This window comes from Loxodonta africana, chromosome 5 (assembly GCF_030014295.1).
Source record: "Loxodonta africana isolate mLoxAfr1 chromosome 5, mLoxAfr1.hap2, whole genome shotgun sequence".
In the NCBI taxonomy this organism is placed as follows: domain Eukaryota; kingdom Metazoa; phylum Chordata; class Mammalia; order Proboscidea; family Elephantidae; genus Loxodonta; species Loxodonta africana.
The window spans coordinates 130718703-130862881 of record NC_087346.1 but is presented as its reverse complement, the minus strand read 5'-3'; the positions used below and the strand labels follow the sequence as shown (position 1 = coordinate 130862881).

Sequence of the window (144179 nt, the reverse complement as noted above, 5' to 3'; positions counted from 1 at the left end):
TTCATCTATTGATTTCCATGCTTCCCTGTTATGTGTATTATTTTGTTTATTTATTTATTTTTTAGAATTAGTCTTAATTTGTTTGTTTTTGTGCTTTCCCTATTTGAGTTGCGTTGATATCAGGACGTTCTGTTTTGTGACCTTGTATTGTGCTGGTACCTGACATTATTGGTCGTCAGGCCAAACAATCTCCTTTAGCATTTCTTGCAGTCTTGGTTTAGTTTTTGCAAATTCTCTAAACTTGTGTTTATCTGTAAATATCTTAGTTTCGCCTTCATATTTCAGAGAGAGTTTTGCTGGATATATGATCCTTGGTTGGCAGTTTTTCTCCTTCAGTGCTCTGTATACGTCGTCCCATTCCCTTCTTGCCTGCATGGTTTCTGCTGAGTAGTCTGAACTTATTCTTATTGATTCTCCTTTGAAGGAAACCTTTCTTTTCTCCCTGGCTACTTTTAAAATTTTCTGTTTGTCTTTGGTTTTGGCCAGTTTGATGATAATAAGTCTTGGTATTTTTCTTTTTGGATCAATCTTAAATGGGGTTCGATGAGCATCTTGGATAGATATCCTTTCGTCTTTCATGATGTCAGGGAAGTTTTCTGTCAGGAGTTCTTCAACTATTTTCTCTGTGTTTTCTGTCCCCCCTCCCTGTTCTGGGACTCCAATCACTCGCACGTTATCCTTCTTGATAGAGTCCCACATGATTCTTAGGGTTTCTTCATTTTTTTAAATTCTTTTATCTGATTTTTTTTCAGCTATGTTGGTGTTGATTCCCTGGTCCTCCAGATGTCTCAGTCTACATTCTAATTGCTCGAGTCTGCTCCTCTGACTTCCTATTGTGTTGTCTAATTCTGTAATTTTGTTGTTAATCTTTTGGATTTCTACATGCTGTCTCTCTATGGATTCTTGCAACTTATTAATTTTTCCAGTATGTTCTTGAATAATCTTTTTGAGTTCTTCAACAGTTTTATCAGTGTGTTCCTTGGCTTTTTCTGTAGTTAGCCTAATTTCATTTGTGATGTCTTTAAGCATTCTGTAAATTAGTTTTTGATATTCTGTATCTGATAATTCCAAGATTGTATCTTCATTTGGGAAAGATTTTGATTCTTTTGTTTGGGGGGTTGGAGAAGCTGTAATGGTCTGTTTCTTTATGTGGTTTGATATGGACTGCTGTCTCCGAGCCATCACTGGGAAACTAGTTTTTCCAGGTAATCAGCTAAAAAAAAATGCAGTCAGATCCCTATCTGAATTCTCCCTCTGGCTCAGGGTATTCGGATGTTAATGCAGCCACCTGGGGAGGGTGGGGGAGGGATCAGAGAACTAGGAGTGTAGCACCTCAGAATATAGAGCTGATTCCTGCGTTCACGCCCCGCCTGTGCCCACCAAAATCCCAGCGGGACAGCTTCCCGGCTGGGACGCTGCTCTCCCCGCTCCAAGACCACTCACTTCCTCCCGGGGACTTCTCCCTCCGGTGCGCCGCACCACTCGCGTGAACTGGGTGGGCGTCGCCCACACGAACGGCTGGGCCCTCCCCCGGCGTCAATTCAGGGGAATATAACTGGTCCCCGCGCTCTGGAGGATAATTTTTAAAACATCTTTAAACATAAAACTGGTCTTCGATGATCACTTTTGATAAGAGATCTTGATAGGTATTATGCAATAAAAATCTTCTTTAATCAAGTACATTTAAGAAATCCTGGGTTAAAGAAATAAATCAAGTTTCTTTGTTACAAGATTTCTTTTATCCTTTAATATACATTATACATTTCTGAGAGTGTATAGAAGAACCAGCATTTTTCAGGCATATTATGAAGTGTTTTTTTTTTTTGGTGAAGCAGCTCACGATTTTAGGTTTCTATAGGGTGAATTTTAGGAGATGCTTTTATACAGGAAGCAAGAATAATGTCAATTCCAGTCAGAATGGGAGAAAAACTCAAATTCATAAAAAAAAAAAAAAACACCTGACTTACTGGACTGATAGAGGAAGCCCTTAGACTATAGCCATAAGACACACTTTTAGCCTGAAACTGAAGCCACTTACAGAGGTCACCTTTTAGCCAGATAATAGTTTGGCCTATAAAATAAACGATAATACCCTTGAGGAATGTGCTTCTTTAAATAACAACTTTATGAGACCAAACAGTTAACATTTACACAAAAGTAAAGATGAAAAGGCAAGGAGGGGCAGGGAAACTGGATGGATGGAAATGGGGTAGGTGGGGTGGAAATGATGAGAGTGCTGACACGTTCAGGGGACTGTAACCAACTTCAAAGAACAATTTACATATGAATTGTTGAACGGGAATCTAACCTGCTGTGTAAACTTTCACCTAAAACACAGTAAAATAACAAAAAAAGAACAATGCCAAAGGTTCTTTGCATTTGCATTGAATGAGGACAATCAACACAAATTTCAAAAATCTAGACAAATTATAGCCTTAGGCATTTGGGTCTGTGATGATAAGAGATTACAATAAATACTGGATAATCCGTATCATTCACCAGATGTCTGTCAGTTTGTTGTACAGTGGTGACTTTTGTGTTTCTGTGGTACTGGAAGTTTTGCCACCAGAATTTCAAATACCAAGGGGGTCACCTTTGGTGGACAGGTTTGAGCTGATCTACCAGACTAAGACAGAGTAGGAAGAAGGACCTGGCAGACTACTTCTGAAAAAGTTGGCTAAAAAAACCTTATGAATAGCAGTGGAATGCTGTCCAATATAGTGCCGGAAGATGAGCCCCTCAGAGTGGAAAGCACTCAAAATACAACTGGGAAAGAGCTACCTCCACAAAGAAGAGTAGACCTTAATGATATGAATGGAGTCAAGCTTTCAGGACCTTCATTTGCTCAAGTGGCACCACTCAAAACAGGAAGAAACAGCTGCAAACATCCACCAATAATCAGAACACGGAATGTAAATAGTATGAATCTAGGAAAATTAGAAGTCGTCAAAAATGAAATGGAACACATAAATATCAATATCCCAGGCATAAGTGAGCTGAAAAGGACTGGTAGTGGCAATTTTGAATCAGACAATCATATGGTCTACTATGCTGCAAATGACAAATTAAAGAGAAATGGCATTCTCAAAAAGAACATTTCAAGATCTATCCTGAAGTACAATGCTGTCAGTGACAGGATAATATCCATAGACCTCCATAGGAAGATGTGTTAATACTACTATTATTGAAATTTACTCACCAACCACTAAAACCAAAGAAGAAATTGAAGATCTTTACCAACTTCTGCAGTCTGAAATTGATCAAACATGCAAGCAAAATGCATTGATGATTACTAGAGATTGGAATGCAAAAGTTGGAAAAAAAAAAGGATTAGTAGTTGGAAAATACGGCCTTGGTGATAGAAACAATGTTGGAGTTCACATGATAGAATTTTGCAAGGCCAATGACTTCTTCATTACAAATATCATTTTTCAATAGCATAAGTGGTGACTGTACACGTGAACCTCACCAGATGGAGTACACGGGAATCAAATTGACTACATCTGTGGAAAGAGGTGAAGGAAAAACTCAATATCATCAGTTAGAACAAGGCCAAGGGCAGAATGTGGAACAGATCATCAATCGTTCATATGCAAGCTCACGCTGAAGTTGAAGAAAATTAGAACAAGTCCACAAGAGCCAAAGTATGACCCTGAGTATACCCCACCTGAATTTAGAGACTGTGTCAAGAGTAGATTTGATGCATTGAATACCAATGACCTAAGACCAAATGAGTTGTGGAATAACATCAAGGACATAATACATGACAAAAGCAAGAGGTCATTTAAAAGAAAAGAAAGAAAGACAAGACCAAAATGGATGTTAGAAGAGACTGTGAAAGTTGCTCTTGAACATCAAGTAGCTAAAGCAAAAGACAGAAATCATGAAGTCAGGGAGCTGAACAGAAGATTTCAAAGGGTGGCTCAAGAAGATAAAGTAAAATATTATAACGATATGTGCAATGACCAGGAGATAGAAAACCAAAAGGGAAGAACACACTCAGCATTGCTCAAGCTGAAAGAACTGAAGGAAAAATTTAAGCCTTGAGTTGCAGTATTGAAGGATTCTATGGGGAAAATATTAAACGACACAGGAAGCATCAAAAGAAGATGGAAGGAACACACAGAGTCACTGTACCAGAAAGAATTGGTCAACTTTCAACCATTTCAGAAGGTAGTGTATGATCAAGAACTGATGGTACTGAAGAAAGAGGCCCAAGCTGCACTGAAGGTATTGGCGAAAAACAAGATTCCAGGAATTGATGAAATACCAATTGAGATATTTCAACAAACAGATGCAGCAATGGTAGCACTCACTTCTATGCCAAGAAATTCAGAAGACAGCTAATCTAGTCAACCAAATGGAAGAGATCCACATTTGTACACATGCCAAAGAAAGGTGATCCAACAAAAAGCAGAAATTATTGAACAATATCATTAATATCACACACAGGTAAAATTTTGCTAAAGATCATTCAAAAGCAGTAACTAAAATACATTTACAGGGAACTGCCAGAAATTCAAGCTGATTCAGAAGAGGATGTGGAAAAGGATATCATTGCTGATGTCAGATGGATCCTGGCTGAAAGCAGAGAAAACCAGAAAAGATGTTTACCTGTGTTTTATTGACTGTGGAAAGGCATTCAAGTGTGTGGATTATAAGAAATTATGGATAAAATTTTGAAGAATGGGAATTTCAGAACCCTTAATTGTGGTCATGAGGAACCTGTATTTAGATAAAGAGGCAGTCGTTCAAACATAACAAAGGGATACTAACCAAAACCAATAAACCAAACCCTTTGCCACTGAGTTGATTCTGACTCATAGTGACTCTAAAGGACAGAGTAGAAACACCCCATAGCGTTTCCAAGGAGTGCATGGTGGGCTCAAACTGTCAACCTTTTGGTTAGCAGCCATAGCTCTTAACCACTACACCACCAGGGTTTAAATTCAGGGAAGGTTGTATCCTTTTACCATATTTATACAATCTGTATGCTGAGCAAATAATTCAAGAAGCTAGACTATATAAAGAAAAACGTGTCTTCAGGATTGGAGGAACACTCATTAACACCTTCAATATGCAGATGACACCATCTGCCTGCTGAAAGTGAAGAGGACATGAGGCACTTACTGATGAAGATCAAAGACCAAAGTCTTCAGTATGGATTACACCTCAATGTAAAGAAAACAAAAATCTGCTCAACTGGACCAATAAGCAATATCATGAGAAATGGAGAGAATTTTGAAGTTGTCAATGATTTCACTTTGCTTGGATCCATAATCAATGCCCATGGAAGCAACAGTCAAGATATCAGATGACACATTGCATTGGGCAAATCTGCTGCAAGAGAACTCTTCAAAGTGTTAATAAGCAAAAATATCACTTTAAGGGCTAAGGTAAGCCTGACCCAAGCCTTGGTGTTTGCAGTCACCTCATATGCATGGGAAAGCTGGACAATGAATAAGGAAGACTGAAGAAGAATTGTTGCCTTTGAATTATAGTGTTGGTGGAGAATATTGAATATACCACAGACTGCCAGTAGAACAAACAAATGTCTTGGAAGAAGTCCATGCAGAATGCTCCTTAGAAGCAAGGATGGCAAGACTTTGTCTCGCATATTTTGAGTATGTTTTCAGGAGGGATCAGCCCCTGGAGAAGGACATCAAGTTTGGTAAAACAGAAGGTCAATGGAAAAGAGGGAGACCTTCACTGAGATGAATTGACAGAGTGACTGCAACAATGGGCTCAAACATAGCAATGATTGTGAGAATGGTGCAGGACCAGGCAGTGTTTTGTTCTGTTGTAGATAGGGTTTCTATAAGTTGGAATCAACTTGATGGCATCTAACAACAACAACAACATCTAACAACAACAGCAATTTGTATTATTAACAGACCTCTTCTAATGTATTCCTTTTTCTCAACAGTGGAGATCAAAAGAGGTACAAATAAGAGGCCGAGTTTGGGATTATCACAGTGTAACTCATTGGTTTGCAAATAAAAGGGTGAAGGTGTTACCTGATTAGGGTCCCTGCCCTGGAGCAGTCGAGCCAATGAAACATACTCCACATCAGAAAGAGTGAGAAAGTTTATTAAGGAGATGTACATATCACCAGGGACCTGGCAGCAACACAGGCTGTCTCTGCGGAGTCCCAAAGAGCAATTTTACATTAGAGCTTAAATAGAATCTTAGAAGGGTTACAAGTGTCTTTGTAGTCCCCTGCCAGACATTTCTTTATTAGGCTAAAGATATACATATCTGATACGGGGGCGCGAACTTTCCTGTGGGAGTCCTAGGCCTCAGGTAGTCCGGACAGAGCAAAAAAGGTTATTTTCATCAGTTTAAAACAAAGAACAAAGTCATTAACATTTGGTGAAAACAAAGTCATTAACAGAGGTATGTGAAGGAGGCAGGCAAAGGAAGAACAACTTCTAGGTTTATCGTGGCCTTAGTTATGTTAAGCTCTCAATTGCCCATTTTTGAAAAAGGAGAAAACATCCTGGGGGGTATTGGGGTCACAAAGGCATGACCAAATCTCCTTAGATGCTCTCTTGAAACTCCATATTCTGTTACCTATGAAGTGACAAATTTGTTATGTACATGATCTCATGAGGTAGTTTCTCACATTGTCCCTTTTCCAAAGATAAGAAAACTGAGGAGAAAGGAGATTAATTTTCTCTAAATTTTACAACTATAATGTGATGGTACCAGAACTCAAACTGAAGTATTACCAATGTCCTTGTATTCCAGCATTGTTGCTGTTCTTATTTGCCATTGAGTCAGCTCAAACTCATGGTGACCTTGTGTATAATAGAACAAAATGTTGCTCGGTCAACCGTTTTTCTTGTCCTGTCCAGCTGACTCTGATCCATGATGACAGCATGTGTTACAGAGTAGAAGTGCTTCATAGTGTTTTCTTGGCTATACACCTACTCCTCACTTATCCACTATATCGTTACGTGGCATTTCACATTTACATACATAGTAAAAAAAAAAAAAAAACTACTATCCAAATATTTAGTACATTAACAACATATGTCTACCAGTAATGACAGTTGAGGTGTGCAGCTGTGATGGTTAAAGTTATGTGTCAACTTCCCTGGGGAATGATTCTCAGCAGTTTGGCAGTTATGTAATGATGTAATCATCTTTTATTTTGTGATCAGATGTGGTCATTTTCCATGTTCACACAACACCAATTTTTACATAGTGGCTTAGTCTTGTAAATGAGGAGTGGGTTTTATAAATGAGGAGTGGTGATCTGCTTTCACTGTAACTCTGAGTGAGTTTGAACCACCAATATTTCAGTTGCTATTTATGCCACCCAAGAACCTTAGACCAGAGAAATTTAAATATCTGTAGATACGGGAATGACTTGGAATTGACTCACCATGGAGGTAATAGGTCCTGACTCAAACATTCTGATTTAGTATGTGCAAGACAACGACTAACAAAAAACGGTTTACTAAGCACCCAAAAAGATTATGATAGTAATAACTCAGAGACCACACTGAGAAATAATATACTTGTCCAAACTGTATTGCATAAGCAAATATCACAGTTTAATTCTGTAACATATAACTTAATTTCTCATATGTTTCAATAAGCAGCTATTGAAACTTTAATATGTGAAACACTTAAGCAGATCTGCTATGTCAAAGATGATGTCATTTGTACTTGTTGGTTTGCTAGTTAAATTAACCCATTCTCTGGCTGTAGGCAGTTTCACTATTCCTTGACATATTTTGTGAAAATGAAAGATCATGGGTGGAGACACAAAAATCCACCACATCTAATGAAAATAGTGGAAATAATTTTCTCCTGGTTGTCAGTAGAGAAATGCAAATTCAAATAATTGACTCGTATGTTGTTTGCAAAGGCAAAGATGAGAAAAATTCTCAAAAAACTCTTTTCTGATGCTGTTAGTAGTGGCAAAGATCTGTTCAATGTTCCTCAGTCTAGTTAATTAGAAGTCACGGGTTAAATAACCATTTACAAGCTGTGTGACCTTGAGCAAGCCACCTAACCCTCTCTGGGGTACATTTGCCAACATCAAATAGTCAATAATTCCATTTTAAAAATTGTCTTAATCAAGCATTTACTCTCAACATAGCTTTGTTCTAAGTGCTTTATTTATATGTGATCCTGTTTATTCCTCATTACGAAATCCTGTAAAAAATTATTTTTTTTCACTTTATAGTAGGTGTGTCTGGGGCATGGGTGGGCAAATGACTTAGAGAGCTGACATTGTCTGTAAGTAACAAAACTGGGTTTTGAACTCAGGCGTTTAAACCATAAAACCCATTTTATGATGACTTTTTTTTTTATGTTATAGACCTTGCTATACTAGAAAGTAATGGCCCCTTTAGTCCTATGATTCTTTGATATTAAAGGTATTAAAAATACTAACCCTAGTGCTATGAAACAGTTCATGTGACTTTTGATAATTGGCTCATATATTTGTGGGACATTTTAAATTGAGAAAATCTGACTTCACATTGAATAGAAATTCATAAAGAGATTTTGCTTTGCATTTCATGCATTTTGACAATTATAATTGGTAGAAATAATAATGGGAATACTGCTATTCTTCAGTTTGATTTGTTAACTACCCATTTCCTGCCTGTAACCTTACCAAAGAGAAATATAGAAAGTCTTAGAGAAGGGCTTTGTTGTTATAATATTAGACTTCCCTAATTTCTTTTGACCTCTTTGAATCAGGGCTTCATATCTGGGAACCTAACCAAAACTGTTCATCTCTGTAATTTTGATATGCTCTAGGCATGGGAAAGGAGCCAAATTTGGAAGTTCATTATTTTAGCTCTTTAAGGTGCTTCTGCTACCCAGGCAGAAACTCTTTAATTCCCATACAGAGGATAAAGGCAGCACCCACAACATGACTGTGTAAATTCTCGGAGATGCTTGGAGTGCTGAAGCCTCCACAGCATATCATAGAGTCCTTGAACCGGAAAGAACTTTAGAGATCAGGTAGTTCAATATTCTTATTTTACAAATAGCAGCAGAGAGAAGAGGGAAGGAAAGAACGTAGGGAGGGATGGACGGAGGAAGGAAAACTAAGATCAACATGACTAGTATTTGACATACACTATATTTTTTATATGTGTTATCATGATTAATTATTTCATTATTATTATTCAGCAATTTGTAGGAGAAAGCACAATTTCAAATAAAAGGAGTAACTTGGCTTAGGTTAGGCATACTTTATGGGATAAAGCTGGATTCAAGTATGCAATGGTTTTTTTGATGATGCTCTTTGTGACTTTTGACACTGTAAGTATTCCTCAAAGTTTGCACAGTAACCATTGAAGGATCTAAAACTTAAAGTAGTCTTCTGATTCTTCCTTAGTGTCCCTTCCATTATACTATGCCACCTCTTCACACCATGTATGCCTACAGGACATTGCAAGATACAGGTATGGACATGATCTCTAAAGGCATTGGATTATTTTATGTGTGACCTTACCTTAAAACTTAAACCACCATTATCAAGGTAGAATAAAAGCATTAAGAATGATCAGTTCCTCTGAAGCTAAATCCATTCCAAATTTAGGCAAAAGGAAATGTAGATAGGTACAGTTGTCAATTTGACAGATCCAACCCAATTAAACAACAAGAATGTTAATGTGGAAATCATTATGTTTAGGTTTATGTTAGGATTACAGAAATACTCAGTTATATTGGTCTACAATTCATAATAAATGTTTTCATTTGTGTGATGACATTGAGTTATCTAAGTGTATTTTAAAAAGTAACAATTCTCACAAAGTCCTGTAATCAGATTATTATCATCCCCAATTTTAAAGAAGCAAAAGTGAAGCTCTAAGAAGTAGAGTGAATTCACTGTAAAATTAATAAATGGTAGAATTGGTCTTGAAGTCATGGATTCTCAATTCAGTGACCTTTTATATACATAACCAACTTGAGCTAATTGACCTTTGTAAAACTCCATCCACCAGCAGAATAAACTTTCATTTCAATTGCAAGTTAGGCCTTCACCAAAATACCGTATTTGATTTCAGAAACATTCAGGCCTTACCTTAAATCTTATTCATAACTGTCTATTAATATTTATCTATTAATAATATTTTATGGAAATGAAAACTTCTCATTATTGGTATTTGCATATACATTGAATTTTTGTTTGATTGTTTTTAGTACTTTCTCTGTATCATAACATGATGGTCTCCTGGTGTTTCTCTTCTTTTGCAGACTACTCCTCCACAGCCTCCTTTCTTGAGGGCTCATTTGTACCCAACAACTAAATCTTTAAGTTTCTCATGGAATGGTCCTTGTCTCTCTTCTCTTTGTGCTTCTAAGGGGATTTAAAAATCACCTACTTGCCAGCAATTACAAACTTCATATTTTTAGTCTCTGCTGAGCTTCAGACATCTCATATGAGTGTCAGACACATATTTCTAACAGCTCGCTTGACAAATCTACTTAAATATTTCTTAATTATCTTAAAGTATCATAATGAAATGTCCAAAGACATGGAGTACAAAATCGAAAGGGAAAAACATACTCAGCATTTCTCAAGCTGAAAGAACTGAAGAAAAAAATCAAGCCTCAAGTTGTAATATCGAAGGATTCTATGAGCAAAATACTAAACAACCCAGGAAGCTTCAAAAGAAGATGGAAGGAATACAGAGTCACTGTACTAAGACACTGGGTCTTTTTTTTGGGGGGGTGGTGGTACTAAAAAGAATTGTTCAAAGGTCAACCATTTCAGGAGTTAGCATACGATCAAGAACTGATGGTACTGAAAGAAGAGGTCCAAGTTGCGCTGAAGGCATTGTGAAAAATAAGACCAGGAATTGACAGAATACCAATTGAAATGTTTCAAACAAACAGATGCAGTGCTGGAAGCATATACTCATCTATGCCAAGAAATTTGAAAGACAGCTACCTAGCCAGCCTACTGAAAGAGATGCACATTTGTACCCATTTCAAAGAAAGGTGATCCAACAGAATGCGGAAGTTATCAAACAATATCATTAATATCATGCACAAGTAAAATTTGGCTGAAGATCATTCAAAAGGAGTTACAAAAGTACATTGACAGGAAACTACCAGAAATTGAAGCTGGATTCAGAAGAGGACTTGGAACAAGGAATATCATTGCTAATATCAGATGGATCATGACTGAAAGCAGAGACACCATAAATATGTTTACCTGTGTTTTATTGACTATCCAAAGGCATTAGATTATGTGGATAATAACAAATTATGTGGGTATGGGTAACATTGTAAAGAATGGGAATTCCAGAACACTTAATTGTGCTCACGAGGAACCTTTACGTAGATCAAGAGGCAGTCATTTGAACAGAACGAGGGGATACTGTTTAGTTTAAAATCATGGAAGATGTGCATTAGGGTTGTATCCTTTCACCTTACTTATTCAATCTGTATGCTGAGCAAATAATCCTAGAAACTGGACTATGTGAAGAAGAATGCAGCATCAGGACTAGAGGAAGACTAATTAACAACCTGTAATATGCAGATGGCACAACCTTGCTTGCTGAATGTGAAGAGGACTTGAAGCACTGATTGATGAAGATCAAAGACCACAGCTTTCAATATGGATTACACCTTGACATAAAGAAATCAGAAATCCTCTCAACTGGGCAAATAAGCAACATCATGATAAATGGAGAACAGACTGAAGTTATAAAGGATTTCATTTTACTTGAATCCACAATCAACACCCAAGGAAGCAATAGTCAAGAAATCAAATGATGCATTACAGTGGGCAAATCTGCTGCAAAAGATCTCTTTAAAGTGTTGGAATGGTTAAGATTGTGTGTCAACTTGGCTGGGCCATGATTCTCAGTGCTTTGGCAGTTGCATAATGTTGTGATCACTTCCCTGTTGAATATCGATTTGTGATCACCCACATGATGGAAGCTGCTGAGTAGTACCAGGAGGGGCAGGGCCTGTGGTGGCTTGCCATCCCCTTGGCCTTCATCGCTCCACCCTCCACTGCCTACTTCCTTCCTGTCCACCTTCCCAAGGATTTTGGCTTGTTCTGGATCTAGCAGCTGTCTCTTGACTTACCTCTGGTTCTTAGGACTTGAACTAGTAGCTTACCTGTGGATCTTGGAATTCGCCAATCTTCAGAGCCTGCTACAAGAGTCCTGCTCCCCCAATCTGACAATCTTGGGTTTTCCAGCCCCTGCAGCTATGTGAATCAGGAGAAACCTTAGGGTCTTGCATGTTGATCTTGGAATCCACCAACCTTCACAGCCTATGAGTGGGAGCCCTGCTTTTTGACCTAACTATCTTGATCTTGGGTCCACCAGCTTCTGTGGCTGTGTGAATTGGGAAAGGCCTCTATCCTGATCCATATACTTGATATATTATAGCCTGTACAATAGCATGAGCCGTTTCCTTGATATAAATCTGTCTCTATAAATATTTATATGCTTTACTGGTTTTGTTTCTCTAGAGAACCCAGCCTAAGACAAGTGTTAAAAAGCCAAGATGTCACTTTAAGGACTAAGGTGGATGTCATGGATTGAATGATGTTCCCCCAAAAATGTGTGTGTTAATTTGTTTGGGCCGTGATTTCCAATATTCCGTAGCTGTCCTCCATTTTGTGACTGTAATTTTATGTTAAAGAGGATTAGTGTGGGATTGTAATACCCACACCATGTCACATCCCTAATCCAATGTAAAGGGAGTTTCCCTGGGATACGGCCTGCACTACCTTTTATCTTTCAGGAGGTAAAAGGAAAGAGAAGCTAGCAGACAGTGGGGACCTCATACCACCAAGAAAGCAGCACCGGGAGCGGAGTGCGTCCTTTGGACCCAGGGTCCCTGCGTCTGAGAAGCTCCTCCACTGGGGAAAATTGAGCACGAGACCTTCCTCCAGAGTTGACGGAAAGAGAAAGACTTCCTCTGGAGCCAATACCCTGAATTTGGACTTTTAGCCTACTTTATTGTGTGGAAATAAACTTCTCTTTGTCAAAGCCATCCACTTGTGGTATTTCCGTTATAGCAGCACTAGATGGCTAAGACAGTGGGTCTGATCCAAACTATGGTGTTTTCAATCACCACATATGCCTGTGAAAGCTGGACAATGAATAAGGAAGGTCAAAGAAGAATTGACACCTTTGAATTATGGTGTTGGTGAAGAATATTGAAAACACCATGGACTGTCAGAAGAACCAACAAATCTGTCCTGGAAGAAGTACAACCAGAACACTCCTTAGAAGCAAGGATGGCGAGAGTTTTCTCACATACTTTGGGCATATTATAAAGAGGGACCAGTCCCTAGAAAAGGGCATCATGCTTGGTAAAATAGAAGGTCAGCAAAAAAGAGGAAGACCCTCAACAAGATGGGTTGACACAGTGGCTGCAACAATGGGCGCAGGCATAGCAATGATTGTGAGGCTGATGCAGTACTGGGCAGTATTTTATTCTATTGTACTCGGTCACTATGAGTCAGAACTGAATGGAAGGCAACTAACAACAATGATTATCTCAAATTTTGCATATTCAAAATGGAAGTAATGGTTTTCCCTTCAATATAGTTCTTACCTAGGTATTTCATCTTAGGAAATTGCATCACCATTCATTCTTTTGCTAAAGACAAAATCTAGAGTTCTTTTTCATCACCATCCTAAGGCAATACAAAATTTTTCAAGTAATAATTGATTTCCTACATCTTTCTTGTCCAACCCAAATTTGTTATTTACCTAGCAGCTTATATATTATTTTGGAAATGCAAGTCAAAGCATGCAACTAAAGTTCAATTGTTTTCTGAAGCAAGTAGATTAACATCTAAAATCTTATCACAGTTTAAGTAATTGTACTGTCCTGTCTTTTGCTTATTTACCCAACCTTTTTTTTTTTTTTTATGCAACGCCACATTTTTCTCACTTAGTTGTCTTATGTTTTGCCAGGGGATTGGTATGCGTTACCTATTCTCATGACCTCAATTTTTATTTCTACCTCTCCAGCATGACTAACACTATATTGTTTGTGACATAAACTTTCCTCCTTATGGGGACTTTTTCTGACCACTGTACCTAAAGTTTTCCACTTTTTATATCTTTCATGTCAACATGGGTTATTTCATTAATAAGACAAATCAAATTTTGTCATTATTTTGTATTCTTGATGTTCATTTTTACATATTATATATTTACCCTAAATAGAAACTGAGCTTTCTGAATAGGTGACCATGTTATTCGTTTTATTCACAGTATCCATTATACATAGGGAAAGTGGTGGTTCAATGGTAAAATTTTTGGCTTCCATGTAGGAGACTCAGGTTCCATTCCTGGCCAGTGAACCTCAAGCACAGCCACCACCCATATGTCAATGGAGGCTTGTGTGTTGTTATGACTCTGAACAGGTTTTATTAGAGTTTCCAGGCTAAGATGGGCTATGAAGGAAAGCCTGGTGATCTACTCCCAAATTCACTCAGTGAAAACCCTATGGATCATAATGGCCTGATCCGCAACAGATCAAGGGGTACAGGACAACATTTAGTTCCATTTTGCAGGAGGTCGCTATGAGTCAAGGGCCAACTCAACGGCAGCTACAACAACATACCACGGTGTTGCTTGGTACTCAGAAACACCCTAAGAACTGTTTGTGGAATAAATGAATGACTGAAGATCCAAGTTATCCCTTGTAGAGTAGGCTGCATTTTCCAAAGGGAGAGGAAGAGTAATATTAAATGATTAAATAAAGTTCTGGCCATTTATGAGCTCATGGGTGTGAATGATACGATCTCTGTGGTAAGACACATCAAAAAATGCTTTGTTAACATGAGTTAAAAGACAAAAAAAAGACAAATAACTTGATTTCTATTGGGTGATTATTCTTGAAAGAAAAAGAGGAAAAGGGAGAAACAAACAAAAAAGTAGCAGAGGTTTAAGTTACTAAGATACTGTCCTTGTGCTTATGTAGGTTGTCAAATTAATTTATTCAGTTACGTATTCATTTTCCAATTAACTGATACGAACAGTTCAAGTACTGCCTAGTAGTTTATTGCTGCAGGTCAAAATGTCTCAGTGGATGTACAATTCTATAAATGGCTCTGCAATTACAGTAGTTTTATTTACCCACAGTCACTTAGAGCATCAAGAATCTTCTAATTGCTAACCGAGAAAGACCTAGGCTTTCCCAGCCTGTCCTCCCCTCTGACCCATATGCAGAACAGATATCATCATTTCTGACAAGAAAATGAAACCAAATACAAATGACATGTGCCAAAAGTAGTTACTTTGTACATATGAGAACTATCAATCCCTTGCAACAAAGAGTTCTCTCGGGAAGATTTTTTTTTTTTTTACAGAATAGCACATTTTCCAGTAAGGTCCTTGGTAATTGTTAAAAGAGAAATGTAGTGCCCAAATGTTATAGAACGTGATGTCACATGGTCTGTGATGTTTTAAAATTAGAATAACTGGTATAGGCCAGGGTGATCTGACAGACAGCAAATCTCACTTACAGACAATAACTGTTAACGATCTAACCTATTTAAACCAAGTAACAGGAATTGCATATAGCATAAGGAAATAAGGGCATAAATTAGCATAACATTTTAAAATTCTATTCCAATAGGTAATTTAGAGTAAAAATAGAAAATAAGTTTGTTCCAAAAGTCTCTAGTTAGAGGGCAGGTTATTACTGGAATCCAGAAGGATCTAGTATTCATCTATATAAAGCCAAGTAGAGTAAAGCAGAGGTTGTGGAGTTCAGGTGAATAAATCCAGAAAAAATTTTTTTTTTACTTGTTTATTTAATTGAATCATATATAAAATTCCATTGATATAAATGTAATCATGTAGAATGGTAGTGTACAGCAAAATCATTTCATTGTTCTAATAGCTCATAATAACAGAACTGTGAAAATCTGATTAAAACTGATTTCCTTACTAAAATTTCTATGTGAGTGCTCGCTTAAATTCAGCAGCACATATACTAAAATTGGAATAATACAGAGAAGACTAGCATGGCCCGTTCACAAGAATGGCGCTCAAATTCATGAAGTGTTTCATATTTTTGGGTCCACATGAACCACAGCCTCCATCAGCCTGAGTGCGGTAGAATTAGATGGTGACCAGATACAACCACCAACCCCTCTGACAGGGAACACAATCTGAGGGTCCCGGATAAAGGAGGAGGGAAATGTAGAACAAAAGCCAAATTCACAAAAAAAAAAAAAAAACAGACTTACTGGTCTGACAGAGATTGGAGGAACCCCCAAGACTATGACTACAGGAAATCTTGCTAATTCAGAAGTCTACTTTTCAGCCAAGGATTAGACAGGCCTATAAAACAAACAATAAGACATGTGAGGATTGTGCTTCTTACTTCAATCAAGTACGATACCAAATGAGCAACACCTGACCAACAGCAAAGATGAGAAGTCAGGATGGGATGGGGAAACTGGACAAATGGACACAGGGAACCTGTGGTGGTAAGAGAAAGGGGGAGAGTGTTGACATATTGTGGGAATTGCAACCAATGCCACAAAATGATTTGTGTATTCATTTTTGAATAAGAACATGATCTGAGCTATGAACTTTCACCTAAAACACAATAAAATAAAATTTTCTGTCTGAGAGATATTTATGGTCTATTTGCTCTCCATAATAATGTTATCTGAGTTGTGGTGAGAGATTGAACTCTTGGGTTGACTTCTGCATAGTTTCTGAATTTTGCCATTAATAGCAATTCCAAACAACTCTCCTTACATTTATGTAACACCAAAACAACCATGCATACATGAAATAACTTTTCACCTAAAAAAAAAAAAAAAAAAATTAGCATATGGATATTTAAAAAGTCTAGTTTTTTAGTTTGTTGCTTTGTGTTTTAGGAATTTTGTTAAGAATTCCTCTATTGTTGTGAGAAAAATAAGCATCACCATAGATTAATTTTAATATTTTATTAAACATTGAATATATACACACACAATAATATTTCTATCATGTACATTCAGCAGAATCAAGCAGAATGCAAAAATTATTTAATGAATCATTAACATCTGTTTTTTTGGGTTGTTAATATCTCATGCTAACTAAAATTTTATTGAACATAATTAAAAAAAACAACAGTAGCCATATGTCAACAGGGAACTGCCAGAAGATCAAGTAGGATTTAGAAGAAGTTAAAGAATGGGAGATATCATTACTGATGTCACATGGGCATTGTCTGAAAGCAAAGAACACCAGAGATGTTTACCTGTGTTTTACTGACTATGCAAAGACATTTAACTGTGTAGATAATAATAAATTATGGATAACTTTATGAGCTATGGGAATTCCAGAACACCAAATTGAACTCATGTGGAATCTGTACATGGATCAAGAGGCAGTGGTGGAAACAGAGATATTTCGTGGTTCAAAACTAGAAAAGGTGTGAGACAGAGTTATATCCTTTCACCTCAGTTATTCAACATGTATCTGAGCACATAATCCAAGAAGATGGACTATATGAAGAAGAATGTATTATCAGAATTGGAGGAAGACCCATTTACAACCTGCAAAATGACACAACCTTGCTAGCTGAAAGTGAAAACAACTTGAAACACTTCATGATGAAGTTCAAAGACCACAGCCTTCAGTATGGATTATGCTTAACATGAAGAAAGTAAAAATCCTCACAATTGGACAAATAAACATCATGATAAATGAAGAAAAAATTGAAGTTGTCAAGGATTTCATTTTACTTGGATCCACAATCAATATCCATGGAAGCTGCAGTTAAGAAATCAAAAGACATATTAAATTGGGAAAAATCTGCTGCAAAAGACCTCTTTAAAATTCTAACAAGCAAAGATGTAGCTTTGATGACTAAGATCTAACTGAACCAAGCCATGTTCTTTCTGATTATCTCATGTACATGAGAAAGCTGTTGTTGTGTTGTTGTTAGGTGCCGTCAAGTCGGTTCCGACTCATAGTGGCCCTGTGCACAACAGAACGAAACACTGCCCGGTCCTGAGCCATCTTACAATCATTGTTATGCTTGAGCTCATTGTTGCAGCAACTGTGTCAATCCACCTCATTGAGGGTCTTCCTCTTTTCTGCCGACCCTGTACTCTGCCAAGCATGATGTCCTTTTCCAGGGACTGATTCCTCCTGACAACATGTCCAAAGTATGTAAGACACAGTCTCACCATCCTTGCCTGTAAGTACCATTCTGGCTGTACTTCTAAGACAGGTTTGTTCGTTCTTTTGACAGTCCATGGTATATTCAATATTCTTCACCAACACCACAATTCAAAGGCGTGAATTTTTCTTCGGTCTTCCTTATTCATTGTCCAGCTTTCACATGCATATGATCCAATTGAAAATACCATGGCTTGGGTCAGGAGCACCTTAGTTTTCAAGGTGACATCTTTGCTCTTCAACACTTTGAAGAGATCCTTTACAGCAGATTTGCCCAATGCAATGAGTCTTTTAATTTCATGACTCCTGCTTCTATGGCATTAAAACCAAAAGGGAAGAACACGCTCGGTGTTTCTCAAGCTGGTTTTCCATCTCCAGCTCTTTGCACATGTCACTATAATACTTTACTTTGTCTTCTCGAGACACCCTTTGAAATATTCTGTTCAGTTCTTTTAATTCATCAATTTTTCCTTTTCTTTAGCTGCTCAACATTCATGAGCAAGTTTCAGGGTCCCCTCTGACATCCGTCTTGGTCTTTTCTTTCTTACCTGTCTTTTCTATGATTTCTTGCTTTCTTCATGGACGATGTCCTTGATGTCATTCCACAAATCGTCTGGTCTTCGGTCACTAGTGTTCAGTGCATCAAATCTTTTCTTTGGATGGTCTCTAATTTGAGGTGGGATATACTCAAGGTCATATTTTAGCTCTCATGGATTTGCTCTGAGTTTCTGCAGTTTCAGCTTGAACTTGCATATGAGCAATTGATGGTCTGTTCCACAGTTGGCCCTTGGCCTTGTTCTGACTGATGATATTGAGCTTTTCCATTGTCTCTTTCCACAGATGTAGTTAATTTGATTTCTGTGTGTTCCATCTGGTGAGGTCCATGTGTATAGTCGCCATTTATGTTGGTGAAAGAAGGTATTTGCAATGAAGAAGTCGTTGCTCTTGGAAAATTCTATCATTTGATCTCCGGCATTGTTTCTATCACCCAGGCCATATTTTCCAACAAACATCCATTAATAATCAGAACCTGGAATGTAGTAAGTATGAATCTAGGAAAATTGGAAATCATCAAAAATGAAATGGAATGCATAAGCATCGATATCCTAGGCATTAGTGAGCTGAAATGGACTGGTATTGGCCATTTTGTATCAGACAATCATATAGTTTACTATGCTGGGAATGACAACTCAAAGAGGAATGGTGTTGCTTTCATCATCAAAAAGAATTTTTCAAGATGTACCCTGAAGTACAACACTGACAGTGATAGGATAATATCCACATGCCTACAAGGAAGACCAGTTAATACGACTATTATTCAAATTTATGCACCAACCGCTAGGGCTAAAGAAGAAGAAATAGAAGATTTTTATCAGCTGCTGCAGTCTGAAATTGATCTAACATGCAAACAAGATGCATTGATAATTACTGGTGATTGGAATGCGAAAGTTGGAAACAAAGAAGAAGGATCAGTAGTTGGAAAATATGGCCTTGGTGATGAGAAAGCTAGAAAACGAAAAGAGAATAGTTGACATGTTTAAATTGTGGCGTTGGGACAGAATACCGAACACACTGTGGACTGCCAGAAGAATGGACAGATCAGTTTTAGAAGAAATGCAACCGGAATACTCCTTGGAAGCAGGGATGGCTAGACTTCAGCTTGCTTTCTTTAGGTGTCTCATCATGAAAGATCCATTGCTAGAAAGGAACAATCTGTTTGGTAAATTAGAGAGTCAGAAAAAATGAGCAAAAGCCTCAATGAGATGAATTGACAGAACAGCCATCAATGGGCTCAAACATCAAAGGCCATGGAGATGTTACAGGATCAAGTACCCTTTCCTTCTGTTATATATAAGGTACCATGTGCAGGAGCCAATGAGGCACCAACCAACAACAACAAAAGATTATAGTTTTATAATTTATTCACTGTCTTAGTTATCTAGTTCTGCTAATAACAGAAATACCACAAGTGAATGGTTTTAACAAGCAGAAATTTACTTTCTCACAGTTTAGGAGGATAGCAGTCCAAATTCAGGGCTCTGGCTCTAGGGGAAGGCTTTCTCTCTCTCTGTCAGCTCTCGGGGAAGGCTCTTATCTCAGCTTTTATTTCCTGTTTCTTGGAGATCTCCATGTGGTATCTATCCTTCCCCAAATCTGCTTCTCTTGCTCACTTATTTGATCTCTTTCATTTTTCAAAAGAGATTGATTTAAGACACACCCTATGCTAATCCTGTCTCATTAATTTAACAGAGGAAAGCCATTCCCAAATGGGGTTATAACCACAGATATACTGGTTAAAATTTACAACACATATTTTTTGGGAACACAATTCAATCCATAACATTCACTAATATTATAGTTTACATTTTTTACTTGTTTCTTTTCCATATGTACTTGGATACTTGTATTATGTCTTGCTAAGTATTCATGTTTTAATTATTTAGTTGATTTCTCTAAAGTAATATATATTTATTTTTAAGTTTTTTTTTTTTGTCTTATAATTACAATAGCTGTACTCTTTGGGGATCTGACATTTTTGTTCTTGTTTCTGTTATGTTTGCTCATGATGCTTTCTTTCTTTCTTTTTGTTGGTTCTCTGATTTTTTTTTTTTAACAGTGAGTTTACTTTCCCTGGAACATTATCTACAGGGTTTTGTACAGCCTGGCTGAAAGAAGCATTCCTCTAGAGAGTACTTCCATTTGCTTCTGCCTGGTGCCTAAAGGTACTTACATGGCATCACTTAAAAATAAATTCTCAACTTGAAATTCTTAGATCACTAGCTGCAAATCCAGATGAGGGCCAGTTTGTGAGTATGAATTCCCAAGACAGATTTCTTTTTCTTTCCACCCAGTGCCAAGATCTCAACAGACAAGTTCCTTTGTTACTTTCTTCCACATAGTAGAATTATTTCTCTTTTTCCTTACGCTATCACTGAAAGTGTAATTGAATGCAACAGTCTTTGCAGTTTTATTATCATTAAATTTGAATATGTATATATATATATATACTCTTCAGTCTAGCAATTTCTCTCCTATGTTGTTAAGAACTAGGGCTGTTAACCAAAAAAATCAGCAGTTTGGATGGAACAGCCTCTCCTTGGAAACTCTATGAGAAAGTTCTACTCTGTGTTACAGGGTTGCTATAAGTCACAATCGACTCAACAACAATGTGTTTGGTTTTTTGGGTTTGGTATATATTCAACAGAAATGTGTACACAGGTGCAACCAAAAAACATGTGCAAAATGTTATTCGATCCATTAGGTTTATAGCAAAAACCAGATGCAACCTAAATGCCTATGAATAATACAATAAGTAAGGGAATCGTGGTAAAGTCAGGCTATGAATAGTATATGTTGTTGCTAGACGCCATCAGGTCGGCTCTGACTCATAGCAACCCTATGCATAACAGAATGAAACAGTGCATAGCCCTGTGCCATCCTTACAATCATTGTTATGCTTGATCCCATTGTTGTAGCCGCAGTGTCAATCCATCGCATTGAGGTTCTTCCCCTTTTCTGCTGACCCTGTACTTTACCGAGCATGATTCCTCCTGCTTACATGTCCAAAGTCTGTAAGACACAGTCTCACCATCCTTGATTCTAAGGAGTATCCTGGTTGTACTTCCTCCAAGACAGATTTGTTCATTCTTTTGGCAGTCCATGGTATATTAAATATTCTTCGTCAACACCACAATTCAAAGGCAACAATTCTTCTTCAATCTTCCTTATTCATTCAAATATTGTATAGAAAATTAAACTGAATAAACTACTACTGTATGTAGAAGCATAACATAGAAAAAAAGAAGCCAGACAAAGGAATATGCACTGTGTGCTTCCATTTATATAAAGTTCAAAAAAAGGCAAAGTTAATCAAGCTGTTAGGTATCAAAACAGTGATCAACCCTAAGAGGGATAAAGACAGGGAAAGAGTATAAAGCTGGTCTCTGGTATTATGTGCAGGTGACAAAGATGTGTTCGCTTGGTTATTATTCTTTGAATGTCCGTTTATGATTTATACACTTTCTACCTGTGAAATGCTTACAAAAACGGAAAAGAAAGTGAGTGTTGGATCACATGTCCAGCTTCCTTAAATCCCCTTACTGACTGCCTGTGCACCTAGGATAAAATATAAAATCCTCACCATGGTATACTTGGACACACATAGCCTGCCCCCTCCCCCTTCCTACCATCATAATTTAGGGCCTGCGATAGTTAATTTTGTGTCAATTTGATCTTGTCTGTGGTGCCCAGTTCTGTGGTCAAATACTAGTTTAGATGTAGCTATGCAGGATTTACATAAGATACACCTTTATAATCAGTTGAATTAAGTAGATTACTTTCCATGATGTGGGTGGAAATAATCTGATTAATTGAAAGCCTTACAAGCGAAAAATGAGGTTTCCTAAGGGAGAAGGAATTCAGCTTCAAAATTGTAACAAAGATATCCTGCTGGAGTTTCTAGCCTGCTGACTGACCTATAGATTTTGAACTTATCAGTCTCCAGAATCATGTGAGACAATTCCTTAAATCTCTTTCTTTCTTTTATGTGTGTGTGTGTATATAACCAAAACAACCAAACCTATTGCCTTTGAGTCGATTCCGACTCATAGAGACCCTATAGGACAGAGTAGAACGGTCCTACAGTGTTTCCAAGGAGTGCCTGGTGGATTTGAACTGCTGACTTTTTGGTTAGCAGCCATAGCTCTTAACCATTACACCACCAGTGTTGTTTCTATATTTATATGCATACAAGCGGATTTTGACTAATGATGACCCCATGTGTGTAGAGTATAAAAGCAGAATTCTATTTCACAGGATTTTCAAAATAGTGGCCATTCAAAGTAGATAGCCAGGCCTTAACTTCTGAGGCACCACTGGGTGAAAGTACAACCTTTTTAGTTATTTGTTGAGTACTTAGCTGTTTGTGACACCCAGGGACTCCACATGAGGCCATTATCTTTCTCTCACTCAAGACCAACCACATTGATCATTTGTATCCTCCAAGTGCCAAAGTGTTTCTCAACTTAAGGCATTTGCATGTGTTATTTCTTTTTTCTGGTCTTTGTACTCCCAGGCTTCTAATTTATTTGCATCCTATTAGGCTTTTAGCACTCTGATAAATATTATATTTAATGGGTACCTTCATGAATCTTCAAACTAAATTATAACACCACTTACTCCCATTTTTTTTTAAACAAATCTTGTCATTTTCTTTAATAGCTCTTACTAGAATGTATGCTGAGCGTGTTCTTCCATTTTGATTCTCTAACCCCAGTTCTTTAAACATTTCATTATACTTCACTTTGTTTTCTCAAGCAGCCCTTTAAAATCTTCTTTTCATCTCTTTTCTTCAACATTTCTTCCTTTTGCTTTAGCTACTCAACATTAAAGAGGAAGTTTCAGAGTCTCTTCTAACATCCACTTTGGTATTTTCTTTCTTTCCTGTCTTTTTAATGACCTCTTGTTTCCTTCATGTATGATGTCCTTGATGTCATTCCACAACTCTTCTGTTCTTTGGTCATTAGTATTCAAAGAGTCAAATCTATACTTGAGATAGTCTCTAAACTCATGTGAGATATGCTCAAGGTCGTACTCTGGCTCTCATGAATTTATTCTAATTTTCTTCAGCTTCAGCTTGAGCTTGCTCATTAGCAATTGATAATCTGTTCTGCAGTCAGCCCCTGGTCTTGTTCTGACTGATGATATTAAACTTTTCCTTGTCTCTTTCCTCATATATAGTTGATTTGATTCCTGTGTATTCCATCTGGTGAAGTCCACATGTGCAGTCAACATTTGTGCTGTTGAAAAAAGGTATTTCAGTGAAGAAGCCATTGATCTTGCAAAGCTCTATCAAACAATTTCTGGCATTATTTCTATCACCAAGGCCACACTTTCCAACTTCCAATCCTCCTTCATTTCCATCTTTCACATTCCAATTACCAGTAATTATCAAGGCATCCTGATTGCATGTTCAATCAATTTCAGACTGCAGAAGTTGGGACAAATCTTCAACTTCTTCACTCTCAGCATTTCTCAAGCTGAAAGAACCAAGGAAAAAATTGAAGTCTTGAGTTGCAATAGTGAAGGATTCTGTGGGCAAAATACTGAATTAGCACAGGAAGCATCAAAAGAAGAAGGAAGGAATACACAGTCACTATATTAAAAAAAATTGGTGGACATTCTATCATTTCTGGAGATAGCATATGATCAAGAACTGTTGGTACTGAAGGAAGAAGTCTAAGCTGCACTTAGATATTGATGAGAAACAAGGCTCAAGGGAATTGACAGAATACCAACTGAGATGTTTCAACAAATAGATGCAGCACTGGAAGTGCTCACTCGAATGTGCCAAGAAATCTGGAAGAGAGCTACCTGGACAGCCAACTGGAAGAGATCCATATTTATGGCTATTCTAAAGAAAGGTGATCCAACCCAAATTGGAAATTATCATAGAATATCATTAATACCACACTCAAATAAAATTTTGCTGAAGATCATTCAAAAGCAGTTGCAGGGAGAGGCGAGGCCAAGATGGTGGACTAGGTACACACTACCTTGGATCCCTCTTGCAACAAAGACTTGGAAAAACAAGTGAATCGATCATATACATAACAATCTACAAACCCTGAACAACAAACACAGGTTTAGAGATGGAAAACGAACAAATACCAGGAAGCAGCGATTGTTTTTGGAGCCTGGTGCCAGAGTACCAGTCAGGTAACCTTGGCGCCCGATATAGGTCAGGGCCCAGGGAGCTGACAGAGCAAACAAGAGGTGCAGCTGTACCCCCCTGAACTCACCCCGGGATGGGGCCCAGCCGGTTCGCACGGGCGGCCTGGCGACGCAGCTGGTGGGAGAAGTCCCCGGGAGGCAGTGACTGGTCTTGGAGCTGGGAGTGCAGGGGCCCAGCCGGGGAATCTTGCCGCTGGGCTTTTGACTGAGCACTGTCATGGCACAAGCATGGGGAGCTGCTCCACTCCCCTGAACTAGCCCCAGGAGGGGGTCCAGCCAGTTCGCAGGAGTGGCGCCGCGATGTGGCTGGTGGGACGAGAAGTCCCCTGGAGGCAGCGACTGATTTTGGAGTCGGGAGCGCACAGTCCCAGCAGGGGAACCTTGATGCAGGGAGTGGGACTGGCAGTGGAGGATATGACCGCAGCTTCAGTGGGCCAGACCCCCGGGGGCAATCTCCACACAGCCAGCACACATAGGTGACACGCTCCTCGGAAATCGCAGATAAAATAGTCATTCCAAGCAAGACAAGCAACTCTGGCTACATTCTGAGGTGCTACTCTCTTATCTCTCTGATCCCTCCCCCACCCTCCCCAGGCGGCTTCATTAACGTTGGAATTTCCTGAGCCAGAGGGATAACGGCTCTGGCTCTGTGGAGGCTTCGCTCCCCCCCCCCTTTTTTTTTCTTTTGGTCTTTTCCTAACCCACTCTTCCGGCCTGAGAGAAGGAACCAAAAAAAAAAAAAAAAAACCCAGGGACAAAAAATCCACCCTTAATTGGACTAAAAACACAGAACCAGCTACAGCCAAGCATATATGATCCAAATCTCAGACCTTCATCCTTACAGGGAACAAGGTGGCAGTTATAATCCAAAGGCAGTTCGGATAGGGATCTGACTGCATTTTTTTTTTAGGGGAATTTCTGGAAAAACTAGTTTCCCAGTGATGGTTAGAGGACAGCAGTCCATATCAAACCACATAAAGAAGCAGACCATGACAGCTTCTACAACCCCCCAAACAAAAGAATCAAAATCTCTCCCAAATGAAGAGACAATTCTGGAATTATCAGATACAGAATATAAAAAACTAATTTACAGAATGCTTCAAGACATCACAAACGAAATAAGGCAAACTGCAGAAAAAGCCAAGGAACACACTGATAAAACAGTTGAAGAACTCAAAAAGATTATTCAAGAACATAGTGGAAAAATTAATAAGACGCAAGAATCCATAGAGAGACAGCATGTAGAAATCCAAAAGATTAACAATAAAATCACAGAATTAGACAACGCAATAGGAAGTCAGAGGAGCAGACTCGAGCAATTAGAATGCAGACTGGGACATCTGGAGGACCAGAGAATTAACACCAATAGCTGAAAAAAAATCAGATAAAAGAATTAAAAAAAATGAGGAAACCCTAAGAATCATGTGGGACTCTATCAAGAAGGATAACTTGTGTGTGATTGGAGTCCCAGAACAGGGAGGGAGGACAGAAAACACAGAGAAAATAGTTGAAGATCTCCTGACAGAAAACTTCCCTGACATCATGAAAGACGAAAGGATATCTATCCAAGATGCTCATCGAACCCCATTTAAGATTGATCCAAAAAGAAAAACACCAAGACATATTATTATCAAACTCGCCAAAACCAAAGATAAAGAGAAAATTTTAAAAGCAGCCAGGGAGAAAAGAAAGGGTTCCTTCAAGGGAGAATCAATAAGTTCAGACTACTCAGCAGAAACCATGCAGGCAAGAAGGGAATGGGACGACATATACAGAGCACTGAAGGAGAAGAACTGCCAGCCAAGGATCATATATCCAGCAAAACTCTCTCTGAAATATGAAGGTGAAATTAAGATATTTACAGATAAACACAAGTTTACAGAATTTGCAAAAACCAAACCAAAGCTACAAGAAATACTAAAGGATATTGTTTGGGCAGAAAACCAATAATATCAGATACCAGCACAACACAAGGTCACAAAACAGAACATCCTGATATCAACTCAAATAGGGAAATCACAAAAACAAATTAAGATTAATTAAAAAAAAAAAAGTGCTCATAAGAGGGAATCACGGAAGTCAATATGTAAAAGATCACAATAATCAAAAAGAGGGACTAAATACAGGAGGTATAGAACTGCCATATGGAGAGTGATACAAGGCGAGATAGAACAATACGAGTTAGGTTTTTACTTAGAAAACTAGGGGTAAATAATAAGGTAACCACAAAGAGACATAACAACTCCATAACTCAAGATAAAAGCCAAGAAAAACGTAGTGACTCAACAAACGTAAAGTCAAACACTACGAAAATGAGGATCTCACAATTTACTAAGAAAAACGTCTCAGCACAAAAAAGTATGTGGAAAAATGAAATGGTCAACAACACACATAAAAAGGCATCAAAATGACAACACTAAACACTTATTTATCTATAATTACGCTGAATGAAAATGGACTAAATGCACCAATAAAGAGACAGAGTCTCAGACTGGATAAAGAAACATGATTCGTCTATATGCTGCCTACAAGAGACACACCTTAGACTTAGGGACACAAAAAAACTAAAACTCAAAGGATGGAAGAAAATATATCAAGCAAACAACAGGCAAAAAAGAAGAGGAGTAACAATATTAATTTCTGAAAAAATAGACTTTAGACTTAAATCCACCACAAAGGATAAAGAAGGACACTACATAATAATAAAAGGGACAATTGATCAGGAAGACGTAACCATATTAAATATTTACGCACCCAGTGACAGGGCTGCAAGATACATAAATCAAATTTTAACAGAACTGAAAAGTGAGATAGACACCTCCACAATTATAGTAGGAGGCTTCAACACACCACTTTCGGAGAAGGACAGGACATCCAGTGAGAAGCTCAATAGAGACACGGAAGACCTACTTACAACAATCAACCAACAGATGACAAGATCTTATACACAGAAAACCCTAAGGAATCCTCCAGAAAACTACTAAAACTAGTAGAAGAGTTTGGCAGAGTCTCAGGTTATAAAATAAACATACAAAAATCACTTGGATTCCTCTACATCAACAAAAGGAACACAGAAGAGGAAATAACCAAATCAATACCATTCACAGTAGCCCCCAAGAAGATAAAATACTTAGCAATAAATCTTACCAAGGATGTAAAAGACCTATACAAAGAAAACTACAAAGCTCTACTACAAGAAATTCAAAAGGACCTACTTAAGTGGAAAAACATACCTTGCTCATGGATAGGAAGACTTAACCTAATAAAAATGTCTATTCTACTAAAAGCCATCTATACATACAGTGCACTTCCCATCCAAATTCCAATCTCATTTTTTAAGGAGATAGAGAAACAAATCACCAATTTCATATGGAAGGGAAAGAAGCCTCGGATAAGTAAAGCATTACTGAAAAAGAAGAAGAAAGTGGGAGGCCTCAATGTACCTAATTTTAGAGCCTATTATACAGCCACAGTAGTCAAAACAGCCTGGTACTGGTACAACAACAGGCACATAGACCAATGGAACAGAATTGAGAACCCAGATATAAATCCATCCACGTATAAGCAGCTGATATTTGACAAAGGCCCAATGTCAGTTAATTGGGGAAAAGATAGTCTTTTTAACAAATGGTGCTGGCATAACTGGATATCCATTTGCAAAAAAATGAAACAGGACCCATACCTCACACCATGCACAAAAACTAACTCCAAGTGGATCAAAGACCTAAACATAAAGACTAAAACGATAAAGATCATGGAAGAAAAAATAGAGACAACCCTAGGAGCCCTAATACAAGGCATAAACAGAATACAAAACATTACCAAAAATGACGAAGAGAAACCAGATAACTGGGAGCTCCTAAAAATCAAACACCTATGCTCATCTAAAGACTTCACCAAAAGAGTAAAAAGACCACCTACAGACTGGGAAAGAATTTTCAGCTATGACATCTCAGACCAGCGCCTGATCTCTAAAATCTACATGATTCTGTCAAAACTCAACCACAAAAAGACAAACAACCCAATCAAGAAGTGGCAAAGGATATGAACACACACTTCACTAAAGAAGATATTCCGGCAGCTAACAGATACATGAGAAAATGCTCTCGCTCATTAACCATTAGAGAAATGCAGATTAAAACTACGTTGAGATTCCATCTCACTCCAACAAGGCTGGCATTAATCCAAAAAACACAAAAGAATAAATGTTGGAGAGGCTGCGGAGAGATATAAACTCTTATACACTGCTGGTGGGAATGTAAAATGGTACAAACACTTTGGAAATCTATCTGGCGTTATCTTAAACAGTTAGAAATAGAACTTCCATACAATCCAGAAATCCCACTCCTCGGAATATACCCTAGAGATACAAGAGCCTTCACACAAACAGATATATGCACACCCATGTTTATTGCAGCTCTGTTTACAATAGCAAAAAGCTGGAAGCAACCAAGGTGTCCATCAACGGATGAATGGGTAGATAAATTGTGGTATATTCACACAATGGAATACTACGCATCGATAAAGAACAGTGATGAATCTCTGAAACATTTCATAACGTGGAGGAATCTGGAAGGCATTATGCTGAGCGAAATCAGAGGCAAAAGGACAAATATTGTATAAGTCCATTATTATAAGATCTTGAGAAATAATATGAACTGAGAAGAACACATACTTTTGTGGTTAGGAGGGAGGGAGGGAGGGAGAGGGTTTTTTTACTGTTTAATTAGCTGAAAAGAACGGCTTTAGGTGAAGGGAAAGACAACACTCAATACATGGAGTCAAAGGTCAGCGGAGCAAGGGCGGGGGTTTGGGAACCATGGTTTAAGGGGACTTCTAAGTCAATTGGCAAAATAATTCTATTATGAAAACATTCTGCATCCCTTTTTGAAATGTGGCGTCTGGGGTCTTAAAAGCTAACAAGCGGCCATCTAAGATGCATCAATTGGTCTCAGCCCACCTGGAGCAAATGAGAATGAAGAACACCAAGGTCACACGACAACTAAGAGCCCAAGAGACAGAAAGGGCCACATGAACCAGAGACCTACATTATCCTGAGACCAGAAGATCTAGTTGGTGCCCGGCCACAATCGATGACTGCCCTCACAGGGAGCACAACAGAGAACCCCTGAGGGAGCAGGAGATCAGTGGGATGCAGACCCCAAATTCTCATAAAAAGACCATACTTAATGGTCTGGATGTGACTAGAGGAATCCCGGCCGTCGTGGTCCCCAAACCTTCTGTTGGCACAGGATGGGAACCATCCCCGAAGACAACTCATCAGACATGAAAGGGACTGGATGGTGGGTGGGAGAGGGATGGTGATGAAGAGTGAGCTAATTATAACAGGTGGACACTTGAGACTGTGTTGGCATCTCCTGTCTGGAGGGGGGATGGGAGGATAGAGAGAGTTAGAGGCTGCCAAAGTTTTCACGAAAGGAGAGGCTGGAAGGGCTGACTCATTAGGGGGAGAGCAAGTGGGAGTAAGGAGTAAGATGTATATTAACTTATATTTGACAGACTGACTTGATTTGTAAACGTTCACTTGAAGCTCAATAAAAGTTAATAAAAAAAAAAGCAGTTGCAGCAGTATATCAACACTGAACTTTCAGAAATTTAAGTTGGATTCAGAAGACGTGGAACCAGAGATATCACTGCTGATGTCAGATGAATCCTGGCTGAAAGCAGGGAATTCCAGAAAGATGTTTACCTGTGTTTTATTGACTATGCAATATCATTCAACTGTGTGGATCATAACAAATTATGGATAACATTGCAAAGAATGGGAATTCCAGAACACTTAATTGTGCTCATGAAGAACCTGCACATAGATCAAGAGGCAGCTGTTCGAACAGAACAAGGGGATACTGTATGGTTTAACATCACTAAAGACGTGAGTCAGGGTTGTATTGTTTCATCATACTTATTCAGTCTGTATACTGAGCAAATAATCCAAGAATCTGGACTATGTGAAGAAATATGAGGCATCAGGATTGAAGGAAGACTCCTTAACAACCTGCGTTTTGCAGATGACACAATATTGTTAGCTGAAAGTGAAGAGGACTTGAAGCACTTACTGATGAAGATTAAGGACAACAGCCGTCAGTACGGATTACATCTCAACATTAAGAAAACAAAAAATCTTCACAACTAGACTAATAAGCAACATCATGATAAAAAGAGAAAAGATTGACGTTGTCAAGGTTTTCATTCTACTTGGATCCTCAGTCAATGCCCATGGAGGCAGAAGTCAAGAAATCCATTGCTTTGGGCAAATCTCCTGAAAAAGATCTCTTTAAAATGTTGAAAAGCAAAGGTGCGACTTTGGAAAGTAAAGAGTGCTTGATACAAGCCATGGTGTTTTCAATCACCTCATATGCATATGAGAGCTTGGCAATGAACAAGAAAGACCTAAGAAGAATTGATACCTTTGAATTATGGTCTTGATAAAGAATACTGAATATACCGTGGACTGCCAGAAGAACACACAAATCTCTTTCAGAAGAAGTACAGACAGAATGTTCCTTAGAAGTGAGGGTGGAGTGACTTTGTCTCACATACTTTAGACATTTTATCAGGAAGGACTTCGTAGAATCATGCTTGGTAGAGTAGAGGGTCAGCAAAAAAAAATAAAGACCCTCTCTGAGATGGATTGACACTGTGGCTACGACAATGGGCTCAAACATAACAATGATTATGAGGACGGCACAGGGTCTGGCAGTGTTTCATTTTGTTGTGCATAGGGTCACCATGAGCCAGAGCCAGCCTGAAGGCACCTAACATGAACAAACTGTCAATTTAATCTCAAATTTTGGGCAAATTATACATTGCTTATGCTATTGTTAGCTGTCACTGAGTCAGTTTTGACTCTTGTGTGCAGAATTGAACTGCTCCATAGGATTTTGAAGTCTGTGATCGTTTGGAAGCAGATTGCCTGGCATGTCTTCCAAGGTATTTCTGAATGGGTTCGAACTGCCAACTTTTTGACCAGTAGTCAAGCACTTAGCTGTTTGCAGCACCCAGACCAGCTGGTTATTGTGTACACACACACACACACACACACACACACACACATATGCTGGCACGCAGACACACACACACATCTATTCCTGGATAATAAACCGTCCCAAATTATCTTAGTGCCTTATATAATAACCATTTGTTTTGCTCATGATTTTGTTGATTAATAAATTAACCTAAGTTAACTTTGGTAGCTGATCTCTCTCATGTGTGTGAATTTGCAATTCTATGTGCTAGACACAATGAAGGATACAAAGGTATGAAATATTACTTCCTACTCACCTCTCACCTCTTCCATTTAATCAATTTAGGTTCCTGAGTGGTACAAATTGTTTGCACCTAACCACTAACCTAAATGCTGGTGGTTATAGCCCACCCAGTGGCTCTCTGGGTGAAAATCCTGTATATTTGCTTCTGTAAAGATTACAGACAAGAAAACCCTATGGAACAGTTCTAGTCTATAACACATGAGGTTTCCATGAATAGGAATCAACTCAGTAGCAACGAGTTTGTATTTTTGGCTTTATCCATTCCCTCCATTTATTCAATTTAGTTAATAATAATATACCCTAATGGCTTTCAATCCATTTTTACCCCATCTCAATAGAGGGAACATGACACAATCTCACTTGTAAAAATTGCATAGTTTGCCCAATATTCTGAATGAGAAAAGAAAAGGATTAAAGTAAGGGTGTTCCTTAGTAAGTAGTGTAGACATTTAAAATCTCAAGCTGGGGGTCTTAAAAGTTGTAAAAAGATCATTTAGGGTGAAAATAAGCCATTTAGAAAAGACTCACTAGCCAACAATATGCCAAACACAGAGAATCAATCGAGTAATGAAAATCTTAGGCAGGATTATGGAAAGGGAATCGGGAAGAATGTTTGCAAATATGATTGCTTCACCAATTCGGAGTTGATCATTCTCAGAATTCTTCTCCTCTCTCTGTTTTTACAAGAATTGCATAAATATTCGATCCTTTGAGATAAAGTGATCTTAAGACATCAGAATCAGATCATGAGTAAGGAAAGAGATGTACATAAATATTGGTAATTAAGACACATTAGCTACTCCCCCATGTTGAGCATCAAAATACCAACAGAAACATTCACGTAGATTTTTACATGTAAGTTATGATATACAACAGAATTCTCCAAGTTTGATCTGCAAATCTGTGATGTTTCCCAAAATCGTGTTGTAGAGGCCCAGAAGGCCAAAAGATTTTTTGTTTGTTTTGTTTTTAATAATACTGAGTTGTTATTTCCATTTTTCAATGTGTTGACATTTCAGCTGATAGTGCAGAAGCACTGGTGGGTAAACTGCTCTCTCCTTAGTACCCAACCGTGCTAGTAATGTGCTCCGCATTACTACACTCTTACAGTTAAAAAGTAAACAAACAATAAAACAAAGCCAGCTTTACTTAAGTTCTTGACTTTGATGAAGCAGCAATCATTATTAATTTTTATTAAATACCCATCTTTTACATTTGGCATAATGAGATGAGAAGTATAAATAGAGCATTGATGCTACATACATTGGACAATGTGTATTTTCAGGAAAATATATGCAGTTGTTACAGTACAAGTTGAAATAAGAATATTTGTCATTAAACCCCATTTTTTTATTTGAAAAAAATGACTGATAGAAAAAAGAAAACAAGGTGATTCTGATTAGGATAGTCGTTAAATATTGTCTTGAAAATGTACAAAGTGAGTCTGCCGCCTTAAGAAAATCGACTGATAGTATTTACCGCCGATGAAAAAGTTTGAGCTTTCAAATTAAAATGAGAATTTGGGAAAACTTGTATCCCCTGCCATGAGCTTGACATCTTCTCAATACCTAAAGATTTTTCGGACCAGTTGGTTATATTAATCAATGCATTTTTTTTTCATATTGTATAATGAGATGTATCAAAATTAGAAAGATATGTATAACTAAGTTGATCAATCTTTTCTAAAAGCTGATGAAAGCAAATATTATAAGATTGTACATAGGTAAAAGATACTTTCAAAACGCAAGAGACCAATGGATTTATATGGAAAAGAGTACGAAAATTTCATTGATATGGTTTCAGATTCCATATTGCAACATTGTTCTAAGAAATTCTTGTGGAATATCAAAAAAATATATTCTCAATAATCTGATCTGAAAGGCTATTAAAATGTTCCTCCATTTTCCAACTACATATCTGTGAGAGGCTAGATTTTCTTCCTATGCACCAATGAAAAGAACATGCTGCAATAGATTATATTAGAAGATAAAAGACCCTAGCTTACTTCTATTAAACCATACATTAAAGAGATTTATTAAATGTTTTTTTAACAGTATGCCACTTTTTCCAATAATTTAATTTTGAAAAATATGATTAATTCTTATAGAAATGTTTTTGTGATAACATGCAATTTGGTTATTATTTTTAAATGAATTAATAAATAACTATTTTAATAATATTAGTTTTAATTTAAAATACATTAAATATCAATAGATGTACTGTATATAAACTCAACTTCTTGGCATCCTCAGAAATTTTAAAAGGCATAAAGGGATTGTGAGATCAAAAACTTGAAAGCTGCTAATAGAGACAATGCATTTTAACAAAATGAGGAATAGAATAGATTGTCCCTGGGTGTCTCCACAGAACAAACAGGAGATTTCAATCCTTAAGAGGACTGAGGCTAAAACTTTATCCTGGAGGAGGTGACAAAGGAATTTTAACAGCACAGATCTCTCTTTAACATAAGGAGTTCCAAACAGTTTTCTTATTATGATTTGCTATTCTCTTTTCTAGGATTTTCCTAACAAGTAGCATGAGCATACATAGAAAGAAATAAAAGAAATAGATATGTCCTGAAGGTAGTTAAAAGTCCATTGAACCCATGAAGAGAAGCAGAAAATAAAGAGACTGAAGGGCAAGATAAAAGCCAGGTTTGAAGGGTCTCAAGTGCATGGAATTTGGCCTGTCTTCTGCAACGGAGGCTTTCTTAGAATGATATGAAGATACAGGGGGGGTCAGGTTTGAGTTTGGAATGAGAATCTTGTGGCAGTACAAAGGAGGAAAGCAAGGCCGTCACTTGGGAGTCTTCTACAGTAATGTTGGAGACAATGAGGGCGTTGAGTAATCCGGTAGTATGAGAACAGAAATCATGGTTATATGATCCAAAAAGAAATTGTTTTTTTTCTTCTGGTGAGTGGCTGGTGGGTTCAAACCACTAAATCTTTTGGTTAGCAGCCAAGTGCTTAACCATTGCACCACCAGGGTTCCTTGGTTATATGATACAGGTTTGAAATATGTGTTTCCTGATAAGGAAGAGAAGGAAATATCTGGATGAAATGATGATCTTTGTTCGGGTAATTCATATTCCAGTTTTGAATAGATGATTAACACTTGTGATCAACAACTTAGAATGCATAAGCGATTAAAAAACATAACTACATGCTCCAACTCAAAGACACAAGGTTAAATTAGACATGTAATGAACGAAGAAAGAGCCATGGAAGTGAGAATGGTATATTTGTAGCGCACCAGACAACAAGGAGAGCAGTTTCTTGAGAGTAAAGGGGAAATACAGTGGTAAAGTTGGAAGGTTTTAGATTGGGGAAGGACTGAAAATCAGGCAAAAGATTAAGCAACTTCTAGAACCAGTGAAGAACCACTTTGTAAATTACAAGGACCCAATACAGTTACGTTGAGTGAATTAATAAATGCTATCAAAATCCTTTGCCTGATTTTCAGTCCTTCCCCAATCTAAAACCTTCCAACTTTACCACTGTATTTCCCCTTTACTCTCAAGAAACTGCTCTCCTTGTTGTCTGGTGCGCTACAAATATACCATTCTCACTTCCATGGCTCTTTCTTCGTTCATTACATGTCTAATTTAACCTTGTGTCTTTGAGTTGGAGCATGTAGTTATGTTTTTTAATCGCTTATGCATTCTAAGTTGTTGATCACAAGTGTTAATCATCTATTCAAAACTGGAATATGAATTACCCGAACAAAGATCATCATTTCATCCAGATATTTCCTTCTCTTCCTTATCAGGAAACACATATTTCAAACCTGTATCATATAACCAAGGAACCCTGGTGGTGCAATGGTTAAGCACTTGGCTGCTAACCAAAAGATTTAGTGGTTTGAACCCACCAGCCACTCACCAGAAGAAAAAAAACAATTTCTTTTTGGATCATATAACCATGATTTCTGTTCTCATACTACCGGATTACTCAACGCCCTCATTGTCTCCAACATTACTGTAGAAGACTCCCAAGTGACGGCCTTGCTTTCCTCCTTTGTACTGCCACAAGATTCTCATTCCAAACTCAAACCTGACCCCCCCTGTATCTTCATATCATTCTAAGAAAGCCTCCGTTGCAGAAGACAGGCCAAATTCCATGCACTTGAGACCCTTCAAACCTGGCTTTTATCTTGCCCTTCAGTCTCTTTATTTTCTGCTTCTCTTCATGGGTTCAATGGACTTTTAACTACCTTCAGGACATATCTATTTCTTTTATTTCTTTCTATGTATGCACATGCTACTTGTTAGGAAAATCCTAGAAAAGAGAATAGCAAATCATAATAAGAAAACTGTTTGGAACTCCTTATGTTAAAGAGAGATCTGTGCTGTTAAAATTCCTTTGTCACCTCCTCCAGGATAAAGTTTTAGCCTCAGTCCTCTTAAGGATTGAAATCTCCTGTTTGTTCTGTGGAGACACCCGGCGACAATCTATTCTATTCCTCATTTTGTCAAAATGCATTGTCTCTATTAGCAGCTTTCAAGTTTTTGATCTCCCTTTATGCCTTTTAAAATTTCTGAGGATAAATTATGTAATTATGTAAGAACAATTTAGGAAAAGAATTAGTCCAACAGTAGTGGTATAACCAACACAAAGGAAGAAACCATTAATAAACTGTCTATATTTGGATATTTTAATGCAAATATAGGGTAATATCACCAATATGAACATAAAACAAATGAGCTCACCTTGTTGATATCAAATCATTTTTAAATTTGGTTGATTTCATAAACTTGCATGTTATTACAATAGCTTCCTATAACCCAATACAAAGTATAAGCCAAGTGTGGCTATTGTTAATTTTGAATTTTCCACCAAAACAAACAAACAAACAAACAAAAAACTTTACCTACCTGTGTTAAAACAGTTCTTGTGTTTTCAGAAATCAATACTTATAAGGACTGCTTCTTAGGTGTAAAATCTAAGTGATTTCTTTTAAAAGGTAATAATCCAAACACTCCTATTACTAGAAGGACAAACTCAAACTTCCGATGGTAAGAAAGAGAAAGACTGAGTTGCTCTCTACTCTTTGAAATATAGGGGATAGAACTCTTTCTTTGTTCCTTCATGGGAAACATTCATTAGATAAGACTTTCATTTATGAACGCACCAACTAGCTATGTCACTTTGATTATATTTGACATAGATATCACATCCCCAAAATACCAAACGCACTGCCATCGAGTCAATTCTGACTCATAGCAACCCTACAGGACAGAGTAGATCCACCCCACAGGGTTTCCAAGTAGCACCTGGCGGATCCAAACTGCTGAACTTTTTTTTGGTTAGCAGCCGTAGCAGTTAACCACTAGGCCACCAGGATAATGCTAAATTACAGGCTATTATGTTTTAATACAATTTCATTACAATGTCAACTTATTGTACTTTTCATATAATATACAATATGTAGCATCCATTCAAAATTGGAAGTAATGTCGGTTGTGCATGATATAACATCATATTATAAATATACATTGCAACGTGCATTAATATACTGTACAATGTGTAGCATAGGTCATGGTGTCACTTAAAAAATTACAAATGTGTGTCTAACATTACTTACTATCCTAATATTCATTTCTGGATCAGGAGCAGACTGGCAATAAATAAGAGACTCCTATTTTTAATCAATTATTAGAAAATGAAGGTCCTTATGAAAGTTTGTATTTTTCACTAAAATAACAAATGCTTATTTTGAAGCTGAAGACGGGCTGACGTACAGCATGAGAAACTTGTTTATAAGGCCCAATAGGGTGAATAATAAAGGAAAAGCTTAACTTTGATTTGCAAACCCCAACACGCTATAATTTTTATTACCCTAGATACATTTTTATAGCAACATAAATCCAGCTAAGTGTGAAATATATTTAACACAGCAAAATGGTTTTTTGTTGTTGTTGTTGTTATTTCTGATTATAGATGTTGACAATGTTAAAATTTTAGAATATCTGGGTTACTTAGGAAACCCTGGTAATGTAGTGGTTAAAAGCTATGGCTGCTAAACAAAAGGTTGGCAGTTCGAATCCACCAGGCACTCTTTGGAAACTCTATGGAGCAGTTCTACTGTGTCCTGTAGGGTTGATATGAGTCAGAATCAACTCGATGGCAGTGAGTTTGGTTTTATGGTTTGGATTACTTAACCAATCTCTCTTAGGGGTATTATGGCAATAAATTAGTATATTTTCAATGCGCTTCTCAAATAAGCAGTTTGTAATTGAGTGCTAAGCTTTTGCTGAAAGTAATGTAATTTATAAGACAATGTTGGATAATTGTCTCCAGTTATCCAGTTTCACCTCATGTGGGAAACCCTTTTTCCTTTGAAAAAATGCCATCTAATTTCACACATAAGCAAAACCCATTTTTTATGGTAATGTATGAGCCACAGTAGAGGTGATACTAAAAGTATAAGGTGAAATAGGTCTAGCAGTGCAACGTAAATGCTATGCACACAATTATTTGAGTTAATTGTCACAACTGGGATTTAAGCTTAGAGGGAGATTATTTAGTCAATGAGAGGAAAACTAAAATGGCCCTGCACAATGTGCTAACTCAGGACAACCACATACCATTTCTGAGTGTTAAACATTTTAATGAACATTATATCTTTCCAAGCTGCATTTTATTCTAGAGGAATTATGTACTTATTTATTTATTTTGGAGGGGGGGTGGTATCAAATGGAAGACACACAATAAGAATGTCCTTAAAGGAAAGGAACAATGAAAGAAGAAAACATAAAAAGGAGGCTTGAGAAGAGGAAACCAGTTTAACCAGGAATAAAAGAAAGAGAGAAAGAAGGAAGGAAAGAGAGAGAGAGAGGGAGGGAGGGAGGGGGGAAAGAAAGAAAAAAAATGAAAGAATAAATGAACAAATGAAATAAAGAACAAAAGAAAGAGAGAAAAAGGAAAAGAGAGAGAGAGGGATGAGAGGAAGAAATACTGATAAGAAATAGACACACACAAAGATGGATAAATAGATGACACATCTTGGTGTAAACTAAAAACAAATCTGGACTTAAATATAGAGACTTTATTCAAAAAGACTCTTGCAATAGGGAGAATACTGGCAACTCAGAAATAAGCAAATGTCTCAAAATGAAAATGAAAAAAGAAAGATTGTCTATCATAGGGAGGGGTAAGCAGAGATAATAGAATTTTTGAGGATAAATGGGTAATCCACTGGGTGGGTAACCCATCAACTCCTGGAGCCTTGTTTTTTGCCAATGTTTTTTTTTCAGTGCCACTTGGACTTCTTCCTTCAGTACTGTCAGTTTCTGATAATAGACTAAGAAACAGTCGTTTGAACAAAAGAAGGAGTACTGTGTGCTTTAAAGTCAGGAAATATGTGTTCCACAGTTGTATCCTTTCACCATATGAAGAAGACCGAGGCATCAGGATTGGAGGAAGTCTCATTAACAATCTGCAATACATAGATGACACAATCTTGCTTGCTGAAAGTGAAGAGGACTTGAAGCACTTACTGATGAAGATCAAAGACTACAGCCTTCAGTAGGAATTACACCTCAACATTAAGAAAACAAAAATTCTCACAACAGGACCAATAAACAATATCATGATAAAGGAAGGAAAAATTGAAGTTGCCAAGGATTTCATTTTATTTGAATCCACAATCAACACCCATGGAAGCAGCAGTCAAGAAATCAAAGGACCTAATGCACTAGGCAAATCTGCTCCAAAACACTTCTTTAAAGTGTTAAAAAGCAAAGATGTCACTTAAAGGGCTAAGGTGTGCCTGATCCAAGCCATGGTATTTTCATTTGCCTTATCTGCATGTGAAAGCTGGACAATGAATAAGGAAGACTGAAGAAGAATTGATGTCTTTGAATTATGGCATTGGCAAAGAATATTGAATATACCATGGACTGACAGAAGAATTAACAAATCTGTCTTGGAAGATGTAAAACCAGAATGCTTCTTAGCAACAAGGATGGCAAGACTTAGTCTCACATACTCCGGACATGTTATCAGGAGGGAACAGTCCCTGGAGAGGGACATCATGCTTGGTAAAGGATCAGGAAAAAATAAGAATATCCTCAAAGAGATGGACTGACACAGTGGCTGCAGCAATGTCCTCAGTCTGGCAACTATTGCAAGGATGGCATGGGATCGAGCAATGTTTTCTTCTGTTGTACATAGCATGGCTATGAGTTGAAACTGATTGAATGGCACCTAACAACACAAACAACAGGGTGGGTAGATACATGATCTGTGGTTTGACAAGAAATGTGTCTCTCTGTGGTCAGCCCATTCTTAGGATAGCTGGTAAGAGTAGTAAGTCCTGTATTTTAATACTTGCTCGGACTCAGGGACAAACAAAACTTCAAGGGTCTGTAGGAAGGACAGACATCTGCTGAGAGTTCAGATGGTCAGAACAAAGCAGAGGATGAGTAATGGGCAATTGTGAACACTTGGTCCATGATGTCAAGAGTAATCACTGGTCCGGAATCAAAAGTTTTGATTACGGTAGAACTTCTATTCATTCAATGATCTTGATCTACCTCCTTGGTTAACAGTTATGTAGACTACAAAGAAATATCATCCACACCCCCATCATTCTAGGAATTCAGATTCTGAGAACTAAAAATGTAAAGTCAATGATAAATAGATCAAGGATAAATAGATAATTAAAAAAAAATTCCTTTAGCATATGTCTTAGTCATCGAGGGCAGCTATAACAGAAATACCACAAGTTGATGGCTTTAACAAAGAGAAATTTATTCTCTCACCATCTGCTGTTGCTGTTAGGTGTCGTCGAGTTGGTTCTGACTCATAGTGACCCTATGTACCACAGAATGAAATACTGCCTGGTCTTGCGCCATGCTCACAATCATTGCTATGCTTGAGTCCATTGTTGCAGCCACTATGTCAATCCCTCTCATTGAGCATCTTCCTCTTTTCCGCTGAACCTGTACATTACCAAGCCTGATGTCCTTCTCCAGGGACTGATCCCTTCTGACAACATGTTCAAAGTATGTAAGACACAGTCTCGCCATCCTTGCTTCTAAGGGGTATTCTGGTTATACTCCTTCCAAGACAGATTTGTTCCTTCTTTTGGCAGTCCATGACATATTCAACATTCTCCCCCATCACCACAGTTCAAAGGCGTCAATTCTTCTTCGGTCTTCTGTATTTATTGTTCAGCTTTCACATGCATATGATGCAATGGAAAATACCATGACTTCAGTCAGGCACACCTCAGTCTTCAAGATGACATCTTTGCTTTTCAATACTTTAAAGAAGTCCTTTGCAGCAAATTACTCAATACAATGTGTCTTTTGATTCCTTGACTGCTGCTTCCATGAGTGTTGATTGTGGATCCAAGTAAAATGAAATCCTTGACAACTTCAGTCTTTCCTCCATTTATCATGATGTTGCTTATTGGTCCAGTTGTGAGGACTTTTGTTTTCTTTACGTTGAGGTGTAATTCATACTGAACACTGTGGCCTTTGATCTTCATCAGTAAGTGCTTCAAATCCTCTTGGCTTTCAGCAAGTAAGATTCTGTCATCTGCATAAAGCAGATTGTTAATGAGTCTTCCTCCAATCCTGACTCCCCATTCTTCTTCAATACTCCAGCTTCTTGGATTATTTGCTTAGCATGTATATTGAATAGATATGGTGAAAGGATACAACCCTGACACTCACCTTTCCTGACTTTAAACCACACAGTATACCCTTGTTCTGCCTGAACACCTACGTCCCAATCTATATACAGGTTCCTAAAGAACACAATTAAGTGTTCTGGAATTCCCATTCTTTGCAATATTATCCACAATTTGTTATGATCCACCCAGTTGAATGCCTTTGCATAGTCAATAAAACAGAGGTAAACATCTTCCTGGTATTCTCTGCTTTCAGCCAGGACCCACTTGACATCAGCAAAGATACCCTGGTTCCTTGTCCTCTTCTGAATTCAGCCTAAATGTATGGCAGTTCCCTGTCAATATACTGCTGCAGCCAGTTTTGAATGATTTTCAGCAAAATTTTGGTTTCATGTGATATTAATGATATTGTTCGATAATTTCTGCATTCGGTTGGATCACCTTTCTTGGGAATAGGCATAAAAAAAGATCTCTTCCAGTCAGTTGGCCAGGTAGCTGTCTTCTAAATTTCTTGGCATAGATGAGTGAGCACTTTCAGTGCTGCATCCATTTGTGGAAACATCTCAGTTGATACTCTGTCAGTTTTTTGGAGCCTTGTTTTTCACCCATGCCTTCAGTGCAGCTTGGATTTCTTCCTTCAGTACCATCAGTTCCTGATCATATGCTACCTCTTGAAATGGTTGAATGTCAACCAATTCTTTTTGGTATAATGACTCTTTTTGGTATAATGACTCTTCCTCTCATGACCTAGTAGACTACAAGTCCAAATTCAGGGCATTAGCTCCAAGGGAAGACTTTCTCTCTGTTGCCTCTGTAGGAAGGTCCTTGCCATCAATCTTCCCCCAGTCGAGGAGCTTCTCAGTGCCTCAAAGGATGCACACTCTTAGCTCTACTTTCTTGGTGGTATGAGGTCACTAATGTCTCTCTGCTGGCATCTCTTCTTTATATCTCAAAAGAGATTGACTTAAAATAAAACCAAGCATTATAGATCTCATCAACATAAAAAAAAATAGCTGTCGCTAATTCATCTCATTGACATCATAGTGATAGGATTTACAACACATAGGAAAATCATATCAGATGACAAAATGGTGGACCGTCACACAACCTAAATCATGGCCTAGCCAAATTGATACACATATTTTTAAGGAATGCAATTCATTCTATGACATTTCACTTTGACTACCAAAAATTCATGTCATTGCATATATAAAACATATTCAGCCCATCATATCATAGAAAGAGTCTTAAATCAACTTCAAGTTCAAAATCCAAAAATTCCTCTTCATCTGTGAAATCTAGAATACAAGGTATCTGCTTCCAAAGAACAATGGTGGAACAGGCACAAGCTAGACATTTCCATTATAAATGATAGAAATTGGAGGGAAAGAAGAGAGAAGAGGCACTAAGCAAGTCAGCAGAACACATTACATTAGCCCTCAAGGCTTTGAAAATAATCCTCTGTTCTCTGAGACCATTTACACAATAGCCCTGCCCTCCAGACTCTAGATGTTGGCCACACTCCCCAGATTCTGAGTGGCCCCTGGGCCCTGGGCTTCAGCTCAGCATTCCAGGTCCACTGGGATGGCAACATTGCTCCCTCAGCTTTAGATGTACCATTCTTCTAGTCCATCTGAGTGGCAACTCCACCCTTAGAAACACCAGAGGCCATGGCCCCACACTTTTAGACCCCAGAGGTCATGGTCTAACCTATTGAGACTGAGGCAGCTTGGCTTCCCGTGTTCCTTATCTCTTCAGCTTCTCCTTTTTTTCTTGGCCTCTCAGTCCTTCTGGACTCACTGTGTGTGTCTGTCTTCTTGGGGCAAGTGCTCCAAAGCTCTTTAGCTCCACACGTAAGTGCCTTGAGGCACCTCACTCCACCAGTAAACTTCAGCTGGAAGGTGCTCAGCTTTCTTGCTCTGGGGGTCAGCAAGCCTATGTCCACTGTTAAGTTCCCAAAGCATCTAGCACACAAGCACTCAGCTCACTCACTCCATGGGTCGGCTCCAGCACTGTCTCACAGTGGTCTCCTGGTTCTGCTGCTTCCTGTTCTCTGCTGCTTCCTGTTCTCTACTACTTCTTGTTGTCTGATGCTTCTAGCCAGCTGCACTGTCAGCTCTCCTCATTTATTTCTGAGTTCTCTATCCATTCACAGTTTCAAAACTGCTTCCACATTTTAGATGTCTATTAGAGCAAAAAAAAAAAAAAAAATTTTTTTTTTATTAGAGCAGCACCCCACTCCTGATACCAAATTCTGTGTTAGTCATCTAGTGCTGCTATAACAGAAAAATCACAAATGGTTGGATTGAAAAAAGAGAAATTTATTCTCTCACAATCTCATAGGCCACAAGTCCAAATTCAGGGCATCAGCTCCAGGGGAAGGCTTCCTCTCTGTTGACTCTGGAGGAAGGCCCTAGTCAAGCAGTGAAAAGGCTAGTTGTGGAGATTTTCAACTGCAAGAAACCTGGAGATTATTATTCCAGTCTTTCATTTTATAGATGAAATAACTAAAGAACAGAGGTAGACTTGTTCCCAGCCCAGGGACTTGTACTCCATTCAATTTTGCTTCACAATAAATTAACCTTTTTGATGTAGGTTAAAGTGAGAGTTAGTGTCAGAAGATCTAAATGCAAGTCTTCACATTGTGAATAAATGGCTTTGCAACTTAGAAAAATCTTTAACTTATCTTAAATTGTAGTCCTTTGTCTACAGAAACTGAATGAATTCCATCTTCTTTACAGGATCTTTGATAAAATAAAATGAAATGATATATGTGGATTTTTTTTAACTCACTAGTTTATTGCAACTTAAAAAATATTATTAATATGGAAAATATATTTTTATTATCATTTGTGGTATTGTACTTTCTCTTCAGCTTGATCATCTCCTAATTTGGATTCCCTCTGTATCTCTTGTGGTTGGTTGATTGAGTCATTTATCTATATTCTAATTTTCAGACACTCTCCAAAAAAACTGTAAGCCCTGGTGACCTAGTGGTTAAGTGCTATGGCCACTAACCAGAAGGTTGGCAGTTCGAATCCACCAGAAGCTCCTTGGAAACTCTATAGGGCAGTTCTACCCTGTCCTATATGGTCGTTATGAGTCGGAATAGACTCAACGGTAATGGGTTTTTTTTTTTTTTCCTCCCAAAAAAATCTTAAGAACAACCCTTCTTCCTTCTCTTACTACCAACACATCCAATGTTTCAAAGAATGACCATACTCCTAATCAGTCTTTTCCATCTGGAAGAATGATTCCTAGTTTATTACTTATTCCAGTTGATAATTCAATCTGTTTTTGCTGGTTTTTGACTATCTCTCAAACTGATAGGAGAGAAGATTCTGGATCCCTGTACTATCACTGATGTAAAAAAGGGAATTGTCTCCCTTTGCTCATAGACTACTGTAATAGGCAGAATAATGGCCTCTCAAAGATGTCCATGTCCTCAATCATAGAACCTGTGACTGTGTTATGTTACATGGTAAGGGAGAATTAAGGTAGCAGATAGAATTAAGTTTGTTAATCAGCTGATTTCAAAACTGGGAGAATATCCTGGATTTTCCGCCTGGACCCAATGTAATTACAAGGGTCTTTAACTGTGGAAGACGAGGGTGGAACATTCAGGGTTAGAACTCTTTGATGTGCAAAGGCCCAAAGTTGCTAGTTTTGAAGAGATAAGAGAATCACGTGGCTGTTTCTAGAACCTGGAAAACACATGAATATGGGTTCACCACTAGATCCTCCAGAAAGGAATGCAGCCTTGTCAACATCTTGATTTTTTAGCCCAGTGAGACCTACTTCAGACTTCTAACCTCAAAAATGTAAGATAATAAATGTGTGTTTTTTTAAGACACTAAATTTATGGTAATTTACAACTGCAGCAATAGAAAACTACTACAAATAATAAAACAGCAATATAACTGCATATACTGCTTTCATCTATCCTTTTTATAGTTCTTCATAAAGCCATTCACAGTCAATGCTTCCTTTCATTCATTATTTCATATATCAAAATATTCGATTAAAATTACTAATTATTAATTATCTACTAAGTACTTGCAGAAGCCCTGGTGACACAGAGGTTAAGAGCTACAGCTGAGAGTCAAAAGGTTAGCAGTTCAAATCCACCCTCTGTTCCTTGGAAACTCTTTGGGGCAGTTCTACTCTGTCCTATATATGGTTGCTATGAGTAGGAATCAACTTGACAGCAACAAGTTTGGTTTTGTTTAAGTACTTGTAATTTTCTCAAGAACAGAGATGTAATGATGATCAAAATAGTTTACAGTCTAGACAGGGAGATAGGTAGACAGGTGATTATGCCATGCCCATGTAGCCTAACATTGAGAGATTTGGGACGTTTTTAATCATCTTTATGAACACCATAAAATAAATTAAGATGATGTAATTGAAGTCAGAAATGAAGACTAACCTATGCAAAGGCCAGACAATAAGAGAAAGCATTGGCCATAGCAGGTTTCATGAGGTTAAGACATCATGTATAAGAACATAAATGTTAAAAAAGAAGACTAATTAAAATTTAATTCTCTACAAATAATTGTAAACTTTTTCTCAATAGAATAAAACATCAATTACATTTTTAGACTTCACTGAGGTTAAATTTTTAATGCACAGTGAACAATATCCAAGACTGATATAAGCTGCATAATAAAATACCTGCAATTATTCTTTAGAAAGTCTGATTGTATTTTGCTTTATAAGTCAGGTCATTAAGGATTCACCTTGGCACATTATGTATTCCATGCATCAAATAATAAACCACTTAATTTTGCTTGACTGAATTCTGTTTGTTATTGGTTTTCTGTCCTGATGTGCCACCTTTATAATCTTATCTATTGAAAGAATCAATTGAAAATGCACACACACTTGCTGTTAGAAAAGTGCAATGGAGGTTCAGTGGTAGAATTTTCACCTTCCTTGTGGGAGACCTGGGTTTGATTCCTGGACAATATTCCTCAAGTGCAGTCACCACCCATCTGTCAGTGGAAGCTTATATGTTGCTGTGATGCTGAATAAGTTTCAGACTAGGACTAAGACAGTCTAGGAAGAAAGGCCTTGCAACCTACTTACAAATATTAGCCAATGAAAACCCTGTGGATCACAATGATCAGAACCCATTGTGCTTGGATGAGTCAGGGACGTACTGGAGGGCAGCTAGCAATGATAGTCGTTAGAAACCAGTCCCAAAAGGCATTATCCATTCAACCAATATGTTTGACCGCCTTTTACATACAGAGCATTATGTGAGGCACTAGAGTTCACAGTTCAGTTGGAATAATAACACGGATGTTATTTTTTCATTTTGGATACATCAACATTTTGCTCAAATTTTTTATAATTAAAAGACCCATCTTAAAGCTGTGTAATGGCAAATATTCAGAGGGATACTTCTGTGCAAACATTTCTCTTGATGTTTAGAACCAAATTTCTGTGCTTTTTCATTATGTCAACATGGAAATGGCTTTGTTAGAAGCACAGTTCAACTAGAAATAAATTATACCTTGAAAAATGTCCTAACGGGTCTGGACAAAAAAAGTCTTTAGAAAATATATTTACTATATTTTATGTATCAAAATAACTTCACCCATTGAAACAGTCATCGCTAATGATAATATTAACCCAAGTTTGTTTAAACTTATTTCTGGAACTTTCAGAATTATTTTCAGATTCTTTGACTTTTTTTGTTTTGTTTTAATTTCCTTAAGAAAGAAATGAAAGGAAAGAAGGAATCTTTATGCTTTCAGAAGAGATTTTAATTTTTCAAGGTATTTTGTACTCATTTCGAGTCAAATATATGGAGTGATGATCAATTATAATGCAACATAAAGTAATGAGGCTACTTGTGCGTTCTCAGAAACCATTATTCATATGTATATTAAAAGACAATTTCTAAAAATTCATTAATTAGTTTAACAAAATTTTATTTAGCACCTATAATATGTCACTTTTCTAAAAGCTTAAGATAGATCTATTAAAAAAATAGCAACAAAAACCATGACCAAAACAGTAATAAAAATAAGCAAATACCTCTACACCTTGGAGCTTGCAAATGATTGAAATGGTTGGGGTGGGGGGAATCATACAAAATGAAATATAAACCTGATTTTAAAAAATAAAACATAAACCTAATTTTACCAAAAATTACCAATTCATTATCAAATTATTAAAAATAAATTAAAAAGACAATAAAAGGCAAAAGATGGAATAGAGTAAAAGGGTTTGGACTAGCAGGAAAGTGGGAAGGTTGGGCTATTAAATCAAACGATCAAAAATATTCAGACAAAATAGCAACTCAATCTCCTAGGTAACTATTGTGAAGGCCAGTAATATTTGGATGTTAAAATCCTCGTGTACTTAATTCAAAAAGAATGACAGCAACAACAACAAAAAGACTATCTTGAGCAACAGGAAATAAATCAAATTCCTCTGCTAAATGTCAGCCTATCATATACTCAAACAGAGCTATGTCTCTCAAGCCATGTCTTCTCTATTTTAACCAGTGTGTAATTTGAATGACTGCATTTGACTTTCTGTGCTCAAAGACTTTATATGTGTAAGAGAATAATTGCAGAGACTCTGAATTCAGCTAGGTGGTAAGTATTATTACCTCTGTCTTATGGAAATGGAATTAGAGTTGACAAGGCTCAGCAGGTCAAGCCTACTGGGAAAAAAATGCTGCTAATCTAAATCAATAGGATAATGTTCACTGGCCCAGCGACCTTGAATAAGTCATTTAGCTTCAGTCTTCTTATCTGAAAGCAATGATGGGAGGGGAAAAGCTACCAAAGAGCTCAGGTCAAATATAGAATAAATATGAGCTTTTATGAAGACACAAAATTCTGATTCCAGTGTCATATGGCAAAAGGTCATGGCACTGATTAAGAAATGAGACAGTAAGCATTTAAATAGCCGTAGCATATGACGAGCAAGTGATTCAGTCCTCTAAAGCACTTCGACTTCCAGTAAAGTACTTTAACCAGAACTCTAGGAGCATCATTCACAGATACGCTTGAAATTTAAATTAGATTTAAATTCCAGGAATTCTTAAAATTCTTTTTTTTTTTTTCTCTTATTTAACAAACACATATTTAATGTGCTTGTGTTAGGAAGCTTGGATCTACTTCTGTTGGTATTCATTAATTTTTAAGTGTGAAAGTTTTAATTTTCTTGAATAGGAAATTTTAGATTTAAAATATGACAACTTCAGATTTCGTTCTGCCCATGTTACCCTTGCTTCATTTTATATTGAGAGCTATATATTCCACCAAATACTCTGTAATCTGAAGATATCACATAAGGTCTCATTCCAAAATGTGAGTACACGGCAATAGGGGATTTGGCTTCCTTTGTTTTTCTTCCAAACTAGTGTGCCAAAATCCAAGTTTTGTTTCAAAAACAACCAATAAAAAAAGCAGAAGAAATAGTGTAAATTTTTTAGTTGTTGTTAAAGGGGGATGTGGAACATCTTAGAATCTAATTTAGATTTACTGAGCTTTTGCTGTTTGATTAACTGAGAAGAAATAACATTGTAATTATCTATAAATATTATTTTAAGTAACATAAACATTATCATATAAAATGAATTTTTCCTGGAGTTTGTTTGAATCTCATTAATTGTGTGAAATTTTTGACTGTGTTTTGTTCTTTAGAAAGTTGACATTTGCTAAATACCTTGCAAAGTATTAGTTATTTTAAAGTAAAATATTTGGTTACTAAAGTATATTAAAAAAACAAAACAAAACAAAACTTGTTGGCATCGAGTTGATTCTAACTCATAGCAACCCTATATAAGACAGAGTAGAATTGCCCCATAGAATTTCCAAGGAGTGTCTGGTGGATTCGGATTGCCAACCTTTTGGTTAGCAGCCGTAGCAGTTAACCACTCTGCCACGAGGATTTCCAAGTATGTTTTAGACTTCCACAAATACAGATGTTTTTATTTTACTAATTTATCCTCATGTGATTTTACATAGGCAAAGATTGTAATTGACTCCATTTCCCAGCAAAGTGTATGTTCCTTGGGAAGTTTTTGTTAGTTAATTTGATCACAACATGTTCATTACTAGGTAGAAACTTCCCTTTTCTGAGATTATTGTCCATAAGTATGTTATCATGTCTGTTAATAATTTAGTTTCCTCAACTTAGTTTTATTTCATACGTAGTTGTAAAACTGGATCTCCTGTTTATTGATTTTTTTAAGTATTACATATGTGATAATTTCTCTGAAAATGGATAATTTGCTGAAGAAAAAGACCTGCCCTTTTTTGTTGTCTCTGTTGAAGCATGCATTGTTGAGCAGCCTTCTTATTCATAAATCACTAATGGTAAAATGAAAAGTTTGAAAAATGGTTTTTGCTTTATCACATGCAAACCATCATGAAAAAAAAAAAAACAACTTGATTTTAATAAAGATCTTTTGCCCAAGCTACATTTCCCTTGAATTTGATGTCCTTTTTTTTTCTCTGACAAAGGCAGATCATTTTTTCCACTTCTATAAATCCAGTGCTATTTATTTTTCCAGCATTTTCTAATCAATATTCAAAATGCAATCTTTTTTTTGAAAGCTTCAGGTCTAACCTATTGTACCTACAAATGCAACTCTTACCTTTTTATTCTTCAGCTCTTTTAGGTACTACATGAAATGCCCTAGTCTAAATTATCCACATCTGTTTAACTCCTTTTACATTGACTCCTGGTAAATTTGTAGTTGAAATTCCTGAATCTTATTTCAAATTGATCATTATAAGTAGACGTTGGTTACTGTAGCTCTGCATAAACGTACATTGGATGAACATTTGAATATGTTAATATTTTCTTATCTATTTTGGAAAACGGTATTTTCTTACAAAAGTTGATCATTTCTAATGTGATCACAAATTCTGACAACATGTAGATCTTTGATACCTGTGTATCAATTGATTAATAATGTCTCACTTTCAGCAGGTGCTCCTTGGAAACTCTATGGGGCAGTTCTACTCTGTCCTATAGGGTCGCTATGAGTCGGAATCGACTCGACGGCAGTGGGTTTTTTGGGTTGAGTTAACTTTCAGCAACTGTTGAGAATATTGGATTTGAAAATCTTATTTCTTTTCTTTGTTACTATGGAAATAGGCATTTGTTAAGTATCATGTATGAAATGCAACTCTTTCTCTCTTGTGAAGTCAGTCATGATCTGTCTTAATAGTCATTGAGTTATCTTTGAAACCTGTTTGTATTTTGCTATATGAAGTGATTTTTTTTTTGAATTCTCACCTTTTTCCTCCTGTCATAATGCATGCGTGCATATTGCTTACAGATATTGCCATCTCATGCAACTTCCACTATAGTCTGATGATTCTGGCTACATTTCACAGGTTAACACAGCCAACTAGATCTCTTAGCTCAACTTTCTTGCCATGAAACCATTACAACAAATTTCAACTTTTTGCCCTGAGTGACAGAGCTAATTGGAATGTATAATTCACCCTATAAATTAAATTAAATCTAATTTCTTTCTCAAATAATCACATTATACTTAAACCTTTGAGGTACACATATATATCAGTCAGGAAGCTCTCAAATTCAAATAATAATTATAAGCGGCTACATTTTATTTTACTTTCTTTACTAATTTGAAACACCTTTTTTAGGATTATCTTTCCAGAGACTATATGCCAGTAATGTAAAATCAATGATTAACTATTGGTTAAATTGTTTTGTAAAGTAAATAGAGACTCAATACTAATTATTGTCTTATTTTTTATCACTTTGATAACATTACATACCTATTTTTCAATAAAATCAAAAAAGCAAGCCTGTTTCTATTAAGTTAGTTGCAGCTCAGTGACTCTATAGGACAGAGTAGAACTGCCCCATAGGTTTCCAAGGAGCATCTGGTGGATTTGAACTGTCAACCTTTGGTTAGCAGCCCTAGCACTTAACCATTGCACCACCAGGGCACCTTTTTTTTTTTTCCATAGGAGCATTTAATACCTAAAACCAAAGGAAAGGGTTTATGTTACTATCTGACACACAATACCACACAAATGTAGGAGCACATGGACCAATTCCTAGTAAAAAGAGTCAATCAGTTCATTTTAAGAAAGAATTGCAAACAGATGAATGTCTCAATATCTAGGCAGACTCTCAAATGCTGGATAGAATTTTACATACAATTATATACACAGTACTCAAATTATTTTCCTGAGAGAAATAAAATATAAGGCCTGCATCTTTCATGTAAGTTCTTAAAACTCTTACTTCAGATCTGGTATTTAATCTGTTAAGTGTCTTCAGCCAAAAATATTGCTTTCTAACCAAAGGTTGTATGTGTATGCTTCTTTTTTTTTAATTCTACTTTAATAACTAATACTAAAATAAAAGACCTTTTCTGAAGATTCTCTATTAAACCAATGCCTGTCAAATTTCCATAATAAAAGGAAGGATAGAAAAACACCTGTATTAGTAATAATGGTGTTCAAGTTCATTTTACAATGGCCATGATCTTCTTGAACTAAATCAGAAGTTTTAAGTAGTATTCAAGAAGGCTTAAAATCGTCACATTTGGGCCATGGCTTGCTGAAATAATGGAGTTATATGTCTTTTTATCATCTAAAACCCAAGACTCTCTCAAGAGACACTACACAGGATATTATTCATAAAACAATCATTATGCAAAATCATAGAAATATATAACCTCAAATATAATCTCAAATGAGCTCTAATAATCTTACTTTCATGAGAGTAGGCTGAAAGCAATTCAACTCTCAACTAAACACATTGAGTAACTGCTCATTTGTAATATCTTAACCATAACTTTAGTTGTTATCTTTTTTTTCCCCCCAAGTGAACAAAAGACTGGGATCATCTCACCTGATAACCTATTATCAAATATAATGGGATAGAGTCTCAAAGAACTATTAATGGTAGAAATTAAAGTAAGTGACAAGAAACAGTAAAGACATGAATGGAGGTCCCTTAAAGTATGGGTTCTTTCTTGTGTCAATGGTAGCAGTGGCACATTTGTCTTTTAGTTACCTTGTAGTCAATAGACACAAAATGGCTTGCCTAAACTGGAGAGGATATGAAGTACTTACTGATGAAGGTCAAAGACTACAGCCTTCAGTATGGATTGTACCTCAACCTAAAGAAAACAAAAATCCTCAAAACTGGGCCAATAAGCAACATCATGATAAATGGAGAAAATATTGAACTTACCAAGGATTTTATTTTATTTGTATCCACAATCAATGCACACAGACGCAGCAGTCAAGAAATCAAAGGACCTATTGCAATAAAAAAAAAAAATCTGCTGCAAAAGATCTCTTTAAAGTGTTAAAAAGCAAAGATGTCACTTTGAGAACTAAGTTGTACCTGACTCCAGCAGTGGTGTTTTCAATCACCTCATATGCATACCAAAGCAGGACAATAAATAGGGAAGACTGAAGAAGAATTGATGCATTTGTATTACGGTGTTGGCAAAGAATATTGAACATAGCGTGTACTAATTACCAGGAGAACAAATAAATTTGTCTTGGAAGAAGTAAATCCAGAATGCTCCTTAGAAATGAGTGGTGAGGCTTCGGCTCAGTTACTTTGAATATGTTATCAGGAGGGACCAGTCCCTGGAGAAGGACGTCACGCTTGGTAAAGTAGAAAAAAAAAAAAAAATTTTTTTTTTTTTTTTTAAAGTAGAGGGTCAGTAAAAAAGAGGAAGACCCTCAATGAAATGAATTGACACAGTGGTTGCAACAATGGGCTCAAACATTGCAACAACTGTGAGGATGGCGCAGAATCAGGTAGTGTTTTATTCAGTTGTACATAGGGTCATTGTGAGTTGGAACCTACTTCATGGCACCTATTGATAGATGATATTGCCATCACACATTCCATCCTGGAGAAAATGGTCAGTACGGCTAAAAACAGAAACAAACTGTGCCCTTGACATCTCTAAATTTTGATATTGTATGACTCCTCTCCACCATTGAAGATACTTCTCCGCTATTATACTCTAAAATAGTCCTGTTCTTGTCTTGATATGGTAAAATTAACCATATCATAGGAAACAATAGGAAAAGAATAATACTTCATCAATTACCCATTTAATTATGACAAAATTTACCATATACATTTTTTATTCTTCAAAGTTACTTTTTTTCTACACTTTCTACTGTGATTTTAAGATGTGTATAAATATTCCACTAATGAGGGATAGTACAAGGTTTGAGGGATTCTCAAGCCTTAGCATCATAAGTATCAATGTTTTCCTTTTTTTTTCCCCAAGAACTTCGTTTTCTCTAGTATATGAACATAATGTAAAATGTTTGTTAATAAATAATTTAAATACATTGTATTTTAAAACAATAATCAGAGTAGCATTTCTCCTTCTGACAACCCATACCCTTTGTGGATACTCAGGCCATCAATTAGTTTTGCTTTCTCTGCAGATTGACAAGCATTCAATCTTCTTTACTCCATCAGATATCAAAGCTCATATTTTTTAAAGTAGATTTGTTTGTGTTTATGAATAATTCTATGCTATTTTTTTTTTCTGGCATACTGCCATATAAACAGACGGTGAATGTAGTTGGCAAGCAAGTATTTTTGACTCCACTCATGTCTTCCTCTTCTGAATACCTTCTTGTTATACCATGTACCATTAGTGCTCAAATTTGGTTATTTCCTCTATGCCAAGCACTCATTCAAGTTCATATATTCCTTATCCTATTACCATTGCTTCATTACACTGGCCTTCTGTTTCGGAATCTTTTCCCACCTGTTTTATTGTAAATACTCTGCCAAACAGGTTTCTCTCTGTGTGCATACTCTATTTCTACCCCGCCCCTTTCAAATGTAAGTTATCTTCATTTAAAGATTCTGTAGTAGTTTAATTCCCAGTAGCTTTGTTCTAGGTTTTACCATTCTCTATCTCTTAGCATTCAAATAAAATTGTTCAATATTTATTTTCAGTTATGCCAATTAAACCACATTTTACCTTTCTCCCTGACATCCCTTTTTTCTTTTGTGTGTACTATTCTCTCAATATTATTTCTTTGTTATTTTTTAAGACAAACATTTCTTTTCTCTAACACTTCCCGACTGTCTCAGTTTCCCTCATGATGAGTCGTCAGGATTTTTCAGATCTGCTAAGGAGAAGTATAATGAGAGGTACATTTAGTTTGGAATAGTTGTTAGCTGGTGTCTAGTGAGTCCCTGACTCATGATGACACCAAGTGCCATTAACGAAACACTGCCAGATCCTGCAACAACCCCATGATTTTTTATTGAGCAGACTATTGTGATACCAAACTAAAAAAAAAAAAAAAAAATTTGCCCTCACGTAGATTCTGACTCATAGAGACCCTATAGAAAAGAGTAGAACTGCCCCATAGGATTTTCAAGGAGCTTCTGGTGAATCTGAACTGCCAACCTTTTGGATAGTAGCTGTAGCTTTTAACCACTACACCACCAGTGTTTTAATTGGCAGAATTTTGGAAGTAGATTTCCAGGCCTTTCTCCTTAGTTCATCTTAGTATGGAATCTCTGCTGAAACCTGTTCAGTTTCATATCAACGTACATGCTTCCACTTATAGACAGGCAGTGGCTGTGAATGAGGTGTGTTGGCTGGGAATTAAAGCTTTAAAAAGATTAACAAGGAAGTACTGGATATGATGAATTAGAGAATGGAAAGACTTGTGGCAAAGTCTACACTGGGAGTGTAGACTAGTTCTACTGGTGAGAGATGATAAGACCTCTTATTGAGGATTCTATAAACATGGTTCAATGAATGAAATCTAAAAAATAAATGAAAATAAAGAACATTTATTTAATGTAAATTATAAATGAATTATAACTAAGATAATGAGCTATAAAATATTACAAAACCTTCTGATGTATTTCTACAGGTATCACAAAATTATAGAGTTTGTATCACATGTAAGTAGCTCCTCAGTTCATCTTTGTTAAATAAAGGAATAATTGGAAGTATGAGCCAAAGACTTCTACCAAATTTAAAGAAAATATAGTTGAAAGAATGTCAAATGTAATAAGGGAAAGCTACAGAGAAAAATAGGGCATGTGTATGATTTTTTACAAACTCCTACAAATTTTAAAGGTAGCGGTAGCCGGCATTTGGCAGTGGCAATGTGTAATCATCAGGAGCTTAGATTTAGGAGTGACTTAGAACAGTTGAAAGGCAAGTCTCCAAAGTACTCTGATACAAAGACTATATCATCTGAGTCAGAATCGACTCAATGGAAACAGGTTTTTTTTTATTTTTTTGAAGACATGGGGAGCTGATCTTCTACCTCACCTTCCCACCCCGTGATGCTCTGATTCTGGGGCAACTATGATTCAGGGTGTTAACCTCCCATCCTCTGCTCATTAAAAGCAGGCAATGCTCTCATTTTTCTGCCAGGGTATGCTAGTAGGCTCCAGCAGTGAGCGGAGCCTCTAACCCAACCACATCTGCAAGATAGAACAAGGTGGCGAGAGTTGGAGTTTGTAAGCTTTCCATTTTGTTTTCCCTGACCCTGGTTTCAGTGGAACTCCTAGGGAAACTGAGCCTCCACACTCATCTGGCAGCAACAAGACTGAATGCGGTTATATGAAGCAGGGCTAGTTGGCACTCTGGTTGCCCCTTCCCACCCCACCGCCACCCCCACCCCATGTCAGCAGTGCCTAGCTGTGAATTGAGTTTATATCCCTACCAGGACGTAACAGCCAGTGCAAATAAGTGCCCTACTTTGACTGAGAAAGTGCCAGCAGGGGCTAGGCGACTGATCAAATTCCAGACCACCTGACAGCAAGAAGTAGTGTGAGTCAGAGCTTCACTTTTGCAGGGATGGTGTCAGCAGGTCTCAACAGAGAGATGACCATCTACAATCACCAGAAAAAATGCATTACGAATAGACAGGATGATTGCCTGTTAAAAATAATATTAAGTAGGTCCAAAATCTCACCAAAAAAAATACCCTACATGTTCACTATACAATAGAAAATCACTCACTGTAACAAGAACCAGGACAATCACAACTTGTGTGAGAAAATAAATCAACCGATGACACAGATGTTGCAATTATCTGGAAATGATTTTAATGTAGCAATCATAAACATGCTTCAACAACAATTATGAACATACTTGGCACAGGTAAAAAATATGGAAAATCAGTAAAGAATAGTAGTTACAAAAATTATGAAAAGGAAATGTCTTATTTATCTAGTGCTGCTATAACAGAAATACCAAAAGTAGATGTCTTTAACAAAGAGAAATTTATTCTCTCACAGTCTAAGAGGTTAGAAGTCCAAATTCAGGGTGCTGGTTCCAGGGGAAGACTTTCTCTCTCTCTATCACTCTATCACTCTGGGGGAAGGCCCTTGTCATCAATCTTCCCCTGGTATGGGAGTTTCTCCACACAAGAATCCAGGCTCAAAGGACACACTCTGCTCCCAGCACTCCTTTCTTGGTGGCATAAAGTTCCCGTCTCTCTGTTTCCTTCTCTCTTTCATATCTCAAAAGAGATTGACTCAAGATAAAACCTAATCTCGTAGATTAAGTCCTGCCTTTTTAACATAACTGCCTCTAATTTTGTCTCATTAACATCATAGAGGTAGGATTTGCAACACATAGAAAAATCACATCAGATGACAAAGTGGTAGATAATCACACAATACTGGAAATCATGGCCTAGCAAGTTGAGATAGTTTTAGGGAACACAACTCAATCCACAACAGGAACCAAATGGAAATTATATAAAAAAAAAAAAAATCCGATTACTTAGATAAAAAAAAAAAAAAAACTTTCTAGATGGGCTCAATGTTAGAGTGGTTATGAGGAAGATGGAATCATTAAAAGTAATTGCCCCTCAGAAGAGCTAGCATTCCTCTCATTGGAGTCCCAGAAAGAGAGAAAATAAAGGGTGGAACTGAAAAAAGTATTTGAAGAAACAATAACTGAAAAACTTACAAATTTGGTAGAAGACATAAACCTAGAGATTCAAGAAGCTGAATAAACTCAAATAAAATAGCCCCAACAAAATCCACATGAAGGCACAACACAATTGAACTTTTGAAAAAATGTTGAAAAGAAAAAATGTTTTAAGCAACCAGAAGGAAATGACACATTACTTACAGGGGAACATCAATTGGAATGGCAACGATTGTCTCACTGTCCACCTGATAGAAGACACAAGTATGTGGCATGCTAATTTTCAAATACTGAAAAAAAAAAAAAAAACAAAAGCAGTGTCAACTCAGATTTCTGTATCCAGTGGAAATATCCTTCAGGAATGAAGGTGAAATAAAGACATTTTTAGATTAAGGGAAATTAAGAGACCATTTTGCCAGCAAGCCTAGCCTTAAAGAGTCACTAAAAGGAGTTTTCTAAACAGAAAGTAAATTATAACAGAAGAAGACTTGGGCCTTTAGAAAGCAAAGAAAAACAGTAGAATAAGCAAAAGTAGGGGTAAAGAAAAGAAGACACAATTCTTCTTATGGTTTTTAAAAATATTTGATGGCTGAATTAAAAACAAAAAAGTTCTGGCAGTTGTTATGTGGGAGCTGGGCTGACATTAATAGCTAGTCAATGGTTTTCTATTGTTAAACATAAAATTTCGTAAAACACCAAACTCAGATAGACTCTGTGACAGCCATGGGACAAGACAAAAGAATAGAAAGAAAAAATAAAAGAGACCATTTCATGACCATGTTTGAGTAATGACAGAACTAATAACAAACACATTTCAAATAAAAAAAAAAAATGACCAAGCATCCTCTCAGCTAACATGAGTGCCTGCTTCTTTTTTTGCAAATGCACACTTAACCTTTTCAATTCCTTCTGCAAACTAAATGAAAATTATTAAGAAAGCCAATCATAAAATTATCCCCAATTTTTGTCAGTACCCAATGCAGAGTAGAACCATGTTTCCTTGAACTCTCATAAAAATCACTAACCAAAAGCCCAGGAAGCCTCTTGTAATACCCTCTTATTGAGAAGCCCCACATTTCCCTCATAGTGTTTGATCTGTCTTGTTGCAATATGTACCAAAAAACTCAATCTGACTATGGTACTCAAATGAGTGATCTGTCAATGATTTTAAACAAAGAATGCAGTAATATGATTTAAGTTTCAAAAGCTGATTCCGGCTGCTGGAGAAATGTGGAGAAATTATCATAGAGGGTGAAAAAATGGAAGTCTGAAATAGCTACAAAAGTATTTCAGTCCATATACAAGATGAAGGAGGCTTAGATTATGTTAGTGGCTATGGTAATAGAGAGAAATGGATGAATTCAGGATATATTTAAGAACAAACAAAAATTTCTCACAGATTAAATCCCCCCCCCTTTTTTTTTGGACCTTATGTCAAATGTATTGGAAAGAGCTATAGCTGCTAACCAAATGGCCGGCAGTTGGAATCCACCAGATGCTCCTTGCAAACTCTGCGGGGCAGTTCTACTTCATCCTACAAGGTCTCTATGAGTCAGAATCAACTCAATGGCAATGGTTTTTTTTTTTTTTTTTTTCAGCTCATGGCATAGTATCATCGGTCCATGAAAAGTTTGTCTCTTCTCACTTTACCCTTATTCTCCCTTTCATCCCACCATCCCCAAGCAAATATTCTAATATGCTTGGTATATTGATTTTTTAATTTGTTACCATAAATGTGAATTAATATCTTGTTTAGATTCACTTTTAATTTTGGTAACTATGTATTTTATGTGTACATAAATTCTACTTAATTTTTTCATTCGTTGTTTTTGCTAGTAGCTGCTGAGTCAATTCTGGGTCATAGCAAACCCCTGTGTGCATAGACTTTCTAAGACTGTGGCTCTGCAGAAGTAGACCACAGGGCCTGTCTTCCAAGGTACCTCCAGGTAGGGTTGAACTGCCAACCTTTTAGCTAGTAGTCAAGCATTTAATCATTCGTACTATCCAGGGATCCTACTTTCCCTCTTAGTAGTACATATTCAGTCATATTTTAATATGTTCAGCTACTTAGTTACTTTTTAAAAAATTTTTATTTATTTTGTTTTTGTTGTTAAGAACATACACAACAAAACATATACCAACTCAACAGTTTCTACATATACAGTTCAGTGAAGTTGGTTATATTCTTCCAGTTGTGTAACCATTCTCACCCCTCTTTTCTGAGTCATTCCTCTCCTCGTTAACAGACACTCACTACCCCCTAAGGTTCCTATCTAATCTTTCAAGTTGCTTTTGTCAATTTGATCCCATATAAATAAATCTTAAAAGAGCATAATGCTCACAGTTAATCTTCTTTACTCGTTAAGCTAAACTATTGTTTGTTTTTAACAAACTTCAGAGGATATTTTTTGGTTTATTGTTTAAAGATTACATCAGGGCAATAGTTTTAGGGGTTCATTCAACCTCCTTGGCTCCAAAAAGTCTGGAGTCCGTGAGAATTCGAAATTATGTTCTGCATTTTCTCCCTTTTGATTAGGTCTCCTCTATAGAGCCTTTGATCCTAAAGTTCATTAATGGTAGACAGGCACCATCTAGTTCTTCTGGCCTGATGGCAAAGAAGGCAGTTGTTCATGGAAGCAATTAGCCACACATTCCACGTCCTCCTTCTATTCCTGACTTTCCTTCTTCCTCTGTTGATCCAGGTGAAAAGAGAACAATTGTTTTGCCTTAGATGGCCACTTGTAAGCTTTTAAGACCCCAGGCACTACACTATGCAAGGAAGTAGGAAGTAGAACAAAAGCTGCTGAGTCATCTTATATACAACCTAAAACCTCAGGGGATTCAGTTCCTTGGTTGAAGGATTAGGGTCATGGTTTCATGGGACAGTTCAGTTAATTGGCCTAATAACTTGTTTAGTGCTTCTATTATACCCCCTAGTTAATTACTTTTAATGGCTGTGAAGTACTTCATGATAAACAGATGGCCTCTAACCCATTGCCATCCAGTGGAGTCAGACTCACAGGCTGCAATCTTTATGGAAGCAGACTTCCAAGTCTCTCTCCTTTGGAGCTCCTGGTGGGTTCAAACTGTTGACCTTCAGGTTATCAGCTGAATGTTTTAATACTGAGCCACCAGGGATCTTTCAGATGGCCTCCAAAAAAACAAAAAAGCACCAAAACAAAATCTTTGCTGTCAAGTAGATCCTGACTCATAGCATAGTGACCCTATAGGAGAGAGTAAAACTGCCTCATAGGGTTTCCAAGGAGCTTCTGGTGGATTCAAACTGCTGACCTTCTAGTTAGCATCCAAGCTCTTAACCACTACATCACCAGACCTGTACTTCCCTGTAATTACTTATGATAACACTTTGTTTAATATCTTGGCACATGACACTTTTTGGACCTACATGAGTTTATTTATTTACTGCAACTAGAATTAAGGAATTATGTGACTTGAACAAACACAATTTGGCTGCTTTGCATATACTTTGATGAATTAGTGTAAAGCATTGGAAAAGAAGGAACTAATGCTGTGTGCAAAAACATGAATGAATCTCATAAACATAATGTTGTATAAAAGACGCCAGGCACTAAAAATATACATACTGTATGAATCCGTTTATCTAAAGTTCAAGAACAGGCAATAATTGTTGATAGTTCTAGAAATCAGGATGAATCATGGTAGGTATAAGAGTGAATATAATTCAGGGTAACCATCAGAGACCAGTACATACAAATGAAACAGCAAGAGGGTGCTAGGTAGGCAATTGCAATGCAAAGAGAAAACAACAAAGAAGGTGGCAGGAAGATAACAGTGGAGCTCAAAAGCTCAGGACCATAGTCTGAGCTGAGATTATGAGCCATAAACCAGCTACTTAACAACTTAAAGTAGTGAGGTCAAATTCTGTTGCAGTCAAGAGGCTTCTGACATGAATAGTGCCAGGGCCAAATCCAATTTTGTTGTGTGGCCATTACTGAGGTCACAGGTGAGAAACAGAAAATGAGAACACCTGGTAAGAAGTATAAACCCAGTGGATTAAAGAGATGATTCTCACACACATACCTACTGTAATGAAAAATGAACATCATCAATCATGTATTGAAGATACTAAATAGCTAAGAATTTTAATGAAACTAGCTAAGGTTCAGTTACAGTTTCCACCAAGTTTATGTGAGTTGAAAACCTGTGTGATTAAATCTAGGAAATCCAATACATGAATAAGTGTTAACTCAAAGGCCATACTATTAATATCTTACTTGAAAAAAAAAATGCTAAGAAAACCTTTTTTTTGTAGGCCATCCCATTATCTGTTACCAAGAGCAATAAAATATCAAATGGAATTTACTGATCAGAAGGTAACTTTAATAAGTTATAGAGCATGATAGAAAGAGGAATTAAATAAGACTTTTCTCGTTTTTAAAGTAGAGTTTTCATATTTGGAAGGAAACAGTAAAAAATGCTTATAGGCACATTATAGGTAATTTTAAAAAACCTTATGGAATCTTAATAATTCTAATTCTTTAAAGCAATAATTATTATTGCCTAAAATTAAGAGTTTGTTCCATTTGATTTGGCTTTGTTGGCACTCCTCTCAGTCATGCAGATTTCTTGTTTATGTTTGCAAACTCCTTGACTTTTTGGTTAGTAATTTTTTTTTTTTTTTTTTGCTTTGGGCTGTGTAGATGTAAGGATGTGGAAATGTTCTCTTTTTCTCTGAACCAAGGGAAAAGGAAAGAGGTCACTGAATCAATCATAATGTATGGCAGGGGCAAGACAAAAAATTAGCAATGGCTTTATAAATCTAGTTTTTTGGCAATTGTTTATATTGATCCGTCTCTGAATTTTGCCACTTGACTTTCTCCAAACAGAATATACTATGTCATAACTACACACCACTCATTTACCACATGGTAAAAACCAAAAAACCAAACCCGCTGCCATCAAGTCGATTCCAATATCTTTTAAACCTCAGGATATATATCAAATTTTTTGTGAAGCCTCCCACCCACCCACAATCTTATGATTCCCTTTGATCCCATGATTCCCTGAACTATGAAGAAGTAGGTGCTCCCTCTGCTTCCATATTCTTATTATATCACTTATCACACTGAATTTTTCTTGTCTGTCTTTCTTACTAGACTACAAGCTTCTTGAAGTTCAGGTATTCTGAATCTGTAGCACTTAGTTCAATAGTTGGCATAGAATATTAATTAAAAATTCTTAAACCATATACTGAGCTATATGCATGGTAAATGTTTTCTTTCTTCCTTGATGAATCAATTAATGAGTATATGGAATTGTTAAACTCATCATGAATAATATATATCACTCATCAAGATCATGAAAATTAATTTTTCAGTACATTATCGAGAAAAGATGAAAAAATTGTGAATGGTAGACAGGATTGAATTATTTAAAGACGATTTTCTACAACACGCTTTAGTTTGACAGAGAAATATATGGAGTGTATGTAAACTAAAGAAAATTGCAAATTTTGGCAAATTTTACGTTTCTTATTGTTGTTCTTATGTGTCATCAAGCTGATTCAGGCTCCTAACAACCCAATAGCTGGGACTAAGCCTCCCATTCCAGCTCCAAAAATGTAAAAGTATGATATTAATTTTCCAAGTAATGACTTAAAATTTTGCGTATAAAAATTATCATTACACACTCAAACAACTATAAAAACAGTATTTATTTTTAAGGTCTTGATTTTCAAGCAGTAACTTTTAAAAAGAATTCCATAGTAGGTGTTTGTGAAAAAAAAAAATTTTCAAAACACATTATCTAATTACTTGTCAGTCTTTGGTGGCAGCACATGCTGCATCCATATAATCAGCTATGTTGTCAATGTTTAATATATTTATATAAAGCATGTTTATGCTTGTTGTTGTTGTTAGGTGCCATCGGGTCAGTTCTGACTGATAAGAGAGAGACCCTGTGTACAACAGAAGAAGGCATTGCGTGGTCCTGCGCTATCCTCACATTCATTTCTATGTTACAGCCCATTGTTGCAGCCACTGTATCAATTCACGTTGTTGAGGGTTTTCCTCTTTTTTGCTGATCCTCTGCTTTACCAAGCAATGTCATTCTCCAGGGACTGGCCCCTCCTGGTAATGTGTCCAACATATGTGAGACAAAGTCTGGCCATCCTTACTTTTAATGCACATTCTGGCTGTACTTCTTCCCAGATTTGTTTGTTCTTCTGGCAGTCCATGGTATATTCAATACTTTTCACCAATAATATATCAACCCTTTTTTGGTCTTCCTTATTCATTGTCCAGCTGCTAAAAAGTAAAGATGTCATTTCGAGGACTAAGGTGAGCCTGACTTAAGCTGTGATACATTTTTTTTTCTTTTTTATTGTACTTTAGATGAAGGTTTACAAAACAAACTAGTTTCTCATCAAACAGTTAGTGCACACATTGTTCTACGACATTTGTTAACAACCCCATGACATGTCAACACTCTCCCTTCTCAGCCCTGGGTTCCTTATTACCAGCTTTCCTGTTCCCTCCTGACTTCCAGTCCCTGCCCCAGGCCTGTTGCACCCCTTTAGTCTTGTCTTGTTCCATGGGTCTGTTCAGTTTTGGCTGAAGGGTGAACTTCAGGAGTGACCTCACTACTGACCCAAAAGGGTGTCTGGGGGCCATACTCTCGGGATTTCTCCAGTCTCTGCCAGAGCCTGGAACACTTTTTTTTTTAATTTTTATTGTGCATTAAGTGAAAGTTTACAAATCAAGTCAGCCTGTCATACAAAAATTTGTGTACACCTTGCTAGAAAATTGTTCTCCCCCTAATGAGACAGCACACTCCTTCCCTCCACTCTCTATTTTTATATCCATTCAGCCAGCTTCTGACCCCCTTTGTCCTCTCAGCTCCCGTCCAGATAGGAGATGCCAGCAAAATCTCATGTGTCTACTTGATCCAAGAAGCTCACTCCTAGCCAGTATCATTTTCTATCCCATTGTCCAGTCCAATCCCTGTCTGAAGAGTTGGCTTTGGGAATGGTTCCTGTCTTGGGCTAACAGAAGGTCTGGGGACCATAATCACTGGGGTCCTTCTAGTCTCAATCAGACCATTAAGTCTGGTCTTTTTTCAAGAATTTGGGATCTGCATCCCACTGCTCTCCTGCTCTCTCAGAGATTCTCTGTTGTGTTCCCTGTCACGGCTGTCATAGGTTGTAGCTGGGCACCATCTAGTTCTTCTGGTCTCAGGTTGATTTAGGTTCCTGTCCCTTGGGCTCATAATTACCTTGTGTCTTTGGTGGTCTTTATTCTTCTTTGCTTCAGATGGGTTGAGACCCATTGGTGCATCTTAGATGGCTGCTTGCTAGTGTTTAAGACCCCAGAAGCTGCTCTCCAAAGTGGGATGCAAGCCATGGTATTTTTAATCGCCTGATATCCATTCAAAAGCTAGACAATGTTTATGCTTAGACATGGAATTCTCTTTATTACCTAACTGCTAAGCAGATTCATAAAAAAGTCAAAAACCCACTGTGGTCGAGTCTATTCTAACTCATATTTAAATGTAAATATCTTTGCAGAGTGTATTGAAATTACTAATTTTCATACTAGATATTTCAAAATTTGCGTGTATAATTGCACATTCCTTCATGCAAATAAAAACTTAGTTTTTGCCCTCCTGGCAAAGGTATTTACGTATTTATCTCTACACACTCAATGTGTATGCAAACACTTGGATTTACATACATACATATTTACTGTGTTTGCATATCCATTGGATTTATACAGTGTGCTATAAATGTTTTACATTTACTATGATAAACATTGTTCTACTTGACATTTATTAAGCCTGGAGATGTCATGTTTATCATTTGTCCAGAGTAACTCATTTATATGAATATTCAGTCTATTGAAAAAATAGCGAGTTATTTATTTTAAAAAGATTATGTTTTATAATCCTTTTATATAAATATTAAGTAGATATATAATACAAATATAAATTACATATTTGAAAATGTTTTGTGAAAGAGATCCAATTTGGGTAGGAAAAGTTAAACCAAAAAAAAAAAGAAACCAAACCCATTGCCATCGAGTCGATTCTGACTCATAGCGACTGTACAGAACAGAGTAGAACTGCCCCATAGAGTTTCCAAGGAGCGCCTGGTGGATTCAAACTGCCGAACTTTTGGTTAACAGCCGTAGCACTTAACCACTATGCCACCAGGGTTTCCAGGAAAAGTTAAAATACCATATATCTAGTTTGGATTAAAGGAGTCCTCCTGGCACAGTGGTTAAGTGCTTGGCTGCTAACCAAAAAGTCAGCGGTTTAAACCCACCAGCTGCTTTGTGGGAGAAAGATGTGGCAGTCTCCTCCCAAAAGATTGCAGCCTTGGGAATCTCATGGGGCAGTTCTTCTCTGTCCTATAGGGTCCCTATGAATTAGAATCAACTCGATGGAAATGGGGAAAAAAAAAAAATGCGTAGTTTGGATTAAATCTCTCATTCTTCCCCTAAACACTATGAATGTTGTTAAATGCCATCTAGTCTATTCCAACTTATGAAAACCCCATGTGTGCAGAGCAGAACTGCTCCGTAGGGTTTTCAAGGCTGTGACCTTTTGAAAGCAAATTTCCCGGCAGGCCTTCCAAAGCTCTCCTGGATAGGTTTGAACTGCCAATCTTTAAGCTAGTAATGAAGCACTTAACCATTGTGTCACTCAAACACTACAAAAGTACTATCTAATTCCCGAAGTAATTACCTTTACAATTAAATTATCATTATGTACTGAAATAAATACATACAAAATTGTTATTTTTAAGGTCTTGATTTCTAAGTAGATAATTTTAAAATAAAAATTTTAAACAGAAATTCCTAGGCCTGGACGCTATTCACTGGCAGCTCTGCAAACAATATAAAGACACACAAAAAATCACCGTGTACTTTATGTATGACAATGTACCCACACAGACTTTCCCACTCAGATATGCTTCCTGAGACATGGAATGTATCAGAGCCATTTTGTACTCAATTATTCTAACTGTAAAGGCTTGGTGTTGTCATAATACATTTTTAGCTTGTAAGATTGATTGATTGCTTCAATGAACAAGTTTATATGGCATTTTTTTTTTCTTATCTGAGTCAATGTTTTTTCTCAATACCATGAAGTAAATTAAAATAAAGTGTTTAAATCTACTGCTTATGATAAAGAAGACAGAATCTCATTCTAATAAACGTGAAATACAACTTGTCATGTTCCTTTCACTCTGTAGAAATGCTACCACACGCCTTTGCCAGTTAAGTCTAATATGTTGACATTTATTTTTGCTGCAATAAATGTTAGGATTATATTTTTGCATTAAATTCTGGCATTTTTAAAGATCACGATGACAAGTAATTTATTCCTCAAATCACTCTGGTTTGTTTTTACTTTTTGAATATGGATTTGGCCGTGTGTCTCCAAGGCACAGTACAAAGCATATTTCATATGTTTTGCAACCTATTAGTTTGATTTAAATCCACTTTTTCCATCTGGATTTACACAAGCCTTCCTTGATGTTATTTGCTCTGAATTATTGCCCAGAAATAATCACACTGAATCCAATTTCACACAGGCTGTGTGGCCAACCATGTCTGTCACTGTAAAGCTTTAAGTTTTTCTTAGTTTGTTTTAATGAAGGCAATTCTTCAAGTATTCTATACAGGCAGTCCCCGTGTTACAAATGTCTGACTTACATATAACCTGTAGTTCCGAACCAACTCCCATAAAGCCTGTTATATTAAAAATTCAATATACTTACAAAGGTTCATAATAACAATGGGTGCTACTTTGTGATGTGCATCAAAATATTATTATTATTACTGTATTATTATGTTACAGATGTTTTAGTGTATCTGGAAGTGTTTCTTTAATGTTTTTTATACATAGAAAGGTACACTATATACCATATGCCAAGACAAACACTTGAATAACTGTACCTAACAGCTTTGATTTATGTACAAATTCAACTTAAGAACATACTTAGGAGTGGAACTCGTTTGTAATCCAGAGACTGCTTGTATGGGAACATGTAATATACTGTTTTGACTCCCATTTAAAAAATGTTTCTGTACTTTCCCTTAAATATGAAACATATATGATGACAATACAACAAACAAACAAAAATATTGCAGTCAATTCTGACTCACAGCGATCCTTTAGGATGGAGTAGAACTGCCCCGTAGGGTTGCCAAGGAGCAACTGGTGGATTCGAACTGCTGACCTTTTAGTTAATAGCCAATCTCTTAATCGCTGTGCCACCAGGGCCCCTTTAACCATATTCCAGGTGCTAAAATCATTACAGAGTACTGGAACAAATAAATATGTAAAAGAATGGGTTTTATTTATTTATTTATTTATTTTTGTTTCGTAGCCAATATAAAACATGCATACCATAGACAGTGTCAACTTAAATGTTTCTTAAATCGAAACCTTGAAGATGAGTAATTTAGTGCCTAAAGCATCAATACATTACTTTTTGCATTTCAAAGATTTACTCCTTTTAGTAATACAACTAAGAGAGAACGTAAATTTGAGATGTGTATTTGAACTATCTTCCTCTAAGCTGAGTGAAGAGTGAAATAGAACATTTTTCAAAGTAAGTAATAAATCTAGATAATCCAAAAAAACTTGCCCCTTTTTTTTCCCCCTCTGATTGTTAGACTGCTTTAGTCTATATCATCCAGAAAAATGTCTCAATTGTTTCTACTCACATTTAGTCATTAGTTTCCATTGGCCTAAAGAGAAGGCCCGAATTGTTTAATAAGAAGCAAATCATAGTAGAAAGCTGAGTTGTTTTCTGCCTCACATAAAACACCCATTGGTGGTTGCCAGTACCTACACAAGTCTAGTTTGAATTCTGACAGCTTCTGAGAAGTTCAGGCTACCTAATGTTTGCAAACTAGAAATACACAAGTTCGCAATCTTTTCTCTTCGCAAAATAGGTATGTGTTGTTTTCTTGTGATAAGCTGCTTTTCAACTCTGCTGCTTTATGATTACAATCGAAATTAACATCGAAAGGTCTTTGGGGGATTAATTCATGTATTTTTAAGAAATATTCCTATGGAAAAGGAATACAAGAGTTAAAATATTTACTAACTTACAAATCCAAACTTTCTCCTCATTTATATGGATAAAATGACTTGACAAGGTGAAAGGTAGATGGATTGCCTGGATACTGCTGATGGGTATACAGCGTCATGCTATTGAGGTCAAACACATGCAGGCAAAGTGAAATGAAGAAAGGAAGTAATTATTTGTATGATTCCGGACTTAAAAAAAAGCTTTCATACAAACAATTTAGAAAATTAAGAAAATTCCCACTTTACTTTGATTTATTTAAATAATTACATTAATTCTCTTCAACTTTTACTATAAATGACAGACTTTTTAAAAATAATCACAATTACATTGTTAGCATTTTCACATAGTCATTCCACCTAGTTATCCCATATCATCTGTAGATAATCTTTTCAATTATCTTACATCAAAATCCCCTTCTACAAGATGGAGAGAAATCACTGTTTTTTGTTTGCTTGTTTTCTAGAGAACTTTTAAAATTTTAACTTTTAATTGCAGATGAACCAGGATACTGTGAGAAACACTGTATTGGTTATGAATAAATAATAATTAAAAAAAAAGTTTACATTGAAATAGACATTGTTATGCCAACCCAAACTGTTATAATCATATAGAAATTTTTAAAAGCAAAATTTAAGTATACCATTTAAAAGTGAGAGTTTGAAACAAAGTCATCTTCACACTAAGTCTTTAAAACCTTAAATTATTTTTATATGACATTCAGAAATGAAAACAATGCATATGATAGACTGAGATGACTTTAAAAAAAATAGATCCGTTTAAAAAAATCAATCACATATTCTTTAGATTTCCCACCAAAATGATGTTCTACACTAAGAAAAAACATTTATTGAGCACTAAATATATTCCGCCAAACAGAAAGAAAAGAAAAATTTCTTAATAGCTGTACACAAATATACCTTATGAAAAAATAAGTTAAAAATAGATTCTATTAGTATACTGTACATAAAAAAATGATGTTCCTATACATTGTAGGATAATAAAGGCTTTATGGAAGCAGTAGAATCTGGATTAAGTCTTTAAGGAAGTTGAAGAGCATAAGTGAAAACTTGAGGAACAATTGTCTACATCAGGTTTTAGAAAACGGTCCACTCATTTCATGGAGCTGAAATTTCTTTGTAAGAAAATTAATGGGATGATATTAGAAAGGTAAAGAAAATCTTGATTTGTCAAGAATATTGACTAGCAGGTTATGGGATTTGAACAGTATTCTGTAGGTCCCATGAACCTCTTAATATCAACAAGTAGATAGATAGCTGCAGTCTAGTCGAGTCCAACTCATGGCAACCTTATTTACAAGAGAACAAAGCATTGTTTTTCTGGTTCACCCTCATGATCTCCAGCATGTTTGGATCTATCATTGTAGTTATCTTGCCCATCCATCCCACCGAGGGTCTCCCTCACTCTCTCTGGCTTCTTCTTCACCACAGATGATGTCCTCCTCCAGTGACTGACACCTCCTGATGATGTCTCCAGAGCAAGTGAGTTGGACAATATCCTACTGTAATTAATAGGTTTTTGATGGCTACTTTTTAGAAGTACTTTGCCATGTCTTTCTTCTTAGTCTATTTTAGACTTGAAGCTTTGCTGAAATCTTTCCTCATGGGAGGTCCTGCTTATATTTAAAATACTGGTGCCATTGCTTCCAGTATCATAACAGACAAACCACCACAGTATGACAAACTGACAAGTTGTGGATATTAATGAATTTCAAAAAACAAGCCAAACACACTGCTGTTGAGTTTGACTAATAGTGACCCCACAGGGTGGAATAGAACTGCCCCCTAGAGTTTTAAAGGCTGTAATATTTACTGAAACAGATTACCACATCTTCCTCAGAGCGGCTGCTGGGTTCCAAAGGCCTACCTTTCGGTTAGCAGCCGAGCACTCACCAACTGTGCCATCATGAATTCTATTAATGAATACACCCACTCCTCACTTACTGACATGATTAGATTCCAAAGACCTGGGTGTTATGTGAAAATCAGCATTTTGCAAAAATGAAGATGACCACATCGGAACAGAAAGTATTATGGGGGACACCTATATCGCTCTGGACTCCAGGGGCAGAAAATGTAGGTGGGTACGGTATGTTCAACTGCTCACAAAAGGGTTACTGTCAGACTTATGTTGTTAATGTGCAAAATAGTTGGACAGTACATTTTTTACTATTGTCATAAATGTGGAATGTCAGATAACAAGATAGTTGATAAGTGAGGATTGATTAAACTGTTAGCTGAATGCATGCTAATGTAGGTAATGAGAGATTATTAATAAAATCATATTGCCATATGTTTTATTTATTTATTCATCAGTTGATAAGTATTTGGGTTGTTTTCAATTTTAGCTATTAAGAATAATGCTGGTAGGTATATTAGTGTTCATTTTTTGTTTGAACATTTTTTTTTTTTCAACTTTTTGGATATGTATATGGGAGTAGAATTGCTGGCACATATGGCAACGCTCTAACATTTTTGGAGAACTGGTAAACTGTTTTCCAATGCAGAGTCACCATTTCATATTCTCACCAGCAATGTATGAAGATGCCAATTTCCCAGCATTCTCCGCAATAGTGTTATCATCCATCTTTTTTATTATACTCATTCTAATGCTTGTGAAATGATACCTAATTGTTGGTTTGTTGCTGTTGTTGCAAGGTGCCTGCAAGTCAGTTCTGACTCATAGTGACCCTATACACAACAAAATGAAATACTGCCCAGTCCTGCACCATCCTAATAATTGTCATTATCCTTGTGCCTATTGTAGCCACTGCGCCAATACATCACATTGAAAGTCTTCCTCTTTTTGGCTCACTATGTACTTTACAAAGCAAGATGTCCTTCTCCAGGGACTGGACCCTCTGGATAAAATGTCCAAAGTATGTGAGATGTAGTCTCACCAATCCTTGCTTCTAAGGAGCATTCTGGTTGTACTTCTTCCAGGACAAATTTGTTCATTCTTCTGGAATTCCATGGTGTATTCAATGTTCTGTGCCAACACCATAATTCAAGGGCATCAATTCTTCTTTTATCTTCCTTATGTATTGTCCAGCTCTTGCATGCATATAAAGCTATTGAAAACACTATGGCTTGGGTCATGCGCACCAGAGTTTTCAAGCTGACTGCTTTTCAACACTTTAAAGAGGTCCTTTGCAGCAGATTTGCCCAATGCAACTCATCCTTCGATTTCTTGACTGCTGCTTCCATGGGCGTTGATGGTAGACCCAATTAAAATGAGATCCTTGACAAATATATTCTCCATTTATCATGATGTTGCTTATTGTTCCAGCCGTGAGGATTTTGTTTTCTTTATGTTGAGATGCAATCCACACTGAATGCTGTAGTCTTTGATCTTCATCAGCAAGTGCTTCAAGTCCTCTTGGCTTTCAGCAAGCAAGGTTGTGTCATCTGCATAACACAGGTTGTTAATGAGTCTTCATCCAACCTTGATCCTCCCTTCTTCTTATAATCCAGCTTCTTAGGTTATTTGCTCAGCATACAGATTAAATAAGTATGGTGAAAAGATGCGTCCCTGACACATTTCCTGACTTTAAACCATGCAGTATTCCCTCATTCTATCTGAACAACTGCATCTTGATCTGTGTACAGGTTCCTCATGAGCACAATTCTGGAATTCTCATTCTTCAAAATGTTATCCTTTTCATTGTGAATAAAACACAGGTAAATGTTTTTCTGGTATTCTTAGCTTTTAGCCAGGATCAATTGCACATCAGCAATGATATTCCTGGTTCCACACTGTCTTCTGAATCCAGCCTGAATTTCCGGCAGTTCCTTGTTGATGTACTGCTACAATCACTTTTGAATGATCTTTAGCAAAATTTTACTTCTGTGTGATAGTAATGATATTGTTCAATAATTTCTGCATCCAGTTGGATCACCTTTCTTTGGAATGGCCACAAATATGGATCTCTTCCAGCCAATAGGCCAGATAGCTCTCTTTCAAATTTCTTAATATAAATGAGTGAGTTTTCCCAGCACCGCATCTGTTTGTTGAAACATCCCAGTTGATATTGCGTCAATAGAGCCTTATTTTTCTCCAATGCCTTCAGTGCAGCTTGGACTTCTTCCTTCAGTATCATCTATCCTTGATTGTATGCTGCCTCCTGAAATGGCTGAACATTAATCAATTCTTTTTTAATACAGTGACTCTATGTATTCCTTCTGTTAAGGATGGAATTATGTCCCTGAAAAATATGTGTAACAATTTGGCTAGATCATGATTCCCAGAATTGTGTGATTGTCCACCATTTTGTCATCTGATGTGATTTTCCTGTGTTATAAATCCTATCTCTATGATGTTAATGAGATGTGATTTGTGGAAGTTATGTTAATGAGGCAGAACTCAACCTACAAGATTAAATTGTATTTTAAGCCAATCTCTTTTGAGATATAAAAGACAGAAGTGATCAGAGAGACATGGGAACCTCATACCACCAAGAAAGAAGCACCGGGAGTGTGTCTTTTGTTTTGAAACAGTCAACATGCCAATGGTCAAGAACATTTCCAGTGAATGTACTCAGACTGGTAGCTACTTATTGAGGTACAAATAAGATGGATAGACACAAATTCATAGTAGCACTGATTTAAAAATTGCATATGCAAGTCTATAAATGACTTTATTTGGTATTCTCTGGAAACGTTTTGACCTTTTGATAGGGTCTGCCTTCATATATTTGGACTACATAAAGAAGACAGTGTCATCAGGGTTGGAGGAAGACTCATTAACAACCTCCCATGTGCAGATGACACAACATTGCATGCTGAAAGCCAAGAGAACTTGAAGCACTTACTGATGAAGCTCAAAGACTACAGCTTTCAGCATTGATTACACGTCAACGTAAAGAAAATAAAAATCTTCACAACTGGACCAATAAACAACATCATGATAAATGAAGAAAAGTTTGAAGTTGTCAAGGATTTCATTACACTTAAATTCACAATTAATGCCCATGGAAGCAGCAGTCAATAAATCAGAAAAAAACATATTGCATTGAGCAAGTCTGCTCCAAAAGACCTCTTTAATGTGTTCAAAAGCAAAGATATTCCTCTGAGTTTTTTTTTTTTTTTTTTAATAAGGTGCACCTAACCCAAGCCATGGAATTTCCAATTGCCTCATATTCATCCAAAACCTGGATAATGAATAAGAAAGACCAAAGGTGAATTGATGCATTGTAAGTATGGTTTTGGAGAAGAATACTGTATATACCATGGGCTGCCAGAAGAATGAACAAATCTGTCTTTGAAGAAGTACAGCCAGGATGCTCCTTAGAAGTGATGACAGCCAGATTTCATCTCTTGTACTTTGGACATGGTATCAGGAGGGAACAGTCCCTAGAGAAGGACATCATGCTTGGTAGAGGGTCAGTGAAAAAGAGGAGCAATCTCAATGAGATGGATTGACATATTCCATACAATTAGGGGCTCAAACATGGCAGCTATTGTGAGGATGGAACGGGATTGGGCAATGTTCATCTGTGTTGTACATAGGGTCATTATTAGGAAGAACTAATTTGCCCACACCTAACAAAAACAACCCTCTGTTTTTAAGGAGCTCTTGTGGCACAAAGGCTAAGAGCTCAGCTGCTAAATAAAAGATCAGTGGTTTGAACACACCAACTACTCTGCAGGAGAAAAGACCTGGAGATCTGCTCCCTTAAAGATTGTTGTTCTTGCTGTTAGGTACTGTTGAGTCACTTTTGAGTCATAGTGACCCTATGGACAACACAGCAAAGCACAGCCCTGTCCTGCACCATCCTCACAATCAATGCTATGTTTGAGCCCATTGTTTTAGCCACTGTGTCAATTCGTCTTGTTGAGAGTCTTCCTCTCTTTCAGTGCTATTCTACTTTACCAAGTACGATGTCCTTCTCTGAGGACTGGTCACTCCTGATAACATGTCCAAAATACTTGAGACAATGTGTCCCCACCCTTGATTCTAAGGAGCTTTCTGGCTATACTTCTTCTAAGACAGATTTGTTCATTCATTTGGATGCCCATGGTATATTGAATATTCTTCTCCAACAATGTAGTTCAAAGGTATGAATTCTTCAGTCTTCTTTATTTATTGTCTGGCTTTCTCATGCAGATGAGCGACTGAAAATATTATGGCTTGGGTCAGATGACCTTAATCCTCAAAGTGACATCTTTGCTTGTTAACAGTTTAAAAAAATCTTTTTCAGCAGATTTGCCCAATGCCACATGTCATTTGATTTCTTGACTGCTACTTCCATGGGCATTGATTGTAGACCCAAGTACATGAAATTCATGACAAAATCAATCTTTTTGCCACTTTTCATGATGTTGCTTATTGGACCAGTTGTGAGGAACTTGTTTTCTTAATGTTGAGGTGTAATCCATATTGAAAGCTGTAGTCTGTGACCTTCACCAGTAAGTGCTTTAAGTCCTCTCAGCTTTCAGCAAGCTAGGTTGTGTCATCTTTATATCTTAGGTTGTTAATGAATCTTCCTCCAATCCTGGTACCTTGTTCTGCTTATATTCCAGCTTCTCTGATTATTTGCTCGGCATACAGACTGAATGACTATGGTGAAAGGATACAACCCTGATGTACACCTTTCTGGATTTTAATCTACTCAGTATCCCCTTGTTCTGTTCGTATGACTGCCACTTGGTCTAGGTACGGGTTTCTCATGAGCACAATGAAGTGTTCTGGAATTTCCATTCTTCGCAATGTTATCCATAATTTGTTATGTGCCACACAGTTGATAGGACAGAGGTAAACATCTTTCTGGCATCTGACATCAGCAGTGATATCCTTCGTTCCATGTCCTCTCCTGAACCCTCCTTGTATTTCTGCAGTTCCCTTTCAATATACTGCTACAATAGCTTTTTCATTACCTTCGGAAAAATTTTACTTGTGTATGATATTGATATCATTTGATAATTTCTGCATTCTTTTGCATCACCTTTCCTTGGAATGGGAATAAATATGAATCACTTCCAGTCAGTTGACCAGGTAGCAGTCTTCCAAACTTCTTGGCATAGATGAGTGAACGTTTCCTGCTCTGCATCCATTTGTTGGAACATTCCGGTTAGTAGTCCACCAGCTCCTGTAGCCTTGTTTTCTGCCAATGTCTTCAGTGAAGCTTGGGCTTCTTCCTTCAGTTCCACTAGTCCTTGATCCTATGCTATCTCTGTACATGGTTGATTATTGACCAGTTCTTTTTGGTACGGTGACTCTGTGTATTCCTTCTATCTTCTTTTGATGCTTCCTGCATCGTTTAATATTTTGGCCATATATTTGGTCAATATTGAAACTTGATGCTTGAATTTTTTATTCATTTCTTTCAGCTTGAGAAATGATGAACATGTTCTTCCCTTTTGGTTTTCTAATTCCAGGTCTTTGTACATTTCATTATTATAATTTAGTTTGTCCTTTCAAGATGCCCCCTGAATTCTTCTGTTCACCTCTTTTATGTGATGATTTCTTCCATTCACTTTAGCTACTCAAAGCTCAAGAGCACGTTTCAGAGTCTCTTCTGACATCCATTTTTGTCTTTTCTTTCTTTCCTGTCTTTTTAATGACCTTTTGCTTTCTACACTTATGATGTCCTCGATGTGATTACACAATTTTTCTGGTTATTAGTCATTAGTGTTCAATGCTTAAAATCTATTCTTGAGATGGTTTCTAAATTCAGGTGGGATATACTTAAAGTAATACTTTGGTTTGGTGGGCATTTTTTAGTTTTTATTGTGCTTTAAGTGAAAGTTTACAAATCAAGTCAGTCTCTTACAGAAAAATTTATACACACCTTGCTATATACTCCTAGTTGCTCTTCCCTGAATGAGACAGCACACTCCTTCTCTCCACTCTCTATTTTCATGTCCATTCAGCCAGCTTCTGACCCCCTCTGCTCTCTCATCTCCCCTCCAGACAGGAGATGAACACATAGTCTCATGTGTCTACTTGATCCAAGAAGCTCACTCCTCAGCAGTATCATTTTCTACCCTATAGTCCAGTCCAATCCCTGTCTAAAGAGTTGGCTTTGGGAATGGTTCCCATCTTCAGCTAACAGAAGGTCTAGAGACCATGACCTCTGGGGTCCTTCTAGTCTCATTCAGGCCATTAAGTCTGATCTTTTTACGATAATTTGAAGTCTATGTTGGGTTAGTCTACTGCTCTCCTGCTCCCTCAGGGGTTCTCTGTTGTGTTCCCTGTCAGGGCAGTCATTGGTTGTAGTTGGGCACCATCTAGTTCTTCTGGTCTCAGAATGATGTAGTCTCTGGTTTATGTGGCCGTTTCTGTCTCCTGGGCTCATAATTATCTTGTGTTTTTGGTGTTCTTCATTCTCCTTTGTTCCAGGTGGGTTGAGATTAATTGATGCATCTTAGATGGCGCTTGCTAGCGTTTAAGACCCCAGACACCACTCTCCAAAGTGTGATACAGAATGTCTTCTTAATAGATTTTATTATGACAATTGGCCTAGATATCTCCTGAAACCATGGTCCCCAAACCCCTGCCCCTGCTGTGCTGGCCTTTGAAGCATTCAGTTTATTCAGGAAACTTCTTTGCTTTTGGTTTAGTCCAGTTGTGCTGACCTTTCCTGTATTGTGTGTTGTCTTTCCCTTCACTTAAAATAGTTCTTGTCTACTATCTAACTGGTGAATACCCCTCTCCCTGCCTCCTTCCCCACTCTCGTAACCATCAAAGTATATTTTCTACTCTGTTTAAACTATTTCTTGAGTTCTTATAACAGTGATCTCATACAATATTTGTTCTTTTGCAACTGACTAACTCAGCATAATGCCTTCTAGATTCTTCCATGTTATTGAAATCTTTCCCGGATTGGTCATTGTTCTCTACCGATGCATAGTATTCCACTGTGTGAATATACCGTAATTTATTTATCCATTCATCTATTGGTGGGCACCTTGGTTGCTTCCATCTTTTTGCTATTGTAAACAGTGCTATAGTGAACATGCGTATGCATGTATCTGTTAGTGTAAAACCTCATTTCTATTTAAAAAAATTTTTTTTTTCAGTCAATTTCAGTTGGCCCCACTCTGCTCTGACTGATGAAATGGAGCTTTTCTGTATTCTCTTTGCACAGATGTAGTCAATTTGATTCCTGTGTATTCCATCTGGGGAGGTCCAAGCATATAGTCGCCATTTTATGTTGTTGAAAAACGGTATTTGCAGAGAAGAAGTAGTTGGTCTTGCAAAATTCTAGCCATCTCTGGATTCGTTTCTATCACCAAGACCATATTTTCCAACTGTTAATCCCTCTTCTTCGTTTCCAGCTTTTGGGGAAATCTAATCACCAGCAATTATCAATGCATCTTTATTGCATGTTTGATCAATTTCGGAGTGATAAAATTGATAAAAATCTTCAATTTCCTCATCTTTGGCATTAGCTGCTGGTGTGTAAATTTGAATAATTTTTGCACTAACTGGTTTTCCTTATAGGCTTATGGATATTATCCTATCACTGACAGTGTTGTACTTCAGGATAGATCTTAAAATGTAATTTTTACAGTGATGTGACAGCATTTCTCTGCAATTTGTCATTCTGGGCATAGTAAAACATATGACAGTCTGATTCAAAATGGTCAGTACCAGTCTATTTCAGCTTACCAATGCCCAGGATATCAATTTTTGTATTTTTTGTTTCATTTTTGATGACTTCTAATTTTCCTAGATTCATGCTTTTTACATTCCACATTTTAATTATTTATTATTCTGATGTTCACTGCTGTTTCTCCTTATTTTGTGTTTCTCCACAACAGCAAATTAAGGACCCAAAGTCTTGATTCCATCCACATCGTTAAGGTTGACTCTATTTTGAGGAGGCAATTCTTCTCCAGTTGTATACTGAGTGCCTTCTAACCTGAGGGGCTGATCTTCTGGCACTGTAGCAGGCAATGTTCTACTGATATTCATAAGTTTTATACTGGACAATTTTTTTTTTTTCAGAAGTAGACTTTCTTAGTCATCTACTGCTGCCATAACAGAAATACTACAAGTGGATGGGTTTAACAAACAGAAATTTATTTCCTCACAGTGAAGTAGGATAAAAGTTCAAATTCAAGGCATCAGCTCCAGGGGAAGACTTTCTCTCTCTGTTGGCTCTGGAAGAAGGTCTTTGTCCTCAATCTTCCCATGGTCTAGAAGCTTCTCAGGTGCAGGGATCCTGGGTCCAAAGGACTCGCTCTGTTCCTGGTGTTGATTTCTCAGTGGTATAAAGTCCCGTACTCTCTGTTTACTTCTCATTCCTTTTATCTCTTGAGAGATAAAAGGTGGTGCAGGCCACACCCGACAGAAACTCCCTTTATGTTGGATCAGGGAGGTGACCTGAGTAAGGATGGTGTTATAATCCTCCTCTAGTCTTCTTCCTCTTTAACCACAGGCAGAGATTATGATTTATAACACATAGGAAAATCACAAAATGGAGGACATGTCCTTGCCAAGTTAATATACACATTTTTGGGGAGGACATAATTCAATCCATGACATAGACCTTCTTCACAGTTTGTCTTAGTGTAGAAGTTCCACAGAAACCCATCCACCGTGAGTTACCCTGCTGGTATTTGAAATACCAGTGGCATAGCTTCTAGTACCACAGCTTCCAGTATACAAGCCACCATAGTACAACAAACTGGCAGATGAGTGGTCGCCTTAAAGATTACAGCCTAAGAGACCCTATGAGGCATTTCTTCTCTGTCAGGGTTAGTATTAGTTGGAATAAACTTGACAGCACACCAATAACAATAACCCTCAGTTTAGGAAACAAAAGAATTTCCTTCTTTTCTAATATTAAAAAGAAATGACTTTACATCATTATTTATTCTTTATAGTTGTGAAATTTCACTAAGTTTTTTCCAGAGTGCTTGTGAAGCACAGATTTAGTTTGAGTAGTCATAAGTATGTCAGACTTAGGGTAACGTCTCTACATTGGCATACTCTCATTGCTCTAACACCTTTAGTAATGTTCCATTCAAGGACACAAATCATATTTGATAACACTGACCCAGCTTTGAATTTTCAATGTGATATTTATGTGTGAATTCATGGTAAGTCTTTCTGATAGCTGTAGAGTTATAGTAGTCACTAGAAAAAATATTTTTGCTTACTGACTATCCATTGTATGGAAGAATGAAATTAGTGACAACAGCTATTCTTGTGCGATGACTGACAAGTTGAGAACATAGTCTGACAGCTGACACTTAACAAATTGCATTTCTTCCTTTTCCAAGGGCCTTTGGGACACGATATTTCCCTACTTTTACACTAAATAGAAATGGGTAAATCTCCTAAGGCTATGTGATTGGATTCATTTTGGATAAGATTTGCCTGACTATCAAATTGATACATGGTGTAAAATGAAACAAAACTATCTAAATCTTTATATCTAACTGAATTAGCACTTTGTTTGTATCAAATGATGCCATCCTTTTGCCTTCCTTCTGTCACAGATTTGCTCATTATAACCCACTTTACATTTTTCTACTCTAACCTTTTATCTTTCTCTCATATCTCACTTTAAAGCCAAATATTCTTTTTCTGTCTTATGGGCATGCATTATGTGTAGTTTGGGCATAAAACAAGCATAACATGGTGCTCAAGAACTTGGAAATGAGATTTCCCTGAGAGGGAAACTAACAACCAAAATATATGTAAGATTGGCAACATGCAAATTCTTTTGACGTGACAGAATAGCTGCAAGTTGCCAGTAGACCTTTGATTTATTAACGCATCTATATATAAGTGCCATAATTAATATTAATGGAAAGAAAGGGTATCCAGGAAATGATTTGGCTATTAGTATAAGTATAGACTATTAAAATTGTTAGGTGTATCTTGTAAGTTCTTGTAACATTTATAATGACTATTTACACTTATGTATTGCTTACTTTATTCCAGGCCTTGTTCTAAGGACTTTACAAGAATTACTTTATGTGATACAAACAATATTCCCATGAAGTAATGACTTTTTCTTTTTTTTAATCTTACCTGGCATATTCAAAACAAAGTCTTGGGAATTTTAAGCAATATTCCAGAATCAGTAAGTGATGGAAATGAGTTTTGAATTCCAGAGCCTCCTATCCATTTCCTGGACTCAGTGAAGTGGATGGTGGGGAAAAGAGAAAAGACTTTGTCTCGTCACTCTCATATATACAACTAAAATGAAGATGTTTATATTGCCTTACTTTAAAATCATATATGAAATTGCACAGGAAAATCACTTTAATCAGATATTTTGTGGCTTTAAATCTCAGAGCCTCTTGAATCACAACTTAGCAAATGCTACTTCTGAATAGACTTGGAGTTCACTGATAGAGAGATCGTACTGATTTGTTAGAGAGAAGAATATGATTCAAAGACACAAATCAGAGAGATGACCATTCCAACAGGCAGGAATAAGAGTCTGAAGAGTGCAACGTTAGTGTTGAATGGGTATTAATGGAGAAGACCAGAAATCTGCAAGCCCAGAGCCAGGTTTATGGAGCCTATATAGCACATGAGGTCTGAAACTACCATCACTGTTGCTGTAGACAGCTTCTTCTGAGGATAAGCCTCTTTTCACTTCTGGGTATACCTAATTTGTAAATGACACATCTATCCAGGGGACACACTAGACATTCCCCTCAGAACTGTCCAATAGCTGCACAATCAGCCATGGGTGAATTATTAATGTTTTCTGTCAATGTTCTTTGTACTTATGAGGATTAAGTTAACTGTGTTTTCCTTATCTTTCTTGTAACTATTACGTGTTAAGCTTCAAACAAGTTTAATATTTAACCTTTTGATTTGTATCACAATATTTTGTTTCATTCCATTTCCTGCTAGTTATTATTTAAGAGGACTTAGCTACCGAGACCATTTACAGCTATAAATCCAAAGAAAACACCTAAATCAGTATTTTTCAACTCTATTTTACTCATGGCACATATGACAATATTTGTATGGTACCTAGAACAAGCTGAGCAAGGCTTGACTGCTTTTGGGAATGAGGGAAATAATATCTAGATAGATGCCTGCATCTGCTCAGTTTCTGGGAAGTTCTATGAACAGTAAAATTATTCATCAAATAGAATGTTTAGTGAGTTGGAATGAGTTAGAAACGTACACAGTCATTAAAATGAAAAGGCTAAAAATACAGTTTTGTTTCTATATACTGGACATAGCTTTAAATCCCTCTCTCTGCTGATGACAATACTTAATCTTGCTCAAATTAAATGATTTCACTTGTCAGTTAAATGAAAATCTATTCTTGATTGACTTCAAGATCTGTCTGGAGGATTAACTTTTGTCCTAGCTTTGGTGGAAAGGCTACTTAAGGAATATACAGACTTGATGCTCTGAGAAAGTTGGCTTAGCTCTATTATTAAAATGAAACAAAGGTGTTACAAAAGGAAATTCATAGAACAATCAGTTGTGTGTGTGTGTGTGTATGAAAAATCCTAAGTATGTTTTAGTTTACAAGAGTTATGATTGTTATATGAGTACTTGGAAAAGATCTTTAAAGGGTTTTAATTACCTGATAGGCAGAGTTTTCAACTTGACCCTTTGCCCAATTTTTTTATTTTTCGCATATAGTACAGAAATAATGGCTGGAGCTCCGGTCCTCACCCTGAAACCTTGAGACAAGCACACAAAAGATTAGAATAGTAAGATAAAAGAAAGGTGACATTTGTTCACTCATTCATTCATTGAGTAAATATTTTTGGCCATGAATCAAAATGGACTCCATGGCACCTAACAACAAAAGCAAAACCTCTTGGAAACTAGGCATTATTCCAGGTTCTGGGGATTCATCAGGGAAGAGAATAAGGGGAAAACAAAACAAAACAAAAGCAAAACAAAACATGGAATTGAGTTATATTGGTGAGATATAGAGCAGAAAAAATAATAAATGAGAAATTATATAATATGTTAGAGAGTGAAAAGTGCTGAGGGGAATATAAAAAAAAATTGACAAAAAATAAAATTTGTTGAGAGCAAGAGGAGTGCATTTTAGATAAGATTGTTATGTCTCACTGAAAAGTAATTTTGAGAACAGACCCAAAGCCATGTGGTAGCAAGCAATCTTGCAATCAGGAGTAAGAGGGAAGAGCATAAACAAGTCCTGAGACAAGGGAGGGTTGGGTATGTTTTTGGGACATTAAAAATTTCTGATTAGCTGGACAGAAAAAAAAATGCACAGAGAGTGATAGAATTAAAAAGTTTATGGAAACCATATAATGTAGGGCTTTTTATGTTATAGAAAGATATCCTCGTGTATGACATCTGTGAAACAAAAAATTCCAATAGTTGCACTTAGGCATTATGAAATAGTGTTGCTACTTCACCAGCCCACAAGATATCCACCACTGGGCTTATTTCTTTGCAAGATAACGTTAAACTCCCAATTTGTCTGAGTTATTATCCTTCAGGTCTCTGTTGGTAGTATTCAGACATACTCCTAACTTCACCAATCATGAGATATAGCGTGGGAATTAAGACAAGGCTCAATACAAATGAAGCAGTACAAATATTGGAGAGTGAAACTCAGCAGTTATTTTCCAACATACATAGTTACCTATCTAGGAAATCTTACAAATATCAGCTATAAACTATTGTTGTTGTCGTTAGATGCTGTGGAGTCAGTTCCAACTCATAGCGACCCTTGCACAACAAAATGAAACACTGTCCAGTCCTGCACCATTCTCACAATTGTTGCTAAGCTTGAGCCCATTATTGCAGCCACTGTGTCTGCCCATCTCCTTGAGGGTCTTCCTCTTTTTTGCTGACCCTCTATTTTATCAAGCATGATGTCTTTCTCCAGGGACCGCTCCCCCCTCCCCATAACATGTCCAAAGTATGTGAGACTTCTAAGAAACATTCTGGTTGTACTTCTTCCAAGACAAATTTGTTCATTCTTTTGGCAGTCCATGGTGTAGTCAATATTCTTCGCCAACACCACAATTCAAAGGTGCCAATTCTTCTGTCTTCCTTATTCATTGTCCAGCTTTCACATGTATATGAGGTGATTAAAAACACCATGGTTTTGTCAGGCACACCTTAATTCTCAAGGTGACATCTTTGTTTTTCAACGCTTTAAAGAGGTCTTTTGCAGCCAATTTGCCCAATGCAATGAGTCTTTTGATTTCTTGACTGCTGCTTCCATGGGTTTTGATTGTGGATCCAAGTAAAATGAAATCCTTGACAACTTCAATCTTTTCTCCATTTATCATGATGTTGCTTATTGGTCCAATTGTGAGAATTTTTTTTTTTTTCCTTTATGTTGAGGTGTAATCCATAGTGAAAGCTGTGGTCTTTGATCTTCATCAGCAAGTGCTTCAAGTCCTGTTCACTTTCAGCAAGCAAAGCTGTGTCATCTGCAAAACGCAGGTTGTTAATATAAACCATTAGAATTGCAAAATATCTCAATAAGGTAAACTGAAGAATACACACAAATATACAACTACACAAAAATCAAAACTAACTGATAAATTATCGATAAAAGATTCAGAAGTTATAAAAAAAGTGCTTCTGTTTATATTTTTCTTGCAACAATGTAGATGAGGCCTCAGAACATAACTAAATTATTAATTACAATCAACTTATATTTAAGCTCAATGTACTAGACATAAAAAGCTCTTTATTTGGGTGTGTTAACATATACTTAATCAATTTGTTCTGTTTTCTCCTCTGTATATACATAAATTTCAATCTGATACATTAATAACCAAATAACCTGGTTTCTGCTCTGCTTCTTTTTGATAGCTTTTCCTCTCCGTGGTATTTTTCTATAAAAGAAATGCTTAATATCATACATGTAGTACTTTATATAATACCAGATTGCATTTGAACCTCACAATACTGCAGTGGATACCACATCCCTATTTTACAGAAGTAGCAGATATACAGTGATATTATTAATATAAATTAAGTAGTAAATGCAATTAAAATATAAGATTTCCAATTCCAAATTTTATTTCCCTTTGGGTAAATGATTAGTGCTGCTTACCCATATCTAGCGCTCTTCACCTTCTGAAAACATGGGATGAAGACCTTCTCAGCCTCCTTACTGATAGAGGGGTTGTTGACTTGTCTATTTATTGCTACTAGCAGTAGTTGCATCATGGATTTGATTGTCTGTTAAGCACATACAAATTCAAGATGGTTATGTCTTCGTGGAGAATTAATCCTTTTATCATTATATAGTGCCCCTCTTTATTCCTGATAATTTTTCTTCTCTGAAATTCTGCTTTATCTGAAATTAATGTGGCTATTCCTATTTTCCTTTGATTAGGGTTAACATGGTATATCTTTCTTCATCCCTTTCCTTTTACTCTATGTCTTTATATTTAAAGCGAGTTTCTTGTAGATAGTATACAGTTGGATTGTGTTATTTTACCCTCTCTGATGGTATTTGTTTTTTAATTGGTGTATTTGGACCATTCACATTTAAAGCGATTGTTGATGCAGTTGAGTTAATATTTACCATATTTGTAACTGTTTTCTTCAGTTGTGCCCAATGTACTGATTAGCCTATCAAAGGCATTCTTATGATGGAAACAGGAAAGGATAAGAATGATGATTGAAAAACGTGATGAACCTAATTAATGTCACTAAACCATACATGTGAAGCTTGTTGAAATGTTAAATGTGTTGTTATAGATATACTTACCACAATAAAAAATTAAGGATTCTTTATTTTTGTTACAGTGTTTTTGATTTCTCAGATCTCCTTTTGTGTATTTCTTAGTTTCAATCTCTTTGCTTAGATTACCCATCTGATCTTGCAAGTTATCTGCTTTTTCCGTTAGCACCCTGAGCATATTAATCATAAAATAAATAGTTATTTTAAATTCTCAGTCTGATAGTTCTAATATCTCTGCCATTTCTGAGTCTATTTCTGATGGTTTCCCTGTCTCACTGGACTGTGTTTTTTGCTTTTTTAGCTTGCCTTGAAATTTTTTTGTTGAAAGGTGGACATGACTAATTGAATAAGAAGAGCTAAGTTTCTTTCAGTTATAAATTTCTGTTAAAGCTGATGTGGTGGTAAGATGTGAGAGGAGAATATAAGATAGTTTTATGATTAGGCTTCAGTCTTTTAGTGAGCCTCTGTTGCTGGGTTGTGATCTCCATAGTTGCTTTTCAGTTTTTGTTTTTGGTTCTTCCCCATCTCCTAGGTGAAACAGGAAGGCTAGTGGGTCTGAAATTGGGTATTTACCTTCTTCCCAAGTTGGAGGCTAGAAGGGAGCTTGGGATTGGCACTTCACTTCCTCCACATACAAGGCTAGATGGGCTAGAACTGGATATTTTCCCTCCCACAAATTAGTTAGGCTCTAATAAAACCCATGCCAGCTGGTCTCTGGTAAAGTAGTTTCTCTTGAGGGTAGGTCATTGTCAAGGACAACAGAGCACTACTTCAAAATGGCTACATTTCATCTCCCACTGCTGGAAGTATGAGAGGATTTTTCTCTGAACTTCATGATGAAAATCTGTTGAAGGTGAAGCTCAAAAAATGTCAACCCCTTCCTCTCAAGTGTGGGTCTCTAAGATATTTTATCTCTTGACTGTTCCATCTCTATTAATTAGCCAATTCCCTTTAAATATTCCTAACCAGTACTTTGTCTGTTGGAGTTAGCAATGGCTCTGATGATCTCCACTCCTGGTAAGCACTCTGTTTATTTGTATTAGTATGTTTGTCTGTCTTTCCAACTTTTGAGGTAGCAGTTTGCTCTGAAGGATGTACGAAGAGTTGTTGACTTTCAACTTTTTTCTTGTTATGAGTATTTCCAATCTCTTTACACGCAGGCTGGAAACTGGAAGTTATAAATCAGTCCACAATTGACTGCTGTTTTTGTATAACATTCCACTCCAGGTAGCTGCTTCTGTATGGAATAATTTCCATTTTCTTTCATGCAACCAAAATTAACTTTGGCAGCTACAGGATACTAACATAAACCACAGCAGCAATAGCACAATAATAGATATATTTGCAAACCTCTTTGCCTGCATTTCTTTCTACTTTATTTTTTCTTCTTTTAGCTACCCTCCGGTTTCTCTTCCTTAATTCATGTGACTAAACAATGCCATTAAATGCAACTGTTAACATGTTCAGCTATAGACACCAAAAGGAAAACTGTTGATGGTGAAGCTCAAAAAATGTCATCCCCTTCCTGTCAAGTGTGGGTCTCTAAGATATTTTACCTCTTGAATGTTCTCTTTCTATTAATTGGTGAATTCTCTTTTAATATTCCTACCCAATAGTTGGTCTGTTGGAGTTAGCAATGGCTGTGATGGTCTCCGCTCCTGGTAAGGCTAGATGAGTTAGAACTGGGTATTCCCCTCCCCCAAGTTAGTTAGGCTCTAATAAAACCCATGTCAGCTGATCTCTGGTAGAGTAGTTTCTCTTGAGGGTAGATCTTAACTTTAAAGATAATAACACTGATTTGCCCATCTTGGGATGAATTGTCCCGTGATAGCAACATTTACCTAACTTAGTGGGCTCTGTGGCAGCTAAGTGAGCAGGGGGAGTTGAAGTTGCAGAACACCAGTGTATATGAAAGATAAGATAATAAATATCTGGTACAACAGCAATGTTGTTTAGAGTTCGATACATTTGAAGAGAGCATGGGAGAATATATGCTCATTAAGAGTTGAGCAGCTTTCTAAACCTCCTTCCTGCTTATGAAATGTTGGATGACCAAGATTTATTTTTAGTTTTACCTTGTTGCAGTCTATTTCATCCAGGTTAGTGGTTCTTTGGGCAGTTACACTCTCATAAAAATACAGATGAATTGTTTTCAGCTGATTTCAATCAATTTTATGTAATAATCTCCACTCCCAAGGTTCTTTCCCCTGTCCCCCTATATTTCTCTGCTCTCTTTCATCCATGTGGCTCTCTATGGAATTAACTGCAGGGTACTGCGGGCCTATCAGTCTTACATGAAAAAGCCAAACTCTTAGTGTCTTTTCACTAAACCATGTTTTTTTTTTTTTCTACTTGGAAGTATTTACTATGTTTCATCTGAATTCATTTCTTGCGAAGAGGTTTATTTTAATCAATATCTGTGACTCAAAGCATTTATCAAGTTTTTCTTTTATGACTTTTTGTTTGATTGTTTTTTAAATTTGCTTCTTTCTACTCAAAAAAAAAAAAAAAAAAAATTTCCAGATTCTCCTTAATCGTATTTGGGAGCTGACTTATTTTCTTTTTCTGAGAGTATCTCTCACTTGGACTGCCCTGAAAAATGTAGATAATAGCAAACAACACACGCTATTAACATTTTATGTTTCCAAATTCTTCTCGTAAAATACAAGCTCATATGATGCTATTTCTTCCAGGTGACCATGGAATAGAGTTTCATCAAAAATTTTGCATAGTGTCAATGGCTATTCTACAGCCTCCAATAACTGATCTGTCACCTCATTCTCAAGCCAATGCTACAGGTTTTAGATGGGGTATTACTTTAACACCCCATTTCTCATACCCATATGTACATGAGTCAGGGAAGCCCAGGTTATGTTTCAGTAATAACTAAAAAAGCATAATGGCTTACAAAAAAAAAAAAAAAAGGTTTATTTTTTGCTTCCAACTTTGGGAGATGAGATGGTATGCTTCTTCTAGAAGTCCTTGCATTGGCATGAGCTGATAGAACAGGAAAATATAGAATGATTCCATTACAGTTGCAGGGGGAAAAGAGAGTGCTGGTTGGTTTTGTATAACAATTAAATGATTGACCTGAAAGTGAGATCTATCACTTAAGTTTAAATTTCATGAACCAGAAGAATTCACAAGGACAACCACAAGAGTCTCAAGATGTATAATTCTTTACTGGGGAAGGACAGAAGAATTGAAATATTTGTCAAATATAGCAGCGTATAGAATCATTATATTATACCCATATCTTAAAACAAAGTAACTGGCACTTGGAGGATCTGGAAACCTTAAGAGAAAAATGGAATCATTATCTCATATTGGCTTCTCTTTCAAATTCTCTCTCTTTTTTTTTATTTTCTTCACAACAAATTTTTCCATAAATTGGGCCATCCTGAGATTTTCTCAAAGACAAATAAAACAAAGAGACAGGGACTGACATGTAATACAAGGGACCGGAATGAATCCAAACAGAATATATCAAAACAGTAGAGACTGGGATAAAGATTTGGTTCCAACCAATATTTGTAGAAATCCTAGTATGTACCTGATACTTAACTAATCACTTTCATTTCAGCAGCCGTAGTTAATCCTCAAAAAATATCATGAAGAAAAATATCTGTCCACAAGCAACTATGCAATTTAACTCCTTAGAAATAGGTTCTGTTTCCCAGATATTATGATGATTGAAGACGGAGAGAGAGTCAAATATAATTAATTTATGCAGGTGGATGAAATAATGGAATAGAACATACGAGTCTATGGCTCACACTGCACATAGGCTTGAGGCAATCCTAGACATTCTATTGCCTCCCACACTTCAAAGCATGTAAGGTGACCCTGGCTCTTTCTATAAGGAGTGTCTCAGCAGAGAGTTCTTGGCCTGAGGGTTCTAACTATGATAAATGCATCCTCTCCAGATACAGATTTCTTCTCCCTCTCTAGTTTGCCAAGTGAGCTGGAGACTGTCCTTGATGGTGATGTTAATAGGTCTCTCTAGCCTGAAGGCAATTTTGTTTTTTCATAGTCAATAGACTCTAAGCATTTTGAAGAGAAAATACAGCCTGAAACTTGTTTTAAAAAATGTAGCCACTTTTCTCTGTCTCCGAGCAGCTCTCGTCTTGAGAATAAATTCTTTTTTTCATTATGCATTTCCACACCACTCCCTTCAACTAGCACTTTTTTTTTTTTTTTTTTTAACAGGCAGTTTCTCTTCTGCTTCACAACTCTTCTGTCTTAAAACAGCCCTTTACCTTCTTGGACCTTCTGCACCTTCTGTGCATCTTTCTTCTTTTTACTCCTGACCTCCTTGAGCATATGGTTTATTCTGAGTACCTCAATTCCCTGAATACTACATAATCTATCCTTTAACTCTTTACTTTCTAACTTCTGACCTTGCCACTCTTCTGAAAAGATTACCAGTGATTTTATTCATTCATTCATCAAATACTTATTGAATACCTCTATGCTCTACACTTTACTATAAGCAGGGGTTGTATAGTTGTGAATCACAGTGCACAGCACTGGCTCCCATACATTTTACATGGATATGTAAATAAAAATTATATTTAATATTATAAACCAGACATCAACCAACCATTTCCTGCAGGCTAAATTTAGTCTGTTTATGTACATATAGTTTTATTTTATTGGTTTTTAACTTGAGTCAGCATCCACTCGACGGCACTGTGTTTGGTTTTGGTTTTTAACTGAGGGCAATTTTGAGCCCTGGAGGCACTTGAAAATGTCTAGAGACATTTTTGTGTGTCATAAATACGGGGTGCTATTTGCTATTGACATCTTGGAGTCCCTGGGGAGTGGAAACAGTTAATGCATGTGCTCAGTTGCTAACCAAAAGATTGGAGGTTCAGAGGCACCTTGGAAGAAAGTTCTGGCAATCTACTTCTGAAAATCTGCCATTGAAAACTCTATGGAGCACAGTTCTACACTGATACACATGGAGTTGCCATGAGTTGGAATCGATGGCAACTGGAGAGACTAGCATCTAATGGGTAGAGGCCAGAGATCCTGCTAAACATCCTGCAGTGTACAGGACAAGTCCCCATAACAAAGAGTTGTCTGGCCTAAAATGTCAATAGTACCCATAAATGTACAACCATGCCCATAATTCTACCTATTTTCTAAAAAAAAAAAAAAAAAGTTTTTTTTTTTTTTTTTTATGAATGGTTTTATTCCACCAATGCAGAGTTGGGTAGTTAAAGCAGACACTATATGGCCTGCAAAGCCTGAAATATTTACTCTCTGACACTTTAAATAAAAATTTTTGTTTACCCCTGATATAAACTAAAATTCAAGAGGAAAATAAGATGCTGCAACAGGAGGGCAGGACTAAAATGGAAGGTGCAATTCTCAAAGGATGATTCTCTGATAAATTAAGTAAAGACCTGAGAAATGAGTAGAAATTGACTAGGGGAGTAGAGAAAGAAAGAGTATTCCAGATCTGGGAAAACCATGTTGGACGGACCTGAGGCGGAAAAGAACATGACTTATTCCATGAGCTGAAAGATGGCCTATTTGGCTGCAAGGTGGTGAGAAAGAAATGCAGGTGAGAGCAGAATAGAAAAGCAAGTAGAATTCAAGTCATGTAAGCCATGTTAAGGAATTTGGATTTTTTAAGTATAAGAGAAGGTGTTGGGTTTTAAGCAGAGCATTGATATAACGGGTTTGTATTTTAAAAAGATCAGGATGGAAGCTGCATAAATAACAATTCAGCAAGGAAAAGTGAATGCAATTATACATTCGGAATAGAAAACACTAATGTATTCATTCTGCACATAGCAAGGGATGTAGGGTGCTTGGAATGACAAGGGGCTTGGAGGGAAGGTATTAGAAGGAAAGGCCCCGGTATTACTACGAAGCATGTTTAATTGTGTGCTAAGGGGTTATAGTTTTATCCTGTGGGCACCATCATTGAAGTGCAAAGCATGGCAAAATTATAACAATGCTGAATGTGTATGGATTTAGTGATAATGTGCTAGAGAGACTGGAGTATGGAGAGACTAGAGATAGTGAGGGGGGTGGAGATGCTATTGGATAAGTCTCAGAATTCTGATGTTGTCAGCAGGCATGGAAAAGAAAGACAAGATCTGAGAGACATGAAAGTAGAACTAGCAGAGTTAGGTGACAGATGGCAACCACGTGTGTCTGGTGAGAGTGTATGATAAAAGCATAAGAGACAGGGAAAGACTGGAGAGTGGTCCAGGGCTGGGATGCTGACTGCTTTCTTTGGAGAGCAAAACTCTTCCACTTTGTCCCCTGTTCCACTCCTTCCCCTGGCTATGCCTTCATTCTCATAAGCCAAAATATTAATATTCATGTTCTAGGCTGGAGAACTAAAAAACAGGGGTGGGGTGTGCATAGGAATTCCAACTACATGCACTAGTTACTTTTCTTTCTTTCTTTTTTTTTTTTTTTTTTTAGCATTTAAAGAAAAATTTCTGAAGTTACCACAGCAGTTGTTAGGTGTCATTGAATCGGTTCTGACTCATAGTGACCCTATGTACCAAAGACTGAAACACTGCCCTGTCCTGTGCCATGCTCATAATTGTTGTTATGCTTGAGCCCATTTTTGCAGCTACTATATCAATCCATCTCCTTGAGGGTCCTCCTCTTTTCTGCAGACCCTGTACTTTGCCAAGAATGACGTCCTTCTCCAGGAACTGATCCCTCCTGACAACATGTCCAAAGTATGTAAGATACGTCTCGCCATCCTCGCTTCTAAGGAACATTCTGGTTGTACATCTTCCAAGACAGATTTGTTTGTTCTTTTGAAAGTCCATGGTATATTCAATACTCTTCGTCCACACCACAATTCAAAAGCCTCAATTCTTCTTTGATCTTCTTTATTCATTGCCCACCTTTCGGATGCATATGATGCAATTGAAAATACCATGGTTTGGGTCAGGCACACCTTAGTCTTCAGGGTGACATCTTTGCTTTTCAATACTTTAAAGAGCTCCTTTGCATAAGATTTGGCCAATGATATGCATCTTTTGATTTCTTGATTGTTGCTTCCATGGGTGTTGACTGTGGATCCAAGTAAAATGAAATCCTTGACAACTTCCATCTTTTCTACACTTATCATGATGCTACTTATTGGTCCACTTGTGAAGATTTTTGTTTACTTTATGTTGAGATGTAGTCCATATTGAAGGCTGTGGCCTTTGATCTTCATCAGTAAGTGGAACCAGTCCTCTTCACTTTCAGAAAGCAAGGTTGTGTCATCTGCATATTGTAGGTTGTTAATGAGTCTTCCTCCAATCTTGAGGCCCCCTTCTTCATATAGTCCAGCTTCTCGGACTATTTGCTCAGCATACAGATTGAATAGGTATGGTGAAAGGATACAACCCTGATGCACACCTTTCTTGGCTTTAAAACATGCAGTATCTCCTTCTTCTGTCTGAACAACTGCCTCTGGATGTAAATACAGGTTCCTCATGGCACAATTAGTGTTCTGGAATTCCCATCTTTCAAAATGTTACTCATAATTTGTTATGATCCACATGCATAGTCAATAAAACACAGATAAACATACTTCTGATATTCTCTGCTTTCATCGAGTATCCATCTGCAATCAGCAGTGACATCCCTGGTTCCACAAGTTACTACAATAGGTTTAGTAAAAAAAAAAAAAAAAAAAAAAAAAGTCACATTGAAGCATTTACAAGCATACTCTCAAAAAAAAAATTACAAATAGATCTATACAGTATGATTATGTGTTTGTTAAAGGTAAACAAACCCTATTTGGGGAGAGAGAAATAAAAAGAAGAGAGAGAGAAGAAAATCTAGCAGTGTATAAAGATTCGGAGAGGATTGCCTGGGTGGGTGAAGCTATGTGTGATTTGGATTTTCCAGTCATCTTCAGGCTTATTTTTGTTTCCTAAATGTCTCTACAATGCCTTTGCGTTTTTGGTCACACCATGCACAAAAACTAACTCAAAATGGATCAAAGACCTAAATATAAAATCTAAAATGATAAAGATCTTGGAAGAAAAAATAGGGACAATGTTAGGAGCCCTAATACATGGCATAAACAATATACAAAATATTAACAATGCAGAAGAGAAACTAGATAACTGGGAGCTCCTAAAAATCAAACACCTGTGCTCATCCAAACACTCCACCAAAAGAGTAAAAAGTTTACCTCCAGACTTGGAAAAAGTTTTTAGCTATGACATTTCCAATCAGCACCTGATCTCTAAAATCTACATGACACTGCAAAAATCTCAACTACAAAAAGACAAATAAACCAGTTTAAAAAAAGGCAAAGGATATGAACAGACACTTCACTAAAGAAGACGTTCAGGTAGCTAATAGATCTAATGGCTAAGATCATTAGCCATTAGAAGAATGCAAATCGAAACTGCAATGAGATTCCATCTCACTCCAACAAAGCTGGCATTAATCCAAAAAACACAAAGTAATAAGTGTTGGAGAGGTTATGGAAAGATGGAACACTTATACACTGCTGGTTGGAACATAAAATGGTACAACCACTTTGGAAATCGAGTTGGCGGTTCCTTAAAAAACTAGAAATAGAACTACCATATGATCCTGCAATCCCACTCCTTGGAATATATTCTAGAGAAATAAGAGCCTTTGCATGAACAGATATATGCATACCTATGTTCATTGCAGCACTGTTTACAATAGCAACAAGATGGAAGCAACTAAGGTGCCTATCAACGGATGAATGGATAAATCAACTATGGTATAGTCACACAATGGAATACTAAAAAATAAGAAATGGAATACTACCCATTGATAAAGAACAGTGATGAATCTGTGAAACATTTCATAACATGGAGGAATTTGGAAGGCATTATGCTGAGTGAAATTAGTCAGTCACTAAAGGACAAATATTGTATAAGGCCACTATTATAAGAACTTGAGAAATAGTTTAAACTGAGAAGAAAATATTCTTTGATGGTTACAAGAGGAAGGAGGGAGCGAGGGAGAGAGAGGAGTATTCACTAAGTAGATAGTAGATAAGAACTATTTTAGGTGAAGGGAAAGACAACGCATAGTACAGGCAAAGTCAGCACAACTGGACTAAACCAAAAGCAAAAAAGTTTCCTGAATAAACTGAATGCTTCAAAGGCCAGTGTAGCAGGGTTGGGGGTTTGGGGACCATGTTTTCAGGGGACATCTAAGTCAATTGGCATAATAAAATCTTTTATGAAAGCAGTCTGCATCCCACTTTGGAAAGTGTCTTCTGGTGTCTTAAACTCTAACAAGCGGCCATCTAAGAAGCATCAGTGGGTCTCAACCCACCTGGAGCAAAGGAGAATGAAGAGCACCAAAGACACAAGGTAATTATGAGAACGGACCACATAAACCAGCGAGGACATCAGCCTGAGACCAGATGAGCAAGGTGGTATCTGCTACATCCGATGACTGCTCTGACAGGGAACACAACAGAGAACCCCTGAGGGAGCACGAGAGCAGTGGGATGCAGCCTCCAAATTCCCATAAGAAGACTAGACTTAAAGGTCTGACTGAGACTAGAAGGACCCCAGAGGTCATGGTCCCCCAGACCTTCTGCTGGCCCAAGACAGGAACCATTTTCAAAGCCAACTCTTCAGACAGGGATTGGACTAGGCTATGGGATGGAAGATGATGCTGGTGAGGAGTGGTCTTCTTGGGCCAAGTGGAAGCATGAGAGTATGTTGGCATATCCGGTCTGGAGGGGAGTTGTGAGAGTGGAGGAGGTCAGAGGCTGGCCGAATGGACAGGAAAATAGAAAGTGGAGGGAGGGAGTGCACTGTCCCATTATGGGGGGAGCAGTTAGGAATGTATACAGGGGTGTATTTAAGTTTTTGTATGAGAGACTGACTTGATTTGTGAACTTTCACTTAAAAGCACAGTTAAAAAAAAAAAAAAGAGGATTAGGGTGGAATTGTAACACTTCCACTAAGGTCACACCCCTGATCCAATGTAAAGGGAGTTTCCCTGGTTTGTGGCCTGCACCACCTTTTATCTTACAAGAGATAAAAGGAAAGGAAAGCAAGCAGAGAGTTGGGGACCGCATGCCACCAAGGAAGATGTGCTTGGAGCAGAGTGTGTCCTTTGAACCCAGGGTCCCTTTGTGGAGAAACTCCTAGTCCAGGGAAAGATTGATGAGAAGGCTGACAGTGACAGAAAACCTTCCCCTGGAGCTGACGCCCTGAATTTGGACTTTTAGCCTACTTTGCTGTGAGGAAATAAACTCTTTGTTAAAGACAAAAAAAAAAAAAAACTCACTGAATTAATATTATGTTTATAATAAATCAGAGATGGTATTAGAGAATATGCCTGATGTATGTAATTGCTGTAATGTGGGACAGCACCAGGATAATGTGAAGCAGGCCACGCAATTTAACACAAATCGGAATCGACTTGATGACACTGGGTGGGTTTAGTTCTGAGAAGAATGGTTGCCTCAGTGACCATTGACTTATTGAAATCTACGTGGTATTTTTGAGGAATTTCCTATGAGTAACTTTAATTTGAACACAGACATAAAATAGAGACTCTAGGTCCATTGTTTAGAGGTAGCTATAATTTTTTTTTTACAAATTTAGTGATGCTGGTTTGGTGAAAAGTCCTTCCTTTGGTACCAGCCCTGTCGAAAACACTATGTAAATTTAGGATTTTCATTTGAAGTAATTAACAGTCAGAAGGGAGCCCTGGTTGGGCAGTTGTTAAGAGTGAGGCTGCTAACCAAAAAGATGACAGTTCAAATCCACCATTCACTCCTTGGTAACCCTATGGGGCTGTCTACCTTGTCCTATAGGGCAGTTCTGCTCTGTCCATACTATAGGGTGCTGTGAGTCAGAATCCACTTGACAGCAACAGGTTTGAATCGGGTTTAGTAGTCAGAAAATGAATTGGCTTACCTGATTTCTAGGGTGAGTTTTAGCTCCACATTACTAGATAATATTTATTGAACACCTATAACGTGTTCAATAGAGAAAACACTCTACTAAGTACTTTACATTTAATATCACAACAACCACTGTTGTTGTTAGGTGCCATCAAGTCGATTGCAACTCATAGTGACCCTATGATCAAAAGAACGAAACACTGGCTTGTCCTGTGCCATCCAAACAATATTGTTATGCTTGAACCCATTGTCGCAGCCACTGTGTCAGTCCATCTCATTGAGGGTCTTCCTCTTTTACGCTGACTCTCTACTTCACCAAGTAAGATGTACTTCTTCAGGGACTGATCCTTCCTGGTAACATAGCCAAAGTATGTGAGATAGAGTCTCTCCGTCTTTGCCTCTAAGGAGCATTCTGGTTGTACTTCTTCGAAGACAGGTTTTTTCATTCTTTTGGCAGTCCATCATATATTCAATATTCTTCTCCAGCACCACAATTGAAAGATGTCAATTCTTCGGTCTTCCTGACTCATCATCCAGCTTTCACATGCATATGAGGTGATTTAAAAACATCATGGCTTGGGCCAAGTGCACCTTAGTCTTCGAAGTGACATATTTGCTTTTTGACGCTTTAAAGAGATCCTTTGCAGCAGATTTGCCCAGTGCAATATGTGGTCTGATTTCTTTTTTTTTATAATTTTTATTGTGTTTTAAGTGCAAGTTTACAAATCAAGTCAGTCTCTCACATAAAAACCCATATACACCTTACTACACACTCCCAATTACTCTCCCCCTACTGAGACAGCCCGCTCTCTCCCCCCACTCTCTTTTCGTGTCCATTTCACCAGCTTCAAACCCCCTCCACCCTCTCATCTCTCCTAAAGGCAGGAGATGCCAACATAGTCTCAAGTGTCCACATTATCCAAGAAACTCACTCCTCACCAGCATCCCTCTCCAACCCGTTGTCCAGTCCAATCCATGTCTGAAGAGTTGGCTTCAGGAATGGTTCTTGTCCTGGGCCAACAAAAGGTCTGGGGACCATGACCACTGTGGTCCTTCCAGTCTCAGTCAGACCATTAGGTCTGGTCTTTTTATGAAAATTTGGGGTCTGCATCGCACTGCTCTCCTGCTCCCTCAGGGGTTCTCTGTTGTGTTCCCTGTCAGGGCAGTCATCGGCTGTAGCCGGGCATCATCTAGTTCTTCTGGTCTCAGGATGATGTAGACTCTGGTTCATGTGGCCCTTTCTGTCTCTTGGGCTAGTTATTACCTTGCGTCCTTGGTGTTCTTCATTCTCCTTTGATCCAGGTAGGTTGAGACGAATTGATGCATCTTAGATGGCTGCTTGCTAGCATTTAAGACCCCAGATGCCACTCTTCAAAGTGGGATGCAGAATGTTTTCTTAATAGATTTTATTATGCCAATTGACTTAGATGTCCCCTGAAATCATGGTCCCCAAACCCCTGAACCTGCTACAGTGGCCTTCGAAGCATTCAGTTTATTCAGGAAACTTCTTTGCTTATGGTTTAGTCCAGTTGTGCTGACCTCCCCTGTATTGTGTGTTGTATGTCCCTTCACCTAAATTGATTCTTATCTACCAACTAATTAGCGAATACCACTCTCCCACCCTCCCACCCTCCCTCCTCTTGTAACCACAAACGAACATTTTCTTCTCAGTTTAAACTATTTCTAAAATTCTTATAACAGTGGTCTTATACAATATTTGTCCTTTTGCAACTGATTAATTTCAGTCAGCATAATGCCTTCCAGGTTCCTCCATGTTATGAAATGTTTCACAGATTCCTCACTGTTCCTTATCGATGTGTAGTATTCCATTGTGTGAATATACCATAATTTATTTATCCATTCATCCATTGATGGGCACCTTGGTTGCTTCCATCTTTTTGCTATTGTAAACAGTGCTGCAATAAACATGGGTGTGCATATATCTGTTCATGTAAACACTCTTATTTCTCTAGGGTATATTCCGAGGAGTGGGATTACTGGATTGTATGGTAGTTCTATTTCTAGCTTTTTAAGGAAGCACCAAGTCGATTTCCAAAGTGGTTATACCATATGCATTCCCACCAGCAGTGTATAAGTGTTCCAACCTCTCCATCATTTATTATTTTGTGTTTTTTGGATTAATGCCAGCCTTGTTGGAGTGAGATGAAATCTCACTGCAGTTTTGATCTGCATTTCTCTAATGGCTAATGATCGTGAATATTTCCTCAGGTATCTGTTAGCTACCTGAATGTCCTTTTTAGTGAAGTGTCTATTTATATCTTTTGCCCATTTTTTAATTGGGTTATTTGTCTTTTTGTAGTTGACTTTTTGTGGTATCAGGTAGATTTTAGAGATCAGGCACTGATCGGAAATGTCATAGCCAAAAACTTTTTCCCAGTTTGTAGGTAGTCTTTTTACTCTTTTGGTGAAGTCTTTGGATGAGCACAGGTGTTTGATTTTTAGGAGCTCCCAGTTATCAAGTTTTTCTTCTGCATTTTTAATAATGTTTTGTAAACTGTTTATGCCATGTATTAGGGCTCCTAACGTCTCTATTTTTTCTTCCATGATCTTTATCATTTTAGATTTTATATTTAGGTCTTTGATCCATTTTGAGTTAGTTTTTGTGCATGGAGTGAGGTATGGGTCTTGTTTCATTTTTTTTTTTTTTTGCCAATGGATATCCAGTTATGCCCACACCATTTGTTGAAAAGACTGTCTTTTACCCATTTAACTGTTTTGGGGCCTTTGTCAAATATCAACTGCTCATATGTGGATGGATTTATATCTGGATTCTCAATTCTGTTCCACTGGTCTATGTGTCTGTTGTTGTACCAGTACCAGGCTGTTTTGACTACTGTGGTGGTATAATAGGTTTTAAAATCAGGTAAAGTAAGGCCTCCCACTTTCTTCTTCTTTTTCAGTAATGCCTTGTTTATCCAGGGCCTCTTTCCCTTGCATATGAAGTTGGTGATTTATTTCTCCAACTCATGAAAGAATGTCATTGGGATTTGGATCAGAATTGCATTAAATGTATAGATCACTTTTGGTAGAATAGGCATTTTTATAATGTTGAGTCTTCCTCTCCATGAGCAAGGTACGTTTTTCCACTTATGTAAGTCTCTTTTGGTTTCTTATAGAAGTGTACTGTAGTTTTCTTTGTATAACTCTTTTACATCTCTGGTAAGATTTATTCCTAAGTATTTTATCTTCTTGGGGGCTACTGTAAATGGCATTGATTTGGTGATTTGCTCTTCGATGTTCTTTTTGTTGGTGTAGAGGAATCCCACTGATTTTTGTATGTTAATCTTGTATCCCGATACTCTGCTGAACTCTTCTATTAGTTTCATTCATTTTCTGGAGGATTCCTTAGGGTTTTCTGTGTATAAGATCATGTCATCTGCAAATAGAGATACTTTTACTCCTTCCTTGCCAATCTGGATGCCCCTTGTTTCTTTATCTAGCCTAATAGCTCTGGCTAGGACCTCCAACACGATGTTGAATAAGAGTGGTGATAAAGGGCATCCTTGTCTGGTTCGTGATCTCAATGGGAATGCTTTCAGGCTCTCTCCATTTAGGGTGATATTGGCTGTTGGCTTCGTATAAATGCCCTTTATTATGTTGAGGAATTTTCCTTCTATTCCTATTTTGCTGAGAGTTTTTGTCACGAATGAGTGTTGAACTTTGTCAAATGCCTTTTCTGCATCAGTTGATAAAATCATGTGATTCTTGTCTCTTGTTTTATTTACGTGGTGGATTACATTAATTGTTTTTCTAACGTTGAGCCACCCCTGCATACCTGGTATGAATCCCACATGGTCATGGTGAATTATTTTTTTGATATGTTGTTGAATTCTATTGGCTAGAATTTTGTTGAGGATTCTTGCATCTACGTTCATGAGGGATATAGGTCTATAATTTTCTTTTCCTGTGGCGTCTTTACCTGGTTTTGGTATCAGGGATATGGTGGCTTCATAAAAAGAGTTTCGTAGTATTCCGTCCTGTTCTATGTCTGAAATTCCTTTAGTAGTATTGGAGTTAACTCTTTTCTGAAAGTTTGGTAGAACTCTTCAGTGAAGCCACCCAGACCAGGGTTTTTTTTTTTGTTGTTGTGAGTTTTTTAATTACCTTTTCAATCTCTTCTTTTGTTATGGGTCTATTTAGTTCTTCTGTTTGTGTTAGTTTAAGTAGGTAGTGTGTTTCTAGGAATTCATCCATTTCTTCCAGCTTTTCAAATTTGTTAGAGGACAATTTTTCATAGTAATCTGATATGATTCTTTTAATTTCATTTGGGTCTGTTGTAATATCACCCCTCTCATTTCTTATTTGGGTTATTTGTTTCCTCTCCTGCTTTTCTTTTGTCATTTTGGCCAGTGATTTATCAATTTTGTTGATTTTTTCAAAAAAACAGCTTTTGGTCTTGTTAGTGCTTTCAATTGTTTTTCTGTTTTCTATTTCATTTAGTTCAGCTTTAATTTTTATTATTTGTTTTCTTCTGGTGCCTGTGGGTTTCTTTTGTTGCTCTCTTTCTATTTGTTTAAGTTGTAGGGATAATTCTTTGATTTTGGCCCTTTCTTCTTATTGGATGTGTGCATTTATTGACACAAATTGGCCTCTGAGCGTCGGTTTTGCAGTGACCCAAAGGTTCTGATAGGAAGTGTTTTCATTCTCATTGGATTCTGTGAATTTCTTTATTCCATCCTTAATGTCTTCTGTAATCCAGTCTTTTTTGAGCAGGGTATTGTTCAGTTTCCAAGTGTTTGATTTCTTTTCCTGTTATTGATTTCCACTTTTATGGCCTTATGGTCAGAGAAGATGCTTTGTAATGTTTCTGTGTTTTGGATTCTGCCAAGACTTGCTTTATGACCTAATATGTGATCTATTCTAGAGAATGTTCCATGTGCACTAGAAAAGAAAGTATACTTGCTTGCTGTTGGGTGGAGTGTTCTGTATATATCTATGAGGACAGGTTGGTTGATTGTGGCATTTAGATCTTCTGTGTCTTTATTGGGTTCTTTCTGGAGGTCCTGTCCTTCTTTGAAAGCGGTGTGTTGAAGTCCCCTACTATTATTGTGGAGCTGTCTATCTCCCTTTTCAATGCTGATAGAGTTTGTTTTATGTATCTTGCAGCTCTGTCATTGGGTACATAAATATTTAATATGGTTATATCTTCTTGGTGTATTGTCCCTTTAATCATTATATAGTGTCCTTCCTTATCCTTTCTGATGGATTTAACTTTAAAGTCTATTTTGTCAGAAATTAATATTACCACTCCTGTTGTTTTTTGACTGTTGTTTGTTTGGTATAGTATTTTCTATCCTTTGAGTTTTAGTTTGTTTGTGTCCCTAAGTCTAAGGTGTGTCTCTTGTAGGCAGCCTATAGACGGATCTTGTTTTTTAATCCATTCTGCCACTCTCTGTCTCTTTATTGGTGCATTTAGTCCATTTACATTCAGGACAGTTATGGATAGGTATGAATTTAGTGCTATCATTTTGGTGTTTTTGTGTGTGTGTGTGTGTGGTGTTGATAGTTTCTTTTTCCCACTTAATTTTATGTGCTGAGTAATCTTTATATATTGTCTTTTCCTCATATTTGTTGTTGTTGATTTCTTTTCTGCTGAGTCTTTATTTTTTTCTTGTATTTTATTTTGATGAGTAGGATAGTTTGTCCACTTTGTATTTACCTTATTATTTACCCCTATTTTTCTAAATTTAAACCTAACTTTTATTTCTTTGTATCACTGTATCTTCCTCTCTATATGGAAGTTGTTTGATTACATTTCTTTGTCACTCTTTATTATTTTAATGTTGTCTTCTTTTATATAATAACATTGCTGTTACCCTGTTTTAAGCTCTTTTTTTGTTTTTTTATCATTTTGCTTTGTTTTTTTTTTTTTTTTGGATTTTGCTGCCTGGGTTGACTTCTGGTTGCTCTGCCCAGTGTTCTAGTTTTGGGCTGACACCCGATATTATTGATTTTCTAATCAAAAAACTCCCTTTAGTATTTCTTATAGTTTTGGTTTGGTTTTTACGAATTCCCTCAACTTATGTTTATCTGGAAATGTCTTAATTTCACCTTCATATTTAAGGACAGTTTTGCTGGATACATGATTCTTGGCAGGCAATTTTTTTCCTTCAGTTTTTTAAATATGTCATCCCATTGCCTTCTTGCCTGCATTTTTTCACCCAAGTAGTCCGACCTTATTCTTTTTGTCTCTGCTTTGTAGGTGACTTTTCATTTATCCCTTGCTGCTCTGATAAATCTGTCTTAACCTTTGGTTTAGGCAAGTTTGACTATAATATGTCTTGGTGACTTTCTTTTAAGATTCACCTTATGTGGAGTTCGATGAGCATCTTGGATAGATATCTTCTCATCTTTCACAATATCAGGGAAGTTTTCTGCCAACAAATCTTCAACAATTCTCTCTGTATTTTCTGTTATGCCTACCTGTTGTGGTACTCTAGTCACTCGTAGGTTATTTCTCTTGATAGAGTCCCACATGATTCTTAAGATTTCTTCATTTTTTTAATTCTTTTATCTGATTTTTCTTCAAATATATTAGTGCCGAGTGATTTATTTTTGAGTTCAGAAATTCTGGCTGCTACTTGCTCAATTCTGCTCCTCTGACTTTCTATTGAGTTGTCTACTTCTGTAATTTTGTTGTTAATCTTCTGAATTTCTGATTGCTGTCTGTCTATGGATTTTTCCAGCTTATTAAACTTTTCATTATTTTCCTGAATAATCTTTCTAATTTCTTCAGTTGCTTTATCTGTGTGTTCCTTGGCTTGTTCTGCACATTGTCTCATTTTCTTCCTGATGCCTTGAAGGGTTCTGTATATTAAACTTCTATATTCTGCGTGTGGTAATTCCAGGAATGCACTTTCATCTAGAAGATCCCTGGATTGTTTGTTTGAGAGCCTGTTGAAGTGATCATGGTCTGTTTCTTCTTGTGACTTGATATTGACTGTTGTCTCTGAGCCATCTATAAGTTATTGTATTAGTTTATTCTTGCTTACTGTGTCATAGCTGCTTGCTTTGTTTTGTTTTGGTATGCCCAAATGGGTTGCTTGAGTGAGCTAGCTTGATTATTTTTGCCTTTGGAGGTCTGGTGTCCTGTCCCCAGCTGGCTAGAGCTATTATCAGGTATATCAGTCCAGAAGTCCATTCAGTTTTCTTGTATGAATTCAGCTCAGATTTCCAGGTAGCTGCTCATCAAGTGTGTGGTACAGGCTCTGTCCTACGGTCTTAGAGGGGCAGGGGTGATTGGCGTATATATTGGTATCTGATTGCAGGAGGGGTCATGCTCTGAACAAGGCAGGGGGCTGAGAACCAACCCCCGAGTGTCTCTAAGGAAAGCCTGTACCGGTTCCCGAGAGTGGGCAGGTGGGTGGGTTCTGCAGACAGACCATGGGCACCCAAAGTTGTTGGTTGTAAGGACTGGGAGGTATCAGTTGCTTTTGGACCCCTTTCGCAGGTGGCTGGGTGACCTGAGTGGAGCTCCCCGTCCTTAGTTCCCTGATGTGGGTAGGCGAGGACCTTGTTTAATAGGCAAAGCAATGTCAAACATCAAACACCCACTTCACCACACAGCTGAAATGGCTGGAGTCTGCCAACAAGGGCCTGTTCTCCCAAACTAGGCCCATACAGGTCTATGCAGAAAGGAATGGTGCTCAAAGTCCACAGACTGTTTATGCCTGGACAGGAGCTCCTTCAGTCCTGAGCTCCTCCGGTTAGTAGAGCTAGGAAATTATCTTTTCCCCCAAATGCAATTTTTTCCTCCCCGAAGGCCAGGAGGGTGACTCTAGGTGCTCAACAGGACCTATTTCAGGCCCAGGGAATTCAGCCACTGAAGCTGGTTTGTTGGTGGGGTCACACTTTAAAATATAAGCAAGTACTTAGCTTTTGCCAAGAGCGCTGCTCTCCTCAGGTTCCAGAGGTGTGAGTGGGCTGTGTGGTTGGCTGCTTCTCCCTCAGGAAACTGTGGCCGAATGCTAGGACCAGCCCACTGCTGCCACCGCCACTCCGGGAATGGTGCCTGAGGGCTCCCCGCTCTTCATGTCCAATAACTCCTCTCCACTTCTGAATGGTCTCTTCCTCCCCCTGCCCCTCAGTGTGTTTTCTAAGCTTGCCTTTGAAGCTCAGGGCTCCCAGCTTGTCACAAATATACTCGTTTCACTTGTTTTTTTCAGGTCTTTGTTGTAAAGAGGGTTCGCCGGAAGCATCTGTCTATTCCGCCATCTTGGCCCCACCTACTCATCTGATTTCTTGACTGCTGCTTCCATGGATGTTGATTGTGGATCCAAGTAAAATGAAATCCTTGACAACTTCAATCTTCTCTCCATTTTAATAATGTTTATAGGTCCAGTTGTGAGGATTTTTGTTTTCTTTATGCTGAGGTCCAATCCATACTGAAGGCTGTGGTCTTTGGTCTTCATTAGTAAGTGCTTCAAGTCCTCTTCACTTTCAGCAAGCATGTCATCTTCATAAAAAAGGTTGTTAACGAGGCTGCCTCCAATTCTGATGCTGTGTTCTTCTCCAGATAGTCTACCTTCTTCAATTATTTGCTCAGGATACAGGTTGAATAAGCAAAGTGAAGGGATACATCCCTGAAACGCACCTTTCCTGACTTTAAATTGGGCAATATCCTATTGTTCTGTTCTTGATCTATGTAATGTTTCTCATGAGCGCAATTAAGTGTTCTGGAATTCCCATTCTTTGCAATGTTATCCATAATTTGTTATGATCCACACAGTCAAATACCTTTGCATAGTCTATAAAACACAGGTAAACATCTTCCTGGTGTTCTCTGCTTTCAGCCAGGATCTGTCTGACAACAGCAATGATATCCCTGGTTCCATGTCCTCTTCTGAATCTGGATTGGTTGAATTCCTAGTATTTCTCTGTCGATGTACTGCTGCGGCTGTTTTTGTATGATCTTCAGCAAAATATTACTTGTATGTGATATTAATGATATTGTTCAAAAATTTCCTCCTTCTGTTTGATCATCTATCTTTTTAATGGCCACAAACATCGATCTTTTCCAGTGGGATGGCTATCTTCAAAATTTCTTGGAATAGACCAGTAAGCACGTCCACATTTGCATCGTTTGATTGAAATATCTTGGCTGATAGTCTGTAAATTCCTGGGGCCTTGTTTTTCACCATTGCCATCAGTTCATCTTAGACTTCTTCCTTCAGTAACACTGGCTCTTGATCATATGCTACCTCCTGAAATCGAATGCCGACAAATTCTTTTTGATACAGTGACTCTGAGTATTCTTTCCATCTGCTTTTGATGCCTCCTTTGTTGTTCAATATTTTGCCCATAATATCCTTCAATATTAAAACTCAAGACTTGATTTTTTTTCTTCAGTTATTTCGGTTTGAGGAATGCCAAGCATGTTCTTCTCTTTTGGTTTTCTAACTCCAGGTTTTTATACATTTCATTATAATACTTTGCTTTCTCGAGCTGACCTTTGAAACTTCTGTTCAACTCTTTTACTTCATCATTTCTTCCATTCTCTTTTTCTACTCCATGTTCAAGAGCAAGTTTCAGAGTCTCTTGATGTTGATTTTGGTCTTTTCTTTCTTTTTAATTACCTTTTGCTTTCTTCCTGTATGATGTCCTTGATGTGATTCCACAGCTCATCTTGTCTTTGGTCATTAGTGTTCAATGAGTCCAATCTATTCTTGAGTTGATCTCTAAATTCAGTGGGATATACTCAAGGTTGTACCTTGGCTTTCATGGACTTGTTTTAATTTTTTCAGCTTCAGCTTAAAGTTGCATATGAGCAATTGATGGTCTGTTCTGCAGCCACCCCCTGGCCTTGACTGATGTTGCTGAGCTTCTCCATGGTACATTTCCACAGATATTGTTGATTTGATTCCTGTGTATTCTGTATGGTGAGCTCCACGTGTATAGTCTCCATTTATGTTGTTGTAAAAGGATATTTCCAATGAATAGGTTGTTGGTCTTCCAAAGACTGTCTTGCAATCTTTGGCATCATTTCTATCACCAAGGCCATATTTTCCCAACTACCCACCCTTCTTTGTTTCCAGCTTTCACATTCCAATCACCAGTAATTATCAATTCATCTTGATTGCATGTTTGATCAATTTCAAACTGTAGAAGTTGGTATCTTCAATTTCTTCATCTTTGGCCTTAGTGGTTGATGTGCACATTTGAATAATAGTCATACTAACTGGCCTTCCTTGTAGGTGTATGGATATTATCTAATCACTGACAAAGTTGTACGTCAGGATAGATCTTGAAAAGTTCTTTCTGAAAATGAAGATGACACCATTCCTCTTCAATTTGTCATTCCATTGCAGTAGACCATATGGTTGTCTGATTTTGTGGTAGAACAAGCAGTTCTTCTGCTTCAGGTGATTTGTCTGAACATTGGAATTATTAGAAGTTTTAAAATGACCTTACACAGAGTTGGTGCTACCTGCAGCCTGACAGCTTTGCTGGGCCTGATGATCCGGGGCCTCAGTACTTCTACGTGAGGGCTTGTTTTTGTGGCTGTTTGAGCTTCATCACAGAATGACACATTAAGTTCCAAGAAGGAGCATTCCAAGAAAAAAAGAAGAGAAAACCACCAGTTTTCTTAGTACCTAGATTCAAAAGTAGTTTGAAAATAATAATTCTGCCTCATCCTATTGATCATAGCAGTCAAGAGGCCAGTACAGATTCAAAAGCAATAGAAATAAACTATGTCTTTCAATGGGAATATGACATGAACTTACAGAGAAAAAAATTAATGATGACACTCTTTGGTAGTTATCTACTGTATGTCCCATTTAAGTTATAGCAAGAAGCCACCTGCCTCTTGTGTCCTGTCTTAGCTATCTAGTGCTGCTATAACAGAAATACCACAAGTGAATGGCTTTAGCATAGAGAAATGTATTTTCTCACAGTCTGGTAGGCTAGAAGTAGAAATTCACGGCCTCAGCTCCAGTGGAGGACTTTTCCTCCATTGGCTCTGAAGGAAGTTCCTTCTCATCAATCATCCCCTATACTAGGAGCTTCTCTGAGCAGAAACCACAGATCCAAAGGACACACTCAGCACCCGGCGCTGCTTTCTTGGTGGCAGGAGGTCCCCTGTCTCTCTGCTTGCTTCTCTCTTTTATATCACAATAGAAACCATATGAAAACACAGTCCAATCTGGTAGACTGAGTCCTGCCTCATCAACACAACTGCTGCCCATCCCCGCTCAGTGACATCGTACAGGTACACTTTACAATACATAGGAAAATCACATCAGATGACAAAATTGTGGATAACCACACAATACCGGGAATCCTGGCCTAGCCAAATTGATACACACATTTTTGGGAGACACAATACAATCCATGACAGATCCTAAATCATTTTAATTTCTGATTACCATATAATCAGGAGAAAATATCTACTGTGCAGTTTAGGCATCCCCACTAGCCTGCACTCATGAGTGGCTGCAAGTAGTATTGTGTAGTACAGCAAGTGCTATTATTTGAGCAACTGATTTTGATTTCACATAAAACAGAATATACATATGATGGTCCGATAATAATGACATGATGATTATAGTGGTTCAGAAAGTATTTCTAAACACTTGCTATTTCCTTGCCAGTTTGTCTTTGCCATTGCTGAGTCTGAGATGCTGTTATTTAATGCCTTTGACAGTGGATTATAGTAGAATTAAATGCTAGTGGAAAACAAAGTTCTGTTAATGGCCCTGAATAATCTAAATGTAGAAATTATTCTAGTTCAATGGAGGATAAAATTATAGGATGTTGAATTCTTTCCAACAAGGTGAATTGGGAAAGATGAGATATGGAGATTTAAGTGCACAGTACTGTACATAACTGTACTGTAACACCAGGAAGAAAATTATGCAGGGATGGTGGGAAATAATGACAGAATTCTAGAACGCTGTAAAGGGGATTCCAGTTCATTAACTATAAGGCTGTCATGGAGCTCACAGATTGTGTGACAGTATAGTAAAGACAAATAGTTATAAAGACTCTTCCTGTTCAGTGATAAAATTCCTGACTATTGAAAAGGTTTTGTATTTGTAGATGAATGGCACTTGCCAGATAAAGCTAAAATGAAGGCTTGCCAGCTCATTTTATCTGCTCTGATGGTTTCTAAAGGGAAGTAGTAGACTTATTCTCTGCTGTTTTCTTAAACCTGGGATAGGTAATTTAAGATCTTACAATATTCTCTCTAGTAAATATTTATTCTTACTAAGGCATTATTATATATTTCAAAGCTTCTTACAAAAAGCATCAGTATTTAACAGCAAAGCCATTGTTTATTGATTATGTACATGTTCAATCAAGTTTTATTGAATAGCTACACAATGTGCCACACCATGATAGGCACTAGTTCTGCAAAGGTGAATTAAATAAATAAATTCACTTTCCTCAATAAGCTGCTTTCTATCTAGTTAAGGGGCTAAAACATGCCAAAAATGTTAATAAAGCATTGTCCTTTTAATAAACTCTGGGGGGCATTTGGGTGCCATTTCAAGATCACCTGTTTGATGATGGTCTGAATTAGATGCTTCAGGAAAGAGTTCACAGAGGAGATTTGACAAGAGGCTTGGGGATTATGGATATTACAGGAAGGTGCCAAAACGTGTATAAAAGCATGAAAGTGTAAGAAAGAATTATGGGTATGAGATGCTATTGAATGTGGGTGGACATGGGGAAAGAATGTTAGACATGAAATTGCAAATATTGGAAGAAATCATATAATAAAGTTTCTGGTATGTCAAAATATAGGAGTTTAATGATCCTATGAGTAATGAATATATCTCATACAGGGTAAGCTAGGTTTTCTGTGGCAGAAAAAGGCATACTGATCTCAGTACCCGTGACAACAAATGTTAATTTTCTCTTCACAAAATGCAGTCAATAGTCACTTTACTCTGTGTTGCCTTCACCTTGGAACCCAAGATCATGGAACAATGTGTATTGGGGTCAGTACTAGCCATCATGGTGGCAGAATATTAGAACAGTCTTAACTAAACAATGCTTCTTAACACTCTATACCAGAAATTGTACATGCCCCTCTGCTCGCATTTACCATATTTTTCACAATTTACCCACATACTTACAGGTATAATGTGCAGAAATGATGAAATTAAGTAAATCAGTTCTGGCATAGCACACCCATGTATATACCATGCATGTCTCATGACATTTTCAGAAGTGAATTTTGTCCTCACTCACCCATCCTCCCATATTACAAGTAAATAATATCCTTCTGTTCATTTTCTTCTGTTGTGTTCATTTTCATCTCCTGCTTATGTGTATAAAAATAGTCTAAAAATGTTACTTTTGATCATAATTGTTTAATAAAGATATAAGCCATGGTCAAGAAGTAATGGATCAAGTTTAGTAGTTCCCCAGGAATCAAAAATTAACAACTGGAAATGTGTATTTTTCCTATTAATTTGTGAATTAATTTCAACTAATTAATAGCTAGCTTAAGTGATGTTTCCATGTGATCAGAAGTAGAAATTGAAGTCAGCAACATGTTAAAAAAAGAAAAAAAAGACATACCGCATTTATAAAAATAACTTGTGGGGGTTGCACGGTTGGTAAAAAAAAAAAAAAAAAAATGTATAACGTGTGCATTGTTTGCATAAAACTATGGTAAAGCAAGTTATGTAGTTACATGGAGTGAATTGTCTCCCCCTAAAATATGTGTTGGGAACCTAATCCCAATATCTGTGCATGTAATGCAATTTAATGTAATCGCATTCTATAATGCACTCTAATGTTATGTTAATGAGACCATACAAGTGTAGGATACATCCTAAATCTAATCACTTCTGAGTTATAAAAAGAGCAGATTAGACACAGAGAAAAGAACACACAGGGTAAGACGGATACCATGTGAGTATCACCAAGGAGGTTTGCACTCAACTGCTAGTTTAAATATTCAAACCCACCCAGTGGTACTGTGGAAGAAAAGGCCTGGCAATCTGCTTCCATTAAGATTACAGCCAAGAAAGCTCTATGGAGTAGGTCTTTTCTATAACACATCAAGTCACCAAGGAGATGAAATCAACTCAACAGCAACTAATAACCACGTCACCAAAGAATCAAGGGTTTGCCAAGGTTAAAGCAACTGAAAGAGGCAAGGGTCTTTCCCTAGAGCTGACACCTTGAATTCAGCCTGTTAGCCTCCTTCCTGAGCTGTGAGAAGATGATTTTCTGTTCTTTTAAACCACTCATTTGTAGTAATTCTTCTACAATGCACTAGATAACTAAGACATGTAACCATTTCCGATTTTTAATATATATAACATTGAAATATCAGCTTTCAGGAAAGGGCACTATGGCAAGGAAAATGGGAATATTTCCCATTCCCATTGTGAATAGCAATACAATCTACCACAGGGATACAAAAATTCTCTATATTTTAAGCAGAGAGGTTGATAAAATAAATCATATTTGTGATATCTTGAAATCATTTTGGAGTTCAGAGAACAGGGAGGAGATTGGAGATTAAGAGCTTATTGTCAAGGCCCTGATGAGAGATTCTGATATTATTACTGCAGTGAGAAAGAGAGAAAGTAATAGATATCAAAGTCATTTGAAGTGTCAAATCCTTAACTCTTAATGAATGACTGAATGTGAGCTAAAGAGAGTGAGGGAGACAGCAAAAACTAGAATTTCTTCTCGTCCAGAACAAGCGTCAGGGTAGATGGCAAAACCATTGCTTGTATAAGAAAACTAAAGAAAAGGAGTAGCTTGTGTATTGAAAGAGGTGATATATCAAGTACTAGAAAACATCCTCTAGCAAGACAAGCAAATAATTGAGCCAGATAGCAGAGCCTAGCCTTATGCCATGAAGTTAAACGTTTCAAGTCATTGGTCCCCAGTTGTTACTTATAGAGGCTTTGGAGTCAGGCAGACTTAGTTCAAATCCTGGCCTCTAGTCTTACCAAGTGAGTAGTATTAGAGAAGTGACTTGACTTTTCTAAAATAAGTTTGCTTACATATTGTTATGGATTGAATTGTGTCCCCCCAAAATAAGTGTCATCTTGGTTAGGCCATGATTCCCAGTATTGTGTGATCGTCTACCATTTTGCCATTTGATGAGATTTTCCTATGTATTGTAAATCCTATCTCTATGATGGATTAGCGGCAGCTGATGAGATCTACAAGTTTGACAGAGTCTTAAGCCAATCTTTTTTGAGATATAAAAGAAGGCAGCAAGTAGAGAGACAGGGAATCTCATACTACCAAAAAACAGCACAGGGAGCACAGCGTGTCCTTTGGACCTGAGGTTCCTGCCCTGAGATGCTCCCAGGAACTCCCCAAGTCATAGGCTATTTTGAACTTTCCATAACACTTTATTTAGATGATTTTAAATAAAAATGAGAGGCCATAGTAATAAAAAGTAAATCAGTGATACAGTGTATAATAGGGTTATATTAAAATTCAAGAATTGATATTAAAATGTATATATCAAGTACCTGATTTATTATTATTATTATACTTATTGACCATGTTTTGTGATAAGATTATATATTTCAATAACATGAAAAATTATTACATCTGATATTGGAAACTTTAAGAAAGGCAACATTAACACATAATTGACAAATATTTTAAAATGCCAAATAAAAATCATTTTACAGGTCAAAAATGATACCACAACAATTATTAAAAGTTATCAATTTTTATTTTTAAAATGAAATTTTAAAACACACAAAGCATTCATTGTTCTATCTGATAGTCTTGATGTTTGTTTCATGACAAATACTATAGAGGTAGAAAAATTTATTTTTTGTTAACATTGGTCAAATCTTTAAGAGTGCACCCAAAAACATCTTGACATTGGACTTTAGGTTACATATCGCTTCATATAAGCTCATTTCCTTTGTGAATTATAAAAATATTTGCCTGTTTGCCCTGATTTTGTTTTTGCCTTTGAAATTGATATTGCTTTCATTAATTCAGAAGTTTGCTCGGTTTACAATTTCAAGTGACAGGGAATACTCCACAAGAACATTCACACCTTCTTCATTTTGCACTTGTTTTGTTAAAAATATTCACAAACAACTGTAGCCAATAGCAAATATGCAAATACTGAAAAATCACCAGCAAATTATATTGAATAGTACACAATTATCATGATATTTTGATGTCTGTGATGGTTAATCTTATGTATCAACTTGGCTAGGCTATGGTGACCAGTTGTTCCGTTAAAGGCCACTTTAGATGTTGCTGTGAAGGTGTTTTCTGGATGTGATTAATATTCATAATCCGCTGACTTTAAAAACATTAAATGCCACAGTGTGGGTGGGCCTTATCCAATCAGTTGAAGGCCTTGGAACAAAATCTGAGAATAGCCAATGCAGAAGGAATTCTGCCTGAAGACTGTAACATAGAAGTCCTGCCTTAGTTTCTAGTGAGCCTACCAATTCCTTAAAATAAATTACAATGTGTTTGTGTATATATATATATATATATATACACACACGTATATATGTGTATATATATATATACCCACTGCCATCAAGATATATATATATATATATATATATATGTACACACACACACAAAAACTTGTCGTTTACGTATATATCCTATTGGCTTGTTTCTCTGGAGAACCTGGGATAATGCAATGCTGTAGCAAGATTTACAGCACTACCCATAATCAAGTGCTGAAATTGCCACAATAAGGACTTATTTTGCTTCAAAACTTAATCCTGGAATCATCAGTCATAGGATTTGTATAAAGTAGATGGCTTTATTAAACTTATTAATATTTACTTTCTTACTATTAACAGCAGAAGGGTCCATGAACATACATGTAGAACGTGGCAACAACTTAAAGTAAGATTCTAACTGTATTTTTCTACATTGTGCATCTGTCTTGCTTCCCAGAAATGTCAATCTTAACTTTTAATAATGTTTTCTGCTCTTCCTTTGAAAATGATGTCAATGCATTTCTTGGAACCAGAAATGTCTCTATGTTGAGTATTAAGCTTTAATTTTTGGGAAAGAATTATAATACTTTTTTTCTATGTTCCCAAATTCTCATCTGATTTTTCTCAGAAATTAGAGTTTGAGAAAATATAAATATCTTGAAAAATGCCAGGAAGGAGTTTCCATTTGGGAACACTATCTACCATATGTTAAATACCTAAAAATATTGTTTGCTTTCTCATTTCTCTCTACCTCTCTCTTTTTCCTCCTCCTTTTTTCCTTTTTTTCCTACCTGTTATCATTGCTGTAGGGTTGCTGTGAGTCAGGATCAACAAGATGGTAACTGGTTTGGTCTTTTTTATGGGTCATCATCACTACGGTCATCATTTTGTTTATTACATACTAAAATGATATATTAAAATTCATCTTATAAGAATTATTGTTCTGCTATCAAATAAGAAACTTAATACTAACCTAGCAATACTGTAAACTTTAATTAGCATGATATATGGTAATTGACATATGGTGATAACCAATAAATTTGAGAACAGTGATTGATAGGCCTGTCCAGGTCTTTTAAGTGTAATCAGACACTGTTGTTTTTGCTAGGTGCTGTGGACTTTGTTCCGACTCATAGCGACCCTATAAGACAGAGCAGAACTGCCCCATAGGATTTCCAAGGAGCAGAGGGTGGATTTGAATGGCCAGCTTTTTGGTTAGTAGCTGAGCTCTTAACCACCGTGCCATCAGGGCTCCCATCAGACAGTAGTGTTGATAAAGTAAGAATAATATGTGGGTGTCTTAGTTATCTAGTAAGGACCCCTGATGGCACAGCAGTTAAGTGCTAGGCTGCTAACGGAAATGTTGAGGGTTTGAGCTCACCAGCCACTCTGTGGGAGAATGATATGGTATTCTGTTTCATGACAATTACAGCCTTAAAAACCCTATGAAGCAGTTCTACTCCATCCTATAAGGTCACTATGGGTCAGAGTATTCTTGACAGAAACGGGTTTGGAATAGGTTTTAGTTATCTAGTGTTGCTGCAACAAAAATACCACAGATGTGTGGCTTTAAAAGATAGACATTTATTTTTTTCACACTTTAAGAAACTAGAAGTTCAAATTAAGGATACCGCCTCTAGGGGAAGGTTCTCTCTCTGCCACCTTTGTGGGGACCACGCTTGTCTCAGCTCCTAGGGACAAAATACTCTTTTACCTTGTGTAACCCTGACATTCCTCTAGTCCTTGGTGATCTCCACATGTCATCATTCGAGCTTGCTTGGAAACCCTGGTGGCATAGCAGTTAAGAGCTACACCTGATAACCAAAAGCTTAGCAGTTCGAATCCACCAAGCACTCCTTGGGAACTCTATGGGGCACTTCTACTCTGTCCTATAGGATTGCTATGAGTCAGAATCGACTAGACGGCAGTGGATTGGATTTGATTGGATTTTGCTTCTGGGACTAATTTTTTCTTTTTAGATCTCAAAAGTGGTTAGGTTTAAAGTACACCCTACACTTATATGGCTTCATTAATATAACAAAGAAAACTCTATGCCCAAGTGAGACTATATCCACAGGTATAGAGGTTAGATTCCAACATATATTTTGGAAAGGGGGATACGGTTCAATTCATAACAATGGGGAAAAGCATTTTTCCTTCTTTTAGTTTGGTTATTTTTTACATGTCTCAAGAGCGAGGAATTCAAGGCAGATATCAACGTAATGCGCAATTGACAAGAGAAGTTTCCATGATTTAAATCCAAATAATCAGTAGTTTTAGAACTACTTTTTTTTGACAATATGAGCAAATTAAGAAAAAAAAAGCTATGTGAATCGCTTAAAAAAAAAAAAAAAAAACCTCCAAATATCTAAGTTACCTCCTATACTCAAAATGTATACATCTCAATTTCCTATGCTTTCTAAAGCTGCGCTGCTCTGAGTGGTAATTGATGTTCAGAAATACCGTTGTGAGGCATAGCTGAGATGCTGAATCATTAGGGAAAAAATAATTTTGTCATTCTAATTAGAATTTTCCTTAGGCAAGAATCCAGAATTGTATTTTATTTTCAACTACAAGGTTTGATATACAAAACAAAGGTTGCTTTCTCATATTTATCACAAGAAGGCAGTGAACTAAGCACTCTGTCTTCCCCGTGGCTGGATCATTCCAAGTTTTATAATCTGCATGATACTTCCATTGTTTTGAATGGAGAGGCATCATTAAACCCAAAACATTTAATGAGTGCCTTTCTGATCAAGCAATTACCTTTAGTCTTCACCCCGGTTTCCATCTCTCTTTAGGAAAAGAAAGCAGAGAGCTTATTTGGCAAAAGTAGAATAATTGTTCACACTGATTAAAGAAAGAAGGAACGAATCTATTTTCAGTCATTTATTGACCATCTCCACTATTTCTTTTTCCTGTTGCATACCTCTTCTTTCTTTCTGTTCTATTCTGGTGGAACAAGCTGATCCAGACATATTTAATGAGCCAAAATGTATTCTGCAGGCCACCCAAATTTACAGCTGAATAGCTTACTCTGCAGTACAGACAATATCTGTCACCTTCGGGGGCCCTGGAATGCACAAAAGGCCAAAGATAATGTCTGCAGAATTGACCCCGCAGGGGATTGAATAGATAAGTTTCTATTTTAGCTCATCTGAATGAAAAATCTGGGTAATTCTCTGCTCATCTTCGCTCTTTTCTTCATTTTCCAACACAGATGCTGCGTTATTGATTATTTTGCCTGTAATAAGCAGTTGTTATACATTTTAGCAACATCTTATAGAATTAGGATATAAGGGACTCCCAGTTGAGCCATCATTCACTGTATTCTTCTAAGAAATGGAAATTATTCTGTAGTATTCTAACCCCAGAAAAAATATAAACACTAATAAAATTTTAACAGTTTCACATTTCAGTAAAATTTTTATTTGGTTAAGTGCTGAATTTCATTTATTAGTTTATTTCTTTCTTCAATCCAAGGCTTTATTTATTCATTCAACAAACACTCTGTGCATATGTTCTGCATGAGGACTTTTCATTAAGGAATGTTTTCTCTTAGTATTTCATGGGATTAGACAAACATCTGCCAGTCCCAGAAAGAATACAACCCAAAACAAAGACAAAAACAAAAAGCTTAAATCCCAGAAGTGTGTCCATGTTCACCCAAAACCATCATTCTCCAAAGAGACAGGTTATCTCCACCTATTCATAAGAATATTCAGGTGCTCATCACTATAGAAATCATACATGTTCTCAGATTAGGCCCACCAAAACATTTCAGGCCATTTTTCACTGAAGTCTCTGAAATGAATTGAATTGTGTCCTCCCAAAATATGTGTCAACTTTGTTGGGACATGATTCCCAGTATTGTGTGGTTGTCCTCCATTTTGTGATTTTCCTATGTGATATAAATCAAAATCTCTGGCTGTGGTTAAAGAGGATTAGGGTGGGATATAATACCCTTACTAAGGTCACATCCTCGACCCAATGTAAAGGGAGTTTCCCTAGAGTGTGGCATGCACCATCTTTTGACTTACAAGAGATAAAAGGAAAGGGGAGCAAGCAGAGAGTTACAAACCTCATACCACCAAGAAGGCAGTGCCAGGAGCAGAGTGCATCCTGTGGACCCTGGGTTCCTGTGCAGAGAAGCCCCCAGTCCAGGAGAAGATCGAAGACAAGGACCTTTCTCCAGAGGCTACACAGAGAGAAAGTCTTCCTCTGGAGCTGATGTTCTGAATTTGGACATCTAGCCTAGTAGACTGTGAGTAAATAAATTTCTCTTCGTTAAAGTCATCCACTCGTAGTATTTCTGTTATAGCAGGACTAGATAACTAGAACAGTCTTTGAAAATGTCGTAAATCTAGAACAGGTTAGTATTCACTAAATGCTTAAATACACTCCCTTGACTTAAAATTCTCATACTCTACAACAAAAGAGACAACCATGCTTTCTTAGTATTATCAAGTTTTGGAGATGATTTTTAAGGGTTTATGAGTTATCTCAACTGAATATTTAGATGATTTAGTGGAATAGATTTTTGTGATATACTAAATTTAATCATCCCTTCTCCTCATTCTGGAGCCCTGGTGATGTAGTGGTTAAGCATTTGGCTGCTAACCAAAAGGTTAGTAGTTCAAATCCACCAGCCATTCTTTGGAAACCATATGGGGCAGATCTGCTCTGTCCTATAGGGTTGCTATGGGTCCAAAACAACTTGCCAGGAATGGGTTTGGGTTTGTTTTTTTTCCCCCTCATTCTGTAGATTATACAGACCTTTCTAGTCTATAACCCTTTGCTTCTCATTTGACTGCAGCCCACACATTGTGGCCCTGATGGCACATGGTTATGTTACCGGTGAAAACCTCAGGTTCTTACATGGCATGAGTCGCATTGGCCAATAAATGAGAGATCAAGGTGGGGAACAAGAAAGTCACCTTTGTTTTATTGTACAAGTGTCATGGATTGAATTATGCCCCCCCCCAAAAAAAAATCTGTGTATCAATTTGGCTGGGCCATGATTTCCAGTATTGTGTGATTTTCTATATATTGTAAATCCTGCCTCTATGTTGTTAACGAGGGAGGATGGGCTGCAGTTGTGTTAGTGAGGCAAGACTCAGTCTACAAGATTGGAGTGTATCTCGAGGCAATATTTGACATATAAAAGAAAGGAGCAAGCAAAGAGATGTGGGGTGGGTGGTTGGAGAACCTCATACCACCAAGAAAGCAGCACCAGAAGCAGAGAGTGTCCTTTGGACCTGGGGCCCTTGTGCCTGAGAAGTTGCTCTACAAGGCGAAGTTTGAGGACAAAGAATCTTCCTCCAGAGCTGACAGAGACAGAAAGCCGTTCCCTGGAGTTGACACCCTGAATTTGGAATTTTAGCCTACTTTACTGTGAGGAAATAAATTTCTATTAGTTAAAGCCATCCGCTTGTGGTATTTCTGTTATAGCAGCACTAGATGACTACGGCAACAAGGAAAGGGAGTCAGTCAGCGTTCACTGCTGCTAAGACAGGTCTCTAAGAGTGGGCAGGGAGGTTACTTTTAAAGGGGTTGACAAGCAGATAGTTCATACAAGTTATGTCAGCAACATTCTTAATCATACTAAGGAGACGCAATGGGGTTTACATATAATTTCCAAGCAAAAGCAGGATTCAAATGCAAAGTTTTGGTGGGGGAATAGGGGCGCCCAGCAAAGGAAATGATTTTGCAATGCAACACTATACAGGAGGAAGCCAGGTAAAGAATATAGCAATGTGGGGGTTCTGTCTCAGTTAAACGTCAAGCGGCTAACCAAAAGGTCAGTGGTTCCAACTCACCAGCCACTCGCTGGAGAAAGACATGACAATCTACTTCCATCAGGATTACAGACTTGGAAACCCTATGAGGCAGTTTCACTCTGTCCTATAATCTCTATGAGTTGGAATTGGCTCAACGGCAGTGGGATATATATATATATATATATATGTAAACTCCCCCACGTGTCTGTCAGTTTGTCTTACTGTGGGGGCTTGAGTGTTGCTGTGATGCTGAAAGCTATCCCACCAGTATTCAGACACCTGCAGGGTCACCTATGGAGAACAGGTTTCAGCTGAGCTTACAGACTAAGACAGACTGGGAAGAAGGACCCACAAGTCTACTTCTGAAAAGAATTAGCCAGTGAAAACCTTATGAATAGCAGTGGAACATTGTCTGATATAGTACTGGAAGATGAGCCTCCCAGGTTGGAAGGCACTCACAAGATGACTAGGGAAGAACTCCCTCCTAAAAGTTGAGTTGACCTTAATGACACGGATGGAGTAAAGCTTTCAGGACCTTCATTTGCTGATGTGGCGTGACTCAAAATGAGAAGAAACAACTGCAAATATGCATTAATAATCGGAACCTGGAATGTACGAAGAATGGATCTAGGAAAATTGGAAATCATCAAAAATGAAATGGAATGCATAAACAGAGATATCCTAGGCATTATTGAGCTGAAATGGACTGGTATTGGCCATTTTAAATTGGACAATCATATAGTCTACAATGCTGGGAATGACAACTCAAAGAGGAATGCTGTTGCGTTCATCGTCAAAAAGAACATTTCAAGATCTATCCTGAAGTACAACGCTGTCAGTGATAGGGTAATATCCATACTCCTACAAGGAAGACCAGTTAATATGACTATTATTTAAATTTATGCACCAACCACTAGGGCCAAAGATGAAGAAATAGAAAATTTTTATCAGCTGCTACAGTCTGAAATTGATTGAACATGCAATCAAGATGCATTGATAATTACTGGTGATTGGAATGAGAAAATTGGAAACAAAGAAAGATCAGTAGTGGGAAAATATGGCCTTGGTGATAGAAACAATGCCAGAGATCGAATGATAGAATTTTGCAACACCGATGACTTCTTCATTGCAAATACCTTCTTTCACCAACATAAACGGCGACTATACACATGGACCTCACCAGATGGAACACACAGAAATCAAATTGACTACATCTGTGGAAAGAGTTAATGGAAAAGCTCAAAATCATCAGCCAGAGCAAGGCTAGGGGCCGACTGTGGAGCAGGCCATCAATTGCTCATAGGCAACTTCGAGCTGAAACTGAAGAAAATCAGAGAAAGCCCACAAGATCCAAAAAATGACCTTGGATATATCCCACCTGAATTTAGAGACCATCTGAAGAATAGACTTGATGCATTGAACACTAGTGACTGAAGACCAGACGAGTTCTGGAATGACATGAAGGGCATCATTCATGAAGAAAACAAGAGGTCACTGAAAAGACAGGAAAGAAAGAAAAGACCAAGATGGATGTCAGAGGAGACTCTGAAACTTGCTCTCGAAAGTCAAGCAGCTAAAGCAAAAGGAAGAATTGATGAAGTAAAAGAACTGAACAGGAGATTTCACAGGGCATCTCAAGATGACAAAATAAAGTATTATAATGACATATGCAAAGAGCTGGAGATGGAAAACCAAAAGGGAAGAACACATTCAGTGTTTCTCAAGCTGAAAGAACTGAAGAAAAAACTCAAGCCAAGAGTTGCAATAGTGAAGAATTCTATGGGGAAAATGTTAAATGATGCAGGAAGCATCAAAAGAAGATGGAAGGAATACACAGAGTCATTATACCAAAAAGAATTAGTCGAAGTTCAACTATTTCAAGAGGTGGCATATGATCAGGAACTGACGGTACTGAAGGAAGAAGTCCAAGGTGCTCTTAAGGCATTGGTAAAAAACAAGGCTCCAGGAAGACTGAAGAAGAACTGACGCTTTTGAACTGTGGAGTTGGCAAAGAATATACTGAATATACCATGGACTGCCAAAAGAACGAATAACCCTATTTTAGAAGAAGTACAACCAGAATGCTCCTTAGAAGCAAGGATGGCGACACTGCTTCTTACATACTTTGGACATGTTATCAGGAGGGATCAGTCCCTGGAAAAGGACCTCATGCTTGGCAGGGTACAGGGTCAGCAGAAAAGAGGAAGACTCTCAGCGAGGTGGATTGACACAGTGGCTGCAACAATGAGCTCAAGCATAAAAACGATTGTAAGGATGGCTTAGGATCGGTAAGTGTTTTGTTGTGCTGTGCATAGGGTCACTATGAGTCAGAACCGACTCAGCGGCACCTAACAACAACAACATATGTAAACTATATTTGTGAATATATATATAAATTTACATATATTTATATATATAAACACATATTTTCTTGTTGTTGTTAGGTACCATAGAGTTGGTTCCAACTCATAGCCATCCTATGTACAACAGAATGAAACACTGCCATCCTTCAATCCTGATGCCCTGTTCTTCTACATACAGTCCACCTTCTGGGATTATTTGCTCAGCATACAGATTGAATAAATATATATATCAAGTATTTGGTCCCCAGGTGACACAAACAGTTTGATTTTAGCTACTAACCTACAGGCTACAGTTCAAGCCCACCCAGCAGTACAGGGGGAAAAAGGCCTGGGGATCTGCTTCCGTAAAGATTATAGCCAAGAAAACCTCATGGAGCAGTTCTACTCTGTAACACATGAGGTCCGTTGTGGACTGAATTCTCCCCCCAACCCAATATAAGTATTATAAATCCTAATGCCTATACCTGTGGATACAATCCCATTTTGGAATAGGGTTTTCTTTGTTATGTTAATAGATCATTTTAGTGTAAACCAAAAACCAAACCCATTGCTGTGGAGTGATTCTGACTCATAGGTACCTGTAGGACAGAGTAGAACTACCCTATACAGTTTCCAAGGAGCGCTTGATAGATTCAAACTGCTGACCTTTTGGTTAGCAGCCATAGCTCCTAACCACTACACCACTTTTTTTTTTTTTTTTAGGGTTTCCATTCTAGGGTATGTTTTAAGCCAATCACTTTTGAGATATGTAAAGAGCAGACTAGGTATAGAAGCGAGAAAGAACTAATGGGGGAAAGAGAAGTGCCACGTGCAGACCTCCAGGGAACGCCTAGAAGCTGAAACAAGGATTTTCCCTCAGAGCCCACAGAGAGTGCCTCGCTCTAGAGTCAGTGTCCTGAGTTCAGAGTTTTAGACTCCAAAACTCTAAGAAAATACAATTCTGTATGTTAACGTTACCCACTTGTGGTATTTCTGTTACACAGCACTAAGATACTGAAACATGGTTCACCATGACTGGTAATTGAATTGACCCTAAAGGGTTTGTTTTATATATATATATAATATATATATATATATAATATATATATACACACATATGAGTGTATATGCATATGGATTACATCTCAACATAAGAAAACAAAAATCTCACAACTGGACCAATAAGCAACATCATGATAAATGGAGAAAGTTGTCAAGGATTTCATTTTACCTGGAACACCCTTGGAAGCAGGGGTCAAGAAATCAAAACACAGATTGCATTGGGCAAATCTGCTGTGAAAGACCTCTTTAAAATGTTAAAAAGCAAAGATGTCTTTTTAAGGACTAGGGTGCACCGACCCAAGCCATAGGTCATATGCACGTGAAAGCTGGACAATGAATAAGGAAGATCAAAGGATCTATGCTTTTGAATTATGCTGTCGGCAAAAAATATTGAATGGATTGCCAAAAGAACAAAGAAATCTGTCTTGGAAGAGGTACAGCCAGAATGCTCCTTAGAAGCAAGTGTGGCAATACTTCTTCTCACATACTTTGGACATATAATCAGAAGGGATCAGTCCTTGGAGAAGGACATCATGCTTGGTAGAGGGTCAGCGAAAATCAGGAAGATCCTCAAGGAGATGGATTGACACAGTGGCTACAACAATGCGATCAAGCATAACAACTATTATGAGGATGGTGCAGGACTGAGCAGTGTTTCCTTCTGCTGTACATGGGGTTGCTATGAGTTGAAACTGACTTGACAGCACCTCACAACATGCACACACACACATATATATCGCTATGAGTCAGAATCGACTCCACAGCAATGGGTTTGGTTTGGTTTTTGGCATTTATAGTGGGAGGAAGAACTCAATTTGGTTCTTTGTCTCTGTTGTTGTTGTTGTTAGGTGCCATCAAGTCAGTTCCGACTCATAGCGACCCTATGCACAACAGAACAAAATGGTGCCTAGTCCTGCGCCATCCTTACAATCGTTGTTATGCTTGAGCTCATTGTTGCAGCCACTGTGTCAATCTACCTCATTGAGGGTCTTCCTTTTTTTCACTGAGCCTGTATTCTGTCAAGCATGATGTCCTTCTCCAGGGACTGATCCCTCCTGACAGCATGTCCAAAGTATGTAAGACGCAGTCTCGCCATCCTTGCCTCTAAGGAGCATTCTGGCCGCACTTCCTCCAAGACAGATTTGTTCGTTCTTTTGGCAGTCCATGGTATATTCAATATTCTTCACCAAAACCACAATTCGAAGGCGTCAGCTCTTCTTCAGATTTCCTTATTCACTGTCCAGCTTTCACATGCATATGACGCGATTGAAAATACCATAGCTTGGGTCAGGCGCACCTTAGTCTTCAGGGTGACATCTTTGCTATTCAACACTTTGAAGAGGCCCTTTGCAGCAGATTTGCCCAATGCAATGCATCTTTTCATTTCTTGACTACTGCCTCCATGGCTGTTCATTGTGGATTCAAGTAAAATGAAATCCTTGACAACTTCAATCTTTTTCTCCATTTATCATGATGTTGCTCATTGGTCCAGTTGTGAGGATTTTTGTTTTCTTTAAGTTGAGGTGTAATCCATATCAAAGGCTGTGGTCTTTGATCTTCATTAGTAAGTGCTTCAAGTACTCTTTACTTTCAGCAAGCAAGGCTGTGTCATCTGCATAATGCAGGTTGTTAATAAGTCTTTCTCCAATCCTGGTGCCCCATTCTTCTTCATATAGTCCAGCTTCTCGTATTATTTGTTCAGCATACAGATTAAATAGGTATGGTGAAAGAATACAACCCTGATGCATACCTTTCCTGACTTGAAACACCTTTTTCTCTAGATTCTGAAAATAGCCCTTGGAATTCTTGAGCAATCAAGGTACTTTTTATTTTTCTAGAAGTGCCAGGTAACATTTAAACGTGTGCAAATGAGTCGGAGACCCCATCTGTCCTCACCTGGCAACAGGCCTTGGAACAAAATACTGCCCACCACCCCGCACTCCAAGGCCAAATGTTTGTCAGCAGGGTTAAAGAGGTACCCTTCCAGGCCATTGCAAAAATGCCTAACCCCCAGTCTCCTGAGGTGGCCAGGTGGGAAATTCTATACTGCACCCTGTGTATCCCATAGATTTGGGGGTAAAAAAAAAATATTCGGAGAAGAATTTCAGAGTCCCTCACCTATGGTATCAGTTGGAAGCATGTATAACAGAGTTCGTTAGCCCAGCTAACTAAGCCTACCTAGCCAGGGGTACCAGCTGAAGGTAGGTCCCCTTTTGGACCCCTCACCTATGGAACAAAATGGAGTGTGCGTAGACGAGTCATCATCTCTGCCGGGGCAGCTTTTTAAGTTGTAGGAGGACCAGCTCACAAAATGATCAAAATTTGTTCTGGTGTTCTGTCTCCTTCTTTTTGTAAGTAATAAAACTACTTTCCTTGAACGAATCCTCTGAAAGTATATTGTGTGTTCAGGCTCTGATAGGATGAATGTAGCACCCATGGAGTGGTTGATGCCAGTGGGTGGAATCCTCATCCCGGCAGGCTTTGTACTCCTTAGAAATACAGGGCAAACTTTGAATGTGTTACATATAAAATACGTTTTTCAGAACATTAAATAATTAAATTATCACTAGCATATCTACGAAGCACTGGTGGTGAGCGGTTAAGAGCTATGGCTGCTACCCAAATGTCAGCAATTGGAATCCACCGCCACTCCTTGGAAACCCTATGGGGCAGTTCTACTCTGTCCTACAGGGTCACTATGAGTTGGAATTGACCCAAAGGCAACGGGCAGCATATCTACAAGTTTGTATTTTCAAAATTTATGTATTTAAATGTATGAGTGTCTGTGTATCTAAACATGCATTTAGAGCACACCTACATAGTAGATTTGATAATTCGTCATCAAACTAGGTTCATTGGCTCTTCATATATCTTCTCTATCCCCCACGCTGCCTCCCCCCAAAAAAGAATTCCAAGCCATGTTTAAGTCTATATGACACTATTTCTACAAATATTGCACCTGACAATTTATAGCTGTAGAAGTCATAACTGATATTTTTAAATTAATAATAAACTTTCAAATAAAAGTAAGTAGGGATAAAACAACAGTGACCATGTTGTTTTTGTTGTTGTTGTTAGGTGACATGGAGTCAGTTCTGACTCATAGCAACCCTATGCACAACAGAACAAAACACTGCCTGGTCCTGAGCCATCCTTACAATCCTTGTTATGCTTCAGCTCATTGTCAAGCTACCTCATTGAGGGTCTTCCTCATTTCCACTGACCCTGTACTCTGCCAAGCATGGTGTCCTTCTCCAGGGACTGATCCCTCCTGACAACATGTCCAAAGTATGTAAGACACAGTCTCACCATCCTTGCCTCTAAGGAGCATTCTGGCCACACTTCTTCCATGACAGATTTGTTCATTCTTTTGGCAGTCCATGGTATATTCAATATTCTTCACCAACACCACAATTCAAAGGTGCCAATTCTTCTTCAGTCTTCTTTATTCACTGTCCAGCTTTCACATGCATATGATGTGACTGAAAATACCATGGCTTGGGTCAGGCACACTTTAGTCTTCAAGGTGACATCTTTATTCTTCAACACTTTAAAGACATCCTTTGTAGCAGATTTACCCAATGCAATGTGTCTTTTCATTTCTTGACTGCTGCTTCCGTGGCTGTAGATTGTGGATCCAAGTAGAATGAAATCCTTGGCAACTTCAATCTTTTCTCCATTTATCATGATGTTGCTCATTGGTCCAGTTGTGAGGATCTTTGTTTTCTTTATGTTGAGGTTCAAGCCATACAGAGGGCTGTGGTCTTTGATCTTCATTAGTAAGTGCTTCAAGTCCTTTTCACTTTCAGCAAGCAAGTTTGCGTCATCTGCATAACGCAGGTTGTTAATGAGTCTTCCTCCAATCCTGATGCCCTGTTCTTCTTCATATAGTCCAGATTCTTGTATTATTTGCTCAGCATTCAAAAGATGACAGTGACCATAGGAAAAGTCGAATAATTTTGTAGATCAGCCTGGCCCCGCTTTCTTCCCTCACACTGAGTGTAGTGTCCAGTGACATCAACTTGCTTCCAGATAAATTTATTGTCCACAAAATGATCTGCCCATGAGTTTGTCCTGGGCAATAATATTTCCTCAAAGAAAATCTCTCCTTTTGTTGGCCTGAAAGTCAGAGGCTGGTTTGATTCTCACTTCCATTGCACTGCTCATTGTGTGGCCTAAGCATGTTGATTAATCAGTCTATTCCTGTTTGTCCATCTAAGGGCATAATAATATATATTTTCCCCATTAACCATGTTGTTATGGGGGTTAAACAAAGTCTGTTCAGTAATTCAGACAACATAGAGGATGCTGAAAAGTGATGGGCAGAGGGAATTCTGACAAAACAGGAAGAGGGTCTTTATGGATTATCTTGTTCTATAATGCATATTTTGAGAGATGGGACTGGGTCTGGCTTTTTCCTGTAGGGAAAATATCTGGTAGGTAACAGGCATTAACTAAACTTTTTTTGGGTGAAAGCTACTGCACTCTTCTTTGGGCACACGCTGTGTCATACTTTTTTTTTCCCCCTTTTTTGTTCCAATCCAGCTGCAGCTGTTTTGTTGGCTATTCCTAAACCACAGAAAACTTATCCCAATCTCAAGGTCTTCAAGTTTTTTAGTTTCCTGAGCCCCAGTCACTCTTCTCTCAAATCCAAATGGATTGTCCTTCACATCATTCAATTTTATGCTCAGGTATAATGTTCTCAAGGGAGCTAGCCCATGCCCTGATTTCTTTAAAGTAATGTACCAGATCAACATTCTTTGCAGCACATCCAGCCAGCTGGTGTTTAAATTATTTGTACTTTTTTATATCTCCCACCAGAAAAGAAGCCCCAAGTATGCAATGACTTTGCTTGTCTTGTTCTTCCCCATATGTCTGACTAAACTTACTAATTAACACCCCTAGCTAATAAATATCTGAAGAGACTTTCAGTATTGTTAACGATCTGGGAAATAAAAATCAAGAGCATAATGTAATACCATTTTATACTTAATCATTTGAGAAAAACAATAAAAGTATGATAACACCAAGTATTGGGGAAGATACAGGCCCATAGGATCTCTTTTATTTTGATGATTAGAATGAAAACATTTGCAAACTTTTGAAAAACAGTTGGCCATTATCCCCTAAATTTAAACCTCACATAAATATGACCCAGCAATTATGCTTCAATTTACACTTGTGAAATAGGAAATGTGGAAAAATATGTTCTTGGCAAAAATGTGGCAATTCTCCCAATTTTTCATCAGTATGAGAAATAAGCAGTGAGATAGTCCACAAAAATATATAACACAGAGCTGTCAGTGAATGGTAATACTATTCAGGTTTACAGGCTTGCTCAGGCCAGAAACCTAGCCATAATTCTCACTCTGTTGCTGTATTTGATTTCTCACATTTAATAAATAATCATGACCTATCAATTGACATTCCTCCATAACTCATGAATCCTTTCACTGTTCATACCTGTTGCCTGTTATCTTAGTTATCTAGTGCTGCTATAACAGGAATACCACAAGTGGACGGCTTTAACAAAGAGAAATTCATTCTCTCACAGTCTAATAGGCTACAAGTCCAAATTCAGGCTGTCAGCTCCAGCTGAAGCCTTTCTCTCTCTGTCAGATCTGGAGCAAGGTCCTTGTCCTCGATCTTCCCTTGGACTAGGAGCTTCTCAGCACAGGAACCCCAAGTCCAAAGGACACACTCTGCCCCTGGTGCTACTTTTTTGGGGACATGAAGTTCCTCTGTCTCTCTGCTCACTTCTCTTTTTTATATTTCAAAAGATTGGCTTAAGACACAATTTAATCTTGTAGATCTCATCAATATATCTGCTGCTAATTCATCTCATTATCATCATAATAATAGGATTGACAACACATAGGAAAATCACATTAGATGACAAAAGGGTGAACAATCACACAATACTGGGAATCACAGCCCAGCTAAATTGATACACACGTTTTTGGGAGACAAAATTTAACCCATGACATCTGAAATGGTTAATGTTATGTGTCAAATTGGCTAGGCCATGATTCTCAGTGGTTTGGCAGTTATTATGTCATCCTTCATTAGTGATCTGATGTGAGCAGCAAATCAGTTGGAAGGGGAGTTTCCTTGGGGGTGTGGCCTGCATCCAATATACATAGATGTTCTGGCAAATCTCTTTCTCAGTCCTGCTTTCGTCTCATTACTCTCTGATCTCCAGTTCTTAGGATGTGAGAAGCCTTCAGCCTGCTACCTGACCTGCAGATTTTGAGGGTGTCAGCCCCTGCAACTATGGTGAGTCATAAGAAGCCTCCAGATTGCTGCCTGATCCAAGGATTTGGGACTTGCCAGCCTCTACAATTATAGGACCTATTCCCTTGAATTAAATCTCTCTATATTGGAAACCCTGGTGGCTTAGTGGTTAAGTGCTATGGCTGCTAACCAAAGGGTCAGGCCATTCGAATCCTCCAGATGCTCCTTGGAAACTCCATGGGGCTGTTCTACCCTGTCCTAAAGGGTCGCTATGAGTCAGAATTGACTCGATGGCACTGGGTTTGGTTTTGGTTTTGGTCATATATATTTATATATTTATGATATTTATATTATATATTTGGTCATATATATCTCCTCTAGAGAACCAAGCCCAAGACAATACCATTACTGTAAGTTAGCACATCACAATCTTTGTATGATAAAAAAGCCTACTAAATGTCCTCCTGAGTCTCTGCCCATCATCTTTGCTCTGATGCTCAAATTTGATAGTTTGCATCTTGTACTCTGTTTACTTTCCTAGTTTTTTGCCCCTTCTCAATTAGGAATGCAGAAACACAATTTATTTTTAATTACACAGTCTCACCATTCCAGAATACTTTCATTTTTTGACCATCAGAATTGTCGTTCCCTCTACTTTGAATACATCCTCAATGAACTATCACCCTTATGTCAAGGTTACACTTTTAAATTTTAGATTTTAGTATAGGGTCCCAGCTTAGATACCACTTTAGCTCTGAGGTTTTTTTCTTACTCTTCTAAAGAATAGTGTCTTGACCTATCTGTTTTCATCAAACTGCCCTTCCTCTATGAAAGCACAACACATATAGTACTTTGTTGTTTGTCTGCATTAGTCCCTAATCTATATACTTAATAATGAGTTAGTTAAGCTTAATCTATAAACTTAATGACAGAAAAGGTCTCCTGTTCTTGATCACACTTCCAATTTTTAGGATGCTGCCTGCTTTGAAGTTGTCTTTCTACGTATCAGTTTAATTAGTGAACAACTGGAAAAGAAAGATGTGAATCAGAAATAATAGAAAAGGTCCACATTTGCACATGGATAAGCAAAAAAAAAAAAAAAAAAATGGTTATTTGAGGTGCCTATTTTAAATATCCTTGAGGAGTCACTGTGACATAGTGGTTAAGCATTCAGCTGCTAACCAAAAAGGACAGCTCTTCTAACCTACCAGAGGCTCCATGGGAGAAAATCTGCTAACAATAAAAACAAAACAAAACAAAACAATAGGCTTGTAAGCCTATTGTTTTTCTGTAGAAAAACTATAGCCAAGGAAACCCTATGGGGCAGTTCTACTCTGTCCTATAAAGTCATTAACAGTTGTAATTGACTTGACATTACACAACAACAATCAACATCCTTAAGCCAAAAACAAACCAAACTCATTGCCATCAAACCAGTTCTGCCTCACAGCAACCCTCTAGGACAGAGTAGATCTGCCCCACAGGATTTCCAAGGCTGTAACGTTTACAGAAGCAGATCTCCACATCTTTCTCCCTTGGAGCAGCCAGTGGGTTTGAGCTGCTCATCTTTTGGCCAGCAGCCGAGCATTTAACCAGTGCACTATTAGGGCTCCTTAAACATCCTGAGGTATCACAATTTACCAAAAAAAATAAATAAATAAATAAATTTTTTGCTTTATTCTTAAGCAAATGTGATGTTTATTTATGATTTGTGATGCAAAACTCTCTTGTCCCATTGTTCTGTAATTAAACAGATGGGTAGAAAGACCTTAAGGAGCCCTGGTGGTGTAGTCATTAAGCACTAGGCTTCTAACCTAAAGGTTGGTGGTTCAAACTCACCAGCTGCTCCAGAAGAAAAAGATGTGGCAGTCTGCTGTTGTATATGGCAGCTTTGGAAACCCTATGGGGAAGTTCTATTCTGCCTATAGGGTCGTTATGGGTCAGAATTGACTTGCCAACAACTGTTTTTTTTCTTCTTTTTTTTGGTTTAAACATCTTTAATGATTATGTCATAGTCTCTCTGGAATGCTTATACTACCTTTGTTTCTAATTTATGCATATTGCATACTCTTTTAGTTATTTAGATCTCTTAATGTAATTTCAGGTCTAATATTTTTAATTTTCAGTGATTCCTCAAAAACTGAAAAAATAAAAAACCTCTGCGCAATGTTCCATAATGCTAACTAAAAGTGCTGGTTGATAAAAATGTTTATATGCAGCTGTTTCAACAAATATATGAGAAAGTACTTTGCAAATTAATATTAAAGCACTATGTAAAGATATATTTTCTCAAAATAAACTGAAAATAAATATATTTTTTCCCTATGACTTATTTCCTACCTTTGTAAAACTTGCACTCTAATTGTTGATGATAACAACTATAAACATGGAGAAGGATGTGAGATATCAAAAGTGTGGGTTAGAAAACACTTGAAAGGGGAGCGTTCAGTGCTAGTTAAAGAATGAAGACTTCCAGAAGTATTGAAGGTCCTGCGAACTTTAAACTATAAACTGAACTAGGTGTATTGTTGGATACCCAGAAATGAGGTGGTTCAGGCAATCCAAGTGACAGAGAAGCATTTTTTAGAGCAAATGAAGAGTCGGAATACCCTATAATCACAATTATGCTGCCAAGATTCTGAGTGGGGTTTGACAAAAATGCTACCAACCCACACTTTTGGTTTACTACTGATTAAAGCGAAAGTGGATTGAGTTTGGAAATTACATGGTTTGCTTGGGTTCCCTCTACACCCAGAAGCACAGATACCTGCTGCTTCTGGGCACAATTCAATCAATGCTTTCCAGTGACCTAACTCAGTAAATAGGAATCAATCTTTGTCATGGCCTATTTTGGCAGTATATTTTATCTTGAATTTGAAAATACTTATTAGCATCTGTCTTAGCCTGAGTTCCTAGAGGAAAAAAAAAAAAAAAAACAGTGAAGCATATATATATATAAACATATAAAACCCTTTGCTGTCGAGTCGATTCTGGCTCATAGCAACTGTCTTAGTTATCTACTTCTGCTATAACAGAAACATCACAAGTGGATGGCTTTAATACAAAGAAGTTTATTTCCTCAGAGTAAAGTAGGCTAAAAGTCCAAATTCAGGGTGTAGCTCCATGGAAGACTTTTTCTATCTGTCATCCTTCTTATCAATCTTCCCCAGGACTAGGAGCTTCTCTGCACAGGGACCCCAGGTACAAAGACATACTCTGCTCCTGGCACTGCTTTTCTTGGTGATATGAGGTCCTCCTATCTTTCTCACTTCTCTTTTATATCTCAAAAGAGGTTGCCTCAAGACACAAATCCAGTCTTGTAGATTGAGTCCTCCCTCACTAGCATAATTGCCAACCATCCTCCGTCATTAACATCATAGAGGCAGGATTTACAACATATAGGAGAATCACACAATATGTGGAATCAAGGCCCAGCCAAACTGATACACACGTTTTTAGGTAGACATAAGTCATGACATTCTACCCTTTGGTCCCCCAAAAATTACATCCTTGCAACATGCAAAACATATTCACCCCACCACATCATAGTAAAAGTCTTAACTCTAAGTCCAAAATTCAAAAATTTTTCTTCATCTGTGTAATCAAAAATACAAGTTATCTGTTTCCAAAGATACAATGACAGAACAGGCACAAGCTAGACATTTCCTTTACAAATGGGAGAAACTGGAGGAAAAAAAAAGGATAACAGGCACCAAGCAAGTCAGCAGGACATATTACATTAGCCTCCAAGGCTTTGAAAATAATTCTCTGTTCTCTGAGACTCATTAACAACCTGCATTATGCAGATGACACAACCTTGCTTGCTGAAAGTAAAGAGGACTTGAAGCACTTACTGATGAAGATCAAAGACACAGCCTTCAGTATGAATTACACCTCAACATAAAGAAAACAAAAACCCTCACAACTGGACCAATAAGCAAAGTGACAATAAATGGAGATGAGATTGAGATTGTCAAGGATTTCATTTTATTTGCATTCACAATCAACACCCATGGAAGCAACAGTCAAGAAATCAAAAGATGCATTGCATTGAGCAAAGCGGCTGCAAAAGACTTCTTTTAAAGTGTTGAAAAGTAAGGATGTCACCTTGAGGACTAAGGTGCACCTGACCCAAGCTGTGGCGTTTTCAATTGCCTCAGATGCATGTGAAAGCTGGACAATGAATAAGAAAAACTGAAGAAGAATTGACAATTTTGAATGTGGTGTTGGCGAAGAATATTGAATATACCACGGACTGTCAAAAGAACAAACAAATCTGTCTTGGAAGAAGTACAACCACAATGCTCCTTAGGAGCAAGGATGGTGGGATGACGTCTCACATACTTTTGACATGTTATCAGAAGGGATCAGTCCCTGGAGAAGGAAGTCATGCTTGGTAAAGCAGAGAGTCAGCAAAAAAGAGGAAGACCTTCAATGAGATGGACTGACACAGTGGCTGCAAAAATGAGTTCAAGCAAAGCAACAATTGTGAGGATGGTGCAGGACCAGGCAGTGTTTCATTCTGTTATGCGTAGTGTTGTCATGAGTCAGAACCAACTTGACAGCAAATAACAACAACATCCACCATTTCTACGTCCGATGTGATTTTCCTATGTATTGCAAACCTTAATCTCTTCCTGCCGTTAATAAGGCAAGATTAGATTATGTTAAGGAGGATTAGTATGGGATGTAACACTCTTGCTCAGGTCACATTTCTGATCCAATGTAAGGGGAGTTTCCCTGGGATGTAGCTTGCACTACCTTTTATCTTACAAGAGATAAAAGGAAAGGGAAGCCAGCAGAGGTGTGGGGACCTCATACCACCAAGAAAGCAGCTCTGGGAGTAGAACACATCCTTTGGACCCAGGGTTCCTGCATGCAGAAACTCCTAGTCCAGGGGAAGACCGATGAGAAGAACCTTCCTGCAGAGCCGGCAGAGAGAGAAAGCCTTCCCTGGAGCTGATGCCCTCAATCTGGTCTTTTAGCCTACTAGACTGCGAGAAAATAAGTCTGTCTTTGTTAAAGCCATTCACCTGTGGTATTTCTGTTATAGTAGCAGTAGATAACAAAGACAATGACTAAGTGGCTAACACCATAAATCCATATGAGTTAGAATATTCTGATTATTGCTTTGATTCTGCTGCCCATTATACCAACCATGCCCTCCTTGTCTTTATCAATTAAGTGCTGCCTCTTGGCTCCTACCACCATGGGGTCCAATGAGCCCCATCATAGTAATAGCTGTTGTTGTTGTTGTTAGGCGGCATTGAATTGATTCCAACTCATAGCAGCCCTACAGGACAGAGTAGAACTGCCCCATAGAGCTTCCAAGGAGTGGCTGGTGGATTTGAACTGCCAACCATTTGGTTAGCAGCCAAGCTCTTAACCACTACACCACCAGCGCTCCATTGTAGTTAATTACCATACCTTAATTCAGGTATGGTAGTACCCTCTGTCAAATCTGACTCACATAAAATAGTAGTTAAAGCAGTCTTCAAGGATGCTAGGGCTCCCTTCATAAATTTGTTCCTCTCTCTTCTGGTTAATGGTGTGTACTTTGGGAACTCCACAGGTGGTTCTATGGGTCCAACCTGATAAATCCACTCTAAGATGCCAATTTTCCTAAGCCTTTGCATACCTTCTTCTACAGTATATCAAGGCAGGTCTGGCACTTCAACTTGATTTTGTGTAAACAACTACTTAATCCATGCTTCAGTGAACCAACCAAATAAACAATTAGCTCTTTTTCTTACCTCTCAAGATGAAATACTAAATGAATGATCTATGCTAAGTGGACCTATATCATTAAACTCAGACCAATCCAATGTTATGTTACTTGTACCATTACTCACATTCTTTACAGCCATTTCCACACTTTCCCCAGGTTTTTGTTTGTATATATTAGAAAGGTCAAACAGTTCTTTTTGCATGTAGTGCACCTCCTCCTGGATCATACTTTGCACTTCACCTTTAGGATCCTTCTAGGACTAATGTCTAGTTGTAGGTCTAGAAGCAAAAATGATTGGTGGGGGTGTGTCCTGGGTACATTCAGCAATGCCTTGAAAGGCACCTGCCACAAGTGATGATCCAGTCAATGATTCAAATGCCACCCAAGCAACATCTCAGACAAAGACTTTCTGATGCACCTGGGTTAATCTCATCAGAAGGGGGTCGAGGGGGTATTGGTTTTACTTGGTAGGGCGGCTTAGCAAACAAAGATGGAATAGTCTCTTCAGATGGATATAAGAGGGCTGGTACTGTTGGAAAGAATGATTTGACAAAATATAGGGGCTACGTGTTCCCAGCTTCCTGATTATCTGCTCATATGTCCCCATCCCATGTTTCAGGATCCCATTTCTTCCCAATCAATGCCCTCACTTTAACTTCAGACATTGTCTTAGTCATCTATTGCTACTATAACAGAAACACCACAAGTGGATGGCTTTAACAAAGAGAAATTTATTCTGTCACAGTCTAGGAGGCTAGAAGTCCAAATTCAGTGTGCCAGCTCCAGGGGAAGGCTTTCCTTCTTTGTCGGCTCAGGAAGATGGTCCTTGTCATTAATCTTCCCCTGATCTAGGAGCTTCTCTGCACTGGAATGCTGGGTTCATAGGATGCAGTCTGTTCATTGCTCTGTTTTGTTTGCTGATATGAGGTCCCCTTGTCTCTCTGCTTGCTTCTTTCTTTTATATCTCAAAAGAGAGTGACTTAAGACAAAACCTAATCTTGTAGTTTGAGTCCTGCCTCATTGACATAACCGCTGCTAGTCCTGCCTCATTAACATGATAGATGTAGGATTTAAAACACATAGGAAAATCACCATCAGGTGACAAAACTATGGACAATCACCCAATACTGGGAATTCCGGCCTACTAAGTTGACAGATATTTTTGGGGGACACAATTCAATCCATAACAGATACAATTCTTGGTTGGGAACTCAGTCTGCATTGTAATTCAGCCACTCTTACAATAAGACTCTGGGTTTGGTTTTCAGCTATATCAGCTCCGTTACTACAAAAAATAAGGCTTTCTTTCAGGGCACAAGTGGCAACTTTGAAGTCTTTTAAGCAGTCCTTGAGCTCTGACTGAAGACTTGAATTCATCTCTTTCTTTCACCACTTTGTCTAGCAAAAGTAGAACCAACCAACCAGCTTCCCTCTATTTCTCATTCTGACAAAATTGTAGAAAAGTATAAAACATGAGATCATTCAAAGCGTCACTTCTCACCAATACTTGACCTATTGGTAGTGATATTTTGTTTATTAATATTGCCACCTCACACCACGGATTAGCAGCACCCTCTTTACTACTGCAGGCAGAGTCATTGGCACCTTTAACGCTAGTCAGAATTGAGAACCAATTTTGAAAACTCATTCTCAGGAATTGTTTCTCTAAAACTCCACTCCTGTTTCCAAATGTCTTAGCCTGAGTTCTCTAGAGAACCAAAACCAATGAAGCGTATATATATATAAACATATATAGAGAGGAATTTATCTCAAGGAAATGGCTCATACAGTTGTAGAGGCTGGCAAGTTCCAAGTCTGTGGATCAGGCATCAGGCTGGAGGCTTCTCCTGACTCACATAGTTGCAGAAACTGACAAACCTTTGATCTGCAGATCTGACATCAGTTCCCTGGCTCATGGGCTACAGAGGCTGATGAATCTAAATTCGGCAGGTAAGATGGAAGACTGCTGGCTCACAGGCTGCAGAGGCTGATGAATCCCAATATTGGCAAACAATATAGCAGTCTGCTGGCTCAGGTCCCAAGAGCCAGAGATCAGATGATGACAGGCTTGATGCAGGATCCAGAGCAAGTGAGTGAGCTTTGTCAGAATGTCCATATATTGAATGCAGGCCACACCACAAAGGAATTTGTGATTGGCTATTCACATCAGATAACAAAATGGAGGATGGCTGCATTACATGACTGCCAAATTACATCCTTATAGAAATGCCAAAATACATCATTACAGAAATGCCAAACCACTGAAAATCATGGCCTAACCAAGTTGACACACAACACTGACCTCACAGAAACTATTAAAATGTAGGTATGGATATATATACTATGTTCTCAAGAAACAAGAGACAGTGGTCCAGGAGAATAGGGAGATTTCTGTCTTGTTTTGCTGCTGAATCAACAATGTTGGCATGTACTAGGTAATCAACAAATTTATGTCAAATAAACGAATAGATGTGAGCATATACTTGATTCATACCTTTATATGCTTATTATAAATAAATGAGGAAAATATATATGGGTCTCAGTGAAAAATGAGAAAACTTTTCCATAATCTGATCATCTATCATTAAATGTAACTAAGGCTGGAGTAATATGGTGGAGAAAAGAGAAAAAAATAAGAAGAAATGCCTGAAGATGAGGAGAGAAGTGAGGAAAAATAAGCAACCCACTGAAGCTTTATCTTAAGAGGTATCTTCCTGTTCAGACCATAATTCAAGTTTCACAGAAAACTCAGAATTGGATGTAGTGAAACAGTAGGCCAAAGAAACTCAATCTAGACATGGTGCACAGCAACCACTGTATAGATAGTAGGAAACATGCAACAGTGAGAAAAGACTTGTTCTAAAATATGTTTACAATAATATCGTAGTCAATGGTAGCTGGATTTTCGGCAAAATCTAGTGCTTTAGGATGATTAGATGGGAAATTGCACTGATGTTTAAAGTGGGCCATATCAAAAACAAAACAAACGAAAAACCAAACCCATTGATTCCAGCTCATAGTAATCTTACAGGATAGAGTATAACTGCCCCACAGGGTTTCTAAGGCTTCAACTCTTTATGGAGCCAGAATGTCTCGAATTTCTGCTTTGGAGCAACTGGTGGATTCGAACCACTGACCTTATGGTTAGCAGCTGAGTGCTCAACCACTGTGCCACCAGGGCTCCCTGAAGTGGGCCATAGGCCTGGTAATTAGCTAGAGTCTTAAGCAGCAAAACAAAAGTAGACTAGGCCTATAGCACAATATATGACAGGAATACTGGTTACCAGATCAGAATTACTAAAAGTAAATTGGGTGAATGGTTGATCTCAGCTGGAAGGCAAAAGGCCCTAAAACATATTCTACAAGAACCAGTTAAGATTAGTTTAAATTCTGCTTAGAGCTGAAAATGCATTTGAAAATTTTCAGTTAAAAGGAACTAGGGAAGGCAGCCAATTAGTACATTTCTCTTTGTTAAATTCAAAATAAGTTGATCTCCAACAAAAGGGAACCCTGCTAAGCTGTAATAATATTTGCATTTACAGTAGTTGGTATGGTATATATGGATTTATTCTTATGGGTGATATTTTCTGTAAATTGAAGAACTATAAGAGCTACAATAATTTTTCCAACATTGCAAGTTCATCTTGAACTCTTATATTGTTCATTACTAAAACTCAAAATCTTAATTTTACAGAGTCTTTGAGACCAAATACCAGAGAGCAGTCTTTGAGATATAGCACTGAGGGGTGAACAGTTACAACTGAGGTCTCTCAGATGACCTTAACAGGGAGGCATTTAAGTTTGGTAGTCCATTGACTTGCCCTTATCATCATCCTTGCTCTCTACTTTCAGCATATTTTAGGCAGGTGCTCAAGACTAGTGAAAAAGCATAGACAGATAACCAAGTCTTCCAGAGAACTGTGACATCGCTGAGGAAAAGTAACCCCTCCTGTAGGAAGTTTTTCTAAGCTTAGTCCAGAGATTTAGGACTGCATTTTCATGTAATATTAGCTCTGAAAAGTGGCTAACAAGTACTTTGTGAATAAGATTGGGAGGCAAGCAGGTGGTTCCGGTGAGGATGGGGTCCAGGGGAGGGGGTGGAAAAGTTTTATTTGTCAGAAATATTGGAGAAAGGCTGAATGAAGAAACGGTAAACAAGTTTCTTAATTACTAAAGTTCACAGAGCCCCTCATATCTTTATGTGCACTATCGGTCTCCAAGAGTAAAATATCCTAGGCAGTGTATTTACCCACTGCCTTCGAGTTGATTCCGATTTATAGCCACCCTATAGGACAGAGAACTGCCCCATAGTGTTTCCAAGGAGCACCTGGTGGATTTGAACTGCCGACCTTTTGGTTAGCAGCTGTAGCTCTTAACTACTACACCACCAGGGTTTCCAGGTAGTATACACCAAACCTAACTGACCATGGACTTTCCTTTTATTTATTTATTTTCATAGAACATTTTGCAGAATTGTTGTTATATGCAACACATCTTGGAAAATGCTTAGTTAGGAAATTAGGTAACACCTTCCATAGTTTGGAAATCATAACTTGAAATAGATAAATATCAAAATATGTGAAAACAATAATATAAAAATAAGTAAAACTCTTAAAAAAAAGCAGATGGGTCAAAGTCAGTCAACTTACATCAACTTAATCACTTATTATCTTATTCTGTAGTCCGATGTTATGCTAGGCATTATAACAATTAAAAAAATCTGTTATTGCCTCCTTTTCAAAACTTTGAATTAATAATAAAATTAATAATTGCTAGTTATCTATTAATATTATCTATTAAATAATAAAATTATTTAAGATTATTAATATTATCTATTAAATAATAAAATTAATAGTTGCTAGCTCTAATTTTCTCAATAGTCCCTCAAAGAAATTATCATTTTTATTTTATATTTGAGGTGTATGTTATTAAATGTCTTATCTAAAGTCATATACTTAGTACATGATACTGGCATTCATAAAACATTAGTTAGTGTAAGGGAATATATGATAAATGCTAACTTGTAAGATGTTTAAAAAAAGAGCAATAGCAGCAGGTCAGCAATAGAGAAGAGAGCAAACCATAATTCACCAAGTTTCTAATATGTTACAATCTGTTTAGACACACCTTAACTCATTTAAACATAAACCTTTCAAAAAACATTGGAAGGGTACTTTATTAGCCCTATATTATAGAAGAGAAGACTGAAGGTAAAAACAAACAAACAACCAAAAAACTTTAAGAATTTGCTGATGGTAACAAAGCACATAGCTAAAAGTGTTGTGTTCAGTCCCAAGTCAACAGATCAGCCGGAGACCAAATCTTTTGTTCTTTCCATTGCATCTTCTCCTCATGAGCATGAGTCAGGCAGGAATTCAGCTTATGCAGGAGGAATGAAGAGGAAAGAGCTTCAGTCTTTCTTATAACACAGAAAGAAAAGTAGGTTGGATACACAGGAGTCTGAGATTTGCAGTAGAACCTGTCCCTGATTCTGATCATTATTTAGTGCTGACCAGTGCAGGAAAAGACTCAATGTTTTAAGTCAGTGCCGCTTCTCTGTTCCCTGCTGCCCTTTACAATTCTACTGGAAGCTGTATTAACAATAATTGAGATATGCCCATTGGAATTTGCACAGGTCAGTGGGTATGCAATCTGTAGTAAAGGTGGCAATCATGCGTCACATTTTCTGTCCCAACCCTGGCACAAAATTCTTCTGAACTAAAAAAAAAAAAAATCAGTGTGGGCTAAATTTTGTAATAACAACAAGAACAAAATCAGTGGAATAAAGCAATAAAAGTTTATTTTTACTCATACAAGAGTTCAATACAGAGATTCCTGTTTAGTTGTCTCTCCTCCGAGCAATGGCTCAGGGACTCAGGACTCCAGTGGTTCTGTCATCTCCTAGGATACTGTAGCCTTCCAATGAATCTCTTATATTGACCAGAAAGCAGTCACTTGACCGGCTCTACTTACAAGGAGAGCTGGAAAAGTAGTTTAGCTACATGCATAAGAACAAAAGGGGCATAGTTTGGTGAGTAATTAACCCGAATCTGCCACATCTCACCTTTCTTGCAGACACAAAATATAGCCATCCTTCATCTGGGAAATATATTAGCCAGGGATCATCAGGAAACAGAAACCACTCCAGAAACTGTAAGAGGAAGGAATTTTATACAGGAAGAATTGTTATGCTAAAAAAATAAGAGGCTGAAAGGAGCAAACGTCAGAGAGGATTGTTGCCGGCTTTGGCAAAATCAGAGTTTCTGAGTTTCAAGTAGCCTCTTTCATGATTGCAGTTGCCTGTAGCACCAATGATTTGTTGATTTGTATGTTGAAAATCAAAAACTGCTCAAAACTCATGTCTGTTTTCTCCCTACATATCCTCTTTTTTCATCAAAGTGGCTTTTATTATAAGTGGACTCTAAACCAGACCTCCCTGGCAAAGAAGGCTGAGAAGTATAATTTCCAAGTTTTTCTTCTTTCTTTCTATAGCACAGGGGCAAAGTGAGAAACACATGGACGGTTGCAGATTATCAACAGACAGTCATTGGGGGAAGAAAAAAACAAAGGTCCCATTAAGTATTTGTCACATAAACAAACAAATCTGTACTTAGTAAGGAGAAACTTTATTCTAAAGGATTATTGCATGGGGGCAGAAAGGAACAATTGCAGTAGAAAATCAAAACCAAACCCATTGCCATCAAGTCAGTTCTGACTCTTACCATCCCAGCAGGACAGAGCAGAGCATTGCAGTGACGGCAGTGATGGTAGAATTCTCACCTTCCATGCTGGAGACCCAGGTTCCATTCTTGTCTAATGCACTTCAAAAGCAGCCATCACCTGTCTGTTGGTGGAGGCTTGCATGTTGCTATGATGCTGAACAGATTTCAGCAGAGCTTCCTGACTAAGGGAGACTAGGAAGGAAGTTCTCGGGATCTACTGCTGAAAATCAGCCAATGAAAACCCTATGGATCACAACAGTCTGATTCCTTTGCGCATGGGTTCACCACAAGTTGGGACCAACTCCAAAACAACTAACAGCAAAACTATTGCAGTCGGGAGAAAGCTCGAACTGTGAGACCAGCAAGGTTGTCAAGGGTTAGACAAAAAAGGTTCTCCTTTTATGGAGAGAACAAGGCTAGAAAAAAACTAGGTGTAGGGAAATGGATGGTACGATCAGACAGTTGACCAGAGAATGTTTTAAGCTGAGGCCAGCCTATTCTCCAAGAGGGACCATTAAGGACAGATTAGTTGTATGTTCATCAAGCAGAGAATGTGCCAAAGTTCTAGAACGTGAAGGAAGGAAAGAAGTTTAACCAAAGTTCAGTTAAAAAATACATTTTTTTTTTTTTTTTTTTGATTGATCGATGGGGATAAGCAGTTCAGCTAATCATTCATGAGAAAAGAATGGGAATTTGGAGGGTCTGTGTCTGGCCTGCCCGTGGGAGAAAGTTGTGGAAGTCTCCTTCCGTAAAGATTTACAGCCTTGGAAACCCTGTAAGGTAGCTCTACTATAGGGTCACTATGAATCAGAATCGACTTGATGGCAGTGGGTTTGGGGTTTTTCTTTGGTATGTGGCCTGGAGCCCTGATGGTGACGTGGTTGAGTTTGGCTGCTAACTGAAAGGTCAGTGATTTGAACCCACCAGCTATTCTGTGGGAGAAAGATGTGACAATCTGCTTCTGTAAAGATTTCATCCTTGGAAACCCTATGGGGCAGTTGTACCCTGTCCTACTGAAATGTAAGAATTCTGTGATGGATACCATTTCCTATTTGTTGTACACGCTCCCCAATTAGGGTCCGTGCCCTGGAGCAGCCGAGCCAATGAAATGTACTCCAAGTCAGAAAGAGTGAGAAAGTTTATTTAAGAGATGTATACACCACTGCCAAGAACCCAACAGCAACACAGACTGCCTCTATGGAGTCCCAAAGAGCAATTTTACATTAGAGCTTATATAGAACTTTTACAAGGGTTAGAAGTGTCTTTGTAACCCACAGATGGCATGGCTGAGGAGTTATTCATTACAAGATAGCAACAAGAGACTCTTTATCAGGCTAAAGAGATGCATGCCAGACATCTCTTTATCAGGCTAAAGATATACCTGTCAGACACCTGGGCTCTGATTTCCCTGTGGGGGCATTGTAAGTCACAGGTGGTCATATAGAACAAAACAGTTACTTGCATCAGATCAAACAAAGAGCAAAGTCATTAGCATTAGGTCAAAACAAAGTCATTAACAAAGGTATGGGAAGGAGGAGGCAGGCAGAAGGAGGAGAACTTATAGGTTCATCATGGCGTTAGTTATGTCAAGCTCTTGGTCGCCCATTTTGAAAAGGAGAAAACATAGTGGGGAGTATTAGGGTCACATATATGTACATTATAAATTTCACCTATCTTTTCTGATTTTGTATATCATATCTATGTTTATTCTTATCTCAATCACCATTACCTCTATCTGTATTATATTTCTCTTAAAACTGACCGTACACATAGGTTTTTCTTGTCAGGAACTTCACATGGGTGAATGGTGTTTTCAGATACTTTAGAGATGATTTGGTATTTATTCTCCATTTAATTTTTCTTTTTACTAAGTAGGTTTTTAGGTAGCATTAAAGTACTGAGTATTTTTTCAAAGGTTTGTTTGCTCAAGACTCATCCCACCGCCACCCTCATAACCTTTGATCTTTCCCATTATATTTGCTGGATGGAGGGTGTAGTTGAAGGGTTGAACAAGAAACTGGAGCATGAAGACAGGTGGGTCTATTTTTAAAAAGGCAAATAAGAAGCAAACAATTTAAGTGAGGGCTAAATGAACTCATTTTTATCTACTAGGACTAAAAAACTACCTGCCGCATATTAGGCACTGAGAGAGCAAATTTCACATACACAATCACAACGTTTTGATCTAGGTATCATTAGCCCCACTTCACATTCGGAAAAATTATGGCTCAGAGAGGAGACATTTCTTTTTCAGATTACTCAGGGTAAGTGGCAGTCTGGGATTTTAATGTAGATCTTTTAATATGCCAAATTTCACTGTATTTTAACAGTTACCTTAAAATGTACAACGTTGCTGTCTCACCACAGTATCTTTAGCTACTTGAAGAATAACTGCTTAACTCTATCAAAAGTATGACAATGTGTGAACCCTACCTGAAGTCATTGTATAAATATATGTCAATTCAGTTTAGAAAATTCTGGGTCATTTAATTTAAGTAGATTTGTTTATTTTAAGATGTCTCAATATTTTTAAAAAGTACAGTTAATATGTATCTTTAGTGGGTCTTGTAAACCACTAAGAAAGAAATGATACCTAATATTTCCAAAAATTATTTATCTATTAAAATATTTTCCCTAAAAATAGACCTTTTTGTGAACCTGAAAGTATACATACCCACACACACATGCATGTGTGTCTATACATACATACATATATAAACACACTTGTAGGCATATACATATATTTTATAATCATATGCAGAGAGATTACAATTTATAATAATTTATCAGTTAAAGTCAGTGCATTGTGGTAAATACTAAGACTATTCTCATGATGGTAAAAGAAATAATTTCATGATCAGAAATAGGAAAAACAGAGTGGAAAACGAACTGCATCACATAATGACTGTTAGCCTGTCCTGGGAAACCAACTCTGATTATTCATGACATACAATGTGCATATCACATGAATATACTCCATGTCTCACTGGGCTGGTTGAACACGACATTACAACTTGTAAGACATTTGAGGAGAGCATTCATGCATGATTCAAGTTTTATCATCAACTGTGACAAGCACTGTGTCTTATACAGAGCACCTTCAAAAATGATCGATTTATGAATGTATTTAATATTATATTAAGCATAGAACCCCAAGACCCCTGAAAGAAAACAGAGTGAATTTCATCTTTATTACACTTGGTTTCTGGAAGAGATTGGGCCTATAAATTATTCTATAGCTTAGTGAACTCTTCCGGAAGAGATTCCCTGAGAAATTACCTTTTCTCAGGTATATTAGTTCCTTGTAGTGCCTTAGGAGAGGCAATTTACCTTTCAAGTATGAAGAACTTGCTTTGAGAAAGTATTTTACTCAATCTGACTCGCTAGAAGATTGGGCCAATATTAAGGAAATTACATTTCATTTTTAGCAGATGAAGGTCAAATGTGACCAACATCATGTGCCTCTTGCAAGGATGACCTCTTTTTTCTAATTCATCTACATAGTGTGCAATTCCTCCATCTCTC

At 37.5% G+C, this 144179-nt stretch overlaps 1 non-coding gene across 1 annotated transcript; it reads left to right on the top strand.

Moving 5' to 3' along the window:
- The first annotated feature begins 15928 nt into the window (after positions 1–15928).
- LOC111751059 (U6 spliceosomal RNA) lies at positions 15929–16040 on the top strand. Its single transcript, XR_002786134.1, has one exon. It is a non-coding gene; the product is annotated as a U6 spliceosomal RNA (small nuclear RNA).
- Positions 16041–144179: the final 128139 nt, after the last annotated feature.